Consider the following 144,179-nt stretch of genomic DNA (forward strand, 5'->3'; position numbering starts at 1 on the left):
TTTTTTTTATTTTATTGTAGTATCTGTTTATCCTTTTCTTGAAAGCTATTCATCATTTTTTCCGGATAATTATTTTCTTTCATTGCAGTTTTTGCTTTTTGAATAGCTAAGCATCTAAATTCAGGATCTGATATTTGGATAGATCTATCAGCCAAACTTATTAACACTAATCTTTTTTGTGACATAGGATGACATGAATTGAAGTTCAAATATCTTGAGGACCAAATTGGTTTCGTACACCATTCTGTTCTTATTTTATTGTTAATTTTATATAAGTTGGTCTAGTCGAAAGAATCAAATGTCCGTAAAAGAACTAGTAAACTTAAGAATCGACTCACTAGAAGAGTCTGTCGGTTTTCGGGATAGACCAGAAAGTTGAGCTAGTGAGGGAAGGGAAGAATTATAAATTTGTAATAGTTGTTGAAGTTGTATTAATATCCATTTCTATATGTACATATAAGCGTAGTTTAATTTTTAATAAATTACTTTGGTAAAATTGTCATTGTCTGTAGTCCTCAGACCCTTAGTCCGTCTACCTTCAAATACCTAATAGATGTAGTTTTGAGTTTGTAAACGTTATTATAATTATTTAACAAGTCAAAATAGACTCAATTAAAACATTTCGCATTATTTCTCAGTTATTCAACTGTAAAGGAGAACTACCCTAGAAAAAAACAGCGATATACAGTATACTGACTGACGTTGTGATATATGATTCAAAATCGATGAGGAATTGAGGTTTAAAGTAAAAATTTCGTAAAATTCGTCATTATGCTGTCAAAAACAACGTAATTAACTTATATTTTGTGGGTAAAAGGCTTAAAATTACAGGGCTTTGGAGGAGGACTCGTCATAATCCTAATGACCCCCCGTTTGTCAAGACCCTGGATCCGACCTTGCTCGTGAATAGTGGTTTCAGTCTATGCGTATGCCGGTATTATTCAAATATCGCCGTTTATAGTTCACATGTCTATAGTCTATAGTTGTATCTATCTTATATAGGTCCGTCTCTTTTACACTTATTTTTGTTGTGGCAGAAATACATTATTTTCTCATATGCCTGCTATTCCATAGGTTTTATATATTTGGAAACTATTTATAAACAAAACCACATACAATGCCATGAGTCAATAGTTACCAATGACTCTGCCACAAAGTAAAAGAGGGTCTATTCAACTAAATCTGTCAGACTGACGTCACAAATTACACGACATCATCTCACTTTAGAGTGGAAATGAAACAAACAACATAATAATTAATAAGGTAAATGCTTCCATGTAGACATCACTTGATAAGGTGAATGAAAAGTGAGTAGCATCTTAAGTTTCAAAATAATTATAAGCACAAAATTAGAAACAGACCCAAAAAGTTAAAACGGAGAAACATATCCACTCAAAAGATTGAAGAAATATTAACTGGACTCAACATGACCAGGGTTTTGGACAATATCACAAAAATAAAAGCTTTCTTAGGATGGCGATATGCTTGAGGTATTTGTGATATTATAAAATTAGAGTGTGTGGGTTTAATGAAAAAAGACCGTCCTATTCCTTGTATAGTTACAATGTTAACAGCGCCATCGCTTGAATGGAGAATGAATCTATTAGAATGTACTAAAGAGAACTCTAATCTCCTTATAGAACACATAGATTAAAATCACTAACTCTAAAACTCTAGTTTTGGTTTAATAAACTCTTTTGTTAATTTAAAACTTATCACTAAAATGGTTTATTTATTTTATTAATTATCTTGTTTTTTTAACTCTACTTGTATCATATTTTTATAATGCAAAAAACAAGCTTTATCCAATAATGTAATTAACGTAGCTTCCTTTAAAAAACATAATGATGCCGTCATAACATTGACGTTTTATTTTTTTGCCTTTTGTCAAAAAACGGGAATCAGAATAAAATGTTCTTTTTTCAAATTTGAACATCATACGTTTTATGAAATTTGTGCATTACTTCAACATTACTCCATATATAATGATTTTCCTTTAAAAGAAAAGCGTTACCTATACACATGGGTATTTCTTTAAAGTAAAATCAACAGGCGAGTGCAAAATACTATAGCAACAATCTAGTTCGAAACTGGAATGCAATGTTTTCCAAACAGGTTCTAGAGACATTTGTAGACATATTTTTTACTAGATAATGTGTTAATCAAATCTCCATTAATGATGTGTATCTAGGAAGTTTTGACTCTATGTAGCCAAGGTACTGGTGCACTAGAATCTGATTTTTAATAAATCAATTACATATTTTTTCATAATTAATAATTAATATACAAATTTTTGGGAAAATATTTTATTGCCAACAATTTCCTTCAACAATAACAATGTATTGGTACTTAATATTTTAATAATAATAGTAATAAACCTCTTCAAAAAAATTAAAAAATGGAATATTTATTGTCTTCTGTGCATCCTCTTTCATATATTTTATATACTACATTTTGGGTTTCCATACGTATGAACCTGTATAATGGAAGTTGTTATTTAATAACAATTCATCAGCTTCCTTAGGCCCTCGACTTCCATACCTAAAAATTAAAGGATTAAAATTTGTTTTCTTCACAATCCTAGCAGTGCAACACATTAGGTTAATCTCCCATAATAAAAGAAACTGACATATGAGAAAGGCCACGAGCTTGTTGTTATAGGTGGGAGGCAAATACTAAGCGCTGTAATCTCACCTAATTGCTGTTTGGAATAGATATTTCTTATGTACTGGGATAAAATTTGATCCAATATGGATTACCTCGAATTTATGATCATGTTTCCAACAAAACCGACCGCACTTCTCCTACAAAGTCAGTATGGGACATGTTATAAATTGACTTGTGTTGTGCCATTGTTGAATTTTGCTACTTTTTATGTAAACACCAAAATTGTATAGCCAAAGTAGGCTCGACACAGTTGCAAAATGTGACGATCACAAGCCTTAGGTGGATGGATACTGAGAGTGTTACAACCCTTATGAACGATAAGTGGACCCTCCTACCCAAAAAATACTTATAGGTCTAATGATGAATCTTTATAAAATTCTTGAATTAACTCACCAAAGAAATGTGAATTTTTAGCAAATTTTTCTATTTATTCTATTATATTTTGGATCCTTCAATTACACCTTATTTTTCATACTACTACACGACAAATTAAGCTGTGTTCTATTTGACTATCCCATTGTATTAACTAAATGAAGTTTTATGGTTGTCATTTTTCTGAACCAAATATACTTACATATATGGAATGGGTTTTACTTTTTCTTTTTCGATATGATGCAACAGAGGAGTGAAAATCCGCCATGCTTCACTCAATTCATCAGAACGAACAAAATGCATTTGAGAACCACAGAAAACATCTAAAATCAAACGTTCATATGCATCTGGAAGTTTAACATTCTGTAAAAGACATTATCAAATTAGTTTACAATAGCAATAAACAGAAGGAGAAAAAAGCCTACCGCATATCTACTGCTGTAAGTAAGGTCCAATTCAGTTTCTTCCATATCAAATGCCATGCCTGGAGTTTTCACCATAAGTTTAACATATAATGCCTCTCCTGGTTGAACACGGATAACTAACTCATTTCTCTTAGGTTTACCAGCAAAAATATCACCAGGAACGTTTTTAAATTGTATTCTCACTTCAGCTTTTCTTTCGTTTAGAGCTGAAGTTAATATGTGAATTAAAACAATAATTATGACTGAATTAGTAATAACTACATTAGAAAATTCAGAGTCGATGATTATGAAAATGGAAATATATTTTCCAATATATAGAACTTTTGAGAAAGTTTCAAGAGATATTAGTTTCAATTGCTTTTAAAAAGCTCAGGAACATATCTGACTTTCAAAATTAACGAATCTAGAATATGGTAAATAGCCTATCATGGGTAAAAAAAGTGAAAACTTTGCTGTTTATCGGAAGAATTTGTGAAATATGATATCAAATAAATAATTAATGGAAATGAATTTATTATGAAGGATTTAGATTTTTGCCATACTTGTTACCATTATATTACCTTTTCCACATCTAAGAATAAAAGGTACGCCTTCCCACCTCTCATTATTTATTCGGAGAACAGCTAAAGCATAAGTTGGAGTAACGGAACCTTTAGGAACTGTTGGATCATCTAAATATCCCAATTTAGCCTCTCCTTCCCCTTGGGGATTGCCTACATATTGGCCTAAAACTACGTCTTTTACTTGAATAGGGGGAATGTTTCTTAATACTTTTACCTAGAAAGCAGCATAACAATACATTTTGGAAGCTAATGAGAAGAATTTGTTTAATTATTATCTATAATTTTATCATGAATGAGATCACAAAATCAAGATAATAACAAACTGATGAGGACAGTGTAGAAACATTAGGTATGTCTGATCAATATATAGTAGCACTGTTATGATAGAAGCATAATTTTTATTGAAGTTTCGAACATGAATAGCAAGTTTCACCAAGAATATATCACAGAGATTAATTTCAGATAAAAATAAAAATTCAGGGTTCGAATTTTTTGAACAGGTGTATTTAAATTCTGTGTACAAAAATAAAATTCAAATCATTATTCATAAACAATGTGGTATTAAAAATAGGAAAGATACAAATAGTTTTAATATATGCTGTATTAAAAATCAACATTCTGTGTTGTATATCAGTCCTTTGCATATGTTTCTGTAGTAAAAATCAGGAAATTGCCAGAAAAATGAATAAAATGTAAGAATCCCACAATCTCAAAATAATAATAGTTGTAGTTTAACAGATTACCAGAAATAACAAAATATGTCAATAAAAGTATGGATGGTTTTATGCATCTTAGCAAAATGACTTAATTAATATTATAAGAGTCATTGTGGTTGTCAAATTTATTCAATTCTGACAATATAAAATACCTTCATGCAAACTCAGATAAATTCTAGTTTAAACTAGTGAAGTTTTCTCAAGCTTTGATACAGCATCATTGATGAGTCTACATCGACTCACTGTATGTGTGTGTAATGTAATGTATAACTGAGATATAGTGGTACTAAGCTATTCCTATTGTCTTATGATTTGAATAATATATATATATATATATATATATATATATATATATATATATATATATATATATATATATATTATTCAAATATATATACACTTCTCTACTTTAGTTATAAAATGTTTTATCATTTAGAAGAGAAGCAGATGTATTGTTTATATGTACAGGAGCATATGGACATACCTTCTCATTTCTTATATCATCTGGTTGAATAGAAGCAGGCTTCTCCATAGCTACTAATGTTAAAATTTGTAGAATGTGATTTTGCATAATATCTCTAATAATACCAAATTCATCAAAATATCCTCCTCTTCCTTCAGTCCCGAAAGGTTCTTTAAAACTTATTTGTATTGAGGCTATATGGTCGCTATTCCATGTAGGGTTGAAAATTCGATTTCCAAAACGAAGTGTCATCAAATTTTGTACCATTTCTTTTCCCAAGTAATGGTCTATTCGGTACAGCTGGGATTCAGTGAAAAGGTGACTTAAATGAGCAGAAAGTTTATTTGAAGTTTCTAAATCACGACCAAAAGGTTTTTCAATAATAATTCGAGTCCATCCTCTGAAAGAAGAATAAAAATATATATCAATACTCCTATTGATACCTTCTCTTATGCCATAAAAGCTGTACATTGCTCATATCAACTCATAAAATTTCAGACATTTAGTTTATTTATAACAGAAGACTGTCACAATATTAACATTATTTGCTTTATACTTGCCAAAACACCTTTTTAACATTAGAAACTGAAATATTTAGTAAGAAAGATATTACTTGATATTGCCATATTACCTATATATTTCTCAATTCATACATTTTTAATATCTATTAGATTATTCGTTCCAATCATCATAAAACTTTCATTATAACCATTCTTCAATGCAGTTCAAATTCATTTCTACCTACTTCTATTTCCTTCCTTATAATTTTCTGTACGCAATTATAATTATTTTACTTATTTTAAGTGGCCACATTGGCATTTTTAATGCACATTAGAATTCAAACTTAACTTGATTCATATTTGTAACCTCTTAATTTGAATGAAACATTATCTTAAGCATTCATTTGCCTATTATCTGTCCAAATGTTCAGAATACAAAGCAATCTCTATGTAATGTTAAAAAATGATGATTCCCATATTTAAAAACTTATGAAATTTAATCAAAACAATCATGAATATTTCTCTTAATTTTTTATAACCATTGTATATTTAAATTATATCAAGATTTTGAAACATGTATTGATAAGTGACACTCGTAGAAATTATAAAATATCATGCTATTTACCAATATGATGAAAATCTAAATATCTCAAGTATTATTAAATAAAATGGTCAATTATATATTAATTAGTAGGGCCATCAACAATTTAACTCTAAGCTAATATTTTTAGTCAAGATATTATCAGCAACTCTTACAGACTTTAGAAAATCATGACATGGATTTTTTTATACAAATTTGGCTTGGAAAAAGTATATGTAATTTTAGAACAATATTATGTTGCAGACTAAATATGAATATTTCTTAAGAGCACAGGTGAAAACTTTACTGATATATTGTACTGCTAGAAAGATAAATATTACTTTGTATAATCATCAGACCTTAAAAAATTAACTTCTGTTTTCAAAGACTTGTGGTCTTGATATGGAAATGAAAATTATAGAGTAAGGAAGTAGATAAATGAAAAAGGTGCTTCAATGGTTTTATATCAATTATGAAAATAGATACATAAATTTCATATTTGCAGGAATTAAAGCCCCTCTAAACAAATTAAAACTGACAATAAAATAATGACCAGGTTATAAAGAACCCTTTGTTAAAATGACCTATAACGAGTAACAAAATGTTCAAACACAAATGAAAGTATACTTACTTCTGACCCATACAATTATTCTTTATGTGAACTGTAACATCCTCATATACTGAAGGGGGTAGTGCTAAATAAAATAGTCTATTAGCAACTGGACCTTTCTCAAATTTTTCAATCTCCTTATTCAACAGTTCAAAATCAGTTTGAGAAGTATATTGGCCAGACATATAGTGATTGATTTTCCAAAATTCTTCATACTTTTCATGTTCATGCTGTTTAACCTTCATGTATGGCTCACATTTTTGTCGAATTTCATTTACAGAAGTTTTGCTCCTAGCGTAACCATAGAAAATAGTATTAAGAGGCAGTACATTATCTCTAAACAACCACCATAGGGTCGGATAAATTTTTTTACGTGCTAAATCACCCTAAAAATTAGGTAATTGAGTCCAATTAGCATACAAAAGCAATATAATACAATTAATTAGAAGTTAGACCAATTTTTAATTAAAAATATGAAAACTTGACTCGTTAAAACTTAAAAGTAAATTCAACATTCTTCGAATAGCCGTTAAATTGGTATTGGCCCTGGAACTAAAAATCCACACTGCTTGTGTAGATGACAATATCCACAAACATGCATTAATTTATAGACATGTTTAACAAAAATATTAGGAAAGGTAGAAATAAAAAATAGTGAAGAATAATTGAGGACGCCAAATTATAAAATTTCTGGTTATTAAATCATTACTTACAGAAGCACCTAGTGTAACAAAAACATGAGGATACTGGCCGTCAAAATGAGTTCCACCTCGATCCATATCTTTAGATTTTAAAGAATTTCTGTATAAAGACAGGCATAATTCGGCATTTTTGGATTCTGAAAATAAATATGAAATAACAATGTGGTTATAATAAAATATACAAAAAAACTACCTTCTAATTCAGTGGCGTATGGTTTCCGGAACATTTTAAAAAGTAATCAATGTCGTTTATTTCAAAATGGAATATTAGAATGTTCAACCCGTTACAGATGGAATGCAAATAGAAATGTTTCAATACAATTGTTACAATCTAAAGACAACTCTCAATAACATTTCAATAACTTCGAACAATTTCCAAGGTTATAATCTTGTTTAAATATTAAACACACGGAATCTTGTTGACGTTTCTATTTGTAAACACAGAACAACTGCTGATAAATTGACAGAATTCTAATTGTCAAAGAATAGCTATTTACACGTATGTATTCCGTATAATTCATGGAACTACAACTGCCATTAATTCGATTTTAAAGAATATTATTAAGGTATATCAACTAAAATATTTGCGATGAACAATATGTTAATACTCGAATACGGGTTAAATATTCTAGTATGTTTAGTTTGTCACAATGTTATTTCAATCAAACCAAAGTCATTTCAACTGATTGGAAAACTGGCAAGATAATGATTATAACAAAATGTATGCTGTAGTGCTGTAGAGATAATAAAATATGATTTTCTATTGTATTCAAATATGTCACAAACCGTCTTAATTGAGAAATGAGAGGGTTTAAGTATGTTGAAAATAATATTTAGTAAGTTAGGCAGTGCTTAATTTCAAAAACTAATTTTATACTGAGCGGAAATTATAACAATAAAAGTTTTTTCTAAATGCACAGCAGCTTAATGGTATGCTGTATGTGTTAGTCATGTCTACGAAACCGTAAAATTTTTATGTGCTGTAAAGAATATCTAAAAAGTTCTATACGACAGTGATATTGATTCATTCTATATAAAGGTGAAAATAGAATAAAGTCTGGAACCGAGAAGAAGAACTAGCAATTCTGGATAGTCAATTTCATTTGTTACAATTTTATGAAGAGATATTAAGGAAGAACACATACGTCTAGTCATGAGATCGTTTAGATTAAAACAGTGTCTTCTGAAGTGTTCCTTGTGGTGGATGAATAGTTTCTAGCAATATTATTTATTTTGTTGATAAAAGTTTGGTAGCTATTGCCTAGAGAAGCATATTTTAGTTTTGGAAGAACGAATGCATGTAACTTCGGAAAACTGCCAACAGTTTCTCAGTATGAAACCAAAGTGTCTGAAATCTCCCTCAAGGATAATATTAATATGCTCAACAAAGCTTCATTTACAATCAAATATAACCCAGATCTTTGAATATTGGAGACTTCTTAAGCACAATTTGGTGTCACATTTTAAATGTTGAGAGAATTTTTATCGCACCACTCGCAAATTGTATTGGAATGATATAGCTTTAGATTATCTGCCCCAGAACTAAGCACTACTACTCCAGAAGTTGTTAGTTTCTAAGTTATAATAACTCCGACGTATATCTTTCTTGATTTTGGATAGAAGATCACTAAATTCAATGTAGTCATCATTATTATTGGTACTTTTAAATTTTTCTAACAGACGATATTCAACTTTTAGGTTGCGAATAATGTCATTGATGAACCATAAAGGATTTTTAAGGATTTCAGAATTGTTTTGGGAATACTAGCAGAGACTGCATTTTGAATTTTACTGTAAAAATATTCACAAGCCTTGTCAACGTTGTTCTCAACCAATAAGTAATTCCAGGATATGGAGTGGAAGTTACACCTCGAAGTTTTTGGTGATGGAAATGACTCATTTGCATTTTTTAGTAGGATAATAATATTATAATCCTAGTAGAGCTTTAGTCGAGAGAAGCGTTACTACTTCTGAATTATTTAAATTACAATTCTACAAATTCTTCTGCGTCATAGTTATTTAATAAGACTTGTCGTCAGCAATATTTTTGAAATACCCAACGTTGTTCTTCTAGAGGCAGTTGGAAACTGATCTCAATTAAAACGGGCTTTAGGATTCGAACCAACTTGTTTAGTGACTTTATAAGTAATTAAAACGGTCGGTGCTGCGATAGGATTTACATAAGAACTCCCCAAACATATTTTTCAGTCAAATCTTATTACTGTTTATTTCAAAGATTCCTAGCCTGCCAAACCTCACTAATTGGAAGAAATTAGATCCAATATGGTCGGGATCTCTATAATAAATTTAAAATGTATACTAGTTAATTAGAAACAGTACTAGATTGTACATGTACATTCATGTACTTTCGTCAAAATTTACTTTGCACTATAGATAACAGTAAATTAAAATTATTAATTATTATTAATTAAAGTTATTATTAACCTATATGTATGTATCATTTAAATGTATTATAAAGTTAAAAATAGAAGCATTTGGAATTGAACTGATCTTAATTATTTTTTTGGTAATAACACATATAATTTAAAGCCGACCCGAAATTGATAAGTGTGATAAATACAATAAAGTATGCAAAATTCATATTAAATTGATAGGATATCGACACATATTTAATTTTGTTACCGACAAAATTGAAAATCATCGAATTTTTGTGGGTGAATAGATCATCAATCATTAATCAAAGTGACTGTCCAACGATAACATGCCTGTGTTTAACTGTCTTACCTATACAGCTGAAGATGTTTTCATTATTTCATACATATAAAAATATCTGTTTACCTCTGTTCATATATCTGACATATTGGTATACAACTCATGCAACATAACTGATTATTATTATTTTCATAAAACAATCTAAATATACATTCTTTAAATTTTGGGACTATATGAAATAATTTTTCTGACGACATTTGTAGCTTGTAGCTTTACCGGTAATGAGGCAACTGGTATGGTAATGACTGAATATCAAAGCCGTTAAGAATGAAATTTGTTCTATACAAAATTACTAAAATGAATTAAACGTCATCTCATGCAGTAGTTTCGCACACCCAGAACGGCATTGCATTAAGTCGAAAAATTAAAAATCGACAATTCTATATATTTGAATAGCCAAAACCACCAAGACAATCATATTCAACTCTCTATCAGTGGTAGACGCGCTGCAGTCATACCACGAATATAGAACTATTTCCAGTTGCAGCTTGTACACCTTAAGGAAGAGTACGCAGTGTTTTTACACAACAGTGAATTATTTTGTGTTAATTCGGTGTTGTTGAATGTAGTATAGAATTCAGTATTGTTCACAAAAGGTGAAAATCATTAAAATGATGCAATATTGTTGGTAAATATAAATTGTGTCCTAAATTAATAATAATATATCCCTTTTTGTACTCACGATTTGTTACATAAATTATAAATTAAAAGAAATATATTCACAATGTAATTTTCTTTTAAATGGACAATAGCATTATATAATAACATCAACCAGTAAGACTTCAACAGTGGTTACATCAGCTCATGAAACATCTGTAAGGGAGGTAGATATATCTGTTTTATCTGGCCATAGCGATAAAGAAGATTCTATAGATCAGATCAGATACAGATCCTACCTATTGTGTCCCTATTCAACAAATACCTCAGCCCCTTCTAATTCCTGGAAGATTATCTTCTTATTCCACCGCGAGGTCCTTGACAGACACTAAATCATCATCATCAAGCTGCAGCAGCTCTAGTTGGAAGGGAATATATTTCAAGTGATAAATGTTTAGCAGATTTGTATTGACATTACAAAACTCCCCGGGAGCATCCCGGAACAAAATAATTCAACTCCAGCTTCAACTTCAACTTTCAGTAGGATATTCAATGAGGAGTTTAATATTTCTTTTCATATTCCTAAAAAAGATCTATGTGACCTTTGTGAAAGTTTATGATAACCCCTTAAAAAAAATTATCCGGATTAGAGAAGTAGACCAATAAGAACAGGCAAGATATCATCGTAACAGTATATGATCTGCAAGCAGTCATGCAAGTTCTCAAATACCAGGTTTCTATTTTTGTTATAAATATAGAATTAATTGTCCCAATTTCATCAAAAGTGACTTATACCATACTATAAGGATGTTGTATGTTTTTTTTTAGGATGAGACCGAAGCAAATCGTGGTGCAGTTAGATAGGAAACTATGTCTTAAATTACGTTGAGATGGTACTTGAAAAAAGTGTACCTGATACTGAAGAAGATACTGTATTTTATAACGATAATAGTTAATAATTTAAGAGTTAATTCTATAACTAAGTTTTAATGCGTTGAAATTCACACAGCGACAATGTCTACAGTGTAAAAGAAGAACAAATTAAACGATACTCAAGATCTGACCCTATATGCTACATTAATTTGTATAGCCAAAAAAACCGGAAAGTCACTTTTTTTAAAGCAGCTTTCATACGACGATTTTTATGAACTTAAACTACTCCAAGAAGCTTGGAATAATAGTTTCAATATAGAAGAGGATAATAATCAACTTAAATGGCATAAAATTAAACAATTGCGAGTTGAAAAACAACATCCCTTGGCTGTTTTGTATAAAACATCTTTTGAAGAGTCTGATTTCAAGGAAGTTAATGTTAGAAATCGTTCAAGGCGCTATAAAGATCAAGATTTTTATCCAATGTCGGTCAAAGCATGTACAGAAAAACAACATTTGACTGAAAAGAAAAAAGAGACATGGAGTTAGTTGAAAGAAATATCAATTAATTGTGTTGATTCCTGTTAAAAGACTGCGTTAAATTTAGAACAGGAACGGTGGGTTGCTATGCTCACAGTATTTACATTTTTTTAAATTTTATATTCATTATATTTTTTTGAAGGTTGTTATATTAAGTAAGTATACCTAGATATACTTTAGAGTATAAGATAATAATATGAGTAATTTGGAGTTATGGTACTTAGTAGTTACATAGTGTTTTTAGATACCCTTTTCAAAAAATATCTATGTCTTAGTACAGTTATTATCGCATTTATTGTAAGTTGAAAGTTGTTAACTACCACATGACATAAGGAGTCTAGTTTTTACGTTTTTTTATATCATAAAAGATTTTTATACTACATAGACGTACATTATTTCAGAAAAATTGAGTAAAAAGGACATAATTCAAAATTGTGTCAAAAAATGAATTATTTTACTTAATGCATAAAATCAACTGCCCTATATAATGCTGGTACGCAATGGATTCTTTATATGTAATGTACAAGACATTGGCAAAAATTTGAGACATGAGAAAACAGATTTTCGTCAATTCTGAAAAATTTGCTTTTTGCAGTGTTTTTCTGGGCGTGCAATTGGTACCTGAAAAAATTTTTATATATGAGCTAAAATGAATAACAAACTAAGTACTATAGTTAAATTTAATCTTATGAAGTGAATGGGATCTCTTTTATATTTGACTAAAAAAACCAAGCCAGATTTATAAAATATTCCAAGTACTTTATAACTGGTAAGTTATAAACATTTAACTAAGGTTATACATTGACGTCGGAATCATTGTTTGCGAAATTCGTTATAGGATTAAAAACCAACATAATGAATAAATTAATAAAGATGAGGTAACATCTATAACCTTAAATGTTAAATATATAATTTCTATTAAAAGTATGTTAGTTTTGTTAAGAACTTAAACAAGCATAAAAGCAAAAATACTGTATAGATTCAGCAATTGACTATTCTCCGGTAAGGCAGGTCAAGGTTGCAGCTGCATTTTATACATATTCGGAAATGAAATATCGAAATTATTGTTGGCCTTTGACTAAGGGCTTTCTAGTGATTACAGGCCCCTCACAACATATGTTGTATTTATACATTTCATAAACAACATTGAGTGCCGTTTTCCATTTTATATTTTTAGATTGTTCACTCTACTGGATATATTATTATGCATGCTCTTATTCTAACTTTTATTATTAAAAATATTTACTCCATATAATATACATCACATTTTTTCTCTTATCTTCTTAAATTAATGTAGCCTATAGATTTTTTGATAAAGCAAGTTAACTTTATAATCATTTATTATTAGATTATACTTTAAAGAATCATTCCTTGAATAAATTAGCAATATATATATATATATATATATATATATATATATATATACATATATATATATATATATATATATATATATATATATATATATATATATATATATATATATATATATATATATGTATATCGAATTACCGGTCGACCAATTTATACTTATGTATATTTATATATAATTCGATTTACGAACTCATAGGCGTCATATATTCAACAAATTAACGTGGTAGAATACGAATATTTGTTAATGTAATGGTAAGTTTGACACACCATTTGTTTTATTTAGTTTAGTTTCAGTTAAAGGCGTTCTACACGATCGACCACCCAACCGAGGCGACCTTGGTCGTGTCGACCATTTGTTGCTTCATTGTACACGATTAAATGGTTGTTACAACTTGCCATTTCTCTCCGGCATTCGTAGACGTACGTGAATATGGCTCCTTGCCTTTCTAAGCGACAGAAGATGGGTTTGGCGTTAACGTTTTTATACCTGAGTGAAAAAAAAGAGAAACAAATAAAAAAGGGATATGGATTAAACTGTGGCTAAAGGAGCGATTCACTTTTAACCATATGAATATTTCAAGTTTTCTTGATTCACACGACTTTTGATTTCTCACGCTTGACCCTAAGATCTCCCATACTTGTTGTTTTTGATTTTTATCGTATTATTTATCCTCTTTGATGTCCCACAAGCATGGTAAATGCCCATACAGTGATGAAAATTCGGTGCGAATTTCACGATGCACGTTCTGTCAACAGACTCCACTGCACACACGGGTTCGAGAGAACTGCCTACTCGCTACTGAAGTACTCGCTTCGGCCGACATCGTTCCACACGATCGGAGCCGACCACGGACGTAGCTTGTCGGGAGGGATGCGCTCACCACCAAGGTTGTTCAAGATCATGTACCACCCAACCAAATATTAGTCGGTCAACCAGTTTCTACACTGTCCATTTTTACTTCTATTACTCTTTCGTTGGTTATATACAGTTCAAAAGTTTGTGTTGGCGAAGTTTTATATCGCATAAATACAAATTAGAGAAACATAAAGATGAAAACGATAAATCAGAGTCTTTAGGTGTCAATAAAGGAAGCAAGAACCGCATTCGACACATTACTGTCTCACCAATGCGCTTTGAAATATACAAATATGTCAGACTTTTCCAAATAATATTTGATTCCCATTATATATTATATGCACATATGTACTTCCAACCTTTTAAATTTGTGACAAAAATAAGGGGTTTTCCAATAAGAGGTGTTATTTTGATATTCAAAGAAAAATGCCATATTTTGAGATAAATGATCGGATGTTTATTTCATTATAAAGGGGAATGTATACCGTTAATAATGGAACACAACATCAGCCAAATGGTCGCCACGACTGCGCTTACAGGACCATATGCTTTTCATGAAATTTTCCGTAACCAAATTGCAAAGCGGCTGCCCTATTCCTCGATAGCCCCACGAATTCCATCTTTGAGGTCTTGAATCGATGCTGGACTGTTGGCGTAGACCTTATCTTTCACGTGGCCCCAAAGGAAAAAGTCGCAAGGTGTTAAATCACAAGATCTCGGTGGCCAATTGTGATCACCTCTTCGAGAGATAACACGGTCCGGAGATTTTTCCCGTAAAAGATCGATGGTTTCGTTGCTTGTGTGGCACGTAGCGCCGTCTTGTTGAAAGTAAACGTTGTCCAAATCAATACCATCCAATTCCGGCCATAAAAAATCATTAATCTCTCGATAGCGCAATCCATTCACCGTAACTGTTGCTCCAGCCTCATTTTCGAAAAAATAAGGTCCAATGACACCGCCAGACCATAAACCGCACCAAACAGTCACGCGTTGAGGATGGAGAGGATTTTCAACAAAAACTCTTGGGTTTTCCGAGCCCCAGATTCGAGAATTTTGTTTATTGACGTAACCACCAAGGTGGAAATGGGCCTCATCAGTTAAGATGATTTTTCGATGAAATTCCGGATCATTTTCATGCATTTCAATCAGCAAAGACACGACGTTGTTGATGATCGGCCGGCTTGAGTTCTTGTGTTAACTGAACTTTATAGGCCTTAAGACCAAAGTCTTTATGCAAAATACGGTGTAATAACGTTTGTGGAATGGCTAATTCCAAAGAACGACGAGGAATGGACAAACCTGGGTTTTCTTCAACACTTTGGGCTACAGCAGCAATATTCTCAGTTGTTCTTGAGCGATGTGCAAGGGTTTTATTCTTCACATCACTAACTTGTCACAACAGCTCAAATTTTTCCACCAATTTCTGTATTGCAGTCCGAGAAGGTGCTTCACGTCAACCCAAAAATGTTTTAGTTTTACGAACCGTCTCTGCCGAACTTCCTCCATTTTTATAGTGAATTTTAATAATTTCAATGCGTTGTTGAAGCGTGTATCGTTCCATTTTCATTAATGGCGTAGTTTCTACTTGTCAAATGTCAAAAAATGACAGCTTCAAAAGTGACATTTACCGAAATAGCGGGCCGTTCAAAATAACACATCTTATTGGAAAACCCTTTAGTTATACTGAACTGTGTACACTACCACGACACCAACACTCACAATTACACTGTTTGGCCCGCGTTTGCCTTTAGTCTCTGAAGACGATAACTTGGTTATCGAAACTCGCGTCAGACAGTGTAATTGTGTGTGTTGGTGTGGTGGTAATGTAAACAGTGTGTTCAGTATGAATATCACCAACGGTTCCAGTTATAGTTATAAAAATAGTTATCAATACATAATTGATTATTATTCGATAATTCGTTGTTTTCTACTTATACTTTTGAAGATTTCGAACGATGTGATATTTCAAACTATCGATAATTCAAATCACTTCAGTTACGAATTAAAGAGATTCGACAGTATTTAAATTTATTATAAAAAAGTCCGGGGCTTAAAATTATTCTATAACATTCAAACTTGATATAATTAGAAATGTCCATCCAAAGCTGGGAAGCTATGGCGATGGAATTATCTTCTCATGTACCCATCTAATTTGGAACATAGACAAAGGAAGGGTGGTTCTTTCAATATAATTTCTAATTGTATAAATTGGACAAAAACGTCTGCCGTGTATGGAAGTCGAACTCGGTACCTCTCGATTAAGAGTAGAACAGGCTCTAGGTACCAAACGTCAAGGAACTGTAAGTAATAAATTAATAATTCCATAAAGTCTCAATTAACAAAATCAGACTTTACAATTCCTTGAATTATAGATAAGTAAATATTTTTGCCTATATTAATCGAATGAACAAAAATCTACTTAGTTAAATTGAAATGATTCACTTTCTCTTTTTTTATTTAATTACAAAAGCATGCCAGGTTTATAGAAGTTTAACTTGTTTACTACCAACATTTTGCAAAGGTCATACATTAACGTCCGGATCATTGAATTGTGCAAAATTCATTTTGGGATATCAGCATTTTAAAGCTGTCGTGATAAATAAAGATATAGCTATAGAAACAAAATTATACAAGATTAAGCGATTCAGATAGTTAATTAAAAAATATTCCGGTTGTCATAATACCATTCTTGTTTTATTTAAGATAGGTATATAATAATCCGCATCTTTGTAATGTTTTCATCTAATTTTTAACACGGCCTTTTTGCAACTGCATCATAGGAATGTAACATATTAGTATTGCCAAATCATCTGAAATCAATCAAATGTTTGCTTAGAAAATATTTTTTTGGCTAAAATAAAATAAGTAGACGAAATAACCAGGCTTTACTTAAAAAAAAATATTGAACACATCACATCTATTTTCTGAAGTTTAATTGGTAGCCACCCACATATATGCAAGCATCAGGGTCTAATACTGAGGAAATAACATACATCGAAATTTGTAATTTTAATATCAAACGACATTAAGTTGAATTTTAATCATACGTACCATACGATATATCAAACTTAATCGATCTATTCATAAAAAACATTATTCTATTTATTCTTACATAATTATATAAACTTTTGAATAAATTATGTTACCAAATTTCTACATCTACATACTATTAGATTCTTAACAACTTGTAAATGTAAAATGAAATATTAATGGTTTTCTTGAAAGCATTGTCATTAACATTATGGAAATTTGAACCACAATCCTTTTCTATACCTATTGTTTGATACTTTAGCTTCTATGCTCTGCACATTATACATTGTCTAATAATCTATTTTGACACAATGGTATTTGAAGAATATATATACAGAAAAGACGCAGTTTTTTTATCTGTTACTAAAAAAAATTTCAACGGAAGGGCAGTTGTTTCCATGTTTCTAAAGACTTTTTGCTATTTATAAAAACATTAATTTTTGGTTAGTTTAATTATTCTTTATGAATATAATGTGTTTCATCATAATCACCTAAAATAATTAATTGTAGTTTCTAAGTTAAATAATTCGTCCATTTATTTGATAGCTACATAAAGGGTATTTTCAAATAATCCATGATTACTACTAAAGCTTAAAAGGTAACAGTTATCAATAACATTACACCCAAAATGATTCTAACGTAATGAAACTCTTATATATCACAAATTTGGAAAGATTATCTCAATGTCTTTTTGGTTAGAGTAATATAACTTGTTTTAATTTTCTTCTTTGGTAAATATAATTTGCTTCATAAATAGAGGACGTATATTAAGAACCACGTGTTTTATATCTATGTTAATTTTACTTGTTATTCACGTGTGAATAATTGAGTATCCTTTTACTTTAATAAGCATATTTTCTAATATAGATTCATCTAAGGATTTCAGTCGATTTACGAAATTAATGAACATGATACATACAATATTTTTACTACGCTCATGTATAAAAATTCTATTTTTATTTCGTATATATTGACCTTGATTTTGCACATGCTAGGAAATAATGAGAATCTAAAATAAAAGAAGAGAAAATACATAAAAAATTGTATTAAAAAAAAGATTTATATTCTAATGGCAAAGTTACGCCACTGTTTCCAAGGTACAATCAGTTAATAAAATCATTAAAAAGATTAAACCACTTAAAACCGTCATTGTAGGCAGATTTATTAAAAATTTTACCAATTTTTATTACTCACAAAGTTCATTTTTGAAAAACAAAACTAATAATAAATCGTTAAATGATAAAAAACTTACGTATTTGTCCATTTTCCATCGTAGATTGTATTTCGTCCTAATATGAAATTTAAAATTTGAGTGTGTTGATTACAGATATCCAATAATTTCCTCCAATAAAGTACAATCCAGACCAACTCTGTTAATAATGGTATCACTGGTAAATCAAATGAAGAATTAACGAAAAGTCAATTCTGTACGATTCAACGTTACTTTATTTAATGATTTCTAAGGTGACGAACGTAGAGTATACTTTATAAGTAGATAATCTAAGGAACTATTGGCACGACATGACCGGCAATTTTTGTTTTAAATCTGAAGGTAGGTAAGTACCCAACCAACAAATTTGCAATATTCAGTGGCGGAGAGAGATTTTCAGGCCACACGTTAGCAGCGCAAAAGATTAATGCAAATTATCTCAATTTATAATTTCGTTTTGTTGTGTTAATTTCTTTCTGTATAAAAATAATTTCAAAGAAATAGTTGAACAAATTATCATGATTGTCTATAAAGCCAAATTGTACGAGGGCAACAATTTTTTAAAATATAACTAGTGTTTAGATATATTGAGTGCACAGTCTAGACAGGCATGATGAAATGTTGAATTTGTTTGTTGTTTGTATCAGTATGATAAGGCATATCGTTCTGTCTTTTAATAGGGTTTTTTATGTAAATATACTCTTCACACCACACAATTATTTCTATATAATGTACATAAAAATAAAATAGAAGTAGTGTAAGGAAATTTCGATTACGGACTTTCAGTTTACAATTATTACACCAAACGAATAAATATTTTATTACATTTGTCTCACTTGCAATTTTTAATAATAATTTTATTCTAATTAGAAGTTAAAACAATAATTCAAAAAGGAATGTACATAAATAAAAAATTAAAATGAAAAATTTAGCTTCACAAAAAAGTTTGTAACACATGACGTTCGAAATTGTTCAAAAACATGATTTCAAAAGAATTTAATTGTAATCAAATAAGGACTGGAAAGCACGGTTTTGTAATACTGATGGATCACGAATGTAGATTCCTTTTCCTTTCTTTCGAGAAAAGTCTCTTCTAATCATTGTTAGCACACTATGGTTATCTTGATACACTGAATCTGCGGTGAATTCTGACACTTGATTACTTCATTCCACCAATTGTAGGAAAATAGGGTCCTTACAGTGGTCGGTAATTTAGGTTTTCAATATATTTAAAAATTTCACTTCTTATTTATGAATTTAGGTTAAATTGTATTATAACTTAAAATATTATAAATCGCAAATGTAAATTGATGATAATTTGAATAATAACATATAACAGAAAACATGTTTTAATTGGTTACTGCGGTTGTGACGTAGAAATTAAATAAATACTGAAACATGCCGCCGCGTTTCGCCTTTCAAACGCCATTCTGTTGTTGTGAGTGGAGGTTATTAGTTGTTTTGTAACGGTTCCAAAGACTATTATAATTGAAATGATGGACGAAATGGGATTTATCGAAGCAAGATCCGATAATCTACCTAAGGTAAATGCATTCATGTTTGCCAAGTTCTTTGCTAATAATCAATTATTTACTTTGGCTGAAATACGTGGAGTAAAAGGAGATACGTAAGTACTACTTATTACACTTTATTATAGTAACGTCATTATCACATTTGTTTTGAACTTTATTAAAATGTAGTCATAAAGATGAGCTTTTATCATTGTTATGTTTTGATTAAAGCTTTCGATGTTAAAACATTTGTATTATCTTTCAGTGCTGTTTACTTACTTTCTACGTCATACTCAGTCATGTGACAACAAATGCATTATAGCGCGTCATTTAGGTATTTAAATTTATTTATCTTTTTTATGGACTAATATACAGTCTTAAAAAAATTAAAAAATAGTGTGTGATTAAGAACGATATACTAAACATGGTAAATGTATAAAAAAGTATGCAAGGACCCTATTAGTCACATAATGATTATTTATTATCCAATCTAGGAGCAGGGGTTGCAGCATTATTACAGAATTGGTTATTTTTTTTTCAACGAATAAATTGAATATTTACCTGATGCACTAATTTTGTTAAATAGTAAGGAAATTACTTGATTTGAGCCACCTTTGATTATATATATATATATATATATATATATATATATATATATATATATATATATATATATATATATAGGAAATATAAGCAATATGACCATTTTTAACTACATAAGGGGTTTTAAATTAATTTCTAATATTTTACAGGAGAAAGTATAAAAGTATAGACTTTTATGTGCTGAATCATTGTACCCACAAATTTAATGCTTATCTCATAATATTGTTATTGAATATATCTAAAATAAATAATCTAAAACTCATATTGACATTCAGTCGCACATAATTATAACTCGTATGTAATACTAAAAATGTTTTCCAAAAAGTAATCAGTGGATAATTACCTATATTTCAGAGATTTTGTTGCATCTGACTTTTTGCATAAACCATATATATGTGTCAAACTAATATTCGAGTGATAGGATCCATATGCCTTGTTCATTATCAATAATTTGGATCTGAATTTATAACCATCTGTTGTAGATTTTTTTTAAATTCCCGATTTAGCGTAGTTTATCCACTATTTGTTTTAGTTATTCATATTTATTTAACGTAATGAACATACCGAAATTTTATATTATCGCGTCTTACAAATAGATATTCAACACAAAATGTAGAGGGATTTAAGAAATAAAGCAATCTTCATAAATAAATTTTTACATTTATTAAGCACTTTTAACAAGCGATTTAACCACATATTGTTATTCAAAGTTATAATTTATATTGGTATTTTTTATTAATTCTATAATTGCCTCCATCTGATAAATTTGTTAAATTACGAGATTAGGAAATTGAACAGAAAATGTAAATTCTTCTAAACATTCACAATTTCTGAATATATATGTAAATAAGTCGGCCTTAATTCTATACGTCCTAACCAAAAACTAATTTTTTTCGGTCAACATTATGATGTGTCAAATTTTTATTCATAAATAACAGACACTAAGTAAAAATTTCAGTAATATTCAAAATTTCGTTTATTGGATGGCTAAAAATTATTTTTATCATTCAAATATGCATATCACGTAGACTAGGTATGCCCTATATAGGATATCACACGACGTTTTAGTCTGTTAATATTTCAAAAATTATAAACAGAAACATGAATTTGTTATTCACTAATTAAAAAGTTATTCACAATGAATTCAGTTTCTCACATCTAATCTCGTACCTGTATCTGTCAATAGTTTAAATGGGATATCTTGGGCGCAATATTCCATTTGTAAAATAGTGTATTGATTGCGAAACTTACTTTTAATAGTTCTTTATTACCGCATTTGTCAATCAAAACGTCGTACGAAACTCTATATAAATAAATTTGGAAAATATATAAATATAATAAAAATACAACTGCAACAATTAGTATCAAACAAAAATAAATATATACACTACACCTAAATTCTATAGTAGCCTTTTTGAGAAATTAGATAACTTCCATATCTTTTGTCCAGCAGAAGAGTATGTTTTTATTTGGTTCCAATGCCAAGTTTTTTTTGAAAAAAATTATTGACACTATAAACAAATTGAAGTAGTTGTTGAATTCATCATCCATAAATTGAGAAATTCAAATCTAAATCTGATTTTTCTCAAATTCTCGTATGTAGCATTATGTATATCGTATTATATTGGTTGCATAATTTGAGAGTTTATGTTAACAGCAATAGTCAAATTTACATGTCTGTTGCACAATTCTGAAACTGAACCATTATCACTACATTCACTTTTTGTTTTCAGAAACATAGCTCACCGTCAGACTCTGAAGATAATAACTTTATTAACGAAATACTCCTCAGGCAGTAACTGTCAACTTTGGTACAGTGGTACAGATCAAAGTATAAACAGTATAAATATCGCGATTGATTCTAGAAATTCCAACCCAATTACCTTATTGATAGTTGCATGTCCATGTCCAAAAAAAGCTTCCAGGGGCAGAATATTTCTAATTGGTTAGTGAAAGTTTACGTAGTTGCAACCAATGATATTCATCAAGGTTTCTTTAAAAAAAGCTAGTAAGTCTGGTTGACAGCACATTTTAAAGGGAAGCATATTTCTGCAAATAAGTTACAAAGTGATAGCTTGGAGAGAATTAGTAGTCACATTTTCAAAAATTTACAACTAAGAAGAAATTGGTTTATTTCAAAACGTTTAATAAAGAATTTAACTTGTTTTTGCCTATTGCCAGTCAATGACATCTGTGATGTTTGTGACGAAGTAGACTGTCAAATTAAGAGTGAAAAAATTAATAAACTAAAAATGTTTCAATTAAGAATGGACTTAAGAGAAAAGTTAGGTAAAAAATTAGGATCATGAAACCTTTGGGTTATTATATCGGAACTATAAAAATAAGAAGGAACGAGTGTACATCATGTCTATCTACTTACATATGAGGAGCTTCAATATTCTGAGAAAACTTTACAGCCTGGATTAATAACAATAGTGTCAAAACAAAAGTTTCAGATTATTTTTTATGTATTTATGGCTGCTGGAAACTTCCTCTCTAAAATAAGTTGACGCTAAGCATACTGTGATCAAAAGAGTCAAAATAACTACAGTATTTTTACCACAAATGTGTAGTCAAATTTCATTACTTATTGATCTAAAAAGAACCCATTTGTTGTGAGAATTATGCTTCTGGAAGACTTTCTCTACCATAGGAATCAAGGCACTATCTATTTCAATAAAACAGTATGGTTACAGTTGATATACGGAGATGCCAAGTTGTATTAGAAGACCATTCAAGCTGAGGATACTTCCAAAAAAAAGCGGATGGAAAAGGATCTTTTTTTGTCTGCAATCCCACCAATGAGAATATCCAAAAAAATATTCTAAACAAAATACCTATGAATGCTTAAGTCAATATTTTGCAAACTGATTAAATCATTAAATTTGCAGGGCGACCTAGATTTTATTTCTTACGGATTTGATGTTTTCCTTAAAAGTAGATTTAGAGTGACTTGCGTTAGTCTGGTATTGAGATATAGAAATTTGCATCACATTCATGTAATATGTCTACTACCACTCTTTTTTAATTTACATTCTAAGAATATCAAACAGATATTATAAACTATTAAGTTTACGAATGTATACAAAAGTGATTTATTTCTTTTATTGGTTTTAAATGATATTTTAAAATGCTACAGACGATCAATTTGTTCCAGTTTCATTAAAAAATATAGTACTTGTTGATAAAAAAATTGAAAATTTACAGATTTTTTTATAATGGATCTTAAACTATTATTTTCCTGTAATATTTGGAAAATGAAAATCTACTAGGCACAATGTTGTTACTAAAACAATCAAATTCAAATTGAAATATTTTCCTCACTAAATAACAAAGTTACCCTTTTCCATATAATAAATATCTTTTGATTCGAAATTAAATGATTAAAAACAGTACAAAACGATTAAAATGCAGATAATAAAATTCTCATCTGCAATATTAAAAAATAGGATCACGTCCTAACAGCAGAATATAATATATGGTGGACACTACTCAGTATACTTTTTTTCGTGGCATTATAGAAATTTGAATATGCCAAGTGGATTTTTAATCTTAACAAAGGCTAAATCCAAGTTATTGCTAATTTAAAAAGAATATTTAAATTATACAAAATAAGTTAAACTGCATTATTTTGTAACCATAACCATACTAATAGTTTTACAAATAATTCAAGAAACATATAAGAATAAAGTGCACAACCTACTAATCAATGGGACTATAAAAATGAATCCTTACAATATTACGATTTAATGCCTCAATGACAAAAACAATTAGTGGTAATGAAATTGTTTATGAATAAATACTATGGTGTTACAAATGTTTGAAAGAGCAACTCGTGAAATACATAAAAAAACAAGGATTATTTATACAGCTGCACTATAATGAATATCAGGTTTTTAATATTGAAATCAAAATTGACTAAGCGATGAGCAGCTAATATTTGAAATAAATACATGGGAGTTAGTTTTCATAACGCAGCTATTGAAGTAAATTTGTAGGTAAAACAGGTTTCATATCAACCCTCACTCTGTATACCCCAAATTAAATAGATTACCTTCTTTCTCGAGGCATGATAATAAAGTTTCAATGTAAAATACTTTAACTCTGGAAAACCACTGCTGTTTGATCAAGATATTGACGTACTCTATCTAGTATACCTTATGTAAAAATATACTGAGAAAGGTCGTTTCCATGAAAATAACTCTAAATAATCAAATACGTAAGTAACGCAGCAAACAGTAATAAAATACAATTATATCAAAACAAAATATATAAATGTTTTTAAAAAGTATGTATAATCTCATATTTTATTATTTTGCTACGCAGACAATATCTGATGACAATAAAGAAATATAACACAACAAATTTTACTTACATTCAAGATGACTAGTACAGATCGAGTTTTGTGAAGTTATATTAATGGAGAAGGACAAACACAATCAAAAGCAAATCTAATACTGAAATTAAGAAGTTTCTGCTTTTGACCCAGTTTGTTTTGAATAGTTCAATTGACAGCATCTAACAGTCCAATTCTAACAAAGCTTCTATTTCTATAATTTGAATCAGTGCGATATGAGAATGCGACAAAATATAAAACGCAAAGTGTCCTTCATCACTATGATCACATAATCTAATTTTGCATAACAGAAAATTATATTGAAGTAGATGAGTAAAGCAACTCTATATTATAAAACGTTGGAACATTTGTTTTAATATGAATTAAATTGATAAGTTTATTTTAAGAATGAAATGCCTCTTTGTATAACTAGATTCCCAACAAACTATAGAACTAAATTGATAAAAAATGAAATAAATCCCTAACACCATACATACCTATTGCCAAATATCAAATCACTACATTCTAGTCTAAAAATATAGGACTATTAGATGATGTTATTGAATAAGGAGTATATAAGCAAAAACTTACAAAGTAACTGATAAAGTTGCCATAAATATATGCACCTAACTCTACTTGTATACACAAACATAAATCAACACTCAATGGTTAAAAATGCAACACTATTTTTAAACAATATTAAATTTAATTTCTATCAATACACTTAAATGAATCACGTGTCATTTCAAGAATTGAAAGTAATTAAAATTTTTACAGTTTTCTTATTGAGAATATTCAGTCACGGCATCTATAAATTGGTTATGGAGGTTCATCAGTCATATGATCATATTTATTAGCAATTTATAAACAAAAAGAAAGAATTGAATTATGCACCAATTTTCCCTAGTGCTTGTACTCTATACTATATTTTGACTGATAGTGTTTCGACTTATTTTCCAACAATTATACTGTCTAGCCATTCGAGCAGGATATGAAAATATGGAAGGACCATACATTGTGAGAGTTGGTGTAGTGGTCGTAAACAGTGTGCTTAGTATTAAATCATCAACAGTCTCAGATCGTTAAGTATATAAGTTCCTTTCATTAGATTATTTGCAGTATCAGTCAACTTTTCAGATGGATGCCTAAATGATAAACCATAATATTTATGGATTGTAATATTTTATGTATATTCTTCAAGAAGTAATTATTGATTATATTTTCCATTTATGAATTTTTTTATCAAAAAACCATCATAATGTGTCCACTGTAAACCCAATTTATTTACCAATAAACTATATCCACTTCGGCAAATAAATTAAAATATATTCACCTAATTAGAACAATAACGATATAATATTGAAGTAAATACAAAAATAGTGTAAAACATGCGTTAACCGTCAAGAGTCTGAATATTATACTACAAATTAAACAACATTCAACTTCATTTATTAAAGTATATCAGTCCAATAATTCAGATAATTTCGGTTCACGCATATATTTTTAACCATCAGATTTAAAATTTAAATCAAACATATAATTCAATAAATTCTTTTAAAAAAAAATCATAAGACCTAGTTCAATTCATATACAACTAATATAAAAAATCAATTATGAACGTAGGTAATACATATAATTTTTAAAGTATGCTAGAAGTGAGCGCCTTCAATTACACTTTCCCTTTCCATTGTATTTTCTTTTCATCAATTCGACACCAGAACTATTTATAGAATAAAGCTGTATTATTGTGTAGATATTTTCTAATCAATCACGTTTGAAAAACTGAATTAGACCTAGAAAGGGGTAGTGACATTGTTGACAAAAATATTAATTACACAAGAAATCAATTTTAAACTGTCAAATATTGATTGAAAGGGATTTATTAATCGAAGATGTGATTTTTAGGTAATAAATTGTATGTAGGTAAAATATTGATTTGAAATAGAAACTGAAAAAGTTTACACAAACATTAACAATGAAAAATAAAAGTTATGGGCATTTAAATTAATAAATCAACACAATGAATTTATACTACATGTGTGCATGTATACATTATATACACACATACATTATATATTTATTTATAGTATGTATATCTAAATTTAGTCTCTCACATCAATGAATCTGAAAAATACAGATATTTGTTTTCTTTAACTATTGTTATTACACATAAAATTACCATACTGTTGGTTATCTCGCCACGTGTTATTTGAATTTATTGAATCGTTCGTATTCATGGATTCTATTGTGACTGAATTGGCGTTTTTCACTATTTCATTGGGTATCCTGAAAGAGAAATTTGAATATTATATTTCCCATTAACATTTAGATCAACAATTACATGAAGAGGATAACAAATTCATAATCAATGTATGATGCCTTATAAAATCAATCCATACTTTAAGCAAGGGGATAATAACAAAAAAAAATCAAATGATAATTCGAAAATGGATTGTGTTTTCAAATTTTACAGTCAGCTGTCGTTAATTTGGAAGATTCAATTTTCTAAAGAAATTCCATTTGCAAAAATAATATTCTGTAAGGTATTAAGTGGAAACAAGAAAAGTAAATCCAAATTAATGTGATCTGAACGTTTACTTACTAATAAGTTTTTAAATGACTAGAACTTTAAGTTGAATTGTCAGTGAATAGGTTCCAAGACAATAAAATTTGTGTAGAGCGAAAAATTCATATAAGTTGTTCAGTAATCAAACAGTTGTTTATTCCAAACGGAAATAATGCCTCCCTCATTTAATTATTGTATAATAACTTCATAGTATCACTTTGATATTCGCTACTATACCCGCAATTACCATTACCAATTACACTTTCTGGTTTTTCGAGCCCAGATCATAAAATACGCAAAACACGCAAGTAAAGAATAGTTGAGGAAAAGTGAAATACTGCTATGAAATTTCCCCCTTCCCTTTTACTGAAGTTATAAAATTCCAAACATCGAAAAATGAATATGTTTTATTCAAATTCAAAACCTCAGATTTGATATATTACAGACAGAATAATCTATTTTCATGGCAGAGTAACGTGAAATAAAAGGCAGCTACATATAATAAATAATTATGGTGTCAAAAAAAAATGAAGTAATTAACCTCTTTGGCAATTTTCAAGATTTGTTGCTGTCAAATATTGGGGGTCATATTTTTACATTGTTAAATGAATGATATAGATGTCAAATTAAATTAAAAGTCAACTTTATGATTTTTTCATCATAGTATGAATTTGAAACATTATAACCTATAATGATATAAATAAATAAAGTATAAATTGTGTACATGATAAGGAAACTAGTAAAGATTTAAATCAATATTTTTCGTCTCACATTGGCCCTTTCAGTTTCCGATACTTACAAATTATCAACAATGTCTTTGGCTACTTTTGTTGTGCCATTTTCTTGCTCGTCTATTTTCGTTCCATTTATTTTATTTTCTTCGTTACTTTTCATCTCTTCTGCGGGCTTATTTTCATTTTTTTCATCTGTGCTCTGTAATAAAAATATAAAATTAAATACAAACAATAAAATACAGTCAATTAATTTAAGAGGTCTATTAGTAAGTTATATTCCCATTATTCTCCACAGCTGAATTGCGATTGCAGTTCCACGCATGCGTAGAAACGACGATGGCTATTCTATGGTTACTTTCATTCACTTGAATACTCTACTACACACTACGAATTTGTCAAAATTCGAACCACACTCCTAATAACTTTCATTTGTTTCGGCATCCACGGCGATCAGACGTATAACATAAAGGACGAACTAAAAGAACATGTTTTTTCAAGGTTCAGTGCACAAGAAAAACATTCTACCAAGAAATTAAAAACTATGTCAAAAATAATGTAACTGTGGTAAATTTTTGTGCAATAAATTTCTTTGCTGTGTCTGTATTGGATTTCTTTTTCTATTACTTTAACAACATCCCAGATATTTTTGTATATTTGCAAATTCAATATGGTAGCTAAATCATAATTCACAGCTACTATTAACTTCTCTCGTTTTTTGGATATTTACATTAAATTTGAATCAATGTATGAAATAAACAAAAATAAAACAGCTACTTACCTGTGTATTATTAGCATTTTTTCCTCTTGTCCGTAACATAATGGCCTCGACCCTCTTTCGACGAGCTTCCCTTTCTTTCTCTTCATTTTTTAGCCTTTCTTGTAACTCGGCTTTTTGTTTTTCAGCATCCTCTTTTGCCTTCCTTTCTGCCTCTTCTTTTAATAGTTTCAATTTTTGTTCCTCTTCTCTTTTTAATCTCTCTTCCTCCTCGCGTTTTTGAGCTTCTCTGATTGCCTTCAACATAAAATAATAATTTAAGGATAAAATTTGGGGTTCGAGTAAATTTAGTAACTGTACACTCCCAAGTGAGTGACTCCCTTAAATTAAACCGTGTCAAACTGCTCTAACATTTTTACTAGCACCCTAGTTGCTTTTAGTGTTTTGCCTTTTCTACATTTAAAACAATTTTGTTCAAAATATTTCCGCCCAATTGTCACCATATCGAAAATAATGTTTTACATATTCTCTCCTATAATTTTATTGTTACTTGAATATAACTACAAGTTACAAAACGCGATTTTAATTATCAACCAAAACAAAAACTGATAGATCTCCATATTTGCAGTCTTTACTAATAATTTTTTCGTTGATAAAATGTCAAGCATTCACAAAAATAATGAATTGTTATTAGCTCTTTGTGTCACCATTAAATGTGAATAAAAGATTTATATATCAAATATTAATTTGTAAGTAGTTTAAACAAGTACTGAACATCTCAAGCTGATCAGATATAAATAATTGGATTGATACTTACTTCCTGTAGTCTTTCCTGTTCTGCTTGCCTTTGTAATTCAATTAACTGTCTTATTTGTTCTTCTTCTCGTTGTTGGCGTTCTAATTCAGCTTTAGCTTCAGCTTCTAATCGTAATCTTTCTAATTCAGCTTGTCTTTCAGCTTCTTCTCGAATTAGTCTTCTTCTTTCTGCGAGTGCAGCTTTTGCTTCCTTTTCAGTATTAATACGAACCTTTGTCATTGATGTTGTCATTTCGTTTTCTTGACTCTCCATATTTATTTGATCAATCAGACTATTTTCAGAAAGAGTTTGTGATGTACTAATATTTAATCTATTTTTCTCGTCTTCAAGTGATTTTTGATCCTCAACTGAATTGGTTTGTTCTTTTTTAATTGGAGTCTTTTGGATTTCTGGTTTTTCGGATTCAGGTATTTTCGATTCACTATTGGATTTAATAGATTCGACTACATCTTCTTTTTTACTAATTTGCACATCAATTAACAACTGATCAGTTTTAGCTTCCGATACTGTAGATTCTTCTTTATCTGATTCTGTTATTTCTCTTGTATTTGTTACTGTTTTATCATTAGTTTCTTTTTTATTTAGTTCCACTTTTTCTATCTCCAATGTTTTTATTGTACCATCTCCAAGTTCTACATTTATACTTCCATTATTACTTTCTAATTTACACTCTGATGTTACTTCTATATCACGCTTATTCTGAGGCACATTAAATTCTCTAAAATATATAAATCACATTTGTAGTAATAATACTTGAAAATTTTTGAAAAATAGCAATACATATGAAATAATAATAATGTTGCTGCTAAATATATTCATAATTTTGGGATTTTTGATTTAAAAAATGAGTAATATGTGTCATTGTGTCCGAAATGCCCAAGGTTGAAAAAATTGATGGGAATACCAATCTTGAAACAATATTTTTAATCAATGATTCACAAACCAATAATAGATTCCAAAAAATCTGATTAATGAAGAAAAAATTGCGAAATTAGGGAAAGAATAATTCAAGTATTTCCCTTGAAGCAATTTAACCTATTCACTATTTTTAGAAAAGTATAAGATAACTCTCAAGATAATCTTTATAACTGTGAAAAATTTGGAGCATTTTAAGAGACGATAATATAATAAATAATATGAAATGTATTTTGCAAATAATAACTGTTATATTACACAACCAAATGCCGTATGAAGATAATGCAAAAACGTCCCCTTTTCCTAAAAAATACATTATGTACGAATTTAGGATACTTACACTTCCCCGTTTACAATATCTGGTTTAATTTTATTTGGAGGGACACGGTGTTCTTCAGACTTTTGATTACTGGTAGTTTCTTCCTGAAGCTTGTCTTTACCCGTTACAGTAGCGGTAGTAGTGTTTTTCAAAGTTTTAGTAACACTATCTACAGGAGTTTTAGCTTTATTTCTATTAATTTTATCGCTGTTTATCGCAGTAGTAGTTGTTTTTGTTATCGTTTTCCTCGTTTTCGGAATAGGAGGTTTGTTATCGTTTTTGGCGTCTGTTGATATGCCAGTCACGGCAATACTAATTGGTCTTGGTTTCCTCGGTCCTGTCGTTAGACGTTGTCTAACATTTACCGAACTAGCCAAGCTGTTTGTGCTCTGCTGACTGAGGGAACTACTTGGTCGTGACGATGCTGTGATAATAAAAACGATGACATTATTTAATTTAAAAAATAATCCAATAATAGGAATTATGACTAAAAGTATGGACTACCAATCCTTATAATTCAAAATACTTTTCTGAATGCAATTCAACCCCAATAATTAATTTTTCTTCATAGAAAATCGTAGGTAGTACATATCGTTAGTCAATTTTTGAATCGTTTCTTCTCATTTTACAATTAGAAATACTTCTAGAAATTTGATGTGAAACTCAATATCAAGTAGTTTTTATGAAAGTAGTTTTTTGCTTCAAAATCTGAGTATTACTAGATAGTTCATCCAACACCACATAAAGTAAATGCTTTCAATACTAGTAATTTTAATACATAACCAACAAAATTTATTTAATTCTACTTCAACCAATTTTTCACATAATTGTTAATTACTGTAAACTAAACAAATATTTAACGTGTAAGTAGTAATTTTTTTATGATCATTATTTCCTTATTTACAAGACAAACATTTTTTATTGAACATATTGTGTATTTTACTGAAGATAAGATTTACCTTATACAAGGTATAATTTCCACTTGGAAAACAGAATATTCAAGCTAATAAAAATTGACATTCCAATTTTGATTGACAATATTTGATTACTTTTATTGATTGGAAAGGAGTTAAACCTGCCGCCATGTATGGTTGGAAATTACTGCTTTGAAATAAATGTCAACTAGTGCTAAAAGCAAAATTTTCCAATATGACAGAAATAATGTTGTCAGTGTTGGATGAATATTAGAAATATGGTATGCTAATTGATAAAATAGGATATTCATAATATATAAATAAACCTAACTTTAAATTTTAACAGTTAGTAGTATAGTTAGTGAAGCGTTAAATACTGATATATAATAAAATACAATAGCAGCAAACTAGCGACATATAGACAAGTATAATATACTAGATAAATATATAACGACATGAGCTAAGTAGGTTTTTATAGCATACAAAATATAATTATAATCGACTGAGCAGAACTAACAAGCTCAGGGTAACTCATCACAAAAAATATAGTGATTAATAAATTTGGTAGAAATTGATGAAGCTTGATTTATAAACTGTTAATATTAATTTTGAGAATTTCATGTATCTTGATGACTGAAAGCACATCAACACAAAAACAAGAATTTTCAAGTGAAAATTTGTTCAACGATATATGCTTCACAGTAATCTTCTTTAAATTCTCGTCAGAGACCAATCATACTATGCAGTTAAGTGTTAATATATTCAGATAATATAGCCATACAGTGGAGAAACTATTGGATTGAAAAAGTAGAGGAATTGGTTCATATTTGAAATAATCTAATGATTATAAAATAGGAAAAACAAAAAAAAAATGGATAATTTTATTTTTGAATAATGCAGCATAACAATAGGAAGCAATGAGCCACCACCACAGCTTACTTTATGGTAGAATATCAAATGTGAATAATTTTTACATGTTACAAATATATACATACCCTGATCATAACAGTTGTAGAAAAATAAATGTTCTTTAAACCACCTACTTATTATATTCTTTTACACTTGGAAACCAAAATTCCATTTAGTATCATTGGTGAATGGATTAGATACAGTATTTTTTTGAAATGCAATTTTCAGTGATCCGTGAAGATATACAGAATGTATGAAGAGATTCTATCAGTAATTGCAATAAGTGCATTTCTAGACTGTACAGACCAATATTATTGTATAATTTCAAATGTTTAAAAAGTATAATAATATAACAAAAATATATAACCATCCAATATTTCATGCAAGAGAAATATTTTCTCTATGAACACATACTCTTCTTATACCTCAAATGTGATAATTAGGAGAGTGGATGTTGTGCCAAATGATAAATTATTCAGACCAGATCTTAAAATAAGGAATATTATACATAAGAAAAAAATTATACTACAATCTTTATGAACAGTGTATGTATGAGTTTTCATATTATTTATTTACTCACCCCTTACTAACCCAGTGTTATTTAAAAATCCCTTCTCACCATTTTCTCTTTGGAATGATTATACATAAACTATTGAAATGTGGAAAATGATTGTGTTGATAGATAGGTAGACAATTGAAATATTCGTCAAAGGGGACGTCACAAGGTCTTTTTGACCGTTCACTGTACTTTGACTGCCTTACAGATACATGTGGAATGTAGAATCATTTTGCATCATTACTACTACTACTGAACGCACAGTGTTGAATTAAGAAGTTGTGGCGCCTGGGGCTAAAATCGACCCGGGGCCCACTTAAGGAAATCAAAAATATTACTCTTATATTGAATATAATTTATAAGTGAAAATTAATTAAAATATTATTTCATAAACTATATAGTTTTTATTTACAAAACTTATTTCTCGATTTTTACTCTCTTTAAAACTGAGAATGACCTTTCTGCTTCACTATAGGTATATTTTGTCTAGTTTCACCAAGTATTTGGATCACTGTAACTTTATCTGTTAAAGCATTTCGCTTCTTGAAGCACTTAAAACATCGGGTATACAAAAGTTTAACAAATTAAATTTACATACATTTCAAAATTATTAAAATTTACTAAAACATTCGATCAACAATAAGTAATTTATTATATTTCTTTATATATTGAAATTTAAACAATTTTGAAAACGTCTAATTAGAGAAACTTATAAAACGTTAAATTATTTGACAACTATCTAGATGTGAGGCTGAAATTTTGCTTTGCTTTTTTTAAAACAAGTTACTTATATTAAAAGTGAGCCAAATAAAAATAAATGCATGATTGAAGCATGATCACCACGCGCCTTTGCATCTATTACATTTATATCAGTTACGTTTTAACGGTTTGTGCTGGTATATTTTAATAGATCTTTAGTGTACATATACGGTGTTTAAAGAATGTTTTTAAAATGTCAGATACTGCTACAATTGAAAAAACTGCTAATTTGGGTTTCCACAATCCATCTAAAAGAAGCGCAAATAACCGCAATTCAATATTAATGAAAAAAATGTAATTTTGAACATTTACTAATCCTTTATGGTCAGTCGACGAGATGGTGAAAAAAGTAGGAAAAATTGCTGGAGTGGCTCTTTCAAGAGTTTATGTAGTAATAGAAAAATATACGCGAAAGCATTCTTTTTCGGCTCCAAAACCATACCCCTCATGAAATGCCAAATATACATACATTCAGTTTTAAAAGATGTAAATGATGATGCTGACCTACCAAATTTCAAAAAGTTGACATTCCTCAAGGAATTCTAAAAATTAATACAGCTAATATTTGGGCGGATATACAAGACTATGTTGTCAAAAAAATACTACTCCCAAATTTGGCTAGAAAATCTTTTTAGAGATGATGTTTTGTCTATTACCACTGAAAAATTAAATAATTGCATTGAGCAAGTAAAAGAAAAGGTAGAAGTACAAATTTTAAAATTGGACCATCTAATGGATGTATTAGTTGATAGAAATCCGGTGATAATTAATCTTAATGATGATGATACTTTTAGTAACAGTTCCTCAGATTCTAAGTAACCGGACTAATATGACAAGAAGGATCTATTATTATTATTTTTTAATGATTTGCTGTTATTAAATAGATATCATTTTGAAATAGAAAACTGTTTATCGGTTTGTTGTGCTGAAAATATTTTTTGTAATTCATTTAATGTTAAATACAATTGATTTTTTTTCTTATTTTCAATAGTTTATGTACAATCACACTAAAATTATATATATATATATATATATATATATATATATATATATATATAGAGAGAGAGAGAGAGAGAGAGAGAGAGAGAAATACTGCATATGAGGAATAGCAATAAGCTTAATATCTATATCATGAAACACTGTTCAAAAATATTTTCCAAATTCTTTATAGATCACATTCTGATATCAGAGACCTCATCCACTACATCCACATCAGTGATACTTAATTAAATAAGAATATTTTACTGGTCATAAATGCTATTTGAGATATTAACCAAACGTATCGTGATTTGTGCAAATTATCAATGATAAATTGGAAAGGCTTTGTCGAGTTCTTATTTCAGTTTTTGAATGTTTGTTCTTCAGTAACTTCTTATGGAAGTTCAGTCGAAAATTCAATAAGAATAAATATTACTTAGATGCAAGTGAGAAGCCACTTTTACTGGTTATCTTAATAAAATACTGGATTAATCAAGTCTTGTATCTTTTTGTGTCTTTTACACCCTCAAATATATCTATTTGCTGTAAAAAATTAGCTTTATAGCTAAACTCTTAAAAGGTTTCCCATTTAATTAATACGGAAAATATTTTTTTTTAATTTCAGATTGCACATAATGAATTCAATTTTTTTCGAAAAAACATCTGATTTTTAAAGTTGAGCTTTACAAAACTGTAAAACAATGTAAGATTATCTTTAAATCATAGATTGCAATAATTTTTTACATCATCGTCAAAATTTTCACATAATCTATTAGTTAGTACTATATTTTTGAATAACTGTAACCTTTTAAAAATAATCTCTCTCTGTTTTACAATTTTGTAAATGAATACGTCAAATCTGACATTACCTTTTCAATAGGGAACGTACTCACGTGTTGTCATACGAGTGATATTTGAATTGTTTAGAGATACTTGAAACATTGATCTTTGTTAAAAAAGTCGCGAACAATTTCGTGTGATAATTTTCTTTCGACTTGGATTAAACCAACAGCAATGTGAATTGCGTGAATGACGTCCAAAATTGGTTGTTGTGTCAGAAAACATCGATACTGTGCGTAAACTGATATTGCAAGATGGTCATTTGACATACTGTGAGATTGAGGCATGCTTGGCGATTTGTTCCACTCGTATACATTCAATATTGTAAGAATATATGGCTGTCAAAAATAATTGTTCGCGTTGGGTACCACATAATTTGGCAATCGCTCAAAAAAAACTCGTGTCTATTGGTGTGACGAAATACTGAAAAAATTCAATCTAGTGCTTTAAAAGATCGTAACAGGCGAAGAATCATGGATCTATGCATATGAACCCGAAACTCTTTTAAGACGAGCAAAATCCAACAAAAGTTGTTCGCGCACGAAGCAAATGGTTGCCTATTTCTTCGGAATCATGTCGCCTCCTTTCCATTAGAGCTACGGCCAATTTTGAATTGTACACTAGCAAATGTTTGCCAGAAGGGTTGATGCGTCCAAATGACATATTGATCATAAAGGGGAATATTTTGAAAAACAATAAAGCCATATCCACTCATAAATATCTGTTTTCATTTGTCTATCTCAAAATTTAAGCATCAATCTTTGTAATATAATTTTTTGTACATAAATGCATAAAATGTGTGTAATTTCAATTTAATTTTTTTGGTGTTAATTAAATGGCGAACTAAAATAAAAAATCGACTACTTAGACTTTGCGATTTCAAGAAATTGACATTTTCGAACAGTGTTCCAAGATAATTCTAGACAACATTAAATTCTAGTTTACCTGCCACCAACGTACGGGAAACTTAAAGTAAAAAAGATTATTTACTTTCGGATTACTCAAAGGATACATTTATTTACTGTTCTGAAAAATTAAACTTACATTATCAGGATGTTGAAACAGTAATTGACTCATGAAAATAAGTATGAACGAAATTAATCTATTTGATAAATATTTAACAAGATTTGATATTAGCGTACGAATTTGAATATTAAAACAAGTATATTTAAAATTCTGTATATTATATTTTCATTATTGGACATAAAAAACAAGAATTCAGAGTATCTAACATATATTTCATTTAATACAAATGCAATTGTTTGAGTAACAAAAATGACAAGAGTAAAGATGTAAAATTTCTAGTGACCCGAACTGTTTTTTATATCATACAAAAATATTGATTATATATTGTACAATTTGCGTAATTTACATCTAAAAACAAAAGATACATAATTTTTATTCAAAACAAATGTTTTTAACTGTCTGGAGTATAGAAAATTATTGGGTGTTTCAAATCATAATGCTTAGTTTGCTATTAGAAACAGCTATTTAGTTGTAATTAATATTGTGATGAATAGGGGATTCCCAAATTATTTAAGGCGCAATGCCCTTTTCCCAAAATGAGCTGATACATCAGAGCTTAATGGCCAAATTACTTTAGAAATAATTTTTTATTCATATTCATAAAAAATATGTACCAATTCAAAAAATGCAGAGTTATTTTTGTAGTTTCTTTTAATACTAATACATTTTCCTACCCCAATATTCTAGCATTTCTAATGTCTAATGATTTACCGCAAGTGTCGGTAATCGGCCGGTAATCGCTGGAAGATAAATCTAGACAATATAGCGAATGCTCAACAATTTAAATCCTGCCTACCTTGTGGCTGTTGGAATGGCGAACCTGTAATTGGGTGCGGCATACTGATTCAAGAAAACACATTTTCGCAGCTTACCCGCGTTTTTCTTTTATCATCTCAAGCAATTCTTGATCAAAATTTACATAAAAAGAATTTGTTATTGTGGCTCTCTTTTGTAGGTAATCTACTGAAATTATGCCTTCATCATCCAAACATACGGTTGGAATGAAACTCGACGTTTCCACTCCTTACTTTGCATTTTGGTACTACATCATATTGATGGATTCATGATTCATATTCAATATCAATTATCTTGGAAGAACATTTTTTTGTCTTGTCGAGACGTAAAAAGATGACAGCAAATATCTTTTCTAGTTTGCTTGGTTACCCATCCTACAGACAATTTTTTCATGTTCAGTTCGGCAGTAAATATATTATGTACCGTATGGTATCTACCCACTATCTTTACCTGATAGCCCTGCCTGGATTTTGCAACACGAGATCATTTGACAAATTTGGGGAACCGATTTCGAAAACTTTGGAAATTCCTGATTTAATAAAATGAAACTGAGAAAATGAACAGTTTTTTCACAGAAAAGATAGGAGCATTGCATTATATAAGATTCAAGTGGCATCAGTCTATGATATCTTTTTTCCAGAACAGTAAATAAACTTGAGAAAAATGAAAGTAGAGTATAAAATTCATACCCTCACTGCAATTGGAGGATGCGAGCAATTTCTGCTCCCTTAATAGAGTGGCACGAGTTGTACGAGGCAGGCCGTGAGGTTTCTCAGTCAGCTGCTGCATGCTGCGACTGTCCGCCTTGTTCAACTCTCTTCTAGTTGGTGACGGTGCCGTTTTACTTACGGCCAAGTGGCTCATGCTACGGGTAACAGAAGAGTGACTGGAAGAGGATAAAGGACGAAAGGAGTTGGTTTCTGCCAATGATGGTAGATCGTGTCGTCTGCGTGGTTTGGCAAGCTGATCTAAGCGGGTCATTGAGTAAGCCCTACCTGGTGAGTGGTTTAAGGATTTGCGGGATGAACTGATTGATTCTTTCGATGGAATGGTAGGGACTAGGTCAGTGCGCCTACGTCCTGAGTAACCGCTTGCACAGCCGGCTGGTATTACTGGTGCACTACCTGCAAAAAATACATAGCATGTGCATAAACTAAATTGTTGCAAATGAAATATATAACAAATGAAGAGCATTAGAACATTTTTTTTTGTAAATAATATGAAAATGTAAGAGTCAAGCTATATTTTTCCACAATCAACCAGAAATATGAAATACAATTGCATTAGGAACTCGATAAGTGTTTGGTGGTATGTGCGTGCGTGTATTTGTGTTCGAAGGATCGTATAAGGAATTTTGAATGGGAATATAATATTATTCCTTTATGAAATTATATACTTACTAAGGATTATTCAAAAGTAGCTTTAAACGGACAATGAAATATAATTTCTGACCATTTTTCGTAATTTGGAAGTACCTAATATTTTTTATACTCTATTTAATTACTTAAAAATTGAAAAAATTTCAATATTCAGTATTTTTGAAAGATATTAATTTTTTTAGTGTGAATGAAACTTTAATTTTGGGAAAAACTGAAGACTGGAATGATCTATAAATGGTTTTCTGTTTTTAAAACTGGTTACAAGAGCATGGATGATGACCTCGTACTTAGCGATCGTCGAACAAAAGTACTCTATAGGGTGGGTGCCGCGATTGCTTAATGCTGATCAAAAGCCCGATCATATTAGAAATTGAAACGAATGTTTACAAAAATCTAATCGTACTATTAGTGCTAAAAATAAAACGGTAACTGCTTGAAAATTCTGTAACTAATATTACAATAACGTCCATTAATACTTTGGCTTAAAATGTTGCATGCTTACTTTTGATACATGAATCAATTAAAAAAACTATTAATTAACTAGTCAATTAGTACTAATTAATCAATTTAATATTTCATTTTAGAAAATGGTATTGATTCCCAAGCCAGGAAAACCTTCTCATGCAATAACGTTATAGAAGCTAAGGAATTTATTCCTAAGCACCAGTTTGGATTTAGAAATAAACATTCTACAATTTACCTTGTACTCAGAATAAAAAATATAATACAAAAAACAATATTTCTAGATGTAGCAAAAGCATTTGACAATATATGAAACGAGGGTTTAAACTATCAATGAAGATCACACATCAATTGATTTAGTATATTAAATAAAAAAAATGGAAGATATTCAAATTGGTATTTTTATTTTAAAATTACATTAATACAAACGTTATTTTAATATTTAGATTTTTTCACTCAAAGGCTCGAGTAAACTTCCCTTCATATTTTGAATGCATTCTTTTCTATAACCATCCAAGATTTGAATGAGGAATTGTTTCTGTCCTCCATCTTTTAGAAACAAATCGTTATACCATTGCATTAGTTCAACGTTTAATCAACTTAGATAGCGTAAAGACAAGTGTTGTTTTAAATTAAAAAATATCCCAGTATTTGTAATCAAAAAGAAGCTTTTTAGGGAGCGTTGCAAAAAACTTTTTTTAACGATCACCCTAGTACGGACTTATGGTATAAAACTTTGTGGGTATAGGAAACATACAAATATAAAAAAATTCCAAAATAAGTATAAAAGAACATTGCCGATGTCCCCTAGTATATTCGTAATAGTGATCTTCATAGGGATTTTAAGATGGGAATTATTGAACGAACTATTAATACATCAATTTAGCCAAAAGACACAAAAAAGGCTTCATCAACCACTAAACGTCGAAGCAATCCAGCTACTAGAAAACACAGGGATAGAAGAATACTTAAAAAGATCTAATCATTTGAATAAGTGAAAACGTTAAAAGCAGATTGTCGTACATTTTTACAAGTTTAGTGTAACGCCATCAGCCATAATCTAAGGAGCACTGCTGACTATAATTTACTTCAACACATAAAACTTATTAATTTCAAACCCACTGTATAAAGAATTAGCGCTGGGTTGTTCGGGTTAAAATACATCGCATGTTTAATGGTATAGAAAATATATAAGGATACATTTTTTAACTAAATTTCGGTTTATATACCATCAGGCACCGAAATTTTCAGAGCCAGAACACTCTAGAATATTTTGATGTACATCACTTCGATTTTGTTTCTTTTAGATCTATAATAACACTCATACACATTTAGGAACTTTCCAAATCAATCCTAAAAATTTATAGAACTGTCTAGAGCATTTTAAATCGCTTATGATGAATTGCACTCATTTTAGAATTTTCAAGATCATTCTAGAAATTTCTAGAACATTTTGAATCGATTACAATAGCACTCATATTAGAAATCATTCCAGAAATTGTTAGAGCTTTCTAGACCATTATGTCTTCACATTTTCGGATAATCGGATATAAGCATCTTCCATTATGTGTTTAAATTATTGTTGCAATAGTATTTTTCCATTTATCATCAGCGTATAGCAAATATAAAAAACTAAGTTTCTGTGTGTACTGAAATATAATTTACCTGTTTAGCTGCTGTGCACTTAGTTACTAAAATATATCGCACATTAACTAACTCATGCTAAGTTGTTACTCTAAACGTTAATACTGATGCCGTAAATTGTGCAAATAATATTCATCACCAATCGGTCTTTTTAATCATATTAATATAGTATGTTTTGTAGTAATATGACACTACTGTACGAAGAAAATATGCATTTAGATCGTTTTGAATCCTTATTTAATGTCTTTACTGAGAATTTCGTTAATACCATACACGACAGACTGTTTTGTATGTACATTCTAACACTGTATACGAAACAAAAGTATATGAGTATCTAACGAACTGTAATCTTTCTTTTTCATTTAATTAAGTTAATAAAGCTCCAGTCCATGACGCCGTGCTAAATAAATATGCAATTACATAGTTATGATTAAAGTGAACTATCGCCATTTTTTTAATTCAAGTAATTCTTGCTCCTCTGCTGCAAGCTGTTTTTGAGAGTCATCAAGAATTTTTTTCTTTTTTGTCTCCAGCTTTTCTTTCAGTTTTTTTAGTTTTCGGCAAATCTTTTGATTTTTAGTCTTTTGTGCTGCGCCATATCATGAGTAGTTATTCCTCATAGAGAGTACCGTAGATTTTAAAATATCTACATTCCTGTTTGGAACAATTGGAAATTGGATTAATCGTGTAGAGTTGAATATTTAAAACTAAGTTTTCATAAAAACTCACTATCCCTCGTAAAACTGTTTCGACATCAAAATTAAAAATAAACATAAACTTTATTTGAAGATAAATAAATGGTATAAACACTTGTTACGAGTACTATAGCCCTAAGAAAAGTGCGCTAGAAGCTTTGAGCACGTGATAAGACATTGTTATAATCTACAATTGATGCAGTCGAATTTTCATATACGACATATATTATACTAAACGGATTTGTAGTATTGTGTTGACTTCACGAAGTGTCCACACACACTTACCTACAGATCTTGTCATAGCGTTGTACCTATCCAAATTCCGACTTCTTGTTCCTTTGCTTTCTAACAAAGAAAAACAATAAATTTCATAATTCATACAGAGATAATAATTTGTACCATTTCATTATGTGAACTGTGATTGTCGAAATTTCGAATAAGCCTTAATTCGTATAGGATATGAAATAATGATATCCTAGCGATATATTTCGGCACGAAAAATTTAACGAACAATCTAGTATTGATAATAGGGCTTTTAGTACACAATTTTTACAAAAAAGGGACTTTAGGATCAAAATATGAAAAAAGGGACTTTTAGGAACCTATCATTTTACTCATAAATATCAATAATATATAAAATTTTACATTTACGGTTAATTGATAGCAACACAATATTCACAAAATCTATTAAAATGCTTATGTATAATTTAAGATTTCCAATTTTTATGCAGATTATTCAACCTCATGTCTGATCAAAGTTCAGATTTGCATACCTAGATTTATTTAACTGAATAATCCTATATACATGTTGCCGTAAATATAGCTGTCGTGCAAATTTTGATAAATAAAAAAAGAACAGTGTTAGTAAGAAGTGTACGAACACATATATTTGTAACGACAAGATCAGTAAATGACGATTGTAACCACTGGGAGTTTTTTTAGAAAAAAAGTAGATAAATGTGATAATTTTCACTACTAATCATACAACTTATGTTTATTTTCATCTGGCAGTCATAAACAAATGAAAAAAGTGTTTCTGAACACGATCGTCAAATTAAAAGTATTCGTCAATGTGGTATAGTTCTTCCAATATCAATTACTGAAGACAGTTATGTAAGGAACAATCAATATTTTATAAATACGCACGGCACTCATACCAAATTAAGAAATGATAAAATAATGTTTACTCCCCGTATAGAAATCGGTAAACATTTAAGAAACCGTCAGTCCACGTGGACTCATCATCTCCACTCTCCTAACCAATGAAAACATCTAATCGTAAACATTGCATGCATTTCTATTGGCCGAAGCCGTATGTACACAATTTCTTCGAAATATTCCTGCCAGACAGCTTGCGATAAGCATTGGCGTTCATAAATTTCTTTAAATAAATAGAAATATAGCGTTCTTTTGACTATTGGAGAATGAAGACGATGAAATTGCACAGTGTAGTGAGAATAAAGACAGGTATGAATTTAATAATGAAAATTTACATATAAGCACAGCAAGTTATTTTAAATATATTCGAATGTTTAGAAAGGGAAAATATTCAGCCATCTGATAATGCAATCATAATACGAATTGCTAAATTAACTAGAGTGAATAAATTTTCCATTTATCGAGTAGTCACGAAACAGAAAAACATGTAAAGAAAAACTGAAATCAGTGGACAAAGCTACTCAAGATTTTAGACGTAGGACAATTTATAGTTTATAATAGGAGGTAGCAGATGATCCAGAATACAATTATACTAGTTTAGAAACATTGCGTTAAGTTTTGTCAGCATGTGCATATATTTTTACCATTATCTACATGGCCATGGCAATTACAGTTAAGTGAGCTTATACTTTTCAACCCTAAAGTTTAGTAGGATATATGTTTGGTAGCAAATTATTAGTTTATAGAGTTTCTCTGTAGTTGTTATTGAGCTCTTGGTGCTATGAATAGTGACTGATCCCTTAGGGATATTATTTTTATTTTCAACTATAACACTATAATAGTAAACTATTAACCAACGCTGGTAAAATTGAGTTGAAATACTTAGTACTGTTTATTTTTCTAATCTTTATCTTATATCCATATTTTGATTTAGCAGACATAAAAACGTACTGAGAATTGAAGACGAAATATAGAAATATGCCTTTTGGTATATCCTGAGAAAATCAAATTTCTCTATATGGGTGATTCCGTTCTAACTGTGATTTTTTGTATTCAAAATTTCAAGATTTTAAAATTTAACTTTTCTAACTTTTTTATGCATATTATTCATCTATTTTACTGTAAAAATAAAACTCTAAGAGGAATTTACTACAACTTCAAAGTATCACGAGCAAGACACAAATGTCGGATTTTGAGTTCCACGGTACTGACTCATTTATCCACGGTACTGACATGGTAACTTAAGATATTAAACAACAAGTGCATCAATTTTCCTCAGTTTGATCATAAACATTAGAATTTATAAGGTAATTAGTTTAAATCATTTGTTACGACAAAAAAAATTAATAATTTATCGGTAAATTCTAGGAATGGACATGACACGGTACTGACATGGTAACTTAAGATATTAAACAACAAGTGCATCAATTTTCCTCAGTTTGATCATAAACATTAGAATTTATAAGGTAATTAGTTTAAATCATTTGTTACGACAAAAAAAATTAATAATTTATCGGTAAATTCTAGGAATGGACATGACACGGTACTGACATGGTAACTTAAGATATTAAACAACAAGTGCATCAATTTTCCTCAGTTTGATCATAAACATTAGAATTTATAAGGTAATTAGTTTAAATCATTTGTTACGACAAAAAAAATTAATAATTTATCGGTAAATTCTAGGAATGGACATGACACGGTACTGACATTCAAGTGATGTAGTATAAGTTTTCTTTAAGTGGCAAGTTATATTGTATAAAAATAATGTTTAAATATCTTAAGAATTATTCAATTAACACAAAATTTTTATTAATTGATTATTAATTAATGACTAGTACAAAAAAACAATACAGGACATTGAATATCACAGTTAGAACGGAATCACCCATATATTCCTAAGGGTGCAAATAAAAATTTTTAGGTGGTAGAAATGTTTCATTTCAACCTAATTTTTTTCTGTAAGGATATTTTCTTAGAACGTTTTCTCTCACCTGAGGGTGCAAATTAGTTGATAAAAATTTATGGCTAGTACCAAAATGAGCGATTTTTTTTAAAATTAAAATAATTTTCTGTCCGAATCAGGATTTTCTCCAGCACATATGCCGGAGGTACATCATTAGAGCAGCTGATCCGCTCTCAAACAATCATTTTCTTCTCGGATTTCCGAGGGGTGGAAATAGAAAATTTGACATAATGGTAGAAATTAAAATAAATTCCTTGATTCAATAAAAAGCTTTAATTTTTCTGTCAGATCTATAGATTTTCCGAGAAAACGGTATTTTCTTCCCGTTTTGGGGGTATTTCCAATTATTTAATAGTATGTTTCTGGTAGTACAAATAAAATACTTATTCTGCCAGGATCTTTCCGATGTATATTAGGGTAGAAAGAATTCTATCATATAGCTATGGTCTGATTACCTCGTTGCGTTTCAGAAGATACTAATCGGATCCAAATCACTTTCCGAACATTCAGAAGATGATAGGTTTAATTAAATCATAATTTCCGAAAACCCCATTAGAATGGTAATAAATCACTTTTGTAACAAAAGCTAGAAGGTGTACGCCGGGTCACTCAAAAAGAGACTTTTAAAACAATAATTTAAATAAATCTATCTCTGAGAAGACATGTCAAAACTGAAAAAAATTTTTTTTTGGCAGTAGAGTTTGGAAATAAAGTAACGTGTTAAATGAAAAACTTAACAATAATTTGAAAAAATGGAAATAAAAATAACGTTCAACCAAATCTTAAAATCTATTTATTTAATACACTTCAACAAATTTCTCTCTTCATATTGTCAAGCAAAGGTCAAAACGGTTTCTTACAAACCAAAAATAATTTATTTGCTTACTTTATACGACCGCATGTTTATAGTTTGTCTGTGAGTGGGACAAATACTGTGTTTATGATAGTAGTTTAGTCTCAGTTACCCCTGTGATATACAAAAATATGCTGTGATTTATACTTTTTAAACCAAGACATATTTTTGTCATATACGTTCATATACAAATATATACAATTTGATTTCGTTCGCGCAAATTCAAATTTGTACGTTTTAAAATGAGTAGAACCAAGGAAACTATCGGTTGAAACTCGTGCATTAATCGTAAGTCTTCCTAATCTAGAGTGTTTAAACAAAAGTAACCGTACCATTGCTGTCGAATTAAAAATACCTCGACGCACTATAACGTGAAAAAATATGTATCCACCAGGAGCTTTGGCGATATAAAACTTTCTGGTGGGCCCCGAACAACTAGAGAACAACCACAACCATTGATGATATAATCTTATTGTATTGATCAGTAAACGTGATCGACGACTCAGCAGCTCAGATTAATGAATCTTCCTTTGAGTACTTCTAGGTAGGAAGTAGAGACAAGCTGGCCTTTTTGTTGCGGTGGGCAAGAGTATAAAAGACGCAGAAAGAGTGGAGGAAGGTTTTATGGAGTGATGAGTCAAAGTTTGAGGTTTTTAGGTCTAGGAGAAATGTGTTTGTGAGCAGGTCAAAGGAAGAGCTGATGTTAAACCCATGTGTAATCCCAACTGTGAAACACTGTGATGGTTCGGGGATGTTTTGCAGGAAGAGCGATTGGACACCTGTTAGGTTAGGGAGGAAGGGATTCTGAAAAAAGGAGACTATAAAAATATTGGAGGAAAATGTAGTGCGTTCTGACCAGCGGCTGATCCGTAGAAAATGTATCTTTCAGCACGACAACTATTACAAGAATTCTTCGTAGCTGTGCAAAGAGTATTTTTGGAAGAATTGGAAAGGAATAATGAACTGAAAGTAATGATTCGGCCGTCACAGTCGCTCGATTGAGTGGAACAGGGAAGTCAGAAAGAAGTATCCTACTTCCACTTCCCATCTTTGGAATATCCTTAAAAACGAATGAAACCAAATACACGATGATTGTCGAAATTGTGCACTGCATCGGACGTTACACATTTAGTGACGTCACTCGCAGCTAATTGTTAGGTCTGTTTCTGAACACATGAAGAAATGTTTGAATTTAATGTAACTTTTGAGACTTTTAGCGTGAAAGTATTCAATATAAATTTATTTTCCGCCACTGTCAAATCCCCCCGAAATCATGAACAAACTTCAGTTATTTCGGGTTATTGAGTGCGTACAAAAGTGCGCGGAGGATGGATTATATTTATGATGTATGGAAAACGTAAGCAATGTATTTTGTTTTTATTTTTCACCAAAATTCCATCATTTTGATATCGCACTCGAGAAACAGTTTCTACTTTCAAAGGTAAGCATTTCGTTTCAAACAATTCTGAGCAGTTCTCGACGTACACCCGTATACCGATCGATTTTGATCTTAATAAATAAGGTAATCACATAGTCGAATGTTAGTCCAGTGGAACAGTCAGTCTATTGAAATATTATGTGTTTTACCAATACTGTATAATTCACATGAGAATTTATTTACATAAAATTGAACTTACTTTCACCAGTTCTCTCTAGTCCGGTGGCAGAAGTAGCACGTTTCTTGTTTCCAGCATCCAAGTCCCGTTCAGATTGTCGTCGAGTTAGGGTAGAAGAATTTGTAGAAGTAACAATATTTTGAATTGAAGTAGCTCTCCTAGTACCCCAAAAAGAAGCGGACACGTCATTTGGATCTAGCATTCGGGGTGTAGAAGAACCAAAAGCGAAAACAGCGCTACTTCTCTCATTTTTCTTTTTTGTTTCCAGCCGCTGTTCTCGTTGTTGATTCTTCCTTAATATAAATTCCAATCTATCCTTTTCAGCTTCGTTTATAGCCCGTTTACGTTCTTCAACTTGTTGGCGTTTCGCGTCATCTCTAGTTCTTAATTCGTCAAACCGTCTACGCCTTTCATTTTCTTTTTGTTCTTTGAATATTTGTGCAGCAAGTGCTTGTGCCTTGATTTCTTCCAATTTTCTTTGCCTTTCTTCATTTTGTCGCTCTTTTAAGGTGCGGAATCTTGTTTCTTTATCGACTGTAACAAATAGAATTGTTGAAGCTGGTAAAAAAAAATGAAATGAGGAAAAGTGTTGATATTTAATTATTTCGTTGGTATCTTAAATCACTCATTATGTTCTGTATATATGTGATTAATATTGGAAATTGAAATGGATAACTAGTTACATTTTAAAGTAGGGCAGAGGGGGGTCACTTGATCCGCATTTTGTTCAAATCAGTGTAAGGTGCTTTCAAAGAAATAATAAGAAAAAGTTAATTTCAAATCAGTCGTTTATCAAATGATCCACATATTGAGTAAAAAAACTAATCCGCTGTTTACTAAATAAATTTACTTAATAAGGAAAACCCCACATAATACCCCACATGCGGGGTCTTTCGAACAACGCAATGAGGTAACTAGAGCCATTGGGTTACTATACAAACTTTATCACATTAAAACATAGAAACAAAAACATAATAACAGTAGAGCTACATTCAATTAATCCGAAATCTACTCCGCTAACATAAAAGGGCAAGGGCGTTACAAGAGAAAAGTTATATGAAGATGGTTTTAGGTAATAGTGACTTCTAGTTTTCGCCGTATTCGTAATATCATTTTTCAAAAAAATACATAAATCTGAGAGATAGATTACTTTTAATCCTCATATAAATTTATTAGTAAATGGAGAAACAAAAAAAAATCGAGTGTAAATTAAACATTATTTTTAATGTGGAAAACCAGTTAAATAAACCGAAAAAAAATTACGTAAATATTCTGAACATCCGGGACCGTCATTTATTTTAACTACTCCAGAAATGGTTCATAAAATCCGTACTCTGGCACTTAGGTACATGAGGAATATTTCAATGGAACCAGAACGCAATATTTTAGTTACATATGAAAAAGTTATTTGTAAGGTAGATGCCACGATTGCTTAATGCTGATCAGAAGCTGGATTCAAATAAAAATTTAAAAGAATGTTTGGATATCTCTAAGTGAATTGTAGCTAAAGCTTAGGTATACCATTATACCCCAGAAACAGAAATACAGCCGATATAATGGACTTCATTTGAGGAACTAGCTTAGAAGAAAATAAACCGTTATTTTTGTCACGGTCACTATTTTATGATTCCAAAGAAGTGATCTTTATTGATTATTTAGAAAAAAAAAAGAAAACCATAACTGGCCAATACTATAGGGATTTGGTGACACGTTTTGATACTTGAAGCTTGAAGCAAAAACCGCATTTGTGGAAAAAAAACGTGTTTTTTTATAAGGAAAATGACCCTCCGATTAGTTTCTTCTCTCAAATTTAAAGAAACGTTTAATGGAGACTGATTTCAGGTAAATAAATATATAATTGAGAGGCAAATACGTATTTTGCGGATGTAGAATCAAAAGGAGATAGCATTGACAGATAATTTCTTGAAGTGAAGTAACTTTTTATTGAAAAATCACTCTATTTTCAAACCGCCTTGATATATTTTTCACTTATTGATGGTTAACAGTAAATTCTTGTCGATATCGTAAACGTTTCTCTTCTGTACCTTGGGCGGTTTTGTAAATCTTTTGAATGATTTGATCCCAGAGAACCGAGTTAATCGTTAAATCTAGGTAACCAGTCTATCAACAACAACACCCAATCCATCTGTTTAGATAATGTTCGATCAGATAATGCCATACAGTTCTGGAACAATGATTTCCAATTTAAATGAGTCACACTGTATGCCAGTAATGAATTGGTGAGTTTCAGATTTCAACGATGCTTTTTTGTCAAAATTCACTTCACATTAGCTTCAGATAAGTGCATTATTAAGTATTCATTTATTAGATATTAGCTTTCATTGAGTTTCAATGATCGTTTATTGTAAAAATTTTGTATTGCAATTACAATTAGGGTATGTATCCTAGAAGACGTCAATCTACGAAGAATCGCATGCCGATCTTATTTTTATTATATTCAAATAACTGTCCTATTTTTAGAGTTACTGTGCAGTGAACATTAAAGCATTTCCTAAAGAATGTCATTTTGCTGTCTTACTCGACAATATCTAAATATAGCAGATCTCCTGGAGTACATGTGCTTTATACGCGAGGAGATCCCAGTTTATTGTATATACCATAAAATTGAGCTCAATTTAGATAATATCGGGTGTTTCAAAATAAATAGCAAGGGATTTAACGCTTCCTAATATTTATTATATTTAAATAACAGTTATAAATAATTCAGGATACTAAAGAACAACTCGAACAGTTTTACATGAAAATCTACAAGTAATCTCATTCCTCACAAGGCACGCGTTAAGACGATAAGCTAATTTTTCCCAAACATCGATGAGAGTCTCACAAATATTTGTTGCACCTGTTTCAATTTGGTTTGTGGAGTGGTAGTGGAGGTGGATACATACAATTCTTTATGAACCTACAATGATCCACACGACGTGAGATCGGACTCATCATCAGCCCCCTTGTGATGTGTGACCAGTGATGCGCGCAACATCTTACTGAAAAGGTCTCTGGTTCATCTTATAGAGCAAACTAATAGGTCTGTTCTTTTGACCGGTAGTGTAGGTCAAGTTTTAGTTTATCTCCAGTCTCTGAAGATGATGACTTGGTTATCGAAACGTGCGCCGAACAGTGTGAGTGCTGGTGTAGGGGGAGTTGTTACAGGATTTGCTGATTCACTAGTAGCACTTTCTAAAGGAGGGAAAAACATTGCATGCTTATGGTCATATAATTTATAAATTCAATGTAATAATTATTCTTTTGCTAATCCATTTGTGTAAATTTGAAGTATTTATCTAATTTTATGATGGAACTTTGATTATTTTATTAAAAAAAAATTTCACTTTAAAAATTTGAGGGTATTTATACAAATTTTAATAAATATAACTATCTATTTGAAGATATATGTATTATTAAGCTTTGGAATACAACTTTTATAACACCAAAGCCTTATACAGCATTTTCATAACAGCAGTTGAGTATATGATACAAAAAAATAGTAAAATGTTGATACTGTATTGGTAACACATTTCTCACCAATGAATCATACTACTAAATCTGCTAGTAGTTCTTACACCACTTCACAAATATTATGCAATTCTTATTTGAAGCGGATAAAAAACATCATTTAAACCAATGTTGAGCTTGAAAAATATTATCGGAACTATGCCTTATAAATTTCAATGTTAAAATAATGGTTAACTGAATTTTTTGGACCTTAGAAGCATGGAAGCTGTCATTGGACCGGTCTAATTTAGACTAGTTAGAATTTTAATTTTGCAAAAATATTTTTTCGTCAAACTAAAAAATGAAACGACGGACTAGTCCAATATGGTAAGCTAATGCATGTTTCTGCCATAGGATGTCTTCTACGGAGAAGAGGCCCAAAAAGTATGGACAGTGGTCAGAAGATGACATTAAAAAAGCTTAAAAAGCCTATAAAGCCAAGAAGTATGGATTAAATGAAACGTGTCGTATCTACAATGTTCCAAAAGCGGCATTTAAGAGACTTCTCGAGTCGAAAAATAAAGTAGCTAACGAAGATATTAGTTAATCTAAAGAAAATTCTTTTTGGCGGAACCATTAAAGACCTGCGCAAAGTCGCCTTTGTCCTGGCAGACATAAATAATATAGAGCACAATTTTAACAAAGAAAAGGGACTTACTGGGGTAATGGTTTTATCCCTTTATGCTCTTTCCCTGAGGCAATCCTAGTCCATTTCTATTGGTAGATTTAATCGAGAAAACGTCAATAACTTTTTCAACATCTTAGAGAAAACATTTGATGAAAATCAACTCACAGCTTCTGGAATTGTTAATATGGATAAGACTGGGTTGACCACTGTAGCAAAGAAGTGTCAAAAGGTAAGCGCCAAGTTGGAACAATTGCTACTGGAGAAAAGTGCGTCAATATGACATTCGTTGTATGTGCAAGTGCAGCCGGACCATTTGTCACAAAGATGTTGATAATCAAACGGAAAAGAGTGAATCTGTATGTGGGACTTTGCGCTCCTCCAGACTACTTAGTAGAAATTTTCGATACTGGCTATATAAACATATAAACATTTTTGTGACTTAACTGAAAACATTCATTTTGTGTTGGAGGGACACAGGACGCATTCGAAAAATCTCGAAGCGATTGAACTTGCTCGCAATAATGAGGTAATTATGCTACAACTTCCAGTCATACGACCCCTAGACTCCAACTTTAAGACGTGGCAGTTTTCAAACCATTGGAACTGTACTATACCTTGGCAAATGAAAAATGGTTATGGTCTCATCCAGGGCCAGTTGTCTCTCAATATCAAATTGCACAACTTATTGGAGAAGCTTATACCAGAGCTGCTGTAATGGCAATTGCACTGAGTGGATTTAGAATGTTTTCTCAGATGCAGATTTTGATCATGCGGGTGTATTAAACATGAATTAATCCTTGCATATAACTTTTGAAGATGAAAGTTATTCTGAGATGATGAGCCTCTAGTTCACTACATTAAGGCTAATAGGACCACCCAGCCTGAAGCAGAATCTACATCAATATCGAAAAAGCCTTTGAAACCTAAAGCAGAAGGATCTACTCTATCTACCTCTAAGCAAAAGTGGAGACCTCATCTACTTCTAGTTTTAAAACAAAAGGATCCACTTCTAAAAATGCTGAAAAATTTCTATAGAAAGAATATTAATAAGTTCGGTTCCGAAAAAAAGTAATTCTCAAAAAGCACAACTGATCACAGTAAATCCATATAAAGATGAGCTATAAGCTAAGCAGACATCATTGGATAAAATGAAAAATATCCCAAGAGTTCCAAAAAAAAAAATAATGAAAATGAGTAGTATTGCAAGTTTTGAAAAGAATGCATCATTGAAGACATGATCCAGTGTTTAAAATGTCGGGATTGGATTCTTAAATCATGTGCCAATGTGTCTTCAAGAGAAACCATTTATGTGTGATTTCTGTATATTTCTACATTTAAATATTTTTTTCTTGTTTTAATTTCATATTTTTCTTTGTTTTCTGATGTTTTCTGAAACTATTTTCTTGTTTGAATGTTTTCCCAATTACTATCAAAGGATTATCTATTTTTTTTTAATTTAAATACACAACTTCCTATATGAACCATTTTATAGTCTTGATTCATTTATTTAACACCTAAGCTGCTGGCTTAAATCATACGGTCCAATTTTTGGACCCCTAGGTGCAATTTAGGCACCGGCTTCCTATATTAAACCACTTGCACAAAATGTGATATTTCATAGATACTTTAGAATAAATTTTGAAAAAAACTCTGTACTTGGACAACATACTAATTTATTCTAGGAAATAGCTTTGAGATCGATTGTGGATTATAATCAGAATCTATGATAGGAAATCTGAAAATTGGTCCAATATAGGCAACCTTTCCCAAATTTAAATGTTTGAATGGAATCTAGGAGATAGAAGAAGAATGTGAAGGTCCAGGTCAAAGAGGTAAAAAGGAATAGAGGAAAAGCCTATTTATAAAACTTCGTATCAATATATTTAGATTATTTAAAATCATCATATGATTTATTTGACTTCAATTAAGAAATATAATAATTTTATTAATGGATAAGTGGATAAGGAACTGAAAAAAATTGTGTAAGTTTTTATCACGTTTACGAGGCTTGTCCATAAATTTTCACAACGAGAAATATGTTTAATGGAATTGAATAATACATGTTTGGGAAGCTTAGACTTTCCTGTACATTTCGACATTATTGCCATTTAGATCGATATATTCTTGAATGTGGTGTATCATCTCCTTTCAGTTCTTCTTCGGTTGTGAAATGCGCCCCTCTCAAGAATTTTTTCAATTCAGGGAAGAGGTGATAATCACTGAGGGCTGCTTTCAAAATGTTGTTGATTCAGGTTGCAGATATCAGGTATCATCTCGCTGGGTTCCTGAACCGCCACCCTTTAAGCATTACTTCTTCCACTTTTGCAATCGATGGTCTGCCACAACGTTGTTTGTCATGGACATTTGTAGGTCCTTCTTTGAATTATCTGCACGATTTGCGCACAAGTTGCACGTATACTTTTTTCTACATATGCACACAGTTGGGAATAAATGTCCACCGGAGAAACGTTTTTCACACACTACAAACCAATCACAAAGCATAATTGGCACCTGGCGTGAAAATAAAATGGGGGCTCAATCTTTTAAGGTTGCCAAGACAAGAAGTTGTAAACAGCTCACCAGAGCGGGAACTAGAAGAAAAGAAGCCAAGCTACACGCCATCTCATCAAATCCTGCCTAGCTTTCCTGTGTCCATAGCCCCTTGGGAACCTTATTTTATAGACAACCCTCGCAACTTAAATAATAATACTCATTCACTGTTTGAACTGAAGACAATCGTATGAAATAGTTTGTATGCTTTCTATATCTTATTTATCTGCGACTAAATCTAGGTTTGTAAGATTGAAATTGTTACGAAGAAAATCGGGTATTGTTAATTTTATTTCACACAAAAAATAATTCCTTACTTTGCGGAATTTATTAAGGGACCCAAATCAGTGAGCTCAAAAAAAAATTTAGGTTGAAGGAAGGACACCTGAGCTGTGAAATTAATCAACTTTTTACCCAATACGGAATAAAGTTAACAAAATGGTATGCGTAACTGTTTTCCTAAAATGAAGTTTCATCGTTTTCGTTTTCAGTATACCAACGAAAACTTGTTATGCTAAGGCAATTATGCCATCATGTTAGTTAGAAATTATAAATATTTTACCATGAAAATCAGTATAAGCACCATTTAAAATTTAGAAAGATCCCAGCTATTTTCCATATAAATTGAATATAATGACTAAATGATATATTTCGAACAAAAATTTAATCTATTTCAGTTCCACACTGTGTACATGACTTCAGAGATACACTTTATGATTTAAGTAATGCAATTTTAAAGTATTACCTAATAATAACGTTTATGATAAAAATTATAGTGAACATAAATTGATACTTGACATCTATTATCTCATAGTACTTTGGAACATTAATGTCAAGGATGTCAATGTCAAATTAAATACATACTGGTATTTTACACCTATCGCGCATTTTATACAGTTCTATTAAATATAAAAATTCAATTGTTTTTCAGTATCGCGAATTATTCTACAAGGTGTGATCAAAAATACCGTAAATTGTATTAAAAACAAAATAAAAATGTAAACATCTTTATTAATGTCTTTCAAAGTACTGCCCTTGGCTAACATCACAACGTTGAATCCATGACTGGAGCATGTTTGGAAGGCTTTTTACGAAAAAGCTGTTATCTGCCTTATCAGGATTGGTATCAATCAATCAATATATATATATATATATATATATATATATATATATATATATATATATATATATATATATATAAATACAAATCCTTTCTAATCGTTAGTCAAATTATGTGACACACCAACAGTTTTTTGTTTGAGCTTTTAATTTATCGATATTTGATGTATCAATACACAATGTATTGTAAGTCACATGAGGAACTTGCAATGTACACGAACACAACGAACTACGAAATTCATCCATGAAACCCACTACAGTTACGATTTTATTCTGCGTATCCAAGATGTGCAAAGATTAAAGATTTGGATGAAAATCAATTAAGTTACTGATCTGTTGATGAAATAAATTTATGATAAGGTATTTAGTAAACGAGGATTGATTTTTTTTAAATTAAATAGAGAGTATAGAATTTTTCACAATCTAAGAACTACCGAAACCTATATAAAATACGATCCGACCCAAAAGTCGTAAATTTATGGCTATTTATTAGAAGGAAATTGTGCAGAGCCGCACTATGTTATTGTAATACCCGGAATTTTCCTTACAGTTTAAAGAGAAATTTGAATTTTATAAAATTAAATTTTAATACAGGGTATATTTAGTTAACATTGTTGAGTTTAAAATTTTAATATGATGGAACGGTTGAATTTTAATCTTAAATCTACTAAATTATACACAATATATTGATACATAAATACATATATTACATTTTATTCATTACTAGATAGTGTATTATTGGAAGCACGTACATTAAACGTTAATTCATGCTTTATCAACTCGATCGGATTTGAAAATTCAATAATATTGTGGAAGCGGAATTACTTCGTGTCCTTCTTCATTTGTAATTTTGTCACAAATGTAATCCTTCTATAACTTCTTATAGTTTCTAACAATTGTTGAACATTATAACTTTAGTGGAAGTATATGTCACGTTGGTACAAAAAGTCTTTTTCTATTACTGGAACCTAGTATCTTATTCTAATAGTGACTATGCATGGATGCATAATCCATCACAATAAAGCTATTCCGTGGTCTAGTGCATAAAGTATATTCCTTTACGCACTCAAAAGTGAGTCTAAACTAAAGTAGGAAATGTATTTTTCTTGGCCTCGCTGGACTAACTTCAGCTAAACACTTTTGACTATCAATTTTGCCTCAATCGGCAAACATTTGCGCTATTTGGAAGACATTTTAAAAGGCACTATCCAAGTTTATAATACACACGATTTCATGGATTGAAATGAATTGACACAGACAAAGGTGTTGGAACCATACCTAATCCGACCTTGTTTGGGATAATTATAAATATAAGGATAAAGTCTATTTCTACTGCATCTCATATATTATTAACTAGAAGCTAATCATTTCCTTACATCGTAAAAAATTCTATACATTTGGTACTTTTATATCAAAAATACCACTCGTTGTTTCTAACACGTCCCATTTATTCATGATTTATTCCAATTAGCTGATAGATACATCGATATGAATTAAATTAAGTATAATAAATATTAATTCCAATCAAACCTCATTAAATACTATAACTATAATCTTTCCAGTAGATTTGAATTAATTTTTATAATTCTACCCTCGTTAGGTTGGGGCCGATACTACTAGTATTAAATCTATATGAATTTCAATTTTTCCTAACCTTCAAAAGACAAGCGTTTAGTTGGGCAGCTGTTGTACTTTTAGTATGTGAATAACAGCATTTTGATAAAAAGGAATTGTTAATAAAACATTGCTTTTTGCCCAAAAATACTAATAAAGTCAAAATCAGGCTTGATAAATATTATTGGGACTATGCCCTAGCTAAATCAACCGTTGAAAAGTGGTTTGTTAAGTTTTAGCGAGACGAAATGAGAACAGAGGATGATGCTCGCAGTGGTTGCTCCAAAGAGGCTGTCACCGACGAAAACATGAAAAAAGTTCACAAAAAAATTCCGGATAACCATAAAGTGAACCTGATTGAGTTAGCTGAGACCCTAATGATATCAAAGGTACGTATTGAAAATATTGTGAATGAATATTTGGGTATGCAAAACCTCACAAACGAACAAAAACAAGCAGTGATTGAAAGTATTTAATGACAATGAATTAAATATAGCTCTATAATTTAACACAGAAGACCGATCGATATTCAGCCGAGTGGAGGGCACGTGATGAACTGACTCCAAAGGGTGAAAAGACGCAAAATTCGGTTGACAAGGTTATGGTATCAGTATTTTGAGATGAGCATAGTATAATAAAAACCAAAAACAGCGACCATTACCTAACGTTAATGGAGCGTTTGAAGGACAAAATCGCGAAAAAGCGGCCCCATTTGAAAAGAAGAAAGTACTGTTTCATCAATGCAATGCATCGTTTCACAAATAAATGAAAACGATGACAAATTGTATGAATTGGGCTTATAATTGCTTCCGCGTCCACCGTATTCTCCAGATCTGATCCCCAACGACTTTAGGCTTTAAACAAGAAAAATCAATAGTGGATGCCATAAATTAAATTATGGTAAAATGCTAAGAGCCCAAAATTGGAATGTAAATACGTCTTCAAACAAGCATTCGATAGTCCGAAAAGGAAATAGAATAACTACACCACGAAAGTTAATATGATTGGAAGAAATGAATATGTTATATTCTAGGGGAGGGACCATCGGAAAAATTTGAAATAAATGCTGTGGTAAGGCATAGTGATATAATCTAGGCGATATTGTTTAACAATGCAATGAGTAGCATAATGAGGGCTTGTGGTATCAATATAAGTATCATAAATAGATCCAAAATAATGTTTTGGCAGTAAAGTAACTATTTGATTGTAATTGAAGTAAATTTTCTGCCAAACCTTGTATGAATGTAGAATTTCGGGTAATTCATCAATTTAAAAATAATCGTTACCTAATAGCCTACTTCATTATTTGAATACCGAGACGCTCAAATCCGGAAGTTCAAACATTCTCACATTATTATTTCTAATTATTGTCTGTAAATGACTACGTTTATAGAAAACGTAATAAGAGCATTCTATACAACAATAAGTAAATAAACAACGTATGAAGGTTACAATTTGTATGATTCAGAATAAGTGAATAGCAAAAAAACGATCTGTTTATTTTTAACAATGACATTTGAAAAACAAAAATTAACTTACTTTGTAACAACCTTATTCGAACTGCTTGCAGAACAAAATCAGGACTCGTTTGCATAGTTTTATTCGACAACAAAACTATCAAAATCGAAGAAATAAAACAAACCTTTCACATATGCACGTTAACAAACAGCATCAGTTATATCACGGACATTTTCAAGTCCATTTCGTTTAAAGCGTTATTAATTATCATATTCTGTATATGTGTATATGTTTAAATTACAAAATAATTTGTATATAAAGATGGATAGGTTGCGTTAAACAATGGGTGTCAACCTACTTTGTTAATGAACCAACAAACAGTTGATGAAATCGCAATCATGACTAAAGTTAGAATTGTCATAAAAACCGAGTAAACGCGAGTACACTGTATTAACAAACAATCTATTGGTAATCATTCATCACAACACAATTTTTAATAAGCATACAACCAAGAAAATAACTCAACATTCAATCAGGACTGGATTTAAAATTTTAATGAACTTCCCCAGTTTAGAATAAATTATATATTTTCAAGTAGATGTTTACCTAAATTCAGTTCAAATAAGGTAACCATAAAAAACATATGACTCGAGCTTAAGACAGACAAAAAAATAGTTCAAATTATAAAGTTATTATAGGTTGCTACAGAACATTCTGAATGTTATCTGAATCAGTACTTTTATATAAATATTTCTTTATATCACATTTATTAATCTACATGATATCTATGAATTTAAAGAAACAGCTTTGGAACTGAAGTTAGGTTTTTAGTAACCTAATTACTGCATATTAGGGTATGCACACTAGTTTACTTATTGGATGAAATTAGTTTACTCTAATGTAACATATATTTAAATAAACTACAAAAGTAATGAAATCAACTTTGAGATCTATTTGTATTTGACTTTTGGGACACCAATAAAAAGAAAAGGATACATATACTCAAGGCAATTATATTTTGCCAACAGACATCAATATACATTTACATTTAATCTTATTTGTTAGAATCTCATTAAATACAGCAAAGAAAGCAAATTATGATGTACAACTGCTAAGTCCGGCACTGCATATGATATTGAATTCCTCTTAACTCTAAAAAATACGAATATCCTTGATTAAATAACCTACTAGATGTATAAAATTACTGCAGTGTATTAGTTCATTGGCGCTACTTGTGAAAGTTGAGTAAAGAATAGAAGAAGTTTAAATAATACTTGTTTATGAAATGTACAATTAAACCCAAGGAATTGGGACTAACTTCTTTATAAAATATATTGTATTTATTTATTGACCCGCTAATTTTATTTATCTACTTATCACAAATTAATGTGTTATGATGTGTGTTTTGTTTTATAATTTCATATAAAGGCATTTTACCTTGCCACTTGATACTATTAGATGATAGTGTAAATACCAAGATATGAACATGTCAGGAAATTGGAAATGTGTACTGAATACTCTATTTAAACATATAATTTAAATACTCTCTGTTTAAAGTGGCTCCCAGAGGATTGATTAAGACATTAACGAATCTGAATTCCAAAAATAAAAATTTAAAATGTATCAAAAGAAATGTAAGAATAAGTACTGATAATTAAACATTTATATAAGTAAAGTCTACTGAAATACAGAAGAATGAAAAGATAGTAAGCTACATTCATGAAAATAAGCAAATATCAATAAAATTGTAGTTTCCTATAGTCTAATTTTTATAGAAGAAAATTATTATTTTTTTATCTCCCAAGAAATACAGGTACACATAAAGGAAGGAAAATTACTTTTGTAATATCTAAGCTTGTTCATATGTCACATATTCATTTATTTGGACTAACAACATAGTCTCAAATAAGCAAGTTCAACATAATATCTATATATAATAATGGCAACCTAACCTAACCTAACCATGGATATTCTTACAAATTTTACAATTTATGCATATTTTAGTTTTAATTACCATTTCTATTGATTAAATTCTAATAATTTTGATGTATCAAAAATAATTTTTATACAATAAGGGGTTTAGAATAAACTGATTTCAAATTTATCTCATGACCACTAAGAAAATGAGTTTTAGTTTTATAATAGGATTAAAAGGATGCTGGTGCTACATTATAAAACAAATTTGTAATACTTGAAACAGTGTTATAAACATTAATACTTCCTAAAAATTTATTTATTATTTTTTTATTTGGGACAAATGCATTTTAACATATCTTTTAATAACAGATAGTTGAAGAATGTCAGGAGTATTTTGTATGGTCTATTTTGTTATATCAAAGTACTGATAATATAATTGTATATGGATTTTAATAAGAAAAATGAGACTAAAATGGTAGTATTCTCATGTATTGAATATTTTTCATTGCACACATGACTTACCCCAAAATTATCAATTTATCATGATTATTCATCAAGTTACTCATAATCAATACTCTAAAAAGATATACAAACTAAAAATAAACATCAAAATCATATGTGGAGACACATGAAAGTTACGAATAGTAGAAACAGAATTTACTGGATGTTTAACAGTAAATAAATGTTTTTATGTCATGTCACCGGAGCAACAAATTTGAAAATGTATAGTAAGGGAAGGAAAAATAATTTTGCGAAAATGGAGGGATGCCCTATTAATTTTAGATCAAACAACAGTTAGGTATAGGTTGTCCATAAGCAATTACTAATTTGTTGCACCCACAGATGGTTGACTTTCAAATTATATAACAATGAATTAAAACTAAAACAAACCCATTGTGAATAATGGATTTACAGAGTTGCACAGATGAGAAATACAAATATTTAAGCAAAAATCTGACCTGTAGACTTGGATTCTTCCATAATTTTTCGACCATTTTCTGCCATTTTCTCTCACACCACCAAAAATAAACCAGCACTGCAAACTGCAAACACGCGTCAAGACATTACAAGAATAGACAACTGACAGTCTTATACAGGATGGTTGACAGATTTCAAAAATGAGGATATTTTTAAAGATTTATTCAAAGTATTGATGGGAGAATCTGAAAAAGTAACCTGACTTAGTTGAATTTTTAAAATGTTTTTAAAAAACAGAACTAGTAAAATATTGTTATTTCCCTGCCTATACTTTAAGATCTATACTTGGTTATATGGTGTGTTGTCTAATTGTCTAACGTACGGCAAATTACAGGACAGTCTTCAGGACTTATATAAGCCACTAAAGAATAACTAAATAAAGAAGTAATTATATTGTACTTCATATTTAAACATGTTTTCAAAGTAAGTTCAAAAAGAAGATTTCACCATGACCACCTAATAATTCTTAATCAAGCTTTTGATACTTCACAATTATGTTCACATTTCTAAAATAACTCTGTTTATTATCGAGGCAACATATTTCAAATCTACTTAAACTTCACATTCGCTTCAATTGGCCGAATAAAAATTAAAAGACATTGAAAGTCTGATGAATTAAGGATGTTAATAGAATCGGTGGCAGATTGGTTAAGTTGATAGTCCTATCGAAACACCGAACAAGTGTTTAATAAAATTACATTACATTACATATTTTAAGATATACAAATTTGAATTTGACTAAGGCAAATTAGATATTCCGCAGTTGATATTATTATCGAACTCATATTGTACAAGCAATATTGGGGAGGTGGAGATATTTCAACGCTTCGTTCTTACACTAAGAATAATATCCATTGACATCGATCGGTATACCTAAAGCAATTAAATATTGCTATATCAAAATTGAGGAGTTTTTACAAATGTTTCCATCACTAGTTTGTTCTTCAGAATTGCTTCTTCTGCTCATTAGCAATTTATAGAAGGATATCAGAAATGTGACTCATATTTTCAATGTAAACCTGTGCGGGTCCAAAGGGACAGGACATAGATGAGTCTTAAGAGATGTGGCAATAACTATCGAACAAATTTAATGCGAAGAAAATGTTACATATTATGTCTTCTTATTATCAAAACTACCAAGAATGAAATAAATTTGAACAATTTTATATTATCTAGTTATCTCACGTATCACATAATTGAAGAAAAATAATCACATTTATAGTTTGAAGTTAGGTACATTCGAATGTATATTTTTTTGGATATTTCTGTTATAAACTGTAATAGCCTGTTGAGATGATAGTAACAGTAATAAATAGTTAAACATATTGAATATTTATTTCTAATTAATATAAAACATGTTAAGAAGATATTCCATTTTGAATCATTAGTATCTTGGCCTGGATCCCCAACCATAGGTTCAGTGGATATTTCAATGTAATTATCAAGATTCAATATAATGTGCTATTCTTTCACTACTGAACGATGTATAGCCTGTTAGGTTATATCTTCCAAATTTATTCGTTTTCGTCCTATGATTTCGAACTATTAATACAGTTTGCTTCATCGCTTGTTCTAATCATTTTGCTAGTTTCATGAGAAATGAAAGTTGGACGTTTTTTATTGATATCCGGTTCACTATTTCTAATTATACTCTTATTTATTATATGCCATCAAACTGAATTACACAAAATTAACAAAAAGCAAATGTAAAAGCTCTTACTACTAAAATTACGAAAAAATTCTATATCGCTTAATGAAATCCCTATCAACCCTCTTATGAACCTATTTTGGCGATAATATTCAAAAATAAAATCACTGCATTGAAGCCAATAACTTTATTCACGAGTCTGATTCCGAATCAGTTTGGGTACCGATCGCATGCGCAATTTAAAGTCATCGACCCGCGAACGACAATTTTGAAAGTAAGCTTGCGATCGATCCATAAACTGATTTGGAATCAAACCGTGAGTAACAATTTTTAAAGTGCGCATGCGATCGGTCCCTAAACTGATTCGGAATCAGACCCGCGATCGAAGCTAATAACGCCGCTTTAATCTACAACGATAGTCTATTAGCTACTGTTAGAGAAAGCCGGTACCTTGAAGCCGAATTATAAATGATGAAAATGGTCGCATTCAGCAGATGGAATCTTTATGAAGCTGTTGTAAAACCCTAACGGGATAATTCGCTGGCGCTCCATAATACGATTTTGAATTATAATGTCCGTTTTAATATACATTTAAAAGTTATTTGAGTGCTAAATACACATCGAAATTCTTTAAAAAAACTATACAAAGTATCACCACATAATGTAACACTCCTCAAGTTTAATAAAAATAATTTCGTTTGATTAAACTAAACATAAAACAAACAATATAGCCTCTTTGGAAAAAATACACCAGTTAAAGACTAACAATTTACAGAAATCAAATATGGCTTGCCAGCGAACGTTCAACGCGCAGTAGCACTAGGTGCTACGTCCGCTGAATGCGACCAATGTTTCATTTTTGCATCAACCCTCATAGCTTACAAAAAACATGAACAGTTTATAAACAACCCAATCAAATTAACAAAAACCTGTACAGGTCGGAAACAATAAACAAATTAGTTGTACTGAACTGAACTTATAGTCGTTGTAGAGTAGGTAAAAGGAAACTGTATTTGATAAATTATAAAAAATTGAACAATATTTATTAGAACTCAATTTTTTATTAACTAATACTGTTAACAACTTTTTGGCAGACGAAAGTTCAATTTTATTGGCCTCTAAAAGTTTGGGATTCAACTGTAGTTTGTTCTTCATTTTTACAAAGATCAAGAAATTTATCACATTTAGATCAATACTTTACGAATCTTTGAAGCGCTATAAAATCGTGGGTAGCAGAAACAAAATGCAATTTAACAATAAATACACTTTATTCATTTACCAAAAGGGAACAATTATGACATAGCCATCTTTATTTCAATTTTTTGGGGTTTGTAACAAACTACAATATATTGTTACACTCAAGTGCATAAACTAGATAAAATCGATAATTAATCAAATAGTAAAAAAAATAAAATCTAAAAAGTGTACGAAGGGTAACCACTTTCTCCTAAATAAACTGTATACATTCACATTTTGACAAAAAATATAAACATCTCCAATATGATTAAGAAATTATTATTGAATATATATTCTTAAATAATACAAATTAGGTGATGAAAACTTTTCTTTTTGCACAGCTTACACAAAGCAATCTAACAGCAATAATTTGTTTCTAAAAGTTTACAGTTTGTCCCATTTTTACATTTACATTTAGAAAAACCTTTCATGGCTATTTGAATTTAAAAAAAAAACAAAGAGAACTTTCTTATTATGGAATAAGAAAAGGAGAAACAGAAGTTTGTTGTAACAATATCTAGACTACAATATTTATAGTAAAGATATTGTCCCAAAAAATCAATTCCAGATATTTCAGTGATGTAATGTGTGAAAAGGCTATGATACCACAAAACAATGACATCATAGAGGAAACTTTTAAATCATAATTTGGAAAATTTTTGGAGGTTAATTAAAAAAACTAATAGAGCACAAGGTAATAAAAGTTTTAATAATTTTTCTTTTCAAATATGATTTTTTTATGTATAGTACATATTGTGTTGGTAGGTTTTCTATTCAATTTCTTAATATCAATGCATTTAAATCATGTTCTCAGAATTTTTCCTTAGAGGCAATGGGACAGTGGAAGAAATAAAAGAATGGCGATTTGACAAAATATTACAATTTTTTGAAAAAATATTAGAAACATTATAACTTGAAGTATTGCGTTTATTAATGATAGTTATAATTACAGTTTATAAAAAACTCAGGCGATCAAGCTACAACTGTTTCAACTGAATCATAAATATAATACAATAGAAGGTAGATTATAAGGAACAATTTAACAATAATGGTCAACATGAAATTTAATAAAAATCAAACAGTTACTTCATTAATATTAGTTTTATTTTTTTTAATTTTAGTTTTAACTTCTTTAACTTTAGAAGCAAATCTAAGAGAATTAATACTTTCACTGTATGTTTCCTCAAAAGGAGAGATATTAACTATCATCAGAGTTTTGGAATTACCTCCCAAGGAAGATTGTAATAGATATGTTAGCTTGGAGTTTCTGTAAGGGATGTGCTTATCTTTATTGTGCAAAGCTAGCATAACACTACCTAATGCTGATAAGCTTTTGTTAATACTTTTTGTTTCCACCAATCTTGCCCCTTTACTTGTTTTACCAGATTCAGATCCAGCCAAATCTACTAAATTGATTGAACCTGTATAATGCGTATTGCAGTCTTCATCTTTACCTGACAAATATATTTTTGTAATAGCATGTGATCTAGAACTATGTTCATTAAAATCCGTTGCTGCCACCATCCGATGTTTTTGGGCTAATTTCATGTAGTACTCAAAATCTTCATAAGTTGATATTGGTTCAATTTTCAAGTTGGTGACTGTAGTTCCCCTTCCTTCATTATAAAGGATATCCAAATTTTGATTTGTATCTGGGTCTAATAAATCTCGAATATTTTCATTGTATATTTCCAAAAAACTTACCCTCACTTCATATTTCCAGTTATACTGTTTCAGGTTTTCAATTGTATCAAATATTAAATTTACACTTCTAGGAATCATACCTAAAATAATCAGAAGATGTATTATATATATTTTATCCAATTTTTTTTACAAGGGCCCAACAATATTTTATAAAATAGTATGAAACAATTCAAAAAGCAATAAAATTATTGGTGGATTTAAAAAATATATTTCTGAAAAATAATGCGTGAACTGGAAAAAAAAGAGAAAATTCTAAAATTGATGATTTATATATTGGGAGAAGCAATAACAAAGTTAAAATGTCCTAAAGCTCCTATGAGAATAGGAATGTTTTGGTCAAGCAATGTACTGGTACCATAGCTCTGGTAAAGCAAAGATTACCACAATTTTAAGTTCTACTCTGACTTGAAGTATGACAATCATCAAACAAATAATTTTGCTTACTTTGGTACAGGCACTTTACAGCAGCAAAATTTTTCTTGTAGCTATAATTAGTGCTAAGTTGGAATTTTTGGAACTGTTGATATTCGTACTGAATACTCTGATTACATTACTACTACTCCAACACTCACAATTACACTGTCTGACGCGCGTTTCGATAACAATTTATCGTATTCAGAGACTGAAGGTGAACTTCTTTACTTACCTTCAGTATTTTAGTTGGTTATCAAAACGCATGTCAGACAGTGTAATTGTGAGTGTTGGTATAGTGATAATGTAAATAGTGCGTTGAGTATGCTATAATTAGTGCATTAGCCAAGATATGGTGTGAAAGAGGTTAACAAAACTTAATACACTCCTTTTTGAACCTCAACTTCTAAACTTAGGCCGAACACGCAAGAAAACTAAAACCGAGAATCCATATTTTCTTTAGTAATTAGTCATAAATTTCAGTGATTGCTGCCGATAGTGTATTAACGTTCTGGTGAGCGAAACACTCAATACATTATTGGAATAGTAAGTTATCATGAATGAAGTATTATGATTTAGAGTGGCGTTAGTTTAAAAACCTGTTTGGAATTGATGGAGACTCAATGAGATCGTCTTAGAAAGGCATATGGTACAAAATGATCTTCAGGACATAGAAACTGCAACTTTAGCTTGTGCCAGAAAAAACCTGACTATTACAACTTTTATTCTAGTTTAGTCAGAATTATAGATGTGGAATCGAATAATTAACACATTATAGTCATTAATAGGGCTATTCTGAAACTATGATCATAATCTCAATATGGAAAAGTAATCAGGGTCATGTTCTTTGTATTTCAAAAACTAATTGAAGTAAAGGGCTAATAATTGAAATTTATGAACACAGAAAAACTATGAAGATAAATAAGAAATGCAAGGAATAAATTAATATATAAAACTAAAGTAACAAAGAAGTTTTTGTAGGTTGAGTTTTGAATTTGAAATTTCCACTGAAAATTGAATAATGTGATAGGTAGGTGATCTATCTGACCAAAGATAATAGTTAACAAAAAACAGTCAACATTTTTTAACCACCTGACAGATAAAAATTCTAGATCATGAAGAAACTTCTATAATGGAATCATTTTTATTGTAAATAATATTATTTATGATGATCAATTCCAAATGAAGTGAAAATCAAGTACTTTGTTCAGAAAATATTGTATTATTACTTATAAATAAGTGCTATTACAGTTATGTCACTAATGCTTTATTCATAAGTTTATTCATAACTGAACATACATTAACAATATACTCACCAAGATTCTCTGGGTCACTAGCACCTTGCATAGTGAATGTTTTTCCAGATCCTGTTTGGCCATAAGCAAAAACACATACATTGTATCCATCAATAGCAGATTGCACCAACTGTGACAATTCTTCAAAAAATTGACTTTGAGTAGCATTTTCATTAAAAACTTGATCGAAAGTAAATTCCATCTTGGTGTCTGTTACTTTTCCAACAACTGGATTAATATATTCTTTGGTGTTTTTAATTTCTAGTGTATTTTCATCAGGATAATTTATCCAACATTTTATTTTCTCATTTTCTAATTCATTTATAGGCGGTCTGACTCTACAGAATACTCGAATATTGCCTTAAAAATAAACGTTTTATCAATAGTAAAATTTTTGTTACACAATTAGTTTCTTTCTTCTTCTATGTAAAATTTTTCACAATTCATGTTTGTGGGCTTACAATGAGATAAGTACGATTTTGATTTGAAGCACATTATAGTATGTTAATATTAGATTGCACGAGATACTATTGTATAATCGTAAACGGTTTTTCTTTTGGAATCGGAAATATGCATTGTACCACCATTCAACTGATAATAAGGCAAAACGGAAATAATAGTAAATAGATAAAAATGTTCAATTTTTAATTACCTTTCAAGTCTTGAATGGTATTATGAAGTCTCCGTCTAAATTTTTCATTTATTAAGTGATCGTTTCTCATTTTTATTGTTAATTGCTGCAACTCATCATATTCAATTTTTTTCTCATCTAGAGAACCTTGCAACAATCTATTTTGTTCTGTTAACTTTCTTATTTCTTCTGTTAATTTCATTTTATTTGATTCAAGCTCTTCCAAGAATTTAATTTTATTTGCATCAAGCTCTTTCAATAGCTCAATGTTATTTGCATTAAGTTCATTATTACTATTTTTCAATTTTTCTGTTTCTTGTTCAAGTTCTGATATTCTTTGAAGATATTCAGTTATTGTCGATTCAAAATTTTCTCTCATTTTTTCCGAATCTAAAAATAAACAATATTTTTATTGGTTAATAGCAATTTTTTATGACTAAAAATCTTTATAATCTCCTATTACAGATACTAATGTTGGAGTATTACAACATTTTGTTATCAAATAACTTTTCCATTACAATTTAAAAAAATTTATTTGTAATGTAACTACTTCAATTGTTACGTTATACCACAAATCAACCCAAAATAATAACTATAAATATAAATTTGGGTGAAGTTTTAACAGAATTTATTACATAATATTACAAATTTATCATTAAAATTACTTGTATGTCCTTACATTACATCTTTTCTCTGTCATAGTTGAATTAATTTTCTGTAACTAGATTTAATTAACTTTCACAATTAATTTATTTATTAAAAGTTCTCGTTAATTTCAAATGTGAAGTTTATACTTGTTGAAGAATGTGTTCAGCTATCTATAACTAGGCTTAAATACGCTATTAATACATAACATATTTTTAATTTTAGGTTATACTTTACCAGCACAGTCTGCCTTCAGTTTTGAATGAACTTCCTGTAAAGTTTTATGTTTATCACTTAAAAGCTGAAATCGGGTTTTGTAATCCCAATCCGGAACTTTCTGTTGTCTAACTACCTTGGATTTAACTTCATTGTCGGCTTTTGTAGTTGCAGGTCTTTTTACTCCTGGTTTTAGCGTAGAAGTCGATGGAAGAGGCATATTCAGTTTTAAATTTGTCATTGATTTTGACCTGCGAGGCAATTTCGCATGGGAAAATTGAGGTCTTTCTTTGGGTACAGCAGACTTAGCTAAATTTAGTCTAGAATATTGTTTAAGATCTATCAGGGGAACTGGAAGAGGTTGTCTGAGTTTAGATGGTTTTGGTAATTTAGATTTATCCATTTTGTGCCTACAAAAAAAAACTTTAATTAATTAAATGGCAAAAAATAACTTATTCTTTCGATTAGAGATAAGATCAATATTTTTCAGTGTGAAATTTTAATACTTTATGAAAAATCCCTGAAATGGTTTATTGTCAAACCTCAACAGGCCTAGTTTTCAGATTTAGTATTTTGACAAATATCACTATCTCTCAACCATAAAACGATCAATTAGAAATCAAAAAGAACTTATCCAAACCAGTTACATTATTTTTGTATGTGTAAATAATTAAAATATTTAAAACAGATAAGACAAAGTATACTTAGAATTCTCATGACAGTTATTTCTTGGATAAAAATTATAGAAACTGTTATATACATAAAATTCATAAATTGTTTACAATTTAATTCAAGATTTTGATGAGGTTGAGAATTAATAAGAAAAAATTGAGAACCAATAGCAGCAAAAACAAAATCTTTTAACTTATTGGTCCAGCTATATTATGAGCGGTTTCTTATTGGGAACGTGGCAAGGAAACACCAAAGTGGACTAACTTTAATATATTTTCCGAGCTTTCAAATACCTATGTATTCATCATCTGGGACTGAAATTATTAATATATCAAAAGGTCTAAGAAATAAGAAATTGAATATATATATATATATATATATATATATTTATATATATATATATATATATATATATATATATATGCATCTAAATGTTCTTGATTTTTTTGATAGTTTTTAAAAGAAAGGTAAATTTTGACGTTTCGAGTCATATATATATATATATATATATATATATATATATATATATATATATATATATATATATATATATATATATATATATATATATATTGACCCAAATCCTGAAATAGGAGGCTACAGATTAATTTTAGCAACTAACAGAGATGAACTCTATGTTAGACCTGCCCTGCCAGCTCATCTTGATACAAACACCAATATTATTGGAGGGCAAGACATGGAATAGGGAAAAAAAGTAGGTACTTGGTTAGCTTTAAAAAAGATAGGAGATCGAAACAATGGAGAAGGTGAAAAATATTGTATTGGTATTATTCTTAATATGAGTGGAGTAACAATAGACAATGCAATTGGTCGAGGGTATATAATTAAAAATTATTTGTTAAGCGACAGAACTTTTTTTGATTATACTGATATTTTGGATAATACTTTATTTAATGGTTATAACTTTGTTGGAGTTAAAGATGCTACTGTCATTTATCATCATAGTAATTTTCCAAACATCAGTTCTCGATATACTGGAAAACAAATTGCAGGCTTTGGTAATTCTCCTATAAACAATCCGTTAAAAAAGGTTACAGAGGGTACACACCATTTTAAAGAAATTATAAACAGAAATATATATGGAGAAGAACTGGAAAAAGAATTGTTGGAATTGATGAAAGATCAAACAAAGCATTTACCAGATACTCAATTAGAAATGTCAAATTCTATACAATAACGCACACATTAAAATTTGTGGACTATAACTGGAATATTCAATTTGTTCAACATACTCTTGAAGAACTAATTAATATTAATAAATTCAATTGGAAAGAAACCAGAATTAATTCAGCATAATAATTTTTTTTATAAGAAAATATTTTACAATAATTAATGGAACTGTAAACGAAAAATATATCTCTCAATTTTTCTGATTAAATAAAAAAAAGAACAAACACAATAACAATGTTAAAGAGTTAATAAAATTCTTTAGAAATAAAATGTACATCAAGACTTGTAGTACATCTTGACTTCTCTAACTGATATCTTTACTTTTGATTATTTTTGGGTTGATACATATGCTGTACTTGTCAATTATCTAACAAAATCTGTCTCTATGAGAAAGTGCACACAGCATTAGAATAAAATAGATAGATTAAATTAATTAAGTATAAGAATATATTCTTATAGAAAAATATCTATTATAACAAATCATAATGTATATATATATATATATATATATATATATATATATATATATATATATATATATATATATATATATATATATATATATATATATATAAAAATTTACTTTTTTTCCTTCTCTCTAATTTCTTGGGTTCGTAGATTGTTTGGATCTAAAAAGAATTGAAATATAGAATAAAATCTGTTTATTATGTAATGAGCTAACAATATTAAGCAATCAAAAAATGTATCTTTCCATACTAGAAATTTATGTAAAAGCAAAATATTTCTATAAGACTAGTTGTACTTTCATCATTCAATTAGGCTTTACTTTTCTATATGATAATTGTCATAAGAACAAAGTTTGCCATGTTTTAAACCATTATACTCATTATATTATAAATAAATTATAGTGCACCTATATATTATATAGCTGTAGCCATAAGTTGGTTAATGTCAAACTCTTTAACAAAGTTTACTTTAAACCTGAGGTAAGCAATATATTCAAAATATTGAGGGCACGACAGTCCTATCGAAAGGCCTATATGTGTAATGGTCCTTGACCGTTCACCAACCCTATTATGAACTTGAGTGAATGGTTTAAAACAACTACAATTCAGTCATATTAAAGTTAAATGTACAGTTATCAATACAAAATTTCAAAACTGATAAAAATAAAGCCGCACTTTGTCTGTACCTTTCTACCTACATTTTAAAATACCCTTGCACTTCTCAAAAAGTACATGGATTAATGTTTTTCCGTTAAATGCTATGATATGATAATAAACTTTCTCTTATTCTACAACATAAAAAATATAAACACTCACCCAAAAGATTTATTAACAATACTTTTATAATGCACGTTATACACTATTAATCACTTTTTATTTCCCAAAATGTCATACATAGGTTTATGCACCATACAACATTAACTGTAACGTACGTTATTTGAAAATTCAAACTTCAGTGTTTTATAAAAAAGGCATCAATGTTTGGCAGTTCATATTTACACTTGCGTTCAACTAGAGTTGGCGAACACAGAACTAACTCTAGAATCCCTGATGTGCGTTAGTCTATACATCCGAAAAGAGATTAAAGTAGTGTCTGCCACGCAGTATTGATATAATTGTGCAACTTTGCTCTTAACTAACCAGAGTAGCAGTCGAACAGCAACGGTAAATAGTAGTGATTAAAACGATTAATTGAATTTTCAAAAATTATTCTCTTGTTTTACCACTTTTTTACTGATTATATGTAGGTTAGCATAAACATATTCAAGTGTACAGTCAACCAGGTCAAGTATAAAGAGAAAGAGCTAAACATCAAATAATTAGCCAGCGAAAAAAGTAACTGAAAACATGACATCGAAGGCTAAGATGCAAATCAGATTCCAAATTACATAATCATGCATATTCTTCAATTTTATTTGATTTGTCTGGAAATTTTTATATGATATAGGTTCCAATGTAGAATATAAATTTGAAAAGGTTATTCACTGAAACAATGTTGGTGTTCGATTTTAGTTTATTTTCAAACTACCCGCCAATGCAGTTTTAATCTGTCATGCGCAATGCGGATAAAATTGCGGCTGCAGAATGAAAACGTTTGTGGATATGTCGGATTTAGTTATCTACCGCCGTGATTAAAAAAATAAAGTATAGTTAAAAAATAATGAGAGAATAAATTGATCAAATAAAGTTACAATTCGTACACGCATATTTTGTGTGGTAGTGAAGTGAATTATTTATACCAGCAGTTAGATAAATATTCACACTGATAACTAAGTGAAAAATGGCAGCCCTTCCACGCAGAATAATTAAAGAAACTCAACGTTTAATGGCTGAGCCAGTACCAGGAATTAGTGCTGTACCCGCAGAAGATAATGCTCGTTATTTTCATGTAATAGTGACAGGTCCTGAAGGTTCCCCCTTCGAGGGAGGGTTATTTAAATTAGAATTGTTCCTTCCAGAGGACTATCCTATGTCAGCACCAAAAGTAAGATTTATTACTAAAATATATCATCCAAATATTGATAGACTGGGTAGAATATGCCTTGACATTCTTAAGGATAAATGGAGTCCGGCTTTACAAATCCGTACTGTCTTATTGTCCATTCAGGCCTTACTTAGTGCTCCTAACCCAGATGATCCATTAGCTAATGATGTAGCTGAATTGTGGAAAGTAAATGAATCAGAAGCTATTAGAAATGCAAGGGAGTGGACACGAAGATATGCTATGGACAACTAAGTGTGCTCCAAATGAATATTGGTAAAAAACATAACCATTCTACTTTTATCTTAGTATATGTTTTGTTTAATTTAATATCAAAGTGGAATTGTCATGTTCCTTACAATAGTTGTATAAAATGTATGCTAATGAAAGAACATTCTGAAGATATAATAAGTTTATCATTATGGTGGTTCATAACAGAAATTCTTTATTTAATGGTGTATATTTTTCCTTGTTTAATTTTTTTCCTCACAAATCCTTTCATACTTCTTCATGTTATAGAGACTTTAACATGTTCAGTGCTGTTTAGAGGATAATTGTTATACTTTCTCATTATTAATTAAACATATATGCTGAATTTGCTGATGATAAAGTCAATTAACATTTCCAAAATTTAGAAACAAAATATAAAGTTTAAAATTCAGTTTTAAAAACAACTTCAAAATAAACATTATAAAGTACTGGGGTGATTTGGTTAATACATTTAATGATTGATATAACAGTATGTTTTAAAATCTATAAGTAGTCATGAACGGCTAATTTATGTTGAATTATATCAAGGAAATATCTTCATTTTTGCTACGGCTATCTTAATTTATTTAATATATTGTCAATGTAGATAGTTTTTTGTTAAACTTTTGTTAATATGGTAACAACTACATATTTCTCTTTTTTTCCTATTTATCCATTTATCCTGTAGAAGTTGTATACAATCAGTAATCTACACATATGAATAAGTGGCAATATGATCTCTAAAGTAATAGATGTTTAGTTGTATACAATTTTTTTATTACACTAGTGAACCTTTCTATATCTTTGCAAAATAATGTGTATAACATCATTTTTGCTAAAACATTTCTACAAACAATGCATCTTCAACATGTTAATATTTTAGGTTAAATAAAATGCTTATGCCAGTGAAAGTAGCAATAAGTCGTTTCTTATTTCTCTCAGTAAAGTCAGCTTATTCAAATTTCATAACAATTGAAAACATTGCGATTTAGACTTAATCTGGTATATTCATGAAATCGTTATTCCTAATTTATTTGATTTTTTTAAATTTTACCCAGAATACATTGTTTTTTTGTTGTTTTGATATCAATGGTCTTCATGAAACATACTTTGCATGTAGTTTTTTCTTGACAGTTTACATGTGAAAGATAAAAATTCACTTGATAAACACACTTCACTTTCTTTATGTTTTAAATAAATAACTATTTACCCTTTTGACATTATAAAACTCTTGTCAGAGATGGTAATGTGAAGTTTTCCTTCCATTTTTTTATTTTTTATTTCTTAGCTGCATATTGCTACACAATTGTGGCTATGCTGTAATAACAATTACAATTTTTTGTAATAATCTATGAAATCTCATTTTTAATGAATGAATACACTTTTGAAATTTTAGTTAACAATCATTCCTTTTCTAACCTGTAACTGTAAGTTGCCGAATGAATAAATTTTGGAATATTGGAAATATCAGAATGTTAAATAAGTAAACCAATATTGGAATATATAAACAATTGTAGTCTTCTGTTCAATGAAATAGCAGACAAGTCTTTGGCAGGTTTTTGCAATTTTTTTTGTTGTGTAAATTTACTTGACATTTTTTGTTGCCATGTTACTGATATTAAGTTATCAGGTAAGTATTTACAAAAACATTCTCATTATACCATAATTATTAACCCTTTCAGTTCAGCCAACTTCCAATTTGGCAATAATTGCATTTTACTGGATTTCAGTTACTGAGAAGACACTTTTACTTCAACTGAACTCAATTATTCAGTTATCTGTCACTGACAAAGACAACATGTGAATGTATGCTTTTTCAGTGAACAGAAGTGTATAAATGGTACTGTGATGTAAGAATAAATGTTCATTAATTTTTTATATATTCTACTTTTTAATCATTTCTATAGGGCTGTTGTAATTATAATGACAAAAAATCAGTTTATCATAGTTCTTTTGAATATCATTATCGATATTTTGTGATGAAATTATAAGGACTTTTTTGGAAACTGTGATCAGGTTAACCCAAGGGTCAGCAATCTTTTGAATCAGGAGAACTAAAAATTACAATTTTTTTGTTGCCAATAATAAATAGAACTTACATAAATAAAGTTTTTTGGTAAAAATATAGTTTAAAAAAACTTGAAAACACGCTTTTAAAGCACATCAAACTAAGTTATAAATATTTTTTTATAAGCTTAAAATAATAACGAATAAAAAATACGGACGACTTCTTTAACGGCAATTTTCCAATCAGATACTCTACAATCTTCACGCAAATGCAAACTTGCTGCCGATTCTGAAGTTAAGTCTAAGTACTCGTTTGGTTTAGTAATGAATTCCAGTTATAATATTAAATCTTCACGTTGTTCTCTTAAAAGGTCAAAGAATGCACCTGCTCTGAGCTTATGAATTTTTTTCTCAGTTGCTAATTTATTTCTTTCTTCTTCAGTAGACGCATTTTTTAGTTTCTACACGATTTCCAAATAGGCGGAAGAAACATCAATACGAGGTGTCTTGAAGCTCAAGTTGAATTTGGTAGTAAAAACAAATCTAAATTAGTACCTCTTAACTTGTAACTCCTAATCTACTGCATTGTTGTACATTTTGTGCATTTTATTTATTGATAGATCAGATGGTAGATACATTCCCCTTGTGACTGAGCGACAATAGTGAGATCCTATGCACTTGAAACGTTTGATGTAGCTCTCAATAGCATTTTGCTTTTCCAGAAACATAGGTGTCTTACGGTCGTCTCCCCTTTTCTCTACAAATGTTTTTCCGGTCTTTGAAAAATGTTTCATAATAGAATTCAAACGATGCTTTCGAACACCTAATATTTTCAAAAATGAAGCCTGGCATACAGGCAAATTTTCCTTGTAAAAGATTCTTACAAAACATTTCACAGTAGTTTATTTCGGTGTATGTTCCTTGTTTTTTGGTCGGCGGCGTTTACATGGTGCTACTTACTGTGCAGTACTTAAGAATGAATGGGTCTTGTGGAAGCTTATTAGTGGAACTAAAAAATGCTGCATGAAAATCTTTTACTTCTTTAATTATAAGCAACATGCTTTTTTAAGCTTGTGTCCCATGACCACATTCAAGGTACTCCGGTAACGATTTAGATGAATATTGTTTAGACTAAAATACAAAGAATCTCAAAGCAGTAACAGAAATCGGCTCTCTAGATACATAAATAATTTGTTCTAACCTTAGTCTCTTAGCGACATTACACTTACATTTTATAGGATCTCTGTTTCTTTTCCTTGCAGCATCTGGTGTGACGACAACTGGAGCTACTTCCATAGTAATCACTATTTTACACAATAATAAATGAATATTAAACTTTAATTATTAACAAACTTACTGCTAGCTGCAGGTAAACTCACCTGGTAACACTGGTTATGAGCTCAATAGCTTTCGCGCCATAATCGAATAACGTCTCTGATTGGCGGAAATGCAGATTGCTGGTTTCGATATTTATCTCGCAGTGGAGATTGCCGTATTTGTTTCTAATAGTAACTTTGTTACTGCATTTTTCATTGGATATTACCGAGAATGATACTGAACTGTGTACTCATCTGATAAAGCATGCAAGTATGAGAATTATGACATAGAACTCGTTTTGCTAAAAAAATGGAGATTGCCCCTTTTGATATTAGTAACCTCATTTACCTACTGATCTACCCGGGTAGAAGGGATCCAATCGTATGACTACGACCCGATTAATTCGATCAGTTTCCGAACAATAGTGAACGTGATTGAGGTTAGTTTCCGGACATTCAGATCATGAACGAGTTAACCCTATCATAGTTTCCGAAAAGTCCTATAGTCATCCGGAAGACACATTTCAATTCCAAAATCAATATTGGTTTAAAATAACCGTATTTTATCAGTCAATGTCTGGTATGATCAAAAATTTTTCAAATTCCTCACAATGTTTATGAAATGCTAAAAATACTGAAAGCAATATTCAATTGGGCTATCTATAGACTATTCACAATTAAAGTTACTTTCAGATATGTTAATTTTATATTAATGTACTAAAAATATATCTTCAAAGAACTCAGCAGGAATCTTATGTATTTTGGATTTTCCTGGTCCCTATTTTTCAAATCTCAGCAAGATGTATTCTTAAAATATAAGTAATAAAATAAATACATAGTACTCCAAATTATTCACTTCATTTGCATTAGTTTAAGTAAGAATTTTTGTTGCTAAATAAAATCAAGTTAAATTTATTAAACTTGTAACAATTAAAGTTCAATTATTAATGTATATATATCTCATTGAATAAAAAAGAACATATTTGAAGGTAATTGAAAACAATGAAAAAATCCAGAACTAATAAGGTTATTACTGAGTCCTTCATAAAAAATTATGCAATGCCCATTTTGTACTATTTGCAAAATCTGGACACACACAATGGAAGAAAGATAATAGGAGAAGTTGAATAAATTCACAATAAGACACTTAACAGCAAAAGGTTTTCTCATCTATGTTTTGTGAATGCAAATAAAATGAAAATAATTTAGTATTTATAAAAAATCTAGGTTAGCCAATGTTACACTAATACTCGTTTGCTTTAGGTACTAGCAGTAGTTAAACCTGAATGTGAGTTTTTTTCTTAAATCATACTATAAAAGGTGATTCATAGAAGGGACTTGAGAAATTTTTCAATTTGTGGTTTGAATATTTTTTTATGCTAAAAAGACTCTAAACTACTTTAGATCAATTAATATTTTGAAAATCCTATTTGTCAAATTTTTAAATTTCAGTTATGTCAAGTTTGAGGATAAAGGATAAATTATTGCTAGACATCAAAGTATTTCAGATTTTCAAAGGGCAATCTTTTCTATTTTGTGACTATAAAATTGTATTAATGAGAGGATTCAGCCGATGAAATTATCAAAGCAACTGAGTAATTTCATTTAAATTGTCATTTCTTAATCGCAAATTTGTAAATGAATTATTAGATAAAATAATACATAATAACGACGTCATTGTAAGCTTAATATTTAACCATTTTAATGATAAAAAAATAAATAACTCATGACACAGTATTTATTAAAAAGAAATCTTGTTTTTATAAAGTGTGGTCCAACCAAAATGCACGATGTTAATTGTAAATAAAACAAAAAGTTTTCAGAAAATTATCTTAATATTTTTTATAATGATACAAGGATCTATGACAATTATGTGTGAAACAAAATATCGGCCAAATGCTCGCCACGGCTTCGGTGGAATACCTATATCCGATGGTACATATTTTCAATGACTCTGAGACATAATTGCGGTTCAATGTCATTAATGTGCCGAATTATCTCATCCTTTAGCTCTTGAATTGTTCTTGGCTTATTAACGTACACTTTTTCTTTCAAATATCGCCAAAAAAAGAAGTCCAACGGTTTCAAATCATATGATCGTGGCGGCCAATTAACATCTCCACGACGAGAGATAACACGACCATAGAATTTTTCGTGCAAAAGAGCCATTGTTTCGTTGGCAGTATGGCAAGTGGCACCATCCTGTTGGAACCACATATCGTCCATATCCCCAGTTTCTGGCCACAAGAATCCACTGAGGACTCTGAAGATATTTTTCTTTGTAAAGTTACCATTCACTTCTGTCTGTTCAACCAACCATCGGCATATTGACGATGCTTGAAATGGCCAGTAGGCTTCAGCTCTTGAGTCAATTGAACCTTGTAAGCGTGTAAATTCAAATCTTTATTCAAATTTCGCCGACGACGAGTCGAGGTTGACGGCTCTTCTGCCACAAAATCGCGAACAATAGCAAGTTTTCCGCAGAACGAACGGGATGAGCATGCACAGGTGTTTTCACATTTCATACAGACCCGGTTTGCTGAAATTTGCGCACAATTCTCCTCATTGAGGACACATTTGGTTGATTGTGCTGACCAAAAAAATCACGAAGTGCACGAAATGCAGTTTGATTCGAACGCCCATTCTCGTAAAAGGTTTTAACAATCTTAACGTTTTGTTCAATTGTGTACCTCTCCGTGGTTGAATTTATCAAACACTGAAACAAAGAAATGTCAAATTAAGATGGGGAAAAAACTTGACGTAAATGTGCGGCCCACAATTGACATCGTGCATTATAGTTGGACAACCTTTTATAACGCTCATATTTTTATTAAGATCATAGAATGGTAAAAGGAAAAAAATGGAGTTATGGATATGGCTATTAACAATAAAATTCATTTACTATTTTATTTTCCTATAAACATGAGAACTTTTGGGGATCTTGTGAAATTGTTTGCCAGATTAATCAATCCAATAAGAATAAATGTTTACTTTAATAATTATTTCAATTATGTTTAATGATGTCCAATTGTTTTAATCAAGCTATCTTTTTATGATGTATGTAGTTATCACAAACCAAGTTCAGTCTTATTCATTTCAAGATTATTATAAAAAATGAAATCTTTGTACAAGGTCATAATTGATAAGATAAATGTAGGTATAGTAATCCATCTCCTATGTAAATAGCTAAGTTAGTCCAGTATAAATAACATTTAGTCCATGCATAATAACAGCGTAGAATTATATCAAACGCATTTTAAATTTGAATCACTACAGAATATACCTAAACATGAAATCAAAACCTAGAGCATCTCTATCTGTAACTTTTGATTCAACGAGTGCTAATTATCTGAGATGTTCTAATAATTTTCTTTCAAAAAGTATGATTGCTCAAACAAATGATGCTCAATCTTGCTCGGAAAGAACTTGAAATATTAAACGTAATAATGCTATGAACAATAGTTTCGTTGTTGTTGTTTGTTTTTCAATTTATTCTTAAAATTATTGATAATATTACAAGTATCAGATCATATTTTATTTTGAATTTCGTTATTTAGATGATTGGTGTTGCATTCAATATTACATAAGATATTTGTCACAGGTAATTCTTTGTCACTAGAAATATTTTGTGCAAAATTGGGACCTAAAGATAAAACTTCTTTCACCATTGTTGGCTCTAAGCAGTTACAGTCTGTAATTAATTCCAAGTCATGTACGCTGTAACATGTCTCCTGTGATTGTACTAAAAATTTGTGTAAAGCAGCGTTTCAAGTCATCAATGTCATTAACAATGTCCTTCAAATAATCCCACAAAAAGAAGTCGCCATGGAATTGGCCATCCTGTCCAATGCATTGGTTGGGAAAAATTTCGTTGAGGTGTTTCCGAACTGCTGTCAACCAGTGTGTTAGTGCACCAACCTTGTTGAAGTAAATAATCGTCTGTAGGGGAAGTCGGGGAATACTGCGCGACTAAGGAGAAATGTGCAAAATTTGATTAATATGAAATGAATAAATTTCATTTTTACCCCACGTAGACTGAATTATATTAGTTACTTAAGGAAGTACCCAAAACCTTATTATATATTGTTAATATTTGTAATTTGACTAATAAATTTATGAGGTGGTAGTAAAGCGCGGTATTCCCCCGCATAAAATGTAATGCCGCGTATGCTCTGGGTAATACCGCGCATGTATATCTAATATGCCTAATGAATAAAAAAAAACTGTAAGAAGCCAAAGTCATTATATTTGGAAATGTTTTATTGTTCGATATAACATATAAACGAAAAATCCAAACAATATTCTTAACAGCAGTATTTTAAGATTAAAAAAAATATATAAATACCTAAGAAAGTATTTAATTGCCAACAATAAAATATGGTTTGTTATTTATTTAAATTCCGTTTTTTGGCGTCTGCAGTACACATATCGCAAGTATATCCATCAGCTGTTTTCCATCCACTGCTCTCAGAATGTGACCAATTTGAACAGAAAGTACAACGGTACCATAATTCATGATTCTGTCCAAATTCTCCGCAAACCAAGCAAACGTCATTGTTTTGAGTCTACATCATCTAGTTCATCATCTTCGTATAACTGTCTTTCGTCATAACTACTTTCAGAATCAGAGTCTTCTACTATTTTTCTTACACAAGATGTTTTTCGCGATAATTTTTATTTATTTGCTGTCTTATTAATAAATTTTTCCTTTCTATTTATCTTTTTGTCTTCTGTAAGTTTCTTATCTTTTTTTTCTTGTTTAGCTTCCAGTTGTTTTCTCAGTGGAGTGGAAGTAAAAATCTCCGAATGTTGTTTTTTGTAGGATTTGGCTACAGTTTTCTTCTCAGTCATTACTGGCAGCGGTACTATTTTCTCTATAAGATTCAGTGATTCATTGAGAGATGAGTTTTCTTTAAAAATCTGAGTAGGTTTATTTCCTTTTTGAGGTGGAGTGATTTCATTTTTAGCTTGCGTAGCAGTACTAGGTTCTTGCTGGATATTTAAATGAACTTATAAATCACATTCCCGATTAAAAGCCGCTTTGAGAGGTCCGAAGAAAGTTAGGTCGAGTGGTTGAAGTTTATGTGATGTGTGCGGAGGAATCGATACCATAAAGATTCCATTAGCTCGGCAATATTCATATATAGTTAGTGAAATATGGCTCCCGTGATTATCCAGCACAAGCAACACCGGATGATCGGTTGTTGCCTTAAAAAACTGATTGAAATGTACGATCCAGTCAAAAAATAATTCTTCGTTGATCCATCCGTTTTTGGAGCAACCATATATAGCAGCAATTGGCCTATCGTTCTTCAATGTATGAACCATACGCGTCCTAGGAAATATAAACATCGGTGGCACGAATTGTCCTGACGCACTTACTGAACAAACTGCAGTGACATTTTTTTCCCTTTCCCAAGATGTTATCGAGCCAACTTGTTTCTGACCCTTTGCAGCCAATATTTTTACAGGAGTTTGCACAGTCGATATTCCTGTTTCGTCAACATTGTAAATACGATTGGCTGTAAATTTGTACTTTTCCGTAACATCTTCTAAGTTCTTGAAAAACCGGTCTACTTCAGTTTTGTTGAAGGCAGTAATTCGGTTTTGACTTGTACCTTCTGGTTTTCGAAGGCTTATCTGGGGATTACGCTTCAAAAATAGACCCATTCTTCACTAGCCAACTTTTTTTTCGTTATCGAATCTTTCATTTCTTTGTTTTTTTTTACTGGAAACTCATAAGCCATAGATATAAGTCTTGAACGAGTTATCCTGTATAAAACATTGGCTAATTTAATAATGTGTAAAGCAAGGGCTTGCTTCTCTTCCTTAGTGAACACTAGACGTCTTCCCAACTCAGACTTTATCAAATTGTTAGCTTTTCTTCTATCCCTTAAAGTAGATTCCGGTGTACCGAATGCTCTACCAACTTCCCTCACTGCTCGTCCGGCTTCTATTGCATTCATAGCCATTCTCAACTGCTCCTCAGTCCACTGACCCCTTATTGTTTTTCTTTTATATGTCCTTGGCATTTTTTCTATAATAAAAAAAAACTTGCCAAAGAAAATCCATATGGGGTAATTCCGCGCAGCGTGCTATTCATAGTCAAATGAAACAGTATATATTAAGCAACAATTCAAAACCTAAACGATACTAACAGCATATAATACAACAAACTCACCTCCACTTGGAGGTCACAACAAATAACATAAACATAACCTAAAACGCACAGACCTCACTTACGTTCTGCAATACACTGAAATTCTAACGAAACTTTCGACGGATGTTTGTTTCTAATGGAAGAACATATGCAGTGTTGCTAAGTCTTTAAGAAGTTTATAGATTCTGATTAACCTGGTTGCGCGTTATTCCCCCGTGCGCGGTATTCCCCCGACTTCCCCTAATTCTTCCAACTGAGGAAGAGAAAAGTTTTGAAGTATATCCAGGTACACGCAGCCAGTAAATGTGGTTTCTATGAAGAAGAAAGGACCAATGATTTTGTTGTGCATAAGCCCCTACCACACATTAACCTTTGGGCTGTCTCGTTGAAGCTCGACTACTGCATGTGGGATTTCAGAACCCCAAATTCGTACGTTGTGGCGTTTTATTGTACCAGACACATGGAACGTGGCCTCATTACTGAAACACCTTTTTCAGAAAATCTTCATCATGCTCGATACATTGTAACATGTCTACGGCAAATTTCACACGTTTTGGGCGATCTGTTGGTAACAGTGCCAACAGCAACTGTACCTTATAGGCATACAGACGCAACTGTTTATGAAGAATCCTGCGGATTGTGGTTGTAGGCATTTGGAGTTGCTTTGAAGCCTAACGAATTGAAGTTTTTGGATTGTGCTGGAATGTTTGCCGTATTCACTCCACATTTTCTGGACTTGTGCTGGGTCGTCCGGCTCCACTTTTATCCAATATGATACGTTCCTCATGAAGCTTGTGTGCCATGCACGGATGGAGGATCTGGATGGTAGATCTCTTTGGAATTTTGTCCTGAAGTTCCGTTGAACCGTGTATCTGATTTCGTTTCTATGAACCATGACACGCTTTGAGCTTTTTATTGTGGTGTCCACATTTTCACTTATAACTATTCAGCCTATTAAAAAAATAAACTTTATTAGTTGCTGTAATACATGCAAAAGACAGAATATAAATATCTTGTTTATGTTCGAAGTTCGAATTTTTGAAGTTGTAAAGATAATTTTGGAACACCTTGTATATATATATATATATATATATATATATATATATATATATATATATATATATATATATATTATTCTAGAGCAAGAAGTAGATTGTTAATGTATTCAAACATTTATTGGACTAAAAATTATAATGGACAGCTTATTCACTATAAGGAAATTTATATTATGCAGAATGGATGTTTTCCGGTTTTTGGTTTTTATTTTGTATTTATTAGTTCTTTGCCATCCATTGTATCGCCTCAGTCTAAATCCAAAAAAAAACAGAAAAATTATTACATTTGTCCTGGTATTTCTATAATTTGATCTTGTGCGAAATAGCTGTATACACTAGATATCGTTTATAACGACCTTCCATGGACCAGGCACATTTGATCGCTATAGCCGATTAATTACATTAAGCAAATGTGAAATAGGAATTTCGTTAAATCAATTACACATTGCCAACATATAATAATAAAATGCTTTATTAGATAATGATATAAAACTTAATTTTTGTAAAGTAATGAATATACATAAAAGGAAAATATACTACATATTAAAATATGAAAAATATTTTACATACACAAAGTGCGTTTAAATTTTTTTACACAGCATATAAATCTTTTTACATTCATATACAATTTACAGTTATTAAACCAAAACGAAACTCTAATTTACAATTTATAATCCTCAATTTTCTTCAAACATAAAATTATACAGATAATTTAGTATGTAGGTATAAATTTTTTATCAATTTCGAGCTGAAAAGTAATCAGTAATAACTTTATTTTTTACATTTTTTTTAGATAAAACTTTCGCGAAATTCTTTTTTCAATGTCATCAAGGCAATTTTTAATATTTTGAGTATAAAATTCATTGTCACACATCACGAATATTTCTTCAGGAGTTGTGCCGCCCTTAGTGCTTCAGTTAACGGTAGGATGTCCAGTTGGTCATCCTCGTCTCCATTGTCGCTGTAAATATCGGCGTCAAGTTTATTGATAAGGTTAAAATATCTTTATTTATTATGGTTGGCAGTTCTAAGGATTCGGACCACGGCAAAAACTCAGGTTCATCCAGTGCGTTAATTTTGGCTGGTTCTGATGGTTGTTCCTCATTTTGATTTCCCAGGACACCAGAATGTTTGAAACAATTTTTTATTGTTGTCGCAGGTACATCTTCCCAAGCTTGGTGGACCATTATAATAGAATCAAGGATGCTAATTTTTGTTTCCCGATTTTCCTCCACGTTTTGAAGAAACCTTAAAACAAGCTGCTTTCTAAAAATGGTTTTGATTTTCTGTATTATCCCTTGGTCCATTGGCTGGGCAACGGACGTTGTGTTCGGTGGTAAAAATACAACTTTTATAAATTCAAAATCTCTTAAATAAAAATATGAGAAGGGCAATTATCGATGAGTAGCAAAATGTGTCTGCGCTTTTTCTTTAATTCCTTCTCCCAATCTAAAAGGAATTCGTTGAAAAGATCGGATCCAGACTTTCTGGTTATTGTAATAATCGACTGGCAAATTTTTTACATTTTTGAAACAACGCGGGTTTTTAGACTTTCCTATTACGAAAAGCTTACGTTTTTCTGACTCATGTTTGCAGCAACTAAAATAGTTATCCTTTCTTTCGAAAGTTTTCTCTTTGAACATTTTTCTCCTTTGAAGTGAAGGGTACGGTCAGGCGTAAGTTTATAAAATAAACCTGTCTCATCAGCGTTAAATACGTCACTATTACTGTAGCCTTCTCGAATAGTAGGTCAAACTTTGGATAGCCAATCATCAGATGTTGCCGATGGGCGTCCCGCGGCTTCCCGCTAAGTTTTTTAAAAACAATGGTATGCCTAACGCAAAACCGTTGGACCCAACTTCTTGAAATTTTTTCTCCCGATTCTGATGATTCCCTGGAGCTACAGGGGATAGATTTTAAAAAAGCAAGCAGATTTGGGCCAGAGATAGGAATATTGCGACTTCGTTGGATTTTAAAGCATTTTAAAAGTAACTGATCTATTTCTTCGTTAGTGCAATGACGGAGTTTCTTTTTTTTTAATGAATCCCCTTTTTGCACAAAATCTTTTATCTCTCTAACATTTTAGCTTCTACTAAGGTACCTGTTCTTTTATGTCCGGATTCTCCCATTTCCTTTGCTATTTTTGCCTAAATATTATCCTTCATTTTCATGTCCTTGTAACTTTTCAATTTTTTTGCATATAATGGAGGATTTTCTTTCACTTTGTCAATTAATATTTCATCCTCTAGCGCAGAAAAGTCTAATTTGTGGTAGGGGAAGGGGGGGCATGACGGGGACCTTAACGTTTGAAGGGGACTAAAAGGCTCAATTTTAATTATTTTGGATGATTATTTATTAAAAATAATTCTTACATTATTAATCTTTGAGAATCAGGAACTCGTTAGACATGTTAAATTAAAAATAAGAAATTAAAAAAATAATTTTGTCAAAGTCATCGAACACTCGATTTTGACATTTGGTAGGATAAGACGGAGTACCCACTGGGGCAAGATGGGGATGAGAGAATTATTTAATTTTGACCACAATACTCGCAAATAAACACTGCCTCATCGTCCTCTTCTTCTACTACAGCACAGCTACAGTGTGCCCAATTCCCACAGTGGGAACACGCGACCCATCCTTCATTTGATTCCATGTGTCTTCCGTTGCAGTAAAAACAAGGAATATTGTTTTTCTCTTCATCATATTCTGGTAAAGCGTGACTATTTTTATTCTTTTTTTTTATTAGCGATTTTCTTCTTTTAGTCAATTTGATATTCTCGTTCTTTTTTTTTCTTTCGCATCTTTTTTTCTCTTTTTGCTTTCTCCTACCTGCCTCTTCTTTTCGATTGATTCTTCCAATTCATTTTTATATGGAGAAGAAGTTATAATAGCTGATTTTCCTCGTTTCCTTTCCACGCGTGAAATTTTCCGGTTGGCAGGATAAGGCATCACTTATTGAGGACTAACAACAGAAAATACTGATGGTGGAGTAGTTGGTCTTTGGTCAATTTCTATATTATTAATTCATGAAGAACATCCAGGTTCAGGCTCTGCTTCAATCATCAGTGGTTGGTCCATGGTGGCTTTGTCAGATACTTCAGCTGTCGCATCTGAAATTATCGTTTCATTCATTGTATTTTCAGGAATAACTGAACCGTCTGTTGACATCAACGGCCTATTTAGAGCTATTGCTTCATTGTCCTGCGTAGAAGCTTCTTGAAATAGTTCAGTGATAGATGATCTCTCTATAGATAGTTGAAAGACACATGCCACACAGAACGCGAAAATAACAAGCAACTTGATAAAAACAAGTTTTTGGGCGCTAAGTCACAAACACGTAATCTCAGTAACCAGTGACAGTGCTGACTGAGAAACAATGCAACGGCGCGTCATTACAAGCTAGAACGGCTGTGATTAGTCGTTCGTACGACACGTGAGATTCTCCGTCCCGTCTTACCCCCCTTTCCCCTACTTCTTACCGACGGACATATCTTCTTACATTTATGTTTTATAAAATAATTATAATGCTGATAGAAATAAAAATGCACAGAATTCTAAAATATAAACAAATTCAACAAGTTCCGGCGAACTGATCCGTTTAAAAATCGTTCAAATCAAAACTAGTTTGATTGAGACGAACTGCTGTCCGCACACTTTCCCGAAACTTCGTTCCGATCTTTTATACAAACCGCTACTATGTACCACACATATACTGGGTTTTACCGAAAATATTAAATAACTTTTCGTGCTATACCACCGGAATATTTCGGGCCGATCTGGTCAGAGAAACCAGGCCTTAAGGCTTGTAGAATCACGGGTCCGGAAAATATGGTCGCTATAACCGATACGTCGTTATAACCGAGGTTTTTATAAATGATATCCAGTGTATATAATTTTATATATTTTGTCAATATGTTTGAGATTTCTGCCTGTATACTTCCTAATTTGAACCGTTAAATTCAATTTAGTGATTGCGAATAGATACATTTGAAATATGCTTCAAGGCTATTACTTATATATTACAAATAAAAACTTTCTATCGAGGTGAAAATTTGGTTTGCAGTACCTCATGTACGTCAGTTATGACAAAAATCACTTTTTTGTAAACAACCTCATCTAGATATTTTCATGTTCAAATATTTTTGTTATACGTGTAAATCACATCTACACTTTAAAAAATGTCTGTGAAATAAAATTTTTACAAATGTATTTTTCTAGTGCATACAAGACAAGGTATGATGTAATATTAACAAATGTTGTATAAGTTTGTCAATCTAGTCAGATTAGCGCAAATTTCAATTAGCTGATACTTCAGAACGGGTATCTAACTTTAGGGAAAAAATATTTAACTGATTCTTTTCTTTCCGAGACTAGATTTCTTATTATTTTCATAATCTAATATATATTTTTATAAAAATTAATTGTTCGTTTTCATGTATTCAACCCCTTATAATTATTTCGCTGGCGCTAATGGCAGAAACGGAGTGGACTCTCTTTTACGACTGTAATTTGTCCAATTATCTACAGTTATAAATCCTATATAAAAAATTCTGATACAATGTACCTTTGTACTGTAGATAATACATGATTTATTTTTTTATGCATATTAGCACTGAACATGTTGCATTTTGGTCACTTTATTTTTGGGTATGACTGAGCTTTAGGAGTATTAAAGGATACTTTTTTAAGCTTTAACTGTATACAATTTAGCATCAATTCTGTGCAGTTATATTGAATGATGGATTTGTAGTTTGTTGTAAATAAAGGTATGTAAGGCTTTTTACAAATAAATTCTTTACACTACAGGAATTTTTATTAAAATTTCATTCACCTCCCGACCAGTCCTTTTCTAAAATAGGCTGTTTGACAACATTCAAAATATACAACAAATTGTGGTCATCCCATTAAGAATAGTCTAATAAACACATATTTCTAATATTTTGATCTGAATTATGTATATTTTTTGTAAATTACATAAAATAAAATATAATAATTTTTGAAATGTTATCTATAATGAGAATTGGTAGCAACCCGGATGAAATCACAGGCAGGTAAAGTTAGACTATTGATTTGTTGTTATTCGTTTGTGGTTGTAAGTGTTTTATTTGTTAACTTCTATCTCTGAGGTATTTCTGGAATATTTTTAAGACAATTATTGATCAATATTGGCTAGTGGAACAAATATGGAATCAAATTTTTTGACAGCCGATAACAGCATTTTCCCAAGGTAGATGCACTTATGGTTGCTTTTTATTTCTAGAATAACAATGTCTAAATTATTTATTCACAAGCCTTCTAGTTTAATCATTCACAAATTTTGTTAAATCTTATTTTAGGTTATATTTATAAATGGTCTTTGTTTTTGTTCTTCAGGTCTGCTAGGGAATCTTATAGGGACGATGCGATCGGCTATGCCCAACTACACCGGGAGGAAGGCGTTTGCACAGTTAAGTGTAAAATATGTCCAGAACATAAAGTAAAAAATAAATCATACAACGTGATAATAGTTGTTAATGAATATGATGGCGAAATTATTAGTTGTCAATGTCATGATTGAGCTGCTTCAGCTGGAGGATGCAAGTATCCAGTCGCTTTTTTGATGTGGCTCCATCGTCGCACTGAAGAACCAGCATGTACGTCCATAGAATGGTACTGGAAAAAACCTATGTTATCCCGAATAGGAACTACACTTAAGTTTATAACTGTACAGCAAACGTCTAAGAGGAAAGTAACTCACAGGCCAAGTACATCTGCTCTATATACTGAATTTATCTCGGAAGCAAAGAAAGAAAAAATAAATAATTGGGAATTGCTAAAATATCAGCATGATTTCAAATATATGGAATGTGGATGAAAGCTACATTCACTGAAGCTGTGACAAGTGCCATAGAAGTAGCTACTAGAAGACAAAATAAGAGCTGCTTATGGTATGAGATGCTGTCTTAAAACGTATTTCCTCTATAGGTAGCGGTAAATATTGTAGTGCATTCCTTCTTCCCTTAACCTTCTTCTAACAGTTTTTTTTGAAATTATTGTGACTAACTTTAAAATAGCGACTTTAAAACTAAGGCAATAAAGAAACAATATAAGAGTTTGGTTTAAAATTTTTTGCGAAAGGTGATGGAAACAAGCAAAAAAGCGATATACATAAAAATATAGTTTATTAATCATTCTATGAATAACAAAGCCAATATATAACAAAATATTTGAATGTATATTTCTACACCAGAGATAAAAAATTTCTTTGATTCCTTGTTGCGCAGATTATAATCAACTGCATATACTCGCATTCCACTGAATTAAATGAACAAAGGAAATTTAATTTTACTATATATCATATACATTTTTTATTATTAAATATGCATCACTATGTAGAACTACAATTTAAAATATGTAATAATAAAATAGTAACTACGTATTCATTTATCCAAATTTATTTTGTTAGCCAACTTATGCCAAAATCTTTTTAATGTATTTTCAGGATTAGTTTTCAATAGTTGACTGAACAGTGGTATTTCGAAGCGGTAATTCGAGTCGGTAGGAGAATGAAGTGTTTTTCTATGGAGTTCGTTAACAATGATGGGCTTGTCATATGAGGCTCAGTGGAGTTAACATTCGCGATTCTTTGTTTCATCTGTTCCAAATATCGCGAGCACTACCACATTCTCTTATAATTTTCAATGAAGTATTCATAACATTAATTTTTTTTGCTTATGTTAGTTTATAATGACAAATAAATGAGAGGTTAGTCTGAGTACAATTAGTTTGAGATATTTATCTTGGAAGTTTACGGTAAATGATTTTAGAGAAGTTGGAAATTATTCTATAATAAAACGAATGACTAAATTTGTTATCCTTTATTTTGTAAATATGTGTTACACATTTTTTATTATAATACAGACAAAAGATTTCTAAATATAAAAGTAACATAAATATTTTTTACTGAAACTGGCTTTGATATGGTTAGATTATTTCATTATATTCAAACAGAAATATTTTATGGAATGGGTGTAATTTATTTCATAAACAAAAAAAATAATATAAAAAATGGATTAGGTTATAGTTAAATAATATGATTTTATTATTAAAACGAAGTGACTAGAACATCAAAAAATAACGCTATTCACATTTATAACACACAGAGTGAAAATAGGTTCAATGTTTGGACACTATATGGATAGAACTATCACAAACTTCCTCTTCATATTTAAAGTTATCATATCAAATCATTTCATTTTGTTTATTAAAATTAAATTGAAATCTAGTATATATAGTATATCTTAAAAGAGGATAATACAGTTAAACAGTAAAATCAGATATAAATTTTATAGCAAAAAAAACAAGATTGGTAATTCGGTAATATTAATCATTAATGTATTTTCCAAGTACTTTGTAGTACTTTTCGACACTCACATAAAATATAGGGCAATTGATTTAAAAAAGCGAGGTGTTTCATTTAAAAAAATGTAACTTTGGTATTGTACACCGTTCTGGAACGCCCTGTAAGATTGTAAATAACACCAATCAATCACCCTGTATAATAGTGATTTCTCGAAATTGAGGTAGGAGTGGAATGTTAGTTGAATAATGTAATCAATTTTCTTAGATGTTCTGAAGAATTATTTTTTTTTCGAAAGCAATATTCCAGAACAATTGAGAACAAATTTTAAAAAATCATAAAAAATTATTATTATATATCATAAAAATTACGGTAGCATCTCAAACATCGTTTTTTTTGCAATTTTCCCTAAATGTTTCATTATCAACCCTATGCCGTTTTGGTACAAAGTAAAACGAATCTAGAATACAGCTCAAAATGCGGTGCTAACTTCTTGAGGGTCAAGATTCATAATTTCATATGGAGAATTACTCCCTAAAATTATTCGCATGAATTTAGTGGCACCCAGTATTTATGTAGTATAATCATTGGAACTATAGATATATAGTGTATAGTTCGAGGTTTGGAAGTCTAATTTCCACAGAGATATGTGTCGATTTAAATGAATGATTTATAACAATCATAACTATCAGAATTTAGCTACTAATAATTGATAAAATTATCATTAGTTTATTGGAGTAAATTCCAGAAAGAAAATGATAAGGATAAAAATTGGTTAGTCACAATCATTGTTGCTAGGTATGTTTATCAAAGAAACTTTATTTTTGCTAAATCGTTGAGAAAAAATAAAAAATCTTACTTCAATATTATAATTTATATTATAAAATAATTGACAACCATAATTAATATAGGTCAGTTGAGGCCATGAAATATAATAATTACAGTTTTGAACATAAAAATATTGAGGATTTAATGAATCGCGAAGTGACAACCATTTTAATTATTTTCCAGAGAGCAGAGTATTATATTTTTATCAATTCATGTGAATTAAAAAATAGATCCCTGCAGAAAATAGTCCCCTGAACCTTATATTATTGTAAATATGTATGTTTATTCGTTACTAGTCGATTCTCAAACAAAAGTAACATATTTTCACAGTGTGTAAATGAATCCATATCATAAAAACTTTATTAGTCATATAAAAAAATTGAAATAATAAACAAAATGGGTTCTAATAATATGGAATCATGCAAATTATTTCATTTCAACTCTCCATTTACAGGGCATCTAAAGGGATCTATAAATTTCTTGGGAGAATATAAAAATAATATTTACTTTATCTAATAGATTCTGAATTTTGTAGTAAAGATCACGTTTATGAGACAATTACACATTAAACATAAAGTCTTCATAATAAGTTAGCTCAACAAATCTATGGCATACTCACGGTGACCAACATTCTAAATTAGAATAGTCAACACTACCAGATAAGAACAGTTCACTATTTATATACATATACTTATCCTTTCTGGGAGTTGATTAAATGAAAATATCGTCTAAAACTAAACATTTGTATGTATGTGGTAACAAACAGAAATGTTTAAAAAATCATTTATGTAGGTTAGCATTTGTGTGATATTTCCATCTCCAGTTTCCAGGATATATAAATCATTATTGGGTTCCAATTTTTTATTTATCTTTCTCAAAAAGAATAGGTTGTTATACAGCGAAAATGTACTTATTACATATTTTTTCACTTATTTCTTGAGTGGCTAATGAAATTCAGAACTAAGCCCATTTATTTTTATTCGGTAAATAGTTGATATTTTGTTTACAAGAAAATTCATTATTGAACAAACCTTATGCTTTCCTTAGAACATATTCCATATGTTACCTGTGCAACTTAAAACTTCCACATGAAATAAGACAAGATTTGATGAACAATTATCGTGGATGCATTTTTATAGTAGCAATTAATTTAGCTGCTTTCACATATTGTCCAGTATCCTTATGTGTTAAGACAATTCAAAAGAAGTTCTGACTTTTCACTAGTGTGACTGTAGTCTGTCGATAAAGACCTTGAGTAACGCATTAACATCGAGTTTTTTTTTAAGTTGAAAAAAATATAATGCTATAATGCAGTGAATTTGAATACTGATTACAAGTGGTAGACCAATTTAAACATGGAAATGAGTCAAAGTCGAGAAACCATTGGAATGAACTCGTTCGTTCAAAAAAGCGATCAGGCTACTGGAATATTTGTGAAATAATGTCAGAAATTCAAATTTCTTCTTCATCATGACAACGTTACAAAAGTCGCTCTTTATTGAAGAGTTTATGGCTGCTAAAAGTTTTCTTGTCTGTCTACCTTTCTAGTCTTAATACCATGCAACTTCTCTGGCTCTTCCTGAAAAAAAAATGTTCCCAATAGGAAACATTGTGACACCTTGAAGGAGATTCAATGAATTACTTTTACTTTATTATTAAAAAATAAAAATAATATTGCAACATATTTTTTTATCACCCCTCTTAGACTATTTCCTATACGTGCTTGTTCAATTTATTTGATGAATAAATAATATTTCTAGTATTTTACCTAAAATATTTTTGGCAAAATCATTTTTCAGTGCAATTATTTCGAACATTTCTATCTGTCTCCATAATTTACAAGTTAACTGTATATAAGAAAAATAAAATAGAAAAGAGATGAACCTTGTTTAAAGATTCACAGTATTATTTCGATTCAGTATATATGAAGACTTTTCGCAGTGATTAAATTTTGACCTGTTTAAATTCGCCCAATTCGCATCGACATTTTTATGTCTGACATTATTTGTTTTAAATATTAACACGTGCATTACAAAGTTCTACGAATTAATTGATTTGTATGGCCCAGTTCGTTATCGTTATTCTATTTGGAAATAAATGAATGGAAATTTTTATAGTAAGGAATGGATGATACTTCCACTAAGTATACCATATATAACAAGTCATGGATTATATATTACACTGTGCTCTTCAAAAGAATACTTTCTATTTAAGATAGAGCATATCTTATTTTGAAACAGTCTGGATGTTTGATAATACTAGTGAGAATATTTTCACAAAATTCCAATCTTCAACCTAAGTCGTTGACTAAGATTTGACGAATAAGTTCAATTTATATAGGTGGAATTTATTTTATTTATTATTTCACAGTAGTTTGATTGACTTTTCAAGTAGATGCAATGTTTTCACTAGTATCACCAGTTTCCAATTACTACATTTTTTTGACAACTATCGAAAGGCGAACCTCCTGAATGAACGCGTATTTGAATTGACTGTTAACTAATTTTATACACGAAAACTATCATAACACAAACAAATTACTAAATAAGCTTCTTATTATATCTGTCAAGAGAGGGTTCGTTTGCATTTGAAATTATTGGTCACATTAATTGTGACAATTAAGTCATCTACTATCACCAGTAGAAGGCCAGTTTACAAACGCTAATATTCAGTTTCCACATTTCACTAGTTAATATATAATCATTTTAAAGACATGATGAGGAGAGGTTTTGAATAGCATATTATTTTGTATAAAGAAGTTAATGTTTGTTAAGTAGGTATATGACGTAGAATTGTTAGTTCTTCCAAATGTTTTCTCTACGTACCTTTTGTATTTAATAATATGTCTTCAAATTTAACAGCAGAACTTAGTTTTATGTATATTTTATAAAATTTTAGTTGCTAACATCAATATTCGAATAAATTCATATTGCCACCAAAATTCAGATCTACGCCCAGTGGCGAATAGTATGAGATTTAGTCGTATGCTATTATTTTTCATTTTAATTATTACCGTTGGATTTCTTAAGCTACTTAGGAAATGCACAAAATAAACTACATCACAGATATATACATAGAAATTTGCACATACACATTAAACATGAAATTAGCAATTGTATTTGATGTCAGAAAATTGTATTCAGAACTATTTCCTACTGCATAAGAACGATCCTTACAAACCCAAGCATTTTATAGTGTTCAAATCATATTCTTTTTGAGCAAAGATTTAACGAATCATAAAGGAAAATGATGGTGCTAGTATAATTTGAGAGTTGTTAACCGTTCGACTCAGTCTGTATTGGGCTTTTGGTATGTAATAAGAATTTACTTAAAACGTCAAGAAGATCAACATGTACAAATATTATGAGGAATTGAAACTTAAAGGCATTCAAGCGATTTGAAAAAGAATTGCTATTTGAAAATTTGAGTTGAATAATGAAAAGAACAAAGAAAAGCTTATGCGAAAAAATAATATTATTTTTATATCACGTACCTACACTTTACTTAATAGCCCAAATTTTTCACACAATCTGTATATTTTCAAAGGTGCACCATGGAACAAATTATTTTAGCAAAATTATAATTATTGATATTAAAAATAACATTTACAGGATTAATAATAAAAAAAATTTTAAGGCAACTTTTCTAATCTATCAAAACATTTGTCATAACTGACTTTTTCATATAACTTAAATGCTTGCGGTCTTTGATATCCGATGTAAGATATTTTGAGGTCTTACTGTGACAACTGATGCTTCATTTTTATTTGTATTTGAAAATTTTCTATGAATTGGAAAATCAGAATTTTTATGCTAGTTACTATTAAACTAATATATCCCTTTTAGAATAGAAATGAAAATTATTGACTTCCTTCCATTAAAAAAATTGGAATACAGTTATTCACAAAATTTTTACCTATTTCAGATAACAGTTAGGGCATCATAATTTACAATCATTTCTTTTCTGCCATGTATGTTTTGCATATTATTCTCAGCGAAATATTGTTCCAATATATTCGGTCAATATAGGTTGTTGAGACATACCAGAGATGAAATTAGTAGCAAAATACCCAGTATTTATATTCAGAGTTCTCTATAATTTTTCATTGTAGTTATACTCTGTAGCTACGTTATCTTTTTGAAACAAAGTACTAGAAAGAAAGTAATAAATTCTAATCACTTTCAAAGGTCGTCTTCAGCCTTTATCAAATGAAATGGACGGATTTTAATTATTTCTTCGAAATTAATTAGTATCAGTAGAGTGGATACAAAGGGGTTCCAAATTCAAGGCTTAGAATAAGCAATAACGGTTGTTACCACTGAACACCTCATTACACATTCAATATGACTACCAAATAAAACGACTATAATAAAATTGGATAAGTTCAGTCAAAGCTAAAATGTTGATTCTTTTATTGGGGAGGTGATAATTGCTTCTGTTTGTAATGACATATTTGTAATCCATTCTGCAGTGCCTAGAAGGAAACAAACCAGGAGATATTAAAGATTTTGAAAACATTGCTAACAGCAAACTTTTTTATTACTGGAATTAGTTCTATGAATGAATATTTTGTTCTAAACATGTAATCTGGATTTCCCTCTAAATTATCAACACAATTCTCTTGTCTTTAGGTCACTTGGTTTTATTTTGTTTTGCATGGCTTTCCATGTGTGTTTGCTATGTAACTAAAACTAAATTTGTTTTATAAATGATGAACGTTCCTATACATTTGTATTACTATAGTGAAGTGAGTAAAATTATAAGGCATATAATATACGAGGTGTAACTTGAAATTAGTATAAAATGAACTAATGGAACACTATCTCAAAAATAAAACGATGGCATTAAAAAATTACAAAGTTTATACTGTTCATTCCTTTCATTTCACCCAATTCGGCGCTATTGAGCCTTCAAGCACTGTTTGTATTAAATTATTTGATTGCTTACATATTTTAATATTTTTTATATTTATCTTGAGGAATTCCCAATTATTTTTCTAGTCAGTATTGTTCTGGCCCTTTTGGTCTTCAATTAGTTATTTTGTAAAATTACACCTCATTATGTGATCATACATTATTGTTTACATTTATTTACTAATAATATGTGTTGATGCGTTGAAGAAAATTTATTTGGATACTATCTATTGTTTATTTTACAATTAATTTTGATACAATGTTATTATAAATATTATATCAGACTTCTTAATTTGGAAAGAACGTAATTTATACTAACAAAGTATTCTGTGACGGTGCTGTAGGTATTGAAACCTGAATAACTTGGAAATCATATCAGTAGGACAAGAACAGAAACATATAAACATTACTGCAAATGTAATATGTGTAGTGCTTCTATTGATATATCCATTTAAATATCTATGAATTAAATTATAAAATTAAATAACATGAACATATAAAATTAAATAACATGAACAATTTCTCAATTTTTATAAGTGCCACACAAATAGATTATTTTCATTATCAAAATAATAGCTTGTTTTTTCAATAGAGCAAAGAGGAGAAGGAATCCGATTCACAGATTATACATCTGACATCTTTAATTATCTGTTTATCATTGACACTATTAACTAAATGTCATTACTACAAATTTTGATTCATATCTTCATTGCAAACTAGAGAGGTTTAATAATATATGAAATTTAAAGAAACAAATATTTGATGAATAGATAAAATAAAAACGATGTCAGCGAGACATCTGCTGTAATTGTTAAGATTGTAGTTAATATTATTGGTTAAGAAGCATAAACAATTCGGTAACTCCAGTAAGTACGTTTTAGATTGTAGACCTTAAACTCAATAAGTAAATCGTACTGGTGAGCTGATAAATTTACCATAATATACAAATAAATGAATACTCCAAAATTGGATTTATTGCACCTAAACAGAGTTTTAGATACTAAAGCTGGTTTTTAATTTTCAAACTGTCCTTTATTTTGTAAAATTACGATCGAAGTTAAGACTAGATGTTTACAAACTCACTCTATTGTCGACAACCGGAAAGTCTAAATCCAGCTTATACCGCTCATTTAGCTTGAGGATACAACAATGAAGTAAATTGAATTTATCTGCCATAATAAAGCTTTAATTTTTCTTGGCAATCATTGGTAAGTTAATTTGGGAATAAATAATTGTTATTTGAATACATAAATATTTTAAATATGAACAATACTATAACATAACAATATAATTATTTTATTATAGCAAATATTACAATAGATGACATTTTTATTCTATAGAATGAGAAGAAAAATAAAACGTAGAGTAAAAATAGGTAATTTGATCGTTCCATGGCATCTAACTAATATTGATAATCCTAAATAGCAATAAATAAAAAAAAACCTTCAACTTTCATTATTTTTAAAATATTATCATAAATTTTAGTATACTTCAAAACATTCCATTTCACTGTTTAAATCGCCCATTTTATGAATGCTATTTTCTTTTCTGATTACGAACCAGGTTTCAGATATTCAATAATTATAACTTATAATATGGATTGGGTGAATTTTTCCAACATTTCGTTAAGTATGCATGTGAATTATGAATATTTTAATGTTATATCTTTATTTGCATTTGAATAAATTCACAATTTTTCAAAGAAAGCACCTTGTACAATTTAAAAGGAACACAATAAATACATTTGAAAAAAATGTATTAAAGTAATAAAATGTATTAAAATGTCAGCATTAAAAATTGCAGATACCGCACACAACTCAACCAAAATATCTGAAACACACGTTACCTAGTTACCTAGGAAGGAGCCAAGCAACTTTGATATTAATTTTTATTTTATTACATTCATAAAAAAATAAAGCAATGGACGATAAGTGAGATAGTTAGTTAATTTTTGAAATGTCACATTAATATACTTCTGAATGAATGGTTTCTTTTGATTTTGCCTGCTAGAGGAAATGAATTCTATTTATTTTAGAAACTGAAATTAATGGGCAAATGATGTGTGGAGAAAATTATAATCCACTTTTAGCAAATTTAAGATAAAGTTATGTTTTCTGGACAGCACTATCGTGTTAGGTATTTTGGTTGAACAGTACATTATAGAATTAGCTACTAGAGTACATACATGTATAGAACTCTTCATGTATGTACAAAAGAATTTATAAGTTTATTGCAATTCTTTTTGTCTGTTATAATATTCTTTATAAAATCAGGTTTGATATCGATTCCCTAAAACACATCCCATAATTCGATAAATAATGAAAATTCAATACAAGTGGTTAGCTCTTTATTAAATAATATCATTTTTAAATGTAGACACAGTGTGAAGCAAATGTTAAATTATGCAGCAATTATAGGATTTCTAGAACCCAAAGAATAGTTTTGAACACATTTTTCATGAACAAACCACCAGTTCCTTCTAATGCGAGGAACTTAATGCTAATGCTAAACTGGAAAAAAATGTTTTTAAACATTATCTTTCAATATAAATAGAAACAACATGGAGTTCTCTATATTGCAAAATTAAAGTATAATTAGTTTCTTTTTCTAGCTAAATTTGTTCCCTCAAAAAAGTTATTTTTGATGATGTATAAGGACTTTTAATAGTTTTGGCTGATGTATTGTAAAACATGTAAAATTACTAAAATGAAATAAATGGTCTATTTTGAAATCTTTTTACCTAAGTACACGACCTGTAACTTGATAAAAAAAGGTTTTAAGGGACGAGAAAACATCAACGAGGACCTGGTTAAGGCCATGGGCATATAACTATTGCATATTAGGATTAACTTCGAGAGTTAAGGTAAAGGTTTTTTAAGACAACTTCGCCTTGTATGACTTTGTGTGGTGCTATCAATAAGAAATAAGCAATGACTCAATAACGATTTAAGAGTGTGATTTGAGGCCCACAGTGCCTGCAACCAAACCGCTGATAACTCCAACACATCAAAGAGCACTTTTTTAAAAATAATTTTGGCCGAATGTAATGTTCTCAGATGAGTCCATATGTTGCTAATTGGCACTGATCGATGTGTTTCATTAGACAAAAGAATAGTTACATACAACCAAAGTATACTTAAAGTGGTATGTGGTGGTATTAAAATGGAGGGCCACACCGACGAGGTGGTAATTGGAAGAGGTCGTCTTAATATTCACAGGTATATGATTGAAGTATTATCAACACAAGTCGTACCTTTCAATCCCTTTTGTAGAAGAGAATTCTCTTTTCATGCATGACAATCTAGGTGAAATTAGAAAATAGATTATTTTCATATTTCTCCAATTTCGATTCTTTCTCCATCAACTTTTTGCTCAGTTCATTGCATAATCTCTTAACATTAGAATTATGCGTTAAGGTTGTGAATTATTGAGGAGAGTATATTTTTATTTTGTTACTATTTATTTCTAAATTGACTTGAGTTGACCATAATAAGTTGGAACAAAAACAATATAAATTCTTATCCAACATTGACGATTATAAATAAATCGTTACTATTATATATTTATTAAATTAATTAAATTAAAATAAACCCATATTTTCTACATACATAATAAAATAATAATAACATTTACATGACGGAATTTGTCTAAGGGAAGTTCAGATTTCAACTTTTTTTAAAACAAACCAGCAATTGCGAGAAGTAGCTATTCATATCACTACATCTACAGAGCGTTGTTAAATGATTGTTGGGAAATTTATGAACAAGACTCAAATTTCATTGAAACAAAATTAAAATAAGTAATGAGATGATGAAATATAGTTTATTGCTAAAAAATTATCATGAAAAATGTTTCAAAACGAAAATACAGATAGAACCATTCAGTGGTTACAAGACTTAGATGACATATTTTTCAAGCCAACCAACAGTCTTTGGTATGCTTTTCACATTCACAATAACGAATATATAGTTGTAACGCAGTCATTTTAGGTAAAAGTTTGATGTTTAGAAAAGGAAGTAATTGTTTTAAGTACTGGACCAATAAACTTAAATAGTTCTACGCCGAGATTGAAAACGCAACAATAGTACAATTGTATTATAGAATAATAAAATATCAATAATTCGCATAACCGCTATTCTTTATTTTCATTTTGATATTTTAGAAATGTTGCAACGTCATAAAAAATGCGAAAGAAATTGAAAACCTTTTGTATAAAGTGAACTCTAATAAGAAAAAACGGTATTTGAGAATCTCAAAAAAATATCAGAAAAAAAGCTTATTTTTAAAAATTTTGTCGCTAAAAATAATTACTACTGATATTATTTTATACGATCATTTAATTTATGAATTGTGACAACCATCTGATAAAAACTCTTAGTGTTTCTGCTTATGTTAATTTTAGGTTTTTGCATTTGATTAAAAAAAAAACAATAATTCTGCCAAAATTCCAAGTCTTCATAACAAAATCCCAACTGTTTCTGTATCTTGAATCTGATATAATAATAAGAAAACATTTTTTTGTACTTGTAATCCTGTAGAGAAAAGATAATATACATTTCAGAAATAAATTACTTGCTTTTAGGTCTCTTTTGTATTAAAATCAGTTTAAAATAATGTATAATAATTAACGTTTCGACCTACTTCGAACTTTATCAAAATATTCACGAAAAATATATAAAAACTAAATTATTCAATTTAATTGAATACAACTAGATTTCATTTACTCTAAATATTTGTAATGCAATGATTGAGTTTCTTTTTATGTGAAAAACAGTTGATGAATAGGAAAAGTTATTATTATAAAGAAGTTTTTCGACGATCAATTTTCTACTCACCAATATGGTATATTAAATTTAATAGCGAATTTGTTTACACCAGAGAGCTTATTATATTGATTTCCTCAGAATTCACTATTTGTCATTACAGCGTAATTTTAATTTCATTTTTATGTTCAAAAGACAATGTGTAAAATAACAATTATGATTACTGGATGGTGCAATAAAAAAAAGTGTCAAAACTGAAGTTTATTGGTTCACACTTCAACTGTTAAGTCCTCTAAATTGTACTTATTTATCACTTCCTTTGATAAAATTATACAACTTTCAAACACAACTTTCAGATTGAACTGATCTGGATAATTTTTGTAGCAACGTATTTCATAGAATGAGCTATATCTGTTATAAAAAAAACATTATATATAATATGAATTGGACAAGACTTTTTTCATTCACAACGCTTAATTTGAGCAATGCAGTTTCTGAAAGAGAGTGCACGAAAGTTGAAATTGTCTTAGGCTTAATAAGTACTTTAGTTGTTTATACATATATATATATATATATATATATATATATATATATATATATATATATATATATATATATAGTGTGAAATCTTTCATTCTCAAAATAACTTAAGATTTGAAAAAATTATTAAACCAATTTCCGTTTATACTGTTAAGATTAATTCACAGATGTTCGACACTTTGCATAGAAAAAAAATAAAACTATTAAATATATATTAGTTCTCACTTCCACTACTTAATCAGCTTGATGTGGAAACCAAACGATTTTTAATTGAAATGAATTCAATGGCTACCATCTTTTTTCATAAAGTATATGTGAGCAGCTCAGAAGAATAAAATTAATATTTACAGTTGAAAAAATCCCTTTTTATCTTGAACATTTCAAAGAGACACATAATGTAAAACACTTTCTTGATAAATATATGATTGTAAAAAAAGTGAGTTTTATTTCTTAATGCTAATCAACATGAATATATAAATTTCAAGACTGGTGATAAGGTCTGGGCGATTCACATATACACTTTAATCAAAAAAAGTAAACATTACACCCAAGACAACGAAACTTTTCATTCATATTAGCTAAAATGATAGAACGAATTACGCGACAAAGCAGAGATATGGTCTATCACGAAAGCTCAGCGCAAAAAGATTTGTGCAGAGCGCAGTTCTTTGCTTGTATTGTCTTCAGTCTGTTGAACTTATTCTAACAATAAAAAATATATTGATCTGCGACTCAAGCACGATCAAAACTAAAACAATTCCCAAGGACAGTTCAATATCAACTACAAGTAGGCACTTTCGAACCTTGGTTAATATCAACTTAGATGTATACAGGATTTTCTTGACCAGTAAGCAAACGGAACATGGAAGTCGGCATTGTTTTCATTAGAATCTGAAACAATATGCTTCAGTGATAAAACGAAATAAAATGGATATTATATTAAATTTTTACATAGTATGAAGCAGGAATAATAAATTCAAATAGAATAGAAGTTAATTAACTTTAAACAACTTACTTCCCCTACAGAAGTGGCCAATAAATTTACAATTTTTTCATGAGGTACCGCCACGACACTTTGGTTATTAATTTCAATTATCCGGTGTCCCACTCGCACACCTCCTCTTTCTGCTATACCACCCCTAAGTAAACTGCAAATCTAAAAAAATCCATACTTTTCAGTATGATGTTCTAACATATTCTGTTATAAGTACTCCTTGTAATATTCCAATCAATCTAAGTATAATACACTGCAGAACAAAAACTATTGTAGGTATAATCTTATATTCTATAAACACAAACACAAAACTTTTATGAATACTTATATAAAGTTTTTCATATAAAATGATAGAAGCCAATTCAAAGTTTGTATGCTTACTAGAGAATACATTCCATAATACAAAGTGTTGTAGTGTTGAGCCAATATCTGGATAAACTTTGTAATAACTTGCAGAAATATCAGGTGCATACAACAATTCGACATGAACATTGATTTGAGAATAAGGAAAAACGTTGAGAAATGAAAAGATGACGGAGTAAAAGCACTAGGAATATGTGGTTTTCATTAAAGTGTAAAAATGATGATAACTGATCATTGAAAAATCATGTTAGTGCATTACTTCATTCTCTTGTAGAACATCAAAACACAAGAAGGTGAGAAGGCTTTACTTAGCTAATTATTGCAAAAGTTCGAACAAACTTTACTACATTGTACATCTTACAATTCGTAGATATAGCATGAAACATAACTTAATCCAACAGATTTTTTAAATACAACTTTTCTTTTAATTGCTTATATATAATAATAATAATAATAATAATAATAATAATAATAATAATAATAATAATAATAATAGAAAATAATGAAGGCAATTAGTTACGATCCTATACAGACCAATCTAATAATTGATTCTGAATTTCAAACTAAATATATAAATATACTGACTTACCACCCCATTCTGTACACTAAACCCAAGTTGATATTTAGTATCTGGTCGCTTAATTTTTACTTCAACCACAGGAGCACAAGGTACTACAGTTAATTTAACTACTGTTTGATTCTTGGAATTTTTGATGTATGTTTGGCATGTCGATAATGGAAGTCCAACTAAGCTGACCCCATTAATCGCTATGATTTGATCACCAATATTTAGTTGACCACATCGTGCCGCTGCCCCAGCTGGGGCCAAATTAGCTATCACAACTGTCGGTAACATTGAGCCCCATCCCGATTCTACAATAACTACTCCCAGAATTTCACCTTTCGCTTTCGGAACCACAACCTTAAAAGTACATTATGATAATAGAATTTCTTGTTGTCTAAAGTTTTTTTAAAAGTAAGCAGTTATTTGATTCTTATAAACTTACTTAAAAATAATAGAAAGAGACATACGAAAAAGTTTAGTATAGCAACTTTTTCCTTCTACAAAATGTATTTTATCTAAGCTTAGATGCTAGGGATAATTATGCGATTAAATCTTCCAACTTGTAATTCAATAGAGAAGATATTTATTCAGCGCTTCATAGAATGGTTATCTGTATAAAGTTCAATGAATAACTACCAATAGGGTAAACTGTGTGTGTAAAATGTGCTGAACTCTTATACAACTACCAATACTCACAAAAATATTAACTGTGCGTTTCAATAAACAAGTTGTCATCTGCAGAGACCAACAGTTTACAGTTCACACTTGGTCTTTTAAGTTGCTAATTTAATTATAAAAATGCGCATCTAGATATTTTTACTTAATGTAAAATGTCATTAAAAATAATTTTAGAAACTCTCGCTAAAGCTTTTCTCAAATAAAATAGATTCAGTTAGTGATAAGCAGAGAAACTTCAAGTATTCTTATTACAATTATAAATTAAATATGTTCAAAATGTTCCAAGGACTAGTAAAATTATTACAATTACTGTACTCACTTCTTTTTGCATTTCTTTTTTCGCAAACATTTGCAATTCGTCACCAAATATTTCCTGGGAATTTAAAACTTCTTGATAATCCATTTCTTTAACAAAACTGTGGTCTTCAATTCCATTAGCCTTCAAAAATTCCATATAAGCTACCTGAAACGCTTGTCCAATAGACTGTGCGATAAATTGAGCTTCCTCGCTTTCAAAAACATGGCAGATCATTTTAGGAGTGCGGTTGATTTTTGGAGCATCTTCCATTTCATGAGGTACAAAACGCCGCCTAGGTTAACAAATAATATTCATTAGAATCACCAATAAAAAACGTTGATATTACAGCAACATTGATAACAGAATATTTCCCAACACATTAAATATTAGAAACAATAATAATTTTTTGTAAAATGTGAAATTAATGAAAGAAGTTAATGTTTTAGACGTTAGGTAATTACGTAAAATTGAAATATATCATAGATCAAGTTGATGTAATGTTGTCTGGTTTTAATTTTTTTTTCGTGTATTTTGAGAATTATTTACTAGATATTGTGAGGAACGACACATGAAACCGGTATTCAAAATAATTATTTCACGGTATATTTCACTAAATTAAATAATATGAAATATGATGTACAAGATTCACCAATTTTATTTCTGTTCCTCTACGACAGGAACATATTTTGGCATGATATGGAAATTGGGAGCTTACCTTGCCATTAATACAACTAGATCACCGATATCTGCTATATAAGATATTGTCCTCAACGCATGATCCATCATGATTTCTTTTAAATCTGTATTGAGTACCATAATCTTCTCTGTGGAAATAAATAAATCTACTTCTGTACTGGGCTGACTCTCTCCATCAGGTGCCTAAATTTATGAGTATGAATATCAATAACAAATACTGAATAATTCATGTGACTATAACAGATGCAATTAATAATGATCCTCTACAAAATTGTTCTTATGCATTCTGGAATGACCAAAAACTGTTACACTACTATACGATGAATCCATATCAATTACAGAAATGCAATTTCTATCTCTCCTGATTATATTTTACATACTCTGTGCTTGTATTCAAAGTGAATTACTGAAACCAGTTCACAAAATAATTGGCCATCATAAATTTCACACAGGTATATTTTTAATAAAAAGAAACACCTTTGGTGCGTCAAACTCCTTATTTATAAATAATCAACTGAATCAACAGAAAGTTTAACATAAATATAAATGTAATACCTATGCTTTCTTAATTTATCATATTTTTCCATCATTACCGTTAATTACAAGCAATTTGTAGTATTTGACAGTGGTTCTTAAGGGCATAATATTTTTTTCATATTTCTCAGTAACTATAAGTGAGGAACAGTTAAAGATTTTCTATCAGAGCACGGACGAACTTTCCATTCAATGGTTAATACCAAATATCAGGGTAGACTGATTTCGATGACACATTTGTAATTAGACATAGACATAGGCAAAAAGGAAACAATATATGTAAAGAAGTTGAACTCCTTCATAAACTATTGCGGTTTCTTAACAATTTGTAAATCTACGGACAAATTTATTGAGTACATCGTTGAGTACTTCTTCAGTTAACAGCCTCATTTCATATAAAATTATTTTTTCTCCAAGTTTTGTGTTATATTACTTAATCTTTCAGTTTCATGAAGGGTCGCAAGGGAAACTGTAGATGTGATAGATCCAGGTACCTTGTTAATTACTCCATATTACACAAAACATCAATATAAAAATTATTAAACGCTACCTGCGTGATTCGGAGGGTGAGGGAAGCGTGAAAATGTCCCTAAGTTTTCCTTTTCTCGCCTTATGAAATTTTGGAACTGAATTGGCACAATAGGAACCGGTAATTGTGGCTCCCTTTTGCAGACAATCTTCTGAAATTATGCTCTCAGTATCACGAAATATGGTTAGCATGACCTTCTGTGCATGTAGCGGCGGAGGTTGCTTGTCAACATTGTAAACTCTTTTAATAATAACCACACGTTGATGGAAACGATCCATTTTGACATGGAGATGCGATTCTCCAGAATTCGGGCTTCTAATGTAGGCACGCTTCAACAGGTTCAGAATTGTCCATTTCTAAAGTGACTCCGTATATAATGATGATGATAGAATTGTTTTGATTTATAAATGGGTCAGGGGCGTAGTGAAGGGATCAGCCGTTGAACATGATCTTTGTTCTAAATTCATTTGTTTTCCTCAACACTAGTGGTGACGAGCACCAAGCACTAATGTAGTATTCATAGATCTGGAGTAATTAACTAAAGTTTTTAAAATATCCTCCGCGGAGTAAAATATTGTCGGCGTGCACCACTCTGGAGTCTGATACTAATTAGTAAGTTTGGAAGTAAATAGGGGTAAAATATCGTTATCGAGCTTTCTCTTCTTTCCTGACAGTCTCTATTTGTGTTTAACATGGATTATATTGACTATTTATTTGATGCACCTATTGAACGTGTAGTTTGTGATAGGAGAGATCCCTTTGACATTTACTCTAATGGAGAATTCCAGAAACGATTTGGTTGGTTGGTTCAAATACCTTGAACATAATAGGACAGGAGCTTTGCATTCTTTTTTGGGGTATAAGGATCTTTCGTACAGGTACTTATCAGATAGTTATTGGGACTTAATAAATATACATAGAACAATAGCTGACAGGGCTTTTAAAAATGTAATAAATGGTTTGCTGGCCTTAAAACCTCTTTACATTGATATGCTTAACATTTTAGAGCAATGTAGTGCTAAAAAGCGACCTTTTATAGATTAGATGGTTTTCCAAATGCCATGGGTGCCATTGATTGCACACATCTCAGAAGTCCTATTGTCAACAATGAACTATTTAAAAATAGGAAAGGTTTTTTTCTATTAATTGTCAGATTATATGTGAATCTGATATGAAAATGAAAGCATACATCTTCCACTGTTATCATCTTGCACAAATGATAACGCTTTCAAAAAATTGAGGAATCATTTTAGCAATAACTTTTGTCGTTCCATCCAATTCCATAGTCCTTTGTTTCAATTCTTTCTCTTTTGTCTCTAGACATTACTTTCTTTGCTTTTGCTTTACAGTCCATCCATAAAACCTTCAGCTGGTCTTGTGTTTTGGTCACCGTTTGTTTCGGCATTAAAATCAGTATGGATATCATCTCAAGCACTTCCCTTTTTGTTATTATGTCATGTTTTTTTGATTCAATAACACCAACATAACGTTTCATCACTTCAAGAAACAATGCCTTGTCACCCTCTGAGATGTGTTTTCCTTTCTTTTCTTGTTCTGAGAAGCCACTTTTCAAGATAACATACTAAAAAAGCCTATTATCTAGTATTTAGAGAATGTCGTAACAAATCCTCTATTCACCACACTAAAATTATACAATTATACAACAAAACCACGGTTTTCAGGTTATGAATGCTGATTGGGACTAGAGTATTCAAAGATACTAAAGTTGTTTCAACTAGAGAAGTATTCCCTAAATGAGCTCTCCAAACAAATCTCCAGTAGTATACTTCTTTAGTCACATACTTTTATAGTTGCAACTAAAGAAGTTTCACTTTCTAATAGATTATACTGATTTGGAGCTCGTCGCCGTAATTGTGATATGACCAATAGTTAGATCGTAGCATACAAAAACTATTCATGTTTTCGTTTAAACAATCTACTATCGTAAAAGTCGGATATTGTTTTCTTAATAATAATCATTTCAATGTCTTTTGATTTGGAAATTTGGCATAACAATCTCTTATAAAGCTATAGGGCTTACCGTAATTACCAGCCTAATGTTTACATAAATCATACCATGTATATGACTAACAGGTTTGTTTGCTAAAATATTGTCATACAACAATAAGTTTTGTGCTATATTTTTCCTTGCAATTCTGAATTCTGATGATTAATTGTTACTCAAATTTGAATGATACATTAACAACGGTTGAGGAAAAATGAACTATTCAGGACATGAGTAATATTAAACTAAAAAATAATTCAGTTTGAATTTGGTATCTTTATTCAGAATTCTACAAAATTCTCATTTGTATATTATCTTTTCTCCATGTTAATATTTGGTATATTAGTATTTTAATACTAATTAATATCCTGCAGAGGAAAATAAAAAACAACCTAATGAGTTTCACTCTCTATACTAAGCGATGAAAAGTTCTGATATCAATGTATATATGAATGTTTTCGTTTAATTGTGAGTACATTATTATGTATTAGTAGAACAATTTTTTTAAATAAGTGTTCATTTTTATAAAGCTATGTCGCCTAATTCTACGTTAATATATGAGAATGCTTACCAAAGCCTATGAGTCCATGGAAGCAAGATTGCAAAAACAAAATAAATATGTTAGTATATTTTAGTATAGATAAGTACAAGTAACAACACTCCAAAAAAATATTTTTATGAATACAGAAATATAATGAACAAAATAGTTTTTATTATACAAGTTTTATAAGACACTATTTTGTCGCACGCGTTTTTTAGAGCACGACGAGCGTAGCGAGGAGTGATATAATAAATACAATGAGTGAGACAAAATTGTCTCATAAAACAAGTGTTATACAGCTTTTTTTTATTTTGCCCGTATTTTCTATTTTAAATAAACTAATTGTTCGAACATTATACTAGAAAATCGTGGTAACTATAATTGGATGAGAACACCGATAAACCAGATAAACAATCGAAAGTTTTAAATTTTTATTTCTTGCCACATCAAAAGTAAAATAATTCAAATTTTTTGTGAAGAACGAGGTGAAAAGTTTAATTGCACATCTCCAGAATTACGTCAAGTGGCAGAAGAGGCCTGAAATAATTTGTTTCCAAAAAAGTCGTTGGTCGCTGGCTCGTTGCCCGATACATCTACTCTACTATCTACAAAGGGTGGTCGTTAAAAATAAAATTTTTTTGCGACGCCCCCTGAATTTTTTTTTATTAAAAAACGCTGGGAAAGTTTTAATTATTTTTTCGGTATAATCATCTTTTTTAGGAATTTTTCAAGAAAAATACAATTTTATTTGAAATATATTTTATCAGAATAATAAAATAAAAAAAATTAAATTCAAATTGATATTTTTATTTTAAAATCACATTAGTCCAAACGTTATTTTAATATTTAGATTTCTTCACTCAAATTCTCAAGTAAGCTTTATTTCGTATTTTTAATGACTTCTCTTTCATAGTCATCAAAGTTTTGATTATTTCACTTCGGTGACGGGATCATCATCACTTATTTTGTTTGACATTTAACAGTGACAGGTCGTCATTGCCAACATTTAAACTTTGGCGTATCGTAGTGAAGCTCAATACGACATCGACACCCGTTTGCGTATCGTACTGACTATGTTTTAGGTGCATAATAGAAAAAATATAAAATGGTTGAATGTTATAAACACTCTCATACGATGGAAATTTTTCTATATCGTTAGTCTTTTTTTCTTGATATTTCCGATAAACAATTTCTCATTTTTTTCAATTAAAAAAAATTAATGACTAACTGCCTCCCACGCTATTTTAATTTTAATATTTTTTGACATTATTAAAAAATAAATATCCATTTATATTTATGATTAACCACTTACAAAGAATCTTTATTTTTTCTTTCAATTTTTTTGTGGAATTAACCATTTTATTAACTAAATATGTTTATCCAGAAATAATTTTTCAATAATTCATTTTCTTTCAATAACTACTAATAAATTAACTAATTGAGATATAAGAAAATTCCAAATCTTTTTAGGAAATTGATTTTATTTGTGCTCAATGTAATCACCACATCAATTTATTTGTATGTAAAAAGCAAGCACAATAGGTTAAAGCCTACTCGATTAGTTCAAGTGATGCCCGCCGTGTGGATATTGATCTTAAATTTCTGTGGGTTGTAGTACTCGGGAAAGACGTGCTTTGGTAGCGGATTCCACAGGCTTGTATTTAACCAAAGAAAGGAGACCCGATAAATTGACGTTCTGAGCCTCTGCAGACGAATTCGGTGTTCATGAACCCCGTCTGCCTGTTGAGTATGTGTTGCAAATGGTATTACGTTGGACAGCTCGAAAAAACATCTGCCGTAGTAGTATCGGCAAAAGGAGAGTTATGCCATGGACGTTTCTTGTATGCTCTAAGCTGACCAAGTTTCTGGTCAATTTGGATCGCCTATAAGTCGAATTACTCTATTCTGTATTGAGATCGAGCATTCTTAGGGTATGTTTGAGTATCAATGCACTTTGACAACCACACTCCCAAAAACTTGATAAATTGCTTTCCTGGCGCATAAGCATGTATGTTTCATCGCTTGTCACTATGTCCCCGATTAATCAACATTTTTAACGTTTTCCACACGATTCTCAATCATTCTGACTTTTGGAAATCGTCCAGCATATGTGGCACCTAACGAGTAACAGTTTTTTTCACTTGAAGATGATAATGATAAACTGAATTTACTGTTGCGGATCCAACAACAAAAGTTGCCTTGGAACTTCTATCATATGTTTCATTCTCTTAATGTTTCCAACACTAACTGAAGAACAAGGCCTACCAGGAAGGGCCTTATCACCAAGCGATATCCGTCCTCTTTTATATATATCAGCTAAGTTGCTCGTGAAATTACCAAATGCGCGTTGCAATCGTATAAGACTTTGTTGTTCACCTCGAAATCATCATCTTGACAAATTCATATTTTGATGGCAAATGTACCACTATTCACTCAATGATAGCAGCGATTCACTAAAGTCAGAGCTCACTACTAAAGGATGGTGGTATTTAAAAATGCCATGTTGCCAGCTCTAGTTTCGTGGTATTTCAAACAATACACCACTGGTCCTCATCATAGATTCCAGGAGAGCATGTAACAAGCAAGTAATTGGCAATTAACAAAAATAAATAAAATGAAGATAGCTTAAGTTAAATACGAAATTTAAAGGAAAAACATTATTTATATGTGAACAATAATGAATAGACATTTATTGTTCAATAATTACGAAAAAAAAATCTAAACATTACAATAGCTGGGCAATTTGAGGGCGTATTTTCAATTGATTGTATTAATTTAACAAAATAAATATTATCATTAACACTAATAAACAACTACTTCAGTCTACACTGCTTCGATTTCCTAGGCTACTACTGTACACGGTTGTGGCTCAACAGAGACCCACCATATTCGGCCCTTGAAGGCCGAGTTATGTGGTAGATGAAATTAAACAGTGTACAACATTTTGACTCGAAATATGCATCCTATTTTTATAGTGGCATATAGTGAGACAGTTAAAAAATAACCACAGTTTTTTTATTTAATACCCTTCTTTCTATGCTAGGCTAAGAACTCATAGACCGCACTACGTATTTCGCAAATGTTTCGAGTATAATAAAAGATTCCGCATTTGTAAGGGATTATGGCTGAAATCTGGATTTACCACAATGAAGTCTAATTCTAAGTGAGCTCAAACTAATAGCAAACATTATATTGTTGTTGGCAAATACATTAAATAAAAACGTGTTGTATTTCCAGAAATTTATTAAAAAAACTTTATAGTAAATACTAATAGAAAGAATCCCAACGTGATTTAACAATTTTGTTACTATATAGCCAATCAGTACTAATTATTTCAAATATTAAAATTAAATTCCATGGATTACCAGGTACTGATGTATATTGAACGTATTCCATTGTTAAAAACTTGAAGCTTTTAGATCTTTATAGAAAAAACAAGATTATATAAAACAATTTTTATGTGCAAGTACATCTTTCCTTTAAGTTCGATAAGTATCGATATACAAATCCTTCAAAACTAAATATTAGAATTTACAAGTATTCGTAAATTTTATCTTATTCTATACCTCAAGTTGAGACTGGATCATCGCCAGGAACGCTTGGTGGATCGGTGAAATTGTTTCGAAATTAGTTTTAAATTTCTATTATCACGATTTTACCTCATATTGAAACAGTTTAGAGTTTTATAAGAGAATTTGAACCATTTTGAATTCCAATAATTTTTGGAATGAAAATGTTTTATTTACAAACGTTCGAAGTTAAATTAGATTCTGTGTACAGAATTGAAAAAATACATAAATCATAAAACAGACCTTAATTTTGGTAACAGCTACTTCTACCATATTTTTCTTGAGTCTTTTCCTTCGTTTCCTACCCCCCTCCTCATCCACTTCAACTGATCCAAGAAAATGTAGTCGAAAAACAGTCCCAGTGGATCCAAGAGGATTTTCGTTGAAGTTTGGGAAATTTTCTATTAAATCATTGTATTTATAGATAAATTTAGTTTGCAAACCAAAAATAAAACATCAAAGACTGGAAATTTGTATGTACAGATAATATTGTACTAGTAAATAGAATGAACAGAGTAGAATCAATATTTTATTTACTTGCAGATTCCCATAATTTTCATCCCATGTATTTCGAATTTTACAGAGGTGTATAAACCAAATCATCGCATTTAATAGATATGACACTATATCACATTCTCCCATCTTTGAACTGACATTCCTTTAATGTAATAATATTGGATCATAGAGCAGATAAAACCTACTATAAAACTACGAGGGTAGTACTGATAAGTTCAACTTAAATATATGGGCAAATATATGGAATATATTTGCGCATACGCATAGTGAGATTCTCACTAAAATTTCAGTCATTCTGGATGCTTAGTTGCTATTTGATCATCGTTATAGTTGTTGTGGAGATTTTTAAGAAAATAGAAAAAATTGAGTATCCAACTGTCATTAAATATTTGGCAAATAAAAGAGGAGTTAGACGTTGTGTACAGAGACTCTGCATTATCATTTACGATCTTAAAATTTTGGGCATTTGAATCAAAACGTGGCAGCCTTACTGACGACGAGCGTTCGACACGGCCAAAAACTGTGACAACCAACAACATCATCGAAAAAGTTCATCAAATGATACTGGACGGCCGTCGGATTAGGTTATAGAAATAGAAGAATTACATGTGCATAAGCTATTCGCGGGTTGGGTGCCAGTCTAAGCTAAATCAGTTGGGTTTTTTGCGTTGATTTATAATTGTAGATTAAACCTGGATCGACCACTCCACCCCCGAAACAAAAAACAAATAGTCAAGATAGTGGATTACATTTTTTTCTGATTTATAACCTTAAAGTCTCACTTGAAAGAGAGAAATTTTCATCAGACGATGGCGTTATCGCATACGTGAACGCCTATTTTGAGGAGAAAGACAGTAACTATTATTTGGAATGATTAAAGGGGTAAGATTATCGCTGGAAAAATTTAATAGACTTAAAAGGATCCTGAGTAAAAATGATACAAAAAAAATGTTATGTTTTTTTGTTACATCAGATAACGAAGACTTGAATCGAGACTGATATTTTGTTCCATTCTATTTACCTTAACGATATTGTACACACTTTTTGAGAAGTATTAATATTTTTGAGGTCTAAATTGCTGAAGCCACTTAATTTTTTCAAATAAAAAAAAGTGGTAATATCTATACTGTATGCAAAATTTCAATATATGTTTGCTGATCAAACCTCTATAATATAGTATCTGATGCCACTAATTACAAGCATCATAAATATGTTTTAAATCATAGCTTCGATCGATAATTAGATTACAACCCCATATCAAGAGGGAAAGTTCACGTGACAATTCAAAGGGAGATCATTGGTTAATCTCCACAACTATATTTTGTTTGAAAGAATCTATTTAATTTTACCTATTTTCTACTAGGTATTTAGTTACTTCTAGTCCGGGGGCGGTCAATTCTACCGTGTGCAATCATAGGGCCAAAGATAAAATAGTGGTATTCTTATGTATTTTAAGCCGCTGAATCCAAATATGCCCGGCGTTTTTGTGAAAAACTGGTACATTTTCTATGAATCGCAATTGTTTAAACAGATCATGAACAAATGGTTTTTTCGATTCGGAAAATTTTATTTATGCAAATATGGCCCAATATACGTAAATGTTTGTCCTTTTTAGTGCTTAACGTTTATGAATATTTGAGAAAGACATACAGCTCAAGATAGAGATAGATGGTTTAAACTAGAGGAGGCCTATATCCAGCAGTGGATGGAAGATGGCTGATAGATGATGAAGAACCAATAGCAACAGTGAATTTCTAGCATAATCAATATGTCTAAAAGAACTGACAACCATCACGAGGATATAACCGCAAATCGCTTTGAACTGTGATTTGAGTCCGTCCTGCAACGTGTCGAAAATAAATCTATTTCAATGTATTTCCACAGAATGCTATAGATTTTGCGAATTCTTTGGACGATGCTTTTCCAAATATTTGCTGTACCCTATAGAGTCTCGCAATTTTGACCACAGAAAAACAAATTGCACATGAGATTAATTATAACAATGTTTCCGCCGCCATTCGTTAGAATGCGCTAGTAGCAAAGATGACGACTAGAGAAAAACGTGCGTTCTGATTGATATCTGATAATAGCATCCATATATCATCATCATTAGTTTAAAGCCAACTGTCTTTGTAAAGAAAAGAGTACGTGATGACCAAGAAATAGTGAAGAAAGCGTGGAGCGAGGAACTGTAACGGGTACTTCCTATTTTGATACTATACAACTCTTTCCTTAGTTCGGAAGAAAATAACTTTCAGTAGTACAGTGCCCCGCATCACTTGAATAATCAAGTAAGTGATTAGATAGAAATAAATCTATCCCATAGCTGGATTGGCTACAATAGACTTGTTTTTCATGGTCTTCACGGTTACCCGATATGAGGGGTTCTTTTCACCATACGGTAGTAAGATAAACATATATGCAAGCGGGGAGTTTGTCCTACGTCGAAAAAATTGAAGATCTGGAGCTGATGGATTATTTAAATAAGAGTAAAAACCGGAACAGCTTTTTTTGCGTGTTGATCTTTCATTAATAGAAAGACGTATTGCGATGGAAGCACACAACAATATATGTCGTAGATTTGAAAAGTAGAGAATAGTATGAATCCGCCATGTATGAATGCTGCATAATGTGAGTTCTGGAAAGAACTAAGTTAAAAGATTTTTGTATATTTAAAGGAAGCTTTCACATTCATGGACAACAGTGACAATATTAGTAATGGAATATTATTTTTCTTTTGAGTGAGTTTTTTGCATACAGTTATAGACATTTCGTCTGCTTTTTATATTGGAATTAAAATTATTGAACTTTGGTAGTGAATCAAACCGAACATTCAATGTTCACTTTTATATACAGTATTACTCAAAAATAGGAAAAACAAATAATGGTTTTTTAATAATTATCTATAAATACAAATCTCACCCATAGATTGTGGCTGTACGGAATGTTGAGTAAGCATTCCAAGCTCTGGGTCTACCTGTGAATTGTCTTCGATACTAGCACTTTCAGGACTGCTTGGTGCATAACATTGCCCATAACTTTGAATCATTTGGTTAGATACCTCCTGCAAGGTTTACCTCTATCACACTTTCGAATATTTCTTTATCTACTCTAAATCCTCCATATACGGTTTTGAAAAATATTATGCACAACAAATGTTCAACTAATATCCGATCTACCAGTTAAAATTTCAAGAGAACGTCACAATAAATCATAAGAAACTTAGTTGTTCACTGGATTCCCACTTCACTCCTCGAGTACTCTGTTTAACGGAATCGAAATCGACTAATATCCAAACAAGATCGGAAAGGTGTCCGTCAAGTCCACAAAATTGAGAATTTTGAATCATAATTTACTGATATTATCAGTTACAAAGCATGTTGTAGATAATTTAGCTTATAAAATTTATAAATCTTTTGAAATAAAAAAGAATCGAAAAGACGAACAACCGTCTTGCTGAAATGTAATCGCCTCAAATTTAATAATAAGAAATATTCGAAACATCGTAGGAATAATTTGAGTTTGAAGTAACTCTCAAATATTTAGTACCCATTAAATTTCTATTTATTCCGGTCCAAACGTTTATGTATTTTAACGCATTCAAAATTAGTCCGAGCATTTCCAGCACTTATTTAACTTGTTTAGCAACTTGTTTCACTGGTTCTTACGAGATAAATTGCAATTTTTACATTTTATGCAAATTTGAATGCAACATCTATTAACAGACTAATAACGATCGTAAGATAGTCTTCAATTCAGTTATACGGAGTTTGTTTGTACTTGTAATCGGACCTGAAATATCTATTGTCAATCCAGCTCTAGTACTAGGGTGAATAAATATGCTACAGCTCTCCTTAGTCCCTAAGCATCGATGCATACATTTACCCTCAAGGAAGGTAGTTCTCCGCTTTCATCCTCGGTCAAGATGAATACCCGGGAACTGCAGAAATGATATGTTCCGGTGTTTCACCTAAACCATAAACCTGTAGTCGCCGATATGGTGAATTGTATGGGAACTAGTCTCTCTTTATTACCACAAAAGAATAAGTCCAATACGATAATTTGTTGGTATATGTGACTTACTTATTAAAATATGTTGAAATCACATTCAAGACAAATCCCGTTTTGGCAAGAAAGTGCGGTGATGACATCAGAAAGGCCAATTTGGTAACACTGGACAAACGAAGCTCTGCCCTACCTATCGACAGATGTTAACAATCTGCCTCCCAACGTTGTTCATTTGAGCGTAGTTTTTGTTCCGTGTAATATTTTTGCACTAGGTGGTTATTAAGTACTTGTTCCTTAGATAACAGGAAAAGGAGAGTTATCGATAAAAAGATCAACTAAGGTTTGTTTGACAAGACACCGGAAGAAAATTATGCGATGCCCGAAGATGTTTATGAATATCGAACACTGTCTATTTTTGTGAGAAAATTTGCATGATAATAGTCGAGGACCGGTGACCTCCGTCAGTAACGGAAACATTGAGTAAGTGTAAAAATTACTAAAAATATCAGAAACTGATCCATTTAGAAGCTTCACAGGACTTAGTCTTAGACTTAATCGAATGTTACACCAAATGTCTTGAACTGTATTGTCACTGAGGATAAGTCCTGTTAATTCAGGTATGACTCCGAAACTAAATAGCAAACATTGGAATAACTTTCTCTTCAATCATGTAGATGGAAAGTCAAGCATCAAATCGATATTAGTTAACTTTTCTGATAGTCAAGGTATAATGCACAAGGAATTTCTACCAGAGAGTTTTGTTTCATGGGTACGACCCCAGTACACATAAGATTCATGGTTTATGGCTCACAAAAATGCTCACTCTCACAACCAAGACCATCAAACATTTCCTGGAAAAACAGGTGATGAAAATTAGCCATACTTCAAACTTTCTGACTCAAACTCGAGTTAAAAAGAAAGATAGTTTTGAGCTCCATCTCAAAAAAAAACTTCTTGCAAAGTTTCTAGGACATGTATAACAGATCTCAGGGGGGTAATGTTTTGGAGGGTGATTATTTCCAAAGACAGTAAAGATATTTGATTTACGTTAATGGACCATTAACCGAACGTTTTTGTCACAAGATTGTAGTTAATTACAAATTTACCACTCGTAAATTTTATTTTAGTTTGTGGAGCAATTTACATTGATGTTCTGCAAAATATTTTTCACAACTGTATTGTACATGTAAAGTTAAAAAGGTCATTGATTAAACGACTTTAGTGCATTTCTATTTACATTATAAGAAACATCCAAAGCCATGGAAGAGGAGTGCGGCATAGTGATATCTAGGTAAAACATGTAACAGGCAACCAACCAAAGAATATGGGGACTCATAATTGCAGACATTTATATTTTTCCCATATAATGTAATTTGAACCAAAAGTAATACATCACAGGATACATTATGTATTTTTTGATAAAATAAAGTCAAAGATAACGCATAAAAGATTTTTTTTCATTTTGAAAGGAATATCCGAGAGAACACTAAATAAAAATTTAGTTCACTATATTTTACAAATTCTAATTATAATAAATCTATGCTGTAAGCGATTTAAGTAACGCGTACCCGAAGCTTCTTATCGTTGTCAAAGTGTTGCGTTGCTATCAACTTTTTTCAGCCATTTGAGCGAATTGAGGAGTGCTTGAGTGATGTCGGATATTTTTATGTAAAAACAAAATTTAGGACTACCTTGGTACCTGTTTTAAACAGTGCATGGTTTGAAAGTATTGTTCAGTTGTTTAATGAATTACTGGGATTTTTTCATCAACGAGAAATGCTGTCGCTGGCATCATTTTGGTTTATTCCTTTCCGGTACCACATATGAGACTCCAAAAAGATAGTTATGGATCGCCCACTTACAAAGGATCCTATCTAGCAAAATTAGAGATGGCCATTTGGTGTCAAAAGTCTTTTCGGCTGGCTTCAAGTCGTTATTTAGACTTAAACTCTATATTAGTTATTTTTGTTTTCATAATTTAGGCTTTTTGCTATTGACTACCAAGGGGTAGTCCAAAAAGCTCAAATTGAACTGTCTGTGTCTTAATTGTTACCTGCTAGGCGACGAAAAGTGCATTTTTATCTGAAAAAACATTGTTTTTACTATTTTGGCATTATTTCACTTATTACGGGTAGTACTAATCGCAACTTCACGGTCATGTACAACGGACCAAATGGAACAATTGATGTTCACTATAAGTATTCACTTTTAATCAGACACGTTGTCTCCAAATTCGATTTACATGCCGACTCTTTTAATAAATCATTTCATAATTCAGAGTTAAATAACGAGAAAACTTTCCCAACGCTTGAAAAATAAATGGGAATTATCCCATTGGATTCATTGTATACGAATGCTAAGTTTGGTAAGGTATGATCCGTTAATTAAAAAACTATTGTCAATCTAATGAGCTCAAACAACATTTTTATAGGTAAAAAAAACTACACTTCTTGTCGCCTAACAAACAGGAGTTACGACTCAGACTATGCTTAAGCACGTTAACGCCAAAAAGAGGCCTTATCCCAATTTCATTCAAATGGAGAAACAATTGGTTGAACATAGTTTTAGTAGGGTTTGGGCGAGTCCAGCAATAGATTGAAACCGACCGAAAGAACTTTTGGTATGATTAACTCTGACCTGTGGTTTGGCACAGTATTTCTCTGGGATGCAAAATTCTTTTGAGACTCGAAACTAAAATTTTCTTAAAGCCATTCTTTAGAGCCACTCTTGTCTTTGCCTTTCCATGTCTGCTGTAGATGTTCAGAAATGTCAAAGCTGTCCCTATTCACTCAATTTCATGATGGTCTGTAATCAATTTTGGCACATATTCTCACCAAAATGTGTAATTATTTTATCTTTAGCCATGAAACTGTGAGAAACAACTTCATCGACTAATTCGTAAATCACAATGCTTAAGCGTCCAAGTCGGACAATTTTTCGGGTAGAATCTTCATTCATCACATTATTTACTTGCCAATAAATTTTCACAGGTTTTGGGATTTTTCCATCAAAAATCGTATTACCAACCGTAGCTTACTGTCGGGATTTTCAATTGCAATGCATATCTTAAATTTGAAGTTTAAAAAAACGGCAGTATGGATGAACACCGATTGAGAGTCCAAAAAAAGTGGCGATAGACAGAAATGTTCCATACTTTCTGAATGATGGTGATGTGATGATGTGATTAGTTAAACATATAACACATTTAGGAATTAAAATAAATTAAAAATTATGGCTGATTCATAAACTTGATATTCTGATGCCAACTGCATTCACCGTTCTTTCCCAGATAAAATTGAAACGCATTAGCTTTTAGAAATTCCACTGCTATGTGATTCTTAATCAGACCGAGCGCTTGTGCTTTTCTGGGATAAACCAATTTTATCTTTTGTTAATCGGCGCTCGTAGAGTCTTCGTAGCAAACAGCTAATTAAATTTGATTGAATTGATAACATAATACTATAGTTGATGTAGTTTTTCAATTCTTCGCCAATAGATTATCCAAATACCTCATTCTTTTTTTTTAACACAAATAATATGAATAGAAAATTATGTTGCCAGTGCACGATGGTAAATTTTATAAATCAGCCTCTATTTTCGTAATTAAATAAAAAATGAGATATTCCTATTCAAAATAATATTAATTGAAATTTTATCGAGCAGACGATTAACTATTAACCTAACCATTTTGATCTAGTAAAAAAACCCCAACGAATTTAACATAATATGTATTACTAATGGCGATATAAATCCTATTCATTATAATAATATTAATACTGTCTTGAGTAGTTAGAATTGAAATACAATCGAAGCTGCAATACGATCAGGATCGATTTACATTATTTCTTCTAATTAATAATTACGTTCAATAAATTACAAATTGATTTCCAAAAACCAAACACAAAAATAAAATATCAACCAATAGATAGAAAAGTATGTGAATTTATTTTCATATTAGAAAAAGTGTTATATTACAAAAAATATAAATTATTTTCAACTAAATATGCATATTATTTGTTTGTATAATTTTAAAAACTACCGACGACATTTCGCACTTATTGACATAAAAAGTGCTGTTGGAACGGTCAAATGTAGACCAGTAACATTTGGAAATTTGAATATTAAGGGTTGTAAAGTTTCCCATTAGTGATAATAAATGACTAATTCATCAAAAATGACGTCACAAGAACAATGTGACTGATAATTTTAAACTAACCATATAGCAAACGACAACCCTTTTAATAGCGTTAAGAGAAGCTTTGTTAATCTTGTTTGTTATTATTCATAATGAATAAAATGAAAATTTAAGGCAATAATTGCCCCGAGCTTCCTGACAATGAAATATCCGATTTTGCAATTTTTCCTACTTTTTCAAATGTATCTGGGGAAGTATTTTCTCATTCTGCAACAAAACGTTTTAATCGTCAATACTGACTCTTTCAATAGCGTACCCTTTTGATTATCGATTACCGCTCCACAGAAATAAGTAGCGGTCATCGAGCTGGGTGTTTCATTGACTCTCGTTGTCTAATCCATCTAAATCTACTATGATATTCCTAATCCAAATACCATCTTACCAGACTGTAATCATGTCTTCAGTTTTTTGTGATTTCGCTAAGTTCTGGTGTTGATCATGAAATTCTGATTAACAAACTAAAATATTATTACATTCGAGGTGTTCCCGTAAAATGGTTTGTATCTTACCTTGAATGTCGAAAACAATTGGTAAGAGCTAATGGTGAAATTTGAACTAAATTGCCAACTAGCAGCGGTGTGTCTCATAGTCCAGTTCTTTTTTTATTCATTAATGAAGTCACAGACTTAAGAATTAATGGTAAATTCACAGATGACACCAGTGTAAACTGGAGTGTCCATATATACAAGATTTACATTCTGAGAACACTGAACACTGAGAAAACTTTAGTTTCATCCTATAAAGGAGCTCTACTGCTCTGTACATGTAGAAAATTATTCTCTACTTGTTTTGCGGTTAAATTTGTGTCTGAACAGCTCGATTCTCGTACTGCTTTAACAATTCACTACTCGTTGTTCGAGTCGCATCTTCGGTATGGTTTGCCTTTCTGGATGTCTTGTAGTTTGCACCTCTTCAAATTACAAAAAAGAACTATGCGTTATATTTTTGGTTTGGGTACATTTAAATTTATTCACTAAATTATACATTCGAACCTTATGAATTTTTGGATGATGGATGATTACGTATGTCCATGTAATGTGTTTGAAGGAATAAATAATTCTACACTACTATATGAGTAGGGGCGGCTCATGACTAATAGTAAACAATCCATAACTTTGACAGGGACAACCTATACAGTCTAAAGATAGCAAAAACTTAATTTTCCAATCGATTTTCCAACAAAAAGGTACTCTTTGATTAACTCGATAAAATTTATAGTATTGTACATGTTAAGGAAACCGTTAGCCATAAAGAGACATTCTAAAGAAAATTATCATGAATTGTGATTATTGGCTGAAAATACTTACAGGAGGTATTAAAACACAATCAGACATACTGTTGAACATAGTTAGTTGGTTAGCCTACAACTTATCAAATAAAAACCAAAAAAATATAATAAATGTTCGATATGGGCACATTGCACTTTTACACACTTCCGGAGTATGAGAAGGATATTTTTTTGAACATGGAAGAGCATTCCAAGATTCTGCCTTATAGCGTCACAATGGAAGGTTATTCTATTGATAATTTCGTTCCTTGTGTTTGCCCGTGTTGGATATACCAAGCTTTTAAGATATCTCAAAAAAATTAGTCCATTGTATTTAATTCAAGGGAAAGTGGTGGCTGGTGGCCTTGCAAATGAACCTCCTCGACCAGTCCACGTATTAGGAAAAATTTTATTTTTTATATTTTAATTATTAATTTCTTTCCTTATGCCACTAATATGATCCACTGATAGTATGTAGTAAAAATGTTTATTTATTTATTCATTAGTTCTTCAAGAAATATTTGATTGTATTTTAATACCTCCTTAAAGTATTTTCAATAAATAATTACAATTTTGTATAATTTTCTTCAGAATATCTCTTTATGTACAACGATCTAAAAATCTACATATCTCCTAAGCCATAAATTTCATCGAGTTAAACAAAGAGTACGTTTTTGTTGAACAATCGATTAAAAAATTCATTTTTGCTATCTCTAGATTGTACAGGTTGTCCCTGTAAAAGTTATGGATTGTTAATCATAGAGTATGAACCGTCCCTGGCCTTCAGATAGTAATGCAGAATAATTTATTCCGTCAAACACCCTACATGGACATACGTAATCATCAAAATTCATAATGCTCGAATATATTATCTAGAAAATATACTTAAATATATGTTCTGATTTCGCAACTTTAAATGCCTATAACTTAGAAATGAGAAGTCGCATGAGAATTTTTTTGTCACAGCATTATTTTCACGTCATCTACTCATTCCCGAATTCTTTGCGTCAAGTTTCGGAGCACCCTGTATAAAGTATTATTATATTTTCAGAATATATTCAAACGGGAAGAATCTTGTGTTTCCCAATTAATTAATATATGTTATTAAAGCTATGGGTACATAGGATAAGTAGAAATGTGAATACAGAGTTAAGCATCATAGCTTATGTTTCCATAGTAAATGTAAATGACACTTGACATTATGTAAAAGATTGTACATGTATCCAATATAAAGTATATAATAAAAATGACAAATTTTAAATTTCCGATGACTAGGTGTGCCAAAAATAATCCATTTTATTCTAGAATATTCTAAACAATATTTTATGAAATTTAAGAGGTTTTCTTTAACAAATGCTTTATTCTAATTACATTACGAATTTCTCAAAAAAACTCATTTTACTTGATTTTAAACAAAACATCAAAAACATTCGTTCCAACTTTTTATCATCATATTCGGCAAAAATAATTGTTAAGAGGTTATACTTATAGACAGTACTAATATTATTATTATTATTATTATTAGAATTCTGCAACTGTATGAAACTGTAAAGCGTGCACCATAGGCACAATAATTGAAAGTGGGGGAGGGGAGCACGACTGTATTAATAAAAAATAGCACATTGAAAACATTATTGTTTAACAAAACAATTGTTGCTAAATGAACATCTAGTTGCAAACTGTATAAAAAAATATAATACGAAACTGAACAATACTGCAACATACGAGGGCGGTTTGAAAGAAGAGGAACTTTCCGATACAGAAGGTATAAAAAATATATAATTTCACAGCAAGTTCCATTCAACAAAATAACATTTAGAAAATTTAGCAAAATAGGGGCGTTTTTCTTTGCCATCATTTCTGCCATCATTTGTTAGGAGCCGCTTGCCACTAATTGTAAGCCACCTTTCAAAATTTGGTAACAGAAAGTAATTAGTGAGCATCAATTCAATAAATATGGCAGATCAGACGATAAATGGTAACCTAGTTCGATAACTTTTTTACAATAGCGACCGAATATGCAGGCGCATTGTCGTGATGGAAAAAAACTCTTTTCTTCAACCAATGTAATCGTTTTTCCTAAGTTCTACAATAAAACGTGTCAGCAAATCAGCGTAATATTAGCCAGTTACCTCTAAGCCTTCTCTTAAGCAATCAATAAAGACTACACCTTTAAAATCCGCAAAAATTGTGGTCACTATCTTTTTTAACGAAAAAACATTTTTTACATTCTTGAGAGCATGTTCCTCGGTCCAATGTTCCGTTTTTATTCTTAATTTAGGGTATAATATCCTCTACATAGGAGTGAGCTTTTGCTTAGCATTAAGCAATCGCCACACCCACCTTGCAGATAGTTTTTCATATGTAACATTACATGCAAAATATTGCGTACATTTTCGGTTAAAATATTAACTTCATTAGCTATCCCACGTTCACTAAGTAAATGGGAATTGGAGTGGTAACAGTAAATAACTAAAGTTTAGAAACATAAAGGAAACAAATAATATAATGAAGCAAAAATGTTGTCAACTTTGAAAAAGTTACTCTTCCTTAAAACTGCCCTCGTGAATATCCAACAAAGTGAGTAACAGATAGCATCCATTAAATAAACATAAATGTACCGAGTGGGCAACTACAAACGGCTATCGGCCATATTTCAGGAATAATTGTTTTACAGCTTCAGGGAAAAGATATAACAAAGTCTGAAAACCGTTCCTGAGATATGGCCCCCGGCCATTTGTAGTTGCCCACTCCGTATTTGATTTTAGATTTCGAAGTAGTCATTTTCAAAAAAAGCACAAACAACGAACAATTGCCTGACCAGGAGGGATATGTGTCCCGTCCGAAATTTCCGTAACGATTTTCTGTTTTTAATAACGTAGGTAGACAATATTTAAAATGATCAACTTTTCAGTGTAACCAAAATATTAATAATTTTTTATATAAATATTTTATGTAAATTCTTATTTATTTATTAGTTTAGGTCTTTGACAAAGAGTGGATGGATATTTAAAAAACGTGACTTAACAATTGTTAACAATACAGTTTCAAACATATTCAACACGAATAGAAGGTGTGACATAAGTTTGGGGTGGCTGTACCGAAAACAACCATGATAACACTAGTTTTGAAAGTGGATTTTACCAATATTGGAAAATAATGTTGAAAAATTACCAAAACCCTTCATATGGAAAATGGATATTTGTTTCGTGCTGTGACATGCCTCCATGCCTGGTTTTTGTTTCGAATATGGGTAACACAAAAATGCTTTATCATGGCTGACACTAATTTAGACATGCTTTGTTATGTACATTAAAATTTACGTTTTAAACTGATTTTTCATTATTATAGTTTGATTGCTTTATAAAAAAATCAAAAATTGAAAAATTTTTGTCACCCCTATTGACTGCATTGTTATTTGTAGCCACGAAAATATAGTACGCTCATTTGTCAAAAAATTCATACAAATATTTTTTTATAACAATCTTCTAGTTTATTTGGTACATACATGACGATATATCACATATGATCATTAAGGAATTGATATGTCTCGATAAAATGACTATAATTTCCATCAATTTTTAATAAAGTGGTTCAAAATGTAATTAGTTTTATTTGAAAATGCATAATAGCACAGATTTTATATGAAAGGTTTATTTACAGGATTGTAAAATAAAAAACGTGATTATTGATACCGTCTCAGCTGAAGTTTTAAAAGTTGGAATACAAATACATCTTAAAAAATAAATGAGGAAACACTAACGGATTAACTGATAATTCTATACCTCAGTGACGAGAAACAGGATATTACTTTAATATGAAATTGTTAATTATCAATATCAAATGACACCCAATTGTATACAAGATATTAGATTAGGGCATTTTTCTTGAAGTTCAATAATAAATATACACAGAACTGAATTTATATGAAAATATCTTTGCAAAAAAATATTTGTGTGCTTTTTGGGCACTAGCATCATGTTACTATAAATTACTCTAGTTATATATCTAAATCAATAAATCGTATTCTCTTGATAAAGACTCAACTCCATCATTTTTTACTCCCAACAGATACAATAATTGATTGTATTGTTAAACTTAAGTTAATTAAGTTTCTTCGGCTATGACATCTTATAGCGTTTTGGCAATTGTCCGATGAAATTTTTGATACTCACTTACTCACTTACTATAGTCTATTATGAATAATATATATATATATATATATATATATATATATATATATATATATATATATATATATATGTATATATATATTATACAGTTAAAATATTCTTTCAAGTTATATCTCCAGTAATTTCGTATGCAATAAAATTTGTATAAATATAATGAATATATAGAGTGTATACTTATATTTTTACATAATTAAACTTTTCATAATTTCTAAAAAGCTGAATATAAAAAAAATTTAAATAAACCGTTATTTATATAAACTTTTGGAAGAAAAGAATAGATTTTATTTTGGAACAAATAATGTTAATAATTTTATTTTAGAAATTCTCCGTAACTGGTATATGATATTATATTGGTCTTTACCTCCTAGGTCATTGAAACTGTGCCATTATTCGTTTTCAATAAACTATATTAAAAACACAGATCAAAGACTCCCTAGATACATATAGTATTTTATTGTGATGCTTGTTTGGGACGGCAAATTCTCCTCTTTTAGATATTTCTCTGATTTGGCAATATAGCATACTAGTTGACCTTTTATGTTTTTCGCCAAATATCTTTCCTTACTTAGTTTCAAAGTCCGCATCAATGTTTTGTCGTCGATTTCTCACTAAATTCAAAGCGTTTGATTAAATAACAATTCCGGCTTCTCAACGTTCTTTTTACATATAACGTATACAAGAGGAAACACCATAGGCTGAATACACACGGATCAAGTCAAAAGAAACTCATATATGATGCAAATCATTAACCAGTTTGCAATGAGTAACAACCTTTGTATTTGAATGAGGATCTACAGACAGGGCAACTGATTTCCAACCAGTCTGCAACGTGATTAATGAAACTCGACCTGTTGATTCGCTGGAATCCCCACATCTCAAACGGTTCAATAGACGAAGGTTATTTTGTTTTCAATCTGATCACGACAACATCACGAATTTGTCACTTCAACAGGTCAGTAATTCGTTTTAAGTACAATTACTATCTTCATTTCATTTATTTATTCATTTATTGTTTCTTGGAACTACATTTGTTATTTTTTTAAGTAAAAAGCAAGCACAAGAGGGTAAACCCTATTACACTCGAGTCGTTCGTGTGGTGTCTGTCGACTTCGAATTGAGTGGAGAGTCGAAAACAAATTAATTTCTTTTTAAATTTGGGCTATACAACAGAAGTGACCCCTACGCCGTTTGACATGTTACAGAAGCGAAGTTGCTGAATTTAAAATTTGGTAACTTTTCAAAATAGTAGGGGGTATTAGTATGTTTGCAGGCAATAAAAACCACCGATCGTTTCTTCCTGGAAGGTATCATGGCGACTAATAGGAACGGCCTTTTTTCAATTAAGACTCTTTTTCGATTTACGCCCTAAAAATTGAATAATGTTATTGAAACGATTATCGACTTCGAAGACTGATAAAAAAAGATGCCGAAAAAAATTCACGCTAGGAACTAAACTAGAAGTATTACGTAGTATAGGAGCTGAAGAGAAAATTGTTGAAAATTGCAAGGGAATGGAACTTGCGAAATCTACCATTTGAATTATTAGAAGACATTAAAACGTATTTGCAATCTACTGCACCTTTAAAGGTCTCGACATTAACACGCCAAAAAACTGGATGTGTATGTGTAAAAAGTACTAATTCAGAAGTTAATTTCCTTCCTGAAATTGGGCAAAACGATTTGAATCTAGCACATGATCTCGATTATGCTTTTTTTATTATTTCAAGCAAGGAATAATCATCCTCCTTGAAAACGATCCTAACGTCGAATGTCGCGCTTAAATTTCTCAAGTCACTGAAGAAAGAAATAGACAAAAAGACAAGATAAACTACATTGTTTTAAGCCAGGCCTATCATTAGCGAAAAATGATGACGACAATAATGTGCACTTACAATTTCTTCATCGCCTTCATATTAAAGCCATTTAAAAAAAAATGTAACATGAAGTTGTTTTATTTTAGTTTATCGATTATTGTTGGTTTTTTGGAGACTGTTATTATTTTATATACAAATTTATGTACTTGTTATGTATGTATTTTCGCTTCGAATGAAATGAAAAAAAAAATGAATTTTGAATGATAAACAATATTACATATTTAAAATTTATTTGGATCCGATACCGTTAAATTTGTATTAGAATAATTGATTTCTTATTTGGCTTTTACTTAACATATCTAGGTCGTGAAGAGAGGTATGGGTGCATTCCTAAAATTTTTAATATTCATAATAGTAAATAGATCTTTATTTCTGATAATGTAGATCAACTAAAAACCAATAGATTTATAGGCGAGCTGTTGGGGTTAGTTATCACTTTTATCGCCTTATTTTTACGCCTCTGGAGCAAATTCTTTTTTAATTCTGTTTTAAGTTGCCTGATTATTTTTAGTTAAAAGACTAATAACGGTGTTGTAGAAATTCGCCTCTAAACAAAAGTCTGCAAGCACGTAAGTAATTTACAAATTAATTAAATATTCATTTAATTTCGAATAATGATTAAGCGTAAGTATTTCAAAACAAATAAAAATTATTCATAATCTCAATTTCAAACTGTTTTACAATAATAACAAAATTGGCAAGAAATATAAAAATGATAACAGCACAAATTAAATTTGAACAACACTGTATTACAACAAAATTGACAGTTACAGAAGTTGTTCAAACTGTTGGGCGCTTAATTCAATACACTTATTACACCGTTTTGTCAATGAAAATGTGTCTTGAAGGATAAATTTGGATGGGATTGAATGATTTCTGCCGCAGCTTGAATTCTAACTATTAAATTTTGTTCACATTCGTTGATTTTTTCGTATACTAAGGGCTTCATATAGCACCATATAAAAAAGTCGATAGGATTAAGTCAGGAGGCCAACAATTGGGTCCACCCCGACCAATCCATTTGTCTCTAAAACGTCTGTAATTTCTTGCCGCTGCAGCAAAATGAACAGATGCCCCATAGTGTTGAAATCACATGTGATGTCTAATATTTAACGATACAAATTGCTCCATTTAATTTATTTGGTAAAATGTAAGACCCGATTAAGCAATCTCCAACCATACCCAACAAAGTGCGGATTTTCTTCATCCCAAACGTGACTATTTCTAGAGATGAAAATTCCTTCCCTAGTAAATCTAGCCTCGTCGGTATACAACACATATTTTGGAAAATTTCGATTTTCACGACACTTTTGTAAATACCAGTTTGAAAATTCCATATGCTCCCGAAAATCTCTAGGTTCAAATGCTTGAACAATGGCCAATTTGTATGGATGTAACACTTGTTCTTTTAAAACTTTTCATACAATATAATGGTCCACTTTTAAACCGCGACCTACAGTTCCGAGTACTTAAAGATGGCCTTTCAAAAATATTATTTAATATTTCCTCTTCAACACGATGGGGCATCTGTTCACTTTGCTGCAGAGGCAAGAAATTACAGACGTTTTAGAGAAAAATGGATTGGTCGGGGAGGACCCAATTGTTGGCCTCCAAGATCACCTGACTTAAATCGTATCGATTTTTTTATATGGGGATGTGTGAGGTCCTTAGTGTACGAAACGAATCTGAACAAGATCTAATAGCTAGAATTCAAGCTGCAGCAGAAATCATTCAATGTGTAACAGTGTAATAAGTGTATTGAACAATTGAAATTGTGAAAAATTTGTTTTGAACTACTTACGCTTAATATTTATTCGAAATTAAATGAATAATTAATTAATTTGTAAATTATTAACGTCCTTGCAGACTTTTGCTTAGAGGCAAATTTCTACAACACCGTTCATTTTAGCTCTATAAAAGGTTATTAGTTTTTTAACTAAAAATAATCAGGCAAATTAAAACAAAATTAAAAAAGAATTTGCTCCAGTGGCGTAAAAAAATAAGGGGACAAAAATGACAACTAACCTTGACAGCGCGCCACTGGTTAAATTTTTCCAAAGTTTGTTTATGTCAAAATATTACTTTATTAAGGAGCATATTGGTCACCAAATTTGAAAAAAAATTAAAGGAGTTCTTGATTCATGGCAAATTTTTGATTTTGATTTAAAATTTTCAACACCCTACATCTCAGCAGCTAGGGTTCGTATTCCTATATCAAAATAAATCATTTATTGAGATCTCTCTGTGGTAGAGCGTTGGCGGTCAAATATAGAAACCATCCCGTATAAGTTACGGTAAAAGTAATAAATTCGGTGATTATATAAAATTACTGGTGATTATACATAATCACAAATGAATTTGGTAGCTTGATTTATATTTTCGACGGCCGAAAATATGTTTTTAAAAAAATTTATTAAACTCAAAATTACACTAATTTTATAGAGTTGAATGAACTAAATTAATTTCACAAGCGAATTAACTATAATTCATTGAATGAAGTAAATTCATTCTTGAATGAACAATATTCATTAAAAAGTTAATCACAACATTCGTATTTATTATAAAATAAATGCTGACAAAGTGTTTATGGTATTTGATGCTATTGCGTTTTATTTAAAGAATCTTCTGGAATTTTCTCCATGTAACTCTCGTAATGGGGAACGTGATAAAAATCCCTCACTTTACGAAAAATCGCTTAGCAACTTTTTGGACGTGACAACCATATGATTTCCGAAGTAGTTCTAATTTCGTTGCATGTAGACGTTTTATCGCTATCCTCTCGTAAAAAATAAAACATTGAATAATGGCTGGTATGCTTGAACGATTTTATTCCAAATTACTTAATATTATGGATACTAAGAAAACTAACTGCGGTTAGATTAGATAGTAACTACTCAAAAAAAATCTGTACTCTATTCTACTGGCCCAATAAGCAGGGTTCGTTGATTTAAATCTGATGTTAAATCTGATCATCAATCAGTCTTAAAAATGATGTCATACTTATAAAAGGTCTAGCTTCTGGCATGAAATTTACTTCAATTATATTTTATGATCTTTATTACTTTTACAGATATAAAGGAATGAATAACTATGAACTTCAAGACTTGTTAAAAAAATCCAATTTGAATCAAAAAATCTGATTTAAATCCGAATTTATCACATTCCCCATTAAAAGTTGGGGATTTCATAAACTGACCGGTAAATTTTATAAATATTAAATAAGTCATCATATTTACCAAATTCAATGGTGATTATGTAATTTTATTAATCACTGATTTATCATTTTTACTGTTATATATCGACAAGCGACACTGTGAAGAGATAACGAACAGGAAACTGCAAAACCCTATGAATAAACAATAAATAAATATTTGACCACGTGTGGATTCCATTTTTTAATTCTAATAATATATTGGTCAAATTCTCATTAACGGTGTGTATTAATTAAGGGGGCCTTTAATCTAAGTTAAAATATATTTTTAGACATACTTTGCAAGAATATTTAAAAAAATACACTATAAAATAATGTATGTATTAAAAATATTCATCTGAAGAGTTATATTCACAATATTTACAGTTTTCACATTCTAAATCTATACAGCAAATTTTTTAGTGATTATCAGGTGCTGCTGAGAATAAGACGAGATTCGATTGAACATAGGAATTAATTGAACAAAATATCACTCATCAATGAATTCTTACTCCAATAAAAATAATTAATACATCAGATTATCGGGTATTTTGATGCAATATACACGTTTATTTAAAATTATTTTATTTATGATTCTACTATTTATCATCACAAAAAAGTGCAATAAACCAGCATGATTTTTTCTGCATATTACTACAAGTTTAGATTCACAAAACATTTTAGTAAGAATACTAAATATTCATAATGTGAAAGTGAAGCATGTTTCGTATACAAACATAATAAGGTTCAAATTTATACATACATATGACGAGGATTTAGTTCTTACAAATATTCTCATATAAAAAATATGTGATGGACAAGAACATATCAAAATATTTTCAAATTGAGAAATCGAAAGGAAAGGTCTAATAAAATCTGGGAAACAAGCAGGCTTACAAAACTAAATGTAGATGTAGATGAATCATAGTTTGTGTGAAACAAACAAGCAAATTAAGATTTTACAGTATCATGAATTAATGGCAGTGAAAGTGATAATGAAATATTGGAAGAATAAGAAATAGCAGGCATATTAAGTATGCAAACAGTGATTATATTCAGATGTATGGATCACCACAATAATTTATGTCAAAATCCTTAAAATTTAGTTGGTACTTCGTAATCCCAGAAAAAGCACTGAACAAATAAAAAAACGGGTTAACACATTCAAGTTGTTAAAATGAAAAAAAAAACAAAATAAAGAGCAGTGTATTAATTTTTGAAATGTATAGAAACACGGGCTAGTTATTTCTGTATGATGATGGTAAGTATTTTGAGTGTTATAAATGGCGCTTAGAAAGTCGGAGCCACAAACTGTGTTGTATTATAATATAATAACATCTCCATGTAGATACTTCTATTTTTATCATTTAAAGCATTATTCTTATTAATATTAAGTTGTTGCTTGTTGTTAGTATACGTTATTCATTGCATCAAATGTAACATTTCTATATACGTGCCTGATACTTTTGCTCTGCCTTTGACTCATTTATGAATCAAAATAATCATTTATCATCATGTGTATCACGCTAGAAACTGGTAAGTCTGAAACGTGCCTATAGTAAAAGCTCGAGAAGAGTGGAAGAGAGTGAGACTAAGATGGGCATATAAATCTATCTAACCACAATGGGTTTCAATATCCACGTCTTGTCAATCTTCCTTATGCAACCCCAACAGCGGTTGCTTGAAAAACCTGCTTTCAAATATGGATTCTTCATTTGTGCTTCTTATCTAGTGTGACACCGAAATAGCGCACTCACAAGAGAAATTCAATTCTGTTTTAAAGATCAAGGGAGCTCTCACAAATAATTTACTCTTTTTGTAAAAACCACGACTCAGTCTTAATATACGTACACCGTTCTTCAATAATGTTAAGACCTCCTTACATATTATTTGCCATTGTTATAACGTCCTAACCTTGGACCAGAATAGTAACATCACTGGCAAAGCCTGCGCCGTGCACCTCTAAACTTTCCAACTCAACCAGCAAGTTGTCGATAACCATAGTCCACTTTTAGGGCATCCTCACTTAAACAACAATTGCGTGGTAAACAATTTTTTTCGGATAAAGAAGTTATATGTGCGGTAAATCAGTAGTTTGCAGAAGTTGAACTACCTTTATTTCGAAACGCATTAGGAATGCTAGACCATCTATGAAAAAAATGTGTTAACCTCAATGGAGAAATAAAAATATTATCTATCACAATTTTTTATTGTAGTTGGGTATGAGTGGGTCAGAGGCAAATCAAAAGTAATCAGCCTTCTTATATGTTGCAAATTTAAAATAAATTATGAAATCCAATATTTTCTTTAATTCATAAAATAATTTTAAGATTCCTTTTAGAAACACTGTTTATTTGGAAATAATAATAAACACAGAAGTCTCCCAAACGATATTTATTAATATACAAACAATAATTAAGAAAAGTTATCTTAATCCACATGGAGAAAAGAACATCAATCTCATATTATTGAAGGAAGATTAGAAAAAATAAAATGAGAGGTATTCTGATCAAGAAATTTGAAAAAATCGATTTTTTTTCTTATTTTCAAAGCTTAGACTTTTAAGAATATGTCCATGAATAGATTTTTTAAATTTCGCATCATTTTCGGAGAAACAGTAGATTGTGTGACGTAGCGTCTAAGCCGGCCAAGTGGAACGAGTTATTCTACTGTTATTGTTTCTCAAACTTTAAAGGCGTTATTCTCGAAACTACTTTTTTTGAAGTGGTTAACACAAGTTTTACCGGACCGATTCCTTTGAAAATTGGTGGAAATCTTTTTTATATATCCTTCTGTTGCGTCTGCCTTGGATTTTAGAAAATTTCAATTTGGAATATTTTTAAAACATCAAGAAGATCAAAAAAAGGAGCAAAAACATTTTTTTTGGCTAAGGTCAATGCGATTTTAATACAGATTCACAATTTCTTAAATTTGTTTCCAGATCACTACAAGGGCTAAAATCATGTCAACTAGGGTGCACCGTTTTTTTTGTAGGCCCCACATTACCGGCCTGTAATTTATTGAAATTTTGATTTTGATTTACATTTTTCTACGTTATTTTTAAAAATACCTAAAATTTAATCTTTTAGACCAGAATACCCCCTTAATTAACCTCTTTTGTTAATTAAATTACATTTTCGGTCAGATATTTGTGAACAATAGTTTTAAAACTAACGTTTATGATATCAATTTGAGATAGTGATTCCAACTTAGTGGCAAGTTAGATCACCATATTATGGCCTTTAGTTTAAATGAAAAGAAATTGAAAATATATTTTGTGAATATGTGACAGATAATTGTTTACTACTGACTGAAATTGTGAGAAAATAGTTATAGAATTGTGTAGGATTTATGTAATTTTTTAATAACATATTATGCAAGGAAAGATAGTTCCTAATAATTTAACGCAAAGGTTGGAAGTTGCAGATGTATTAGATAGACACTATTAATGATACTTCAAAATATATTATTGTATTTGAGGATACAAGAATTATATATTACATGAAGCTTCCTAAGAAATCAAATTAACTTGTAGTAGTTTACAGAAAGTTCGATAACATTTTTGAAACATCGAAATGATTGTAAAATTAGAAAAGTAACATAAACGTTCGAGACAGTGATATAGCAAAATAAAGGGTGCCACTTAAAAAAAATTCATGCTTTACCTTTATCCTAGAAACAGCTTCTTCTGCTTGCATCATTCTTGTGGTTTTAGTTGGTTGGCCTTCGCATACGAGTTGGGTAGATCCCAAATATCTTGCTCGAAAGAGAACTCCTTCTATCAACACTGAACGTTGGATCACATCTGTAAAGAATGGCATTAACTGATAACTTTTTTCTAGCAAAAAAATACCAATGAATAAATAGCACTCCGAATATTCAAAAAAGTGATAAATTTATTAAAATTAGTTGCTTGATGCTCAAACAGATTTTAATAAAAATTGATTACATACTTTTTATAGCAGCTTAATATAAGATTTATTTAGTTACTATAATTAAACTGTATCTTTTTAAATGTTACCATGAAAATTTTTACATATTCTTATAGCAAAAATTTTATTATAATTGATCCTTTCATTAGAATATCACCTTCAAAAAGTAAATTTGATTATTTTTAATGTTTAAATATTTTGCGCCACTGTATACTTTGAGCATTAAAATTTTTTTTCTTATACATTTGAAGAATTTCAAAAATATTTTATCTTTTGTTGTAAAAAAATCACAACAGCAGTTTTAAGATGTTAAAATATATTTTCTGAATTTTCGAGTGTTATCCAACTATTTAGTGAAACAGGCTGCAATAATATAGACATGGAAATATGGTGAGTTTTTACCAAATTTACACAAACATTTTTATTGATAATATGCTCAATTTTTTGAAAAAAAAATTATTTTAAGCTCATAGCTTTCCACTAAAATACATACAAGTAACCAAGAGAAATTTTCAAATTCCAAATATCAATTTGGTGTTAAATAATCATAGTATAGACTTATAAAAATTTAAATCTTAAAGTTTCCTTTTCTATATATCACATTAAACTGATTAGTTTCATTATTTTTTAGGTAATATACTTTGCCCCAATATTCTATTGATCTCCATTTTTGATGCTGTATTATAATCAAGTACTTTCTGTAGTTTCAACACCTTTTTAAATTTCCAGATTTTGTTGGACTATTGTCATTACATTGTAAATAAAACATAATAGTGTTTAAATTTCAATTATCAATTCATTCTCGAAAGAATAGTACAAAAAGGTGAGAAATATATATTTAGTGATTAATCCTTATTTAATCTCAAACTTCATATGCTATTCATTAGACTTTTTGTGTTATATAGACTGGGAATAATTCCCATATTGTACCTCTAATAAAAAATTAAAAAATGTGTATAAAAAAGTAATTAGTTGAGTTTCTAAACTATGTTGTGGTACTGTGCAGATTTGGTACAACCATTTAATGGTGTGAACATGAAATTTGATAAAATCATTCTGTTTCACATTCCTTTAAACTTACCATAAAATTCCAAAACGTTTCGCAAATTAAATAAAGTTAATTTTTTAAGAGAACTACAAAACTAAAAAAAACAAGACTTACCTTCTTTATTCCTGCCTTTCTTTTTGTTATCTTTTTCCTGAAAATAAATAGGGAACTAAGAAAAAATATTAAATTTGGATTGAAAAAATGCCTATGTACAAGTTTAAAGCCTCTAATTTTAAGGGTTAGGTCTATAATTGCTTTTAGTTTAAGTTTCTTAGAAACTAGTTTGGATATTTACAAATTAATAAAAAAGGAACAATTTATATGGTATGGTAAACTATTACTTAATAGTTTTTAACTATTATCAATTCTAGTATTGAACACACTATTCACCAATACTCACACTCTGACGAAAACAAAAGTTATCGTTTTCAGAGACCTACGGGTAACTAAAAACTTGAGCAAGGAACAACGTATCATTTTCAGGTGCCTTAGTAATTGTTGATTCATTAAATTGTATCCAACATAAATGACTAGTTTATAATTCTTGGCAAATAGTTTGCTTGATTTTCCTTAACATTAAAACATAATAAGGAAAAGAATCTGATGGAGGGTATAGATGTACTTAACAAAATTGGTTTAAAATACTGAATTTGGAAAAAGAGTTGTATCTACAAAATTAGCTGTAATGATTGTGATGTGGAAGTGTATTGGGCACGCTAGGAGGTCTGTTAATGGCCTATATAAGGAGCACCTAGTTCATTTAGAGTATGAATAGTATGAAAGTTTTAAAAAAATTAATATGATATTATCTAAGTCTAAGATGTTAAGTAGGATCCACTTAAAAAGCATAGGCTTGACTCTAATATATCTGTTATTTTAAGAAGTGGAGTTTTACTAAACACTTAATAAGCTGTTTTATCAAGTTTATTCCTTTAAAGCTTTTCGTGTATATATCTTGTGTAATTTCTATAGTGAGTACACCTTATCTAATTCCACTGTGATTGTGAGATGCGCAAAAAAACAAAGGAGACCGCATTACAAGTAAATGCGATAGTAGAATCGTATGTACAGTTAGAGAATAAAATTTTTAATACAAAATTCTGGGAATAAAAAGGATAAATATACTTATATTTTTGAAACTCAAAAACTAAAAGTTGGGATAAAAGATTTCTTTTATTAACTGTTCCACCAGATTTATAGAATGGCGCTAAATCCTAAGCTTTCGAATCTATTTGTTTCTCTGACTTTTTACTTTTATTGGGTTTGGTGTGGAATGATGAACTTCTTTTTCCTTCCCTTTTCAATATTTTTAGATCTTTCTATGATATTTTTCACTGTGCCTTAACTAATACCAAGTTCATGTGCAACCCTTTCCTACATTTTTGCTACTGGAATCTTATCAGGTTGTGCCTCCAATAATATAAATTTAAATACATTATATACTATTTGACGATATACATTTAATATCTTAAGTTTAACAAGCGATTTAGAAGCCATATCAAAAAATTAACAGAATGTACCACTTTTTGATAAACAACGTTTACTCTAAGACGTTTTCTTTTTTAATGGAAAATATTACAATTATTTACACGTGTGACATACGCGCATTCAAAGATCAGAGACAAAATGAAATTGAACACTGTGTAAGTCATAGAGCTGATAGTATTATATTCTCAGCAACTTTCAATTTGTCTAGCTTTTCAATTTGCCGTTTGCTTAATTGTAGGTACAATAATAAGGTGTTTAGTAAATAATGTTATGTCTAAAATGCCAGAGGTCAGATTAAGTTCTTCATTAGTATCCTATTCATTTCAATTATTACGTGGTATAGGTTTAAATCAGTCAGTTCAGATCATTGGTAATAGACATAAAATAAAGGTCAACAGAAATCTACAAGCATGGAAAATTTTTTGAAACACTCTATTTTCTGTTGTGAAGGAATCGATATTCAATCAACTTCTACTTACTCTATCTATCTATGTTGAAAGTTTGCACAATACAATACAATAGCATAGTACTATTTTATATAAACGTTTTTTCAAACGATAATAAAAGTGTGAATGCCTGGCAACTAAGTCACCGACTTCCAACTTCAAGGTCGCTGAATCAATTCTTGGGTGAAAATTTATTTTTAGCATTCTCTATGTTTTCTCTCTTTAATTTAGTTTCAAACCATTAAAATTTTCTAAGCTTTAAAAAGAATTGTGCAATTTTGTAGTATTAATTCATTAATCACATTTATGGAATTATTTTCCATGTAACGATTCTAGCCTTAAGTAATGATATGATAGCTTAGAGCAGCCATACTCAAAGTGTGGGGGCTTCGCGAGACTCCAGAAAAAAAATGGAAATACCTCTAATTTTCAATATTTTTCTTCATTGTTGAAATTTAGTCGAGTAGATTAGTCAATCATTTAGTCGAGTCGATCCGTTTCGTTTGTATCCTGCATAGACTCCACAAAGAGAATATCGCCAAATCTAAAATTAGTTTTCGATGGAGCGGTGAAAATAATAAATTCCATCAAATCACGACCAATGCAATCCCGGTTGTTCTCATTGTCACCAAAAAAGTTTGAGACCCGCTGGCTTGGAAGTAAGATCGTCGCCCTCTAACCTCAAGGTTAACTCTTAATGGAAAAACAAATTTATAATCCACTTCTAATTTTTAACAGCATTTTTGTAAATTGGAATAATTTTATACCCAAGAATATATTCTTAAAAAACATTTTGCTTAAATTAAAACCTAAATCCTAATTAATGCCGTGATGGAAACAAAAAATATAACAGCGAATTAACGTTCAATGGAGAAAATGATAAAGACAAAGATGGTTTTCAAAAGAGACCCTTCGAAAACTTGTACAGAGAGATATAATTTTCGTTATACAAGAGTATTGTAGTAATTTGATCAAACTCACTAATAAGCGAAGATATAAAAGTGAGCGTAAGTTTCTAAAAAAAATGATCAACATTTGATATAATTTTCATGATTCCCAAAAATGTTCTAGGAATTTGAACACCAATAATTTACAATAATTTTCAATTTTTTCTCAACTTCGTTTTCATCATCTTTTTACACCAATACCAACCAGCTTTACTAGGACTTATTTTTACCGCACATTCAAGTGAAGTGTTTTTTTCATAAATATATAGTTTTATTAAACAAACTAAATCTAAGCGTCATACCCAAACTAGTTATAATGTTAAAAAATTTGATTTGGCATTCTGCATGCAACATTTTAACTACAAGTTAGTCTACGAAGAGTTTTTATTATTAGATAGATGTAATGGAGGAGAGTGTTAGAGTGAATTTTAAAGCCTCAGCTATTCTAAATATTATTCTATTCATGCGCAATCTCACACCTTTTTAATTTTATTTGAAGACACCGATCCTTTTTGACTTTGAGGCGATTGGCTTTTTTCTGAGGCAGCTGTCGGGGAGGGAGGATCAGAAATTTGTGTTTCAGAAGGGACTAAAGGAAGGGTACCATCATCCACACTATTTAAAATTTTAGGATTTGCTAGGCTTATCGGAGGCATTATAGTCCGACTTTTAGGTTTTCTCCAACCCTGATAATATAAATAAAAAAGTTAAGGAACATGCTAATTTATAATATATTTCTACATTTAACTATTTTTTAAAGAAAATCTGTTCAAACTATATTTTATTTATCAGTTAGACCACGACACATTTTATACCAATCAAAGACCTGTATTACATTCTATTCCCAATAATGTTCAAACCTCTTTCAATTTCTGGAGTGTAAAGATTTTCACCTTATAGTGAGAAAAGAGATAAAGTGGCTTCCAGGAAAGAATACAGGCAGAAAAATTAAATCCTGGGAATCTGACAGGTCATCTAAGATTCTAGAATTGATAACGTTAGAAAGAGTGACAAACCAATGGACCAAATGCATAACATGGTGGACACAGACATCTCAATTGAAGTGGTAATCACTGACAGCCAATCAGGGGCCATTAAAACTTTTCTTTTCTCTTAAAATGCATTTCTCTAAAATAAAGATAGCCAGAAGCTAGCGCCAGGAGCTAGATTGGGCATTTTTGGACTAAAATGCAAACTGTCCATACCACTGGAACAATCATTCAATATTTTTCAGGTAAATTTGCTAGCTATAAACATTTGTAGCCGGAAGTGTTTGGATAGAAAGCTCTCTAGAAAGTACATTCACATGCTCTTAGATAACCCAGCTGCCTTGAAGGCCCTGAAGGCTATTGAGTACACGTCCAAGCTAGCGTAGGACTGCAAACATACTCTAAAAGTACTAACTAACAGAAACACAGTAAACCTAACGCGGCTACCAGGCCACCAACGTATACCAGGCAATGAGAAAGCAGTTAACCTTGCCAAAAAAGGGGTAGCAAATCCATATTTTGGACCAGAGCCTTAATTTGGCTCAAAGAGATGCCACATCAAGAATAAACTGAACAGATGGCTAAACCACTAGATGGATTCTTAAAGTAAAAACAATTTAGCCTTAAGACAACCCAAAAGACTATCAGCTAAAAATTTCCAGAAACTACATTAATCTTGTGGTTGGTCTCCTGACAGATTACTGCCCCGTCAAATATAACCTTAAGACGACGACAACAACAGATTCTGCGAGCAAGTCATAGAAATAGCAGAGCATCTACTATTCGAAGGAATAATGCTAACACTTTGGGTCCAAACCACTCCACAAACCCAAGAAGTATTAAATTAATAAGGTTTCAAAAAAATCTTTCTAGGTGAGAGCACTACGTTATGACTAATTTAATATGTACTTAATAATGCTCTTAGTCGGCAACAATATTTTTTTTCATCATATAAAAAGTGTCATGTCTTATTTTTGTTAATTTTATTCATTTAATGATCAATAGCGATACCAAATAATACTTTATTTCAAAATACCTTATCATCGTAAAAACCCTGATCGTCAGTCCTTTGTTGGCCAAGAAGTCGGTCTGTTTCTAAATCGGTGTCATTTTCCTCTACAATAAACATATATATGGTTATCAATTTTTATGAGGAAATATCAAATCTTGATCTACACTACTCAGCTGAAGCGATCTGCTAGATCATTTCTATTGACGTCTTTCTAATGAAAAAAATATTTACGAGGGGACCAGAATAGTATTAAAGCGAGAATGAGAATACAACTGAAGAACATGAATAGAAGCATTAAAATGAAATTAAAAATTAATACTGAATTGAACAAGTAGATATCTAGTAGAAGTCTTTGAAATCATGTCGTAATTCCCTCTTCAATTCTTGGCGACTTAAAAAAAGCAAAACTAGCCGTTTGAAGAATAAATACCATAATGGTAAACGTAAATATAGGACTAGAATTGCAAAGAAAATATTTCATACATGTAAACTTACTGAGCACACTATTTACTACCACTGAAGTAACACTCACAATCACACATCTGGTCTGTTGAGCCTTCCATAGGTTGCTGGTTCATATTCGACTCAAAGAGGATCAGACAGTGTAATTGTGTTGATATAGTATTATTAAAGAGGGTGTACAGTATGAATATCCCAAACAGTTTCAGATATTGCAACTTGAAAGGGAACTAGTTAACTCTTTACAAATATTAATAGTTCAATTAAAATGTTCATACAGTTCAGAATATAATGGATAAATATAACCACCTAATAAGGCAAAGACAGATATTATGAAGCATACCTCTGTATGCATTCAGGAGAGAAAAATATTTCTATTAAGATCTTTTGGAAATAATAAAAATTGCTAGTGTTATTTTACTAATACCTTCTTCCCCTCCACTATTAAACTTCCTCTCTGAATCTCCACTTGCATTTGAAAGACCCCTTTGCCTGAAATGACTGTTATGAATATAAAATAAAACAATTTTCCGTAATTATTAATAATACCTGGGCACCCAAATAGGGCTAGTTGCATTTTCTTCGTCACCTTCTTCAGGATGACGCTGTAATGGTAGCGTTTTTGTCCTTTGTAGAGTTAACCTAATATCTTTTAGAGCTGCTTCAACATCGTTTGTTTTTTCTCCTTGCATTGGGCGATGAGGCGCAGGAGCAGGAGGAGGAGGTGTTTTTTCTACAATATACATTACTTCTAATATAACTATTAAAATACAGAGTCAATAATACATACTGAAATATTGTATACTATTCAATTTTCGTTCAGGTACCTTGTATACTTACCAAGTGAATCTGTTTGAGATATCGTCATAGGTTCTTCAAAGCTACTAACACAACCATTAATATCAATAGAAGATACATTACGT

At 30.4% G+C, this 144,179-nt stretch overlaps 6 protein-coding genes across 39 annotated transcripts in view; 2 read left to right on the forward strand and 4 right to left on the reverse strand.

Moving 5' to 3' along the window:
• Positions 1-2,290: 2,290 nt before the first annotated feature.
• On the reverse strand, positions 2,291-19,407 carry LOC130897363 (glucose-6-phosphate 1-dehydrogenase). Of its 2 annotated transcripts, none has more exons than XM_057806199.1 (8): positions 18,853-19,407; positions 7,610-7,734; positions 6,918-7,282; positions 5,228-5,606; positions 4,025-4,241; positions 3,465-3,670; positions 3,242-3,402; positions 2,291-2,541 (listed from the first exon to the last, which is right to left on the reverse strand). In XM_057806199.1, exons 1-8 carry the CDS (start codon positions 18,869-18,871, stop codon positions 2,448-2,450), a joined length of 1,566 nt encoding a protein of 521 aa, XP_057662182.1. In that variant the 5' UTR covers positions 18,872-19,407; the 3' UTR covers positions 2,291-2,447. The 2 variants fall into 2 exon arrangements, with proteins under 2 accessions (XP_057662182.1, XP_057662174.1); XM_057806191.1 differs by lacking the exon at positions 18,853-19,407 and adding an exon at positions 7,791-8,288.
• Positions 19,408-21,564: 2,157 nt separating this feature from the next.
• LOC130897377 (calponin homology domain-containing protein DDB_G0272472) lies at positions 21,565-61,757 on the reverse strand. Of its 12 annotated transcripts, XM_057806224.1 has the most exons (10): positions 58,837-59,154; positions 47,898-48,410; positions 42,569-42,628; positions 38,793-39,227; positions 31,348-31,750; positions 30,093-30,810; positions 29,339-29,572; positions 28,626-28,759; positions 27,440-27,546; positions 21,565-27,384 (listed from the first exon to the last, which is right to left on the reverse strand). In XM_057806224.1, exons 1-10 carry the CDS (start codon positions 58,889-58,891, stop codon positions 27,371-27,373), a joined length of 2,673 nt encoding a protein of 890 aa, XP_057662207.1. In that variant the 5' UTR covers positions 58,892-59,154; the 3' UTR covers positions 21,565-27,370. The 12 variants fall into 12 exon arrangements, with proteins under 12 accessions (XP_057662207.1, XP_057662242.1, XP_057662259.1 ...); XM_057806259.1 differs by lacking the exon at positions 58,837-59,154 and adding an exon at positions 61,632-61,757 and having other exon boundaries at positions 21,565-27,546; positions 39,099-39,227; XM_057806276.1 differs by lacking the exons at positions 42,569-42,628; positions 58,837-59,154 and adding an exon at positions 61,632-61,751 and having other exon boundaries at positions 39,099-39,227.
• A 2,478-nt stretch (positions 61,758-64,235) lies between these two features.
• LOC130893518 (protein claret segregational) lies at positions 64,236-72,919 on the reverse strand. The gene is made up of 5 exons (XM_057799733.1): positions 72,583-72,919; positions 69,458-69,846; positions 68,597-68,965; positions 67,966-68,304; positions 64,236-66,318 (listed from the first exon to the last, which is right to left on the reverse strand). The coding sequence occupies exons 2-5, from the start codon at positions 69,837-69,839 to the stop codon at positions 65,609-65,611; spliced, it is 1,800 nt and encodes a 599-aa protein (XP_057655716.1). The 5' UTR covers positions 69,840-69,846; positions 72,583-72,919; the 3' UTR covers positions 64,236-65,608.
• Positions 69,962-71,306, forward strand: LOC130894940 (transport and Golgi organization protein 2-like). Its single transcript, XM_057801998.1, has 3 exons — positions 69,962-70,004; positions 70,702-70,798; positions 70,973-71,306. The coding sequence occupies exons 1-3, from the start codon at positions 69,962-69,964 to the stop codon at positions 71,304-71,306; spliced, it is 474 nt and encodes a 157-aa protein (XP_057657981.1).
• Positions 72,920-73,321: 402 nt separating the features above from the next.
• On the forward strand, positions 73,322-89,340 carry LOC130900189 (ubiquitin-conjugating enzyme E2 N). The gene has a single exon (XM_057810640.1). It carries the CDS (start codon positions 73,547-73,549, stop codon positions 74,000-74,002), a length of 456 nt encoding a protein of 151 aa, XP_057666623.1. The 5' UTR covers positions 73,322-73,546; the 3' UTR covers positions 74,003-89,340.
• A 10,609-nt stretch (positions 89,341-99,949) lies between these two features.
• LOC130900197 (amyloid-beta A4 precursor protein-binding family A member 2) overlaps positions 99,950-144,179 on the reverse strand; it is a 65,289-nt gene continuing 21,059 nt past the window's right edge. For 11 of the 22 annotated variants that reach the window (XM_057810716.1, XM_057810805.1, XM_057810793.1 and 8 more), the window contains 12 exons: positions 144,097-144,179; positions 143,806-143,989; positions 143,684-143,757; positions 142,822-142,901; positions 141,276-141,482; positions 138,030-138,066; positions 136,601-136,740; positions 106,534-106,697; positions 105,840-106,110; positions 104,867-105,199; positions 103,936-104,076; positions 99,950-103,811 (listed from right to left, as the gene is read on the reverse strand). The exon at positions 144,097-144,179 is cut by the window's right edge and continues 232 nt beyond it. In XM_057810716.1, coding sequence (XP_057666699.1) covers positions 103,740-103,811; positions 103,936-104,076; positions 104,867-105,199; positions 105,840-106,110; positions 106,534-106,697; positions 136,601-136,740; positions 138,030-138,066; positions 141,276-141,482; positions 142,822-142,901; positions 143,684-143,757; positions 143,806-143,989; positions 144,097-144,179 — 1,786 coding nt within the window. In that variant the 3' untranslated portion in view covers positions 99,950-103,739. The remainder of the gene's footprint in view (positions 103,812-103,935; positions 104,077-104,866; positions 105,200-105,839; positions 106,111-106,533; positions 106,698-136,600; positions 136,741-138,029; positions 138,067-141,275; positions 141,483-142,821; positions 142,902-143,683; positions 143,758-143,805; positions 143,990-144,096) is intronic. The other 11 variants (XM_057810672.1, XM_057810726.1, XM_057810734.1 and 8 more) reach the window with 5 other exon arrangements.

Source organism: Diorhabda carinulata, chromosome 1, assembly GCF_026250575.1.
Source record: "Diorhabda carinulata isolate Delta chromosome 1, icDioCari1.1, whole genome shotgun sequence".
NCBI classification, from domain to species: domain Eukaryota; kingdom Metazoa; phylum Arthropoda; class Insecta; order Coleoptera; family Chrysomelidae; genus Diorhabda; species Diorhabda carinulata.

Excerpts from the sequence above, each read along its gene's own strand:
- LOC130897363 (XM_057806191.1), bottom strand. The coding sequence starts at position 7,824 with ATGTTCCGGAAACCATACGCCACTGAATTAGAAG. Across the intron at positions 7,735-7,790 it reads ATACGCCACTGAATTAGAAG|AATCCAAAAATGCCGAATTA; the intron begins GTAGTTTTTTTG and ends ATTTATTTTCAG. Across the intron at positions 3,671-4,024 it reads TATTCTTAGATGTGGAAAAG|CTCTAAACGAAAGAAAAGCT; the intron begins GTAATATAATGG and ends TATTAACTTCAG.
- LOC130897377 (XM_057806209.1), bottom strand. The coding sequence starts at position 58,891 with ATGCAAACGAGTCCTGATTTTGTTCTGCAAGCAGTTCGAATAAGGTTG. Across the intron at positions 31,751-38,792 it reads ATCCTCCAATTGCAGTGAGG|CATCGTCACGACCAAGTAGT; the intron begins GTATGAATTTTA and ends TTATTATCACAG. Across the intron at positions 29,573-30,092 it reads AACAGGAAAGACTACAGGAA|GCAATCAGAGAAGCTCAAAA; the intron begins GTAAGTATCAAT and ends TTTATGTTGAAG.
- LOC130893518 (XM_057799733.1), bottom strand. The coding sequence starts at position 69,839 with ATGGATAAATCTAAATTACCAAAACCATCTAAACTCAGACAACCTCTT. Across the intron at positions 68,966-69,457 it reads ACTGAAGGCAGACTGTGCTG|ATTCGGAAAAAATGAGAGAA; the intron begins GTAAAGTATAAC and ends GTTTATTTTTAG. Across the intron at positions 68,305-68,596 it reads TACCATTCAAGACTTGAAAG|GCAATATTCGAGTATTCTGT; the intron begins GTAATTAAAAAT and ends TTTATTTTTAAG.
- LOC130894940 (XM_057801998.1), top strand. The coding sequence starts at position 69,962 with ATGGTTTATTGTCAAACCTCAACAGGCCTAGTTTTCAGATTTA. Across the intron at positions 70,005-70,701 it reads AGGCCTAGTTTTCAGATTTA|GAGGCTACAGATTAATTTTA; the intron begins GTATTTTGACAA and ends ATCCTGAAATAG. Across the intron at positions 70,799-70,972 it reads AACACCAATATTATTGGAGG|CGACAGAACTTTTTTTGATT; the intron begins GCAAGACATGGA and ends TTATTTGTTAAG.
- LOC130900189 (XM_057810640.1), top strand. The coding sequence starts at position 73,547 with ATGGCAGCCCTTCCACGCAGAATAATTAAAGAAACTCAACGTTTAATG.